The sequence below is a fragment of the Anomaloglossus baeobatrachus genome, chromosome 6 (assembly GCF_048569485.1).
Source record: "Anomaloglossus baeobatrachus isolate aAnoBae1 chromosome 6, aAnoBae1.hap1, whole genome shotgun sequence".
NCBI lineage: Eukaryota > Metazoa > Chordata > Amphibia > Anura > Aromobatidae > Anomaloglossus > Anomaloglossus baeobatrachus.
In genome coordinates this window covers 102,256,533-102,400,711 of record NC_134358.1, presented here as the reverse complement: position 1 = coordinate 102,400,711, position 144,179 = coordinate 102,256,533, and the positions used below count along the sequence as shown (strand labels likewise).

General features: G+C 45.2%; 1 protein-coding gene across 1 annotated transcript; it reads left to right on the top strand.

Moving 5' to 3' along the window:
- Positions 1 to 46,129: 46,129 nt before the first annotated feature.
- Positions 46,130 to 123,437, top strand: STMN2 (stathmin 2). Its single transcript, XM_075353151.1, has 5 exons — positions 46,130 to 46,320; positions 97,560 to 97,655; positions 102,922 to 103,094; positions 106,994 to 107,185; positions 122,180 to 123,437. Exons 1-5 carry the CDS (start codon positions 46,302 to 46,304, stop codon positions 122,237 to 122,239), a joined length of 540 nt encoding a protein of 179 aa, XP_075209266.1. The 5' UTR covers positions 46,130 to 46,301; the 3' UTR covers positions 122,240 to 123,437.
- Positions 123,438 to 144,179: the final 20,742 nt, after the last annotated feature.

Below are 144,179 nucleotides of genomic sequence, written 5' to 3'. Positions count from 1 at the left end.
CCTGCAGTGCGGCTTCCAGAGGCCGCAGCATGTGAATTTATGCTCCGGAGTCGGAAGTGTCCTCCCTAGGCAGAACACAGTGAGGAGACCGCAGCGGCCCGAACCCTGATCGCGGGCACAGGCAGCTGCGGTTTGCTAAGGAGGAGACTTACGGCCCCGCCGATCAGGACCCACTGCGTCCAGAACGCAGCGGGTCCTGATCTTGAGCACGTATCTTACCAGCTTGTTGCGGCCCGTGACGATCGCGGCTCTATGCTAAGGGTCGGCACCGGCAGGAACTTTACTGCATTGAAATCCATTTGCGGTGCCGCGCAGAGGAGCTGTATCTGGACCAATGGCTACTGTCTGCCAATCAGATGCAAGGAAGTAACATCACATCCTTGCATCTGATTGGCAGACAGCAGCAGCAACTGGAATAGAGCTGACAGCGCCTCTGCGCGGCACCTCAAATGGATTCCAATGCAGTAAAGTCCTGCTGGCGCAGACCCTCAGCATGGCACCGCGATTGTCACAGGGTCTGCGGGCCGCGATCGTCACGGGGGTCTGTGGGCCGCAACAAGCAGCCTCAGGAGCCACATGCGGCCCGCAGGCCGCGTGTTTGAGACCTCTGGTCTATGCGTTCTGGCGTGACAAAAACAGCAGTGGAGGCGACTCGTATGCTTCATAATAGTGAGATCACAGAAATCTATGCAAGCAATGTGCGACACACTTTACACAAGTCTGGAATGGTGGCCCGAAAAAAGGTGGACAATACTCAACTTCAATATCATAATAAGTAGAGTCGTCTTCAGCTTGCAAAAAAGTATGAAAAGAAGAAAAGTTGTGTACATACCCAAGTGAGTCAACCGCTGACATTGGTGTAGAAGAGACCTGGGATTAGATTTTGGTTGACACATGCTTGAATCTGATCGAGAGCATTGTCAGAAGGATTCAGGCAGTGTTGAAAGCCAAAGGTGGATTTACAAAATGCTCTAGATTTTTAGGCGCAAAACGATATGCAGTGACATGACAAGAATCTGCATAACTAATCATATGCTAAATAGTTGCTAGTGAAATTTATGTATGAGATAGCCAAGATGATTGTCTATAAAATGAATATAGCCTCATGCTTAACGTTGTAGTGGATGGTGACATATAGAGCCTGAAAGCCAAAAATTCAAATCATTGTTACCCTTTGGCTCATCAACATAACTAGAGATGAACGGATCTTTCCAAATTTGAATCTGTCGTGTTTGATGAATTTTCCCCAAAAATAGGATTTGAGTTGAAAAATATCAATACCAATCGCAATACTGAAAGTTAATTTCCCATAAAAAGAGGAGCGAGAGAGAAAGAGAGCATGCATGATGAATAAAGATGAGAGGATCTTTTAAAATTTAAATTCACCGATTTCAACAAATTTTACGCAAAAATAATGTTGTGACTAGAGATGTGCAAACTCAAACTTTAAAAAAATTCGATGGTTGTACCGACACAGTCACACAGCTTTACGTATGCAAACCACTCATACGAACAGTGCTGTGCTCGGGTACGCTCGGTGGTCAGCCCAGTGCGAGCCACTTGCAGTTTTTGAATGGCTCGCGCTGGTGGTAATATGTGCGTTATTGAACGTAGTGTGCACAAACTAAAAAAAAACCCTGTCCTCTCTTCCCCCGGAAGTGTTCTGTATATGACTGGCTGTATGTGGACTGGATGTATGTGAACTGCCAATCAGAGACTTTAAATGAAGTTTGGGTCAAGTCTGGGTCCCAAACCGAACTTTATCTAAAGTCCAGCTGAATTTGGCGAACTGAACTTCTACCTGTCCACTCATCTCTAGTTGTGACAAATTTGTGAAAATCTCAATATTGGAAAGCTTGTAATTGCTTTGAAAATACCCATGGGGAATAGGAGGGAGCAAGAACCTCGCTGACCCTAAAAGCTTAAACTTTACAGAAGAGAGAAACCCATTGATCACAAGAGCTTACATACTATAGGAGAGACTTATCCAGTGACTCTAGAGATGGACAATGACTTTGCTGTACAAACTTCTCCACTGGCAAACGCTAATGTGTGAAGGCCCAGGCCAAGACCTAGACATCATAGCTGCAGGGCATTATGATGAAGTGTCCTCAAAAGAAAGACATCAACCCATTCTCTGATGCTTCATTAGTGTAGGAAATGGTGTCAGACAAATTTATCTCAGTGTTTGAATTAGTGTGAAACTGTGAATTTCAGGAAATTCTACTCAAATTCGATCCTTGGCGGCTCAATCTGCTCATCTCTAATGATATATGATGGACCTAATCAACTTACCGTGACTTTGCTGACAGGATGATTCTGGAGATGGAATCATTCCCTTTGATGAAAACTGTTAGTCCTGCGCGCCACCGGGACTCATTGATGTCTGATTACAGAGAAGGTACAGAATCAGGACTTCTAACACTGCTAACTGGTTGTGAAAAGCTTAACTAATTATACAGTACACTAATATATTTCTAGAGCTACAATTACTAATGGGGATATCTCAACATCCAGAGTTGACCTCTACATCATTGTGTATAGCTGTGATAAATCTGTCTTCATAAACTCCCAGTGCAAGGATTTTGTAAGTAACCTTGAACTGTGCACCAGTGGACAGCATTACGATGGCATTGATTGACAGCTATCTAGTGACTTTATACACTGAGGTTAAGCTCTAAGAGAAAAAATATAAAGTAGCTCTCAATAATGTTTTGAATCTTTGGCCTTCTGTGTAATGACATTGTGTATGCAAAGTGTGTAACTACTTAACAGATTGCATTCTATGGCACGAAAACAGATGCTATACATCTTTGGTTAAACAAAATGCATCTCATTAATCTCCATGTTTTAATATATTTATGATATATTAATAATATATACATTTTCTTAGAAAACAAAATGCCTACATCTTGAAAGACTAATTTCTTGCTTATCCCATTTTTTTGATGGAACGCAAACAAAAACTAAAAGCTTTTATGTTTTTCAAAAATATTTTTAATGGTGTAAACTAATATAATCCCATCATCAGCTTAATCTATTGGGATTAGGAGCCATTATCAATAACAAATGTTACACTTAATACTTGTGTGGTACTTGTGTAGTTAAAAGGCGTTTTCAGGGACAAAATACATAATATATCCAAACCACATGACTTAAGGAACCTGTCAGGTGCAATTTGCTCCCAGAACCACGAGCAGTTCTGGGTGCATATCTCTAATCCCTGCCTAACACTCCCTGTATCTAGTAGTATACATAAAGAGATTTTTAGAAAAAGTATTTCTAAAGATCCTTTATTATATGCTAATGAGCGCAGGGACTAGTTGCAAAAGAGTTAGTTCCCTTGGCTATTCAGCCCCCTTAGCATGTAAGTGTGCTGCCCCCGTGCAAGCAGCCGGGCTTCTCGGGTCCGGGTTCTCAGTGGCTCGAGGATCTCTGGACCCGGGGGTCGTGTGGCCACTCAAATGAAGGGGGTTATTTACAAGGGATTTTATAGAGTTTGTGACGCCACCCGTGGTATGTGGTAACTAGGAGTACCACCGCTGCATGCAGTTGGGGAATACCCAGGGATGATGGAATGGGGCAGCCAGATGTTGTGACCCTCCATGGGTAGGAGGAATACCCCGGGGCTCGATGATGGTAGGGGAGTGCCGTTGGATGCAAGGGGGTCACTGTGGTACTCACTCAGTCCATTAAGCTGATACCGACAACTGGTCAAACAAGTCTCTGGACACCGCTGCCGCTGAGGGGAGCTTAGTTTGTGTCCCGTTCCCAATGGTGCTGTCTGGTGATCAGTGGTAAGTTTACTTCTTTGGTGGTCCCGGTAGTGTGAGATATGCCGGGTCCCGCTCCCCACTATGGCTAAGTGTGAGAGCTTGCTCTCAGGGCTCACGCTTTGAGTTTTCTGGACCGTTTTGAAATGGAAAGTCCTATACCCCTCATTGCGCTAATGCCCCGATTTTGGAGCGGGTGGGAACGGATCTTGAAGACTCCATTCTCCTCGGGTAAATTATCGGGTTGCCTGAAGCTACTCCCTGACCTAGGGTCCACGTACCCCGCCGTGCCTTGGTCCCAGCCCGGTGATGGTGCAAGATGGCCGGCTGTCCTCTTTGACAGATCCGTGCCCCTTGCCATGATCCCCTGCGACCAGGGGTCCAGCTCCTCTAGGCCCAGACCACCGTCTGCCACCTAAATTGCTTCCCAGGAGCCCCACTCCTGACCTCCTCTCACTTTCACTTCTCAGACCCAACTCTCCCCTCTTGACACTCCTGACCTCCCCTCTCCAACCCCTCAGGTGGGCGACTCTATTCCACTCAAGCTGTCCACTGGTGTGTTTGGTGGGTGTTTTGCAGGGTGTATCTATGATTTTATTAGCTGATGTAGGCAACACCATGTAGTTAGGGACCCTAAACCAAGAAGGAAGTGGATACTGCACGGGAGGGCAGATTGTGCAATACATTGTGATGACCCGATAGTCCAGGGGCATCACATAAGCACACCCCTGTGGACGTGCTAACATGCTAATGAATGCGCAGCATCAGAGGCATGGTCGCTCTCACCTCTGCTGCCACCACTGGTTTTTGGCTCAGTTCGCAAGATCAGAGCGTCCCCGGACTTCCGGTCATGCGCAGTACACCAGTTTGAACCCAGGATGCGTACACCCGACTTCATAGTATGCATGACCAGAAATCCAGTATTTCTGATCATGCGCACTTTGCCGAAAACCAGCGTCATGCGCAGTGGCAACCTCTGACGTTGCGCATTCATTAGCGAAATATTGACCTGCTGGAATATTCATGACATAAGATGTAAACCCAGCTTTCTGACACTGGGCTCTACATTGTAATCCAAAATCCTTTGGTAATCTTCAGATTCCATGATGCCTTGCACACAGTCAAGGCACCCAGAGTCAAGGGCAAAAAAAAACCGCAAAACCTCTTTGAACCTCCACCATAGTTGACTATAGGTACTGTGTTCTTTTCTTCCTAGGCCTCACTCCATTTTCAGTAAACAGTAGAATGATGCACTTTACCAAAAAGCTTTATCTTGGTGTCATGTATCCAAAACACGTTTCCCAGAAGGACTTTGGCTTACTCTAGTACATTTTGGCAAACTGCAGTTTAGCTTTTTTATGTTTCTGTTTAAGCAGTGGGGTCCTCCTGGGTCTCCTGCCATAGCGTTTCATTTCATTCAAATGTTCATGGATAGTTCACGCTGACAGTGATGCATACTGAACCTGCAAAACAGCTTCCTTTGTAACTTGATTGGGACTGCTTATCCACCATCAGGACTATCTTGCGTAGCAAGCTTTCATCAATTTTTTCTGCTATCCATATCCAGGGAGACTAGCTACAGTACAATGGGTTGTAAACTTCCTGATTATTTTGCGCACTGTGAAAAAAGGAACATTAAGATCTCTGGAGATGTACTTGTAAACTTAGGATTGTTGATATTTTTTAACATTTTTGGTTCTCAAGTCCTCAGACAGTTTACTTCTCCTGATTCTGTTCTTCATGATCAGTGTGGCACACTCAGACACACAATGCAAATATTGAGTCAACTTCTCTCCTTTTTATCTGGCTTCAGATGTGATTTTCATATTGCCCACACCTGTTACTTGCCACAGGTGAGTTTGAATGAGCATCACATGCTTGAAACAATGTTTTTTACCCAGAGTTTTGGAACAACAAGATTGTCCTGCCCATTTTGGGAGTTTTGTGTGAAAATACAGTATGTCCAATTTGTCATTTTTTCTCATTTTTTCTGTTGTTTTAGCATACACCAAGGTAATAAACATGCATATAACAAAACAAGTGCAATTGCAATAATTTTCAAAAAAAACAAAACATAGATATCCATAAATGTAGGGAAAAAGTATTGGACACACTTGCTGAAATGTATTTGAAATGTATTTAATGCTTCATACCAAAACATTTGTTTTTGATGACAGTTTCAAGACGCCTGGAGAAACTAGTCCCATGCATTGCTCAGGTTGGATTTTTGCCCATTCTTCCACACAGACATTCCTCAAATCCCGAAGGTCCCGTGGACTTCTTCTATGGACTCAGAGCTTTAGTTCCTTCCATAAAGTTTCTACTAGATGTAGGTCAGGTGATTGGCTGGGCCATTCTAGCAGCTTTATTTTCTTTTTCTGAAACTAAATGAAAGTTTCTTTAGCTGTGTGTTTGGGATCATTGTCTTGCTGAAATGTCCAACCTCAATTCATCTTCATCATACTGACAGATGGCAGCAGATTTTTATCAAGAATGTCTAATTACATTTGTCCATTCATCCTTCCTTCAATTAAATGAAGTTTACCAGTGTCGTTTGCTGAAAATAGCTCCACACCATGATGCTCCCACCTCCAAACTTCACTTTTCGTATAGTGGTTTTGGAGGTGATATGCAGTGTCTTATTGTATTATGCCAGCCAAAGAGTTTAATTTTGTACCTGCTAATTCCAGGTCTTTCTTTAGCGCTCTACAGGTGGTTCCTGGCTCTTGGACAACTGGTTTGATAATTGCTTTCACTCCTCTGTCTTGCGGGGACACCTGGCCATGGCCAGTTTATGGTAAAATGATATTCTTTCTAGTTCCGCATTATGGCCCCAACAGAGCTCACTGGAATCTTCAGTAGGTTAGAAATTCTTCTGTTACCAATGTCATCAGTTTGGTTTCCAACAAAATGCTTGCCGAACTCTGTTGCCAAACTCGAACAAGACTTCTAAATGGAAGTCCGTGTTACTGTTCAGGTTCTTGTACCCGAATTGAGCTTGTTGAAAGGCTGCAGTCAGCCAATCAGAAAGCTTTTTGGCTGTGGGCACTTCCGGACCCCTCCCAGCCATGCCAAGTATTAGCATGGCTGTGATTAGTAGGCGCACCATGTGACCTCGAATGCATAAAGACTGAATCAAATTGCACCTCCATTAGGAGAAATTCTGAGCCTGGTGCAGACTACTCTAATCCAGCCTGGTGCATAGTGCCCTAATAGCTTGGTGCATACTGTCATAATATCGCCTGGTCGAGACTGCCCTAATACAGCCTGGTACATATTGTCCTAATACAACCTGGTGCAGACTGCCCTAATACAACCTGGTGTAGAGTAGCCTAATAGAACCGGTTCCAGACTGTCCTAATACAGCCTGGTGCATACTTCCCCAATACAGCCTGCTGCATACTACCTTAATACAGCCTAGTGCGGACTGACCTAATACAGACTGGTACAGACTACCCTAATACAGCCTGCTGCAGACTACCCTAATACAGCCTGCTGCAGACTACCCTAATACAGCCTGCTGCAGACTACCCTAATACAGCCTGCTGCAGACTACCCTAATACAGCCTGCTGCAGACTACCCTAATACAGCCTGGTGCAGACTACCCTAATACAGGCTGGTGCAGACTGCCCTAATACAGCCTGCTGCAGACTACCCTAATACAGCCTGCTGCAGACTACCCTAATACAGCCTGGTGCAGACTGCCCTAATACAGCCTGCTGCAGACTACCCTAATACAGCCTGCTGCAGACTACCCTAATACAGCCTGCTGCAGACTACCCTAATACAGCCTGCTGCAGACTACCCTAATACAGCCTGGTGCAGACTGCCCCAATCAAGCCTGGTGCACACTATCGTAATACCGCCTGCTACATACTGCCCTTATAGAGCCTGGTGCATAGTGCCCTAACAGCTTGGTGCATACTGTCATAATACAGCCTGGTGCAAACTGCCCTAATACAGCCTGGTACATATTGTCCTAATACAACCTGGTGCAGACTGCCCTAATACAACCTGGTGTAGAGTAGCCTAATAGAGCCGGTTCCAGACTGTCCTAATACAGCCTGGTGCATACTTCCCCAATACAGCCTGCTGCATACTACCTTAATACAGCCTAGTGCAGACTGACCTAATACAGACTGGTACAGACTGCCCTAATACAGCCTGCTGCAGATTACCCTAATACAGCCTGCTGCAGACTACCCTAATACAGCCTGGTGCAAACTGCCCCAATCGAGCCTGGTGCACACTACTGTAATACAGCCAGCTACATACTGCCCTTATAGAGCCTGGTGCAGACTGCCCTAATACAGCCTGGTACAAACTGCCCTAATGTGGCTTGTTACAGACTGCACTAATTCAGCCTGGTGCAGATTGCCCTAATACAGCCTTTTGCAGACTTCCATAATACAGCTTTTGTTTATTTGCTAATTTTGTTTCAGCAACCAGACCCTTATCATTGCTGTGGCTAGCTGCCTCATGCCATGTTGTCCGACAAGCTCCCTCCTCTTATTGACACCTCACAATTAATGTACCATATCTATATAGAGCCTGTTGGGGTCGGGACATCTCTGTGGCCTAAAGCTAAAAATGCACATTGTGTCAAAACAGCTGCACCCAGTAATCTAAGTGATACATTGTTGGATTCAGGATCTCTTTGCCTACATCATTCTGTGCTCAGATGGTGTAGCAAAACCTGCTGACATAATCCCTTTAACCATTTGCAAATTCATGATTTGTGTTCCTTTTGATTGCATGAACAGCTATAGTATGTGAGCTGCTGATACATTCCCACAATGTTCCTTAATGTAATAGATTAAATGTTTCCTTTGACAAATATGTACAAGCTACATGCTGGTGCTACAAGCTGCCATTATCTTTAATGTAAGGAGCTGCTATTTCAAGCATCCATACTGTCAGGAATGATCTCACAAGCGGCCGTTGTGGAGGCACCTGCTATGTGTGATCCATCAGATGTCTGTGCGCTACGTGATGCACGATTCCTATAACTAGTGATTGAGTCACATGGCTGCAGATAAGAGGACAGCTCTCATTCTGGGAACTGAGAAAATGACATAAGAAAGTACGTTCCTCCTGGAAGGTCATTCCGGAGAGCTGATAGGAATTCCCTCAGGTCTCTCATCTATACATTAGGTATGGATACTGAATTACAAGTAGAACAGCAGGTTCTCCTCTGGTAGTCTTGGAAAGCCATAGAAAAGATGCTTATTAAGAAGAAGGTCCCTACATCAGAACACATCATCATGTCCCAGGGGCTGCAACCACATTTCAGAAACATCGTTATGGCCAAAACACATTGTTAACTCAAATATCCAGGGGGTGGATACTGACAGCTTTGGGCCCCGTGCAAGAAATTGTGCGTGGTACCCGCTGCAGATACATATGTATATACATATATATATTACATAGCGCCCTCTTTTGTTATGTACAACACCACCCCTACATATTGGATTATTTTGTCATTTTTGCAATTTATTGCACCTTCTCTTTATTTCATCGCATTCTGACTTGTTAGATATAAAATGACATGGCTGCTGGTGGGACATGTTAAAGCCTATTTTCTAATGGAGAAGTCAATGGACTTGTCTTCTGGTCAGATGTTGCTCCATCTGCAGTCATTTCACATCTAACAAGAGAGGATTATATAATAAATAGAGGATGCTGTGAATAACAAAAATAATGAGAATACGCTATATAAGAGAGGTCACTATATATTAAGGGACAGCACCATACATAACTAGTGAGGATGATAATAAGGGACAGAGTAACACAAACAGTCATATGAAAAAGTTTGGGCACCCCTATTAATGTTAACCTTTTTTCTTTATAAAAATTTGGGTTTTTGCAACAGCTATTTCAGTTTCATATATCTAATAACTGATGGACTCAGTAATATTTCTGAATTGAAATGAGGTTTATTGTACTAACAGAAAATGTGCAATCTGCATTTAAACAAAATTTGACAGGTGCATAAGTATGGGCAGCCTTATTAATTTTTTGTTTTGAACACTCCTAATTACTTTTTACTGACTTACTGAAGCACTAAATTGGTTTAGTAACCTCATTGAGCTTTGAACTTCATAGGCAGGTGTATCCAATCATGAGAAAAGGTATTTAAGGTGGCCACTTGCAAGTAGTTCTCCTATTTGAATCTCCTATGAAGAGTGGCATCATGGGCTCCTCAAAACAACTCTCAAATGATCTGAAAACAAAAATTATTCAACATAGTTGTTCAGGGGAAGGATACAAAAAGTTGTCTCAGAGATTTAAACTGTCAGTTTCCACTGTGATGAACATAGTAAGGAAATGGAAGAACATGGGTACAGTTCTTGTTAAGCCCAGAAGTGGCAGACCAAGAAAAATATCAGAAAGGCAGAGAAGAAGAATGGTGAGAACAGTCAAGGACAATCCACAGTCCACCTCCAAAGACCTGCAGCATCATCTTGCTGCAGATGGTGTCAATGTGCATCGGTCAACAATAGAGCGCACTTTGCACAAGGAGAAGCTATATGGAAGACTGATGCGAAAGAAGCCGTTTCTGCAAGCACGCCACAAACAGAGTCACCTGAGGTATGCAAAAGCACATTTGGACAAGCCAGTTAAATTTTGGAAGAAGGTCCGGTGGACTGATGAAACAAAGATTGAGTTGTTTGGTCATACAAAAAGGCGTTATGCATGGAGGCAAAAAAACACGGCATTCCAAGAAAAGCACTTGCTACCCACAATAAAATTTGGTGGAGGTTCCATCATGCTTTGGGGCTGTGTGGCCAATGCCGGCACCGGGAATCTTGTTAAAGTTGAGGGTCGCATGCAGTCAACTCAGTATAAGAAGATTCTTGACAATAATGTGCAAGAATCAGTGACGAAGTTGAAGTTACGCAGGGGATGGATATTTCAACAATACAAGGATCCAAAACACCGCTCCAAATCTACTCAGGCATTCATGCAGAGGAACAATTACAATGTTCTGGAATGGCCATCCCAGTCCCCAGACCTGAATATCATTGAAAATCTGTGGGATGATTTGAAGCGTGCTGTCCATGCTCGGCGACCATCAAACTTAACTGAACTGGAATTGTTTTGTAAACAGGAATGGTCAAAAATACCTTCATCCAGGATCCAGGAACTCATTAAAAGCTACAGGAAGCAACTAGAGGCTGTTATTTTTGCAAAAGGAGGATCTGCAAAATATTAATGTCACTTTTATGTTGAGGTGCCCATATTTATGCACCTGTCAAAACATTAATAGAGGTGCCAAAACTTTTTCATATGACTGTAATACAAAGAAATACCATGTGATTAAGGTCTTCGCTTTACTTAGTGAGTACACTAAATACTAATGGACTGCTACACATAATAAGGCTACATTCCTGCATCCGTCTGCAGTGTCAGTGTGCTGCCTGAATTTTTTTTCTCAGACAGCGCACAGACTTAGGCCTGAAACACACATCCGTGAAACACGTGCGTGTTTGGTCCGTTTCCGTGTATACTGGAGACACGGCCAAACGTGCACCAATGTTATTGTATGATAAAAGCTCCACGTGCGTTTTTGATGCATGTCCGTTTGTCCGTGTCCGTGATCCGTACCTGTGTGCGTTTTGCACGGCAGCATGTCCGTTTTCTGCACGCAACACGCAGCACGGAGCCAATGAAAGTCAATGGGTCTGTGCTCATGTCCGAGTGACACGGACGCATCTCTGTTTGCTCCCTGTACGTTTTGTGCTTTTTTCATGTGATGTCGGTCTTTTTTCTTTTTCTGTTTCGTTCTCTCCCTCAGTCCGTCGGTCGGTCTCTATGTCTGTCGGTCGGTCTCTCTGTCTTATCTGTCCCTCTAGCTGTCTGTCGGTCAGTTCCCCCCCCCTCTCTCATACTCACCGTTCCCCGATCTCCGGCGCGGCACTGCACGGCTGTTATAAAAACTTCGGCGGCTTTTTCTAATTTGAAAAAGCCGGCCGCCCATTAATCAATCTCGTATTCCCTGCTTTACCCGCCCACCGGCGCCTGTGATTGGTTGCAGTCACACACGCCCACCACGCTGAGTGACAGCTGTATCACAGCACCCAATCACAGCAGCCGGTGGGCGTGTCTATAGTGTGCAGTAAAATAAATAAATAATTAAAAAAACCGGCGTGCGGTCCCCCCCATTTTAATACCAGCCAGATAAAGCCATACGGCTGAAGGCTGGTATTCTCAGGATGGGGAGCCCCACGTTATGGGGAGCCCCCCACCCTAACAATATCAGTCAGCAGCCGCCCAGAATTGCCGCATACATTAGATGCGACAGTTCTGGGACTGTACCCGGCTCTTCCCGATTTGCCCTGGTGTGTTGGCAAATCGGGGTAATAAGGATTTATTGGCAGCCCATAGCTGCCAATAAGTCCTAGATTAATCATGTCAGGCGTCTCCCCGAGATTCCTTCCATGATTAATCTGTAAGTGACAGTTAAAAAACACACACACACCTGAAAAAATCATTTATTAGAAATAAAAAACACAAACAAATTCCCTCATTACCAATTTATTAACCCCGACAAACCCTCCATGTCCGGCGTAATCCACGGACCTCCAGCGTCGCTTCCAGCTCTGCTGCATGCAGGTGACAGGAGCTGCAGAATACACCGCCACTCCGGTCACCTCCACGCAGCTAATGAGGTGAGTAGCGCGATCAGCTGCTGTCAGTCAGGTAACTCGCGGCCACCGCTGGATCCAGCGGTGGCCGCGGGTAACCTCAGTGACAGCAGCTGATCGTGCTACTCACCTCATTAGCTGCGTGGAGGTGACAGGAGCGGCGGTGTCTGCTGCAGCTCCTGTCACCTGCATGCAGCAGAGCTGGAAGCGACGCTGGAGGTCCGTGGATTACGCCGGACATGGAGGGTTTGTCGGGGTTAATAAATTGGTAATGAGGAAATTTGTTTGTGTTTTTTATTTCTAATAAATGATTTTTTCAGGTGTGTGTGTGTTTTTTAACTGTCACAGATTAATCATGGAAGGAATCTCGGGGAGACGCCTGACATGATTAATCTAGGACTTATTGGCAGCTATGGGCTGCCAATAAATCCTTATTACCCCGATTTGCCAACGCACCAGGGCAAATCGGGAAGAGCCGGGTACAGTCCCAGAACTGTCGCATCTAATGTATGCGGCAATTCTGGGCGGCTGCTGACTGATATTGTTAGGGTGGGGGGCTCCCCATAACGTGGGGCTCCCCATCCTGAGAATACCAGCCTTCAGCCGTATGGCTTTATCTGGCTGGTATTAAAATGGGGGGGGACCGCACGCCGTTTTTTTTAATTATTTATTTATTTATTTTACTGCACAGTATAGACACGCCCACCGGCTGCTGTGATTAGGTGCAGTGATACAGCTGTCACTCAGCGTGGTGGGCGTGTGTGACTGCAACCAATCACAGGCGCCGGTGGGCGGGTAAAGCAGGGAATACGAGATTGATTAATGGGCGGCCGGCTTTTTCAAATTAGAAAAAGCCGCCGGAGCAGTGTGAATGCCGTGCAGCGCCGCGCCGGGGATCGGTGAGTATGAGAGAGGGGCAGACACTTCAGTCACTCGGGGAATTAGCGGTCACCGGTGAATCCTTCACAGGTGACTGCTAATCAGTACACGGCACAAAGACAGAGCCGCGGCATGACAATGAAGTCGGGTGAAGTTCACCCGAGTTCATTCTCATCCCGCTACTCTGTCTTCCGACATGTAGTAACGACATTTTGCATCACACACGTACATTTCACACGGACAACACACACACATGTCAGTTATTTCACTCACGCACACATGGACATTCCACACACACATACGGCTAGCGTACGGGATACACACGCAGGCCACACATACCATAAAAACGGACCTAAAAAACGGAAAATGGACCCGAAAAACGGCCCGTCTTACACGGACGTGGTTTTCACGGAAGTGTGTTTTAGGCCTTATGAAGAATGTCCTATTTGTCATAATCAGATCAGAACAGCACATGCTCGGAGTCTCACAGATCTCATTCTCAGATCTGTGATTTTCACAGATATGTGAATGGATCTATGAAACTCTGAGTCCATGTGACGTCTAATAAAAAAGTCTGTCAACACACGGAAATGTCACATGAAAGTGAGAATGTGGCCTAATTGATTTAACAAATAACAGCAATACTCCACATCATACTGTACAGGCTAAATATTTTCAGAAAGTTATTTACAGCTGATGTCTCATCTGCTTAGTTATTTTCTCTTTGTTTCTTCTCCGTCTGGTCAGACCTCCATGCCACCATCTTCCAGCCACGCTTCGTCTTGTCACGCTGATCATCGCAGCCCTGAAAATAACAATGTCACATATATTGTATACATACATTTGCCTCCTGAATAAAAAATCCTCCAGACTGCGCACCTGAATATAAATATGTATCAGACTACCGTATATATTATACAATTAGCCACCCACCATTCACAATATAAAGTGATAAATAAGCCGACACTGTGCCCCTCATTAACTATAATCTCTGCCGCCCAATAAATATAATCCAATCAGTCTCTGAGACTCACTCCTCAATTAATTTTAAGGCTTTGCACACACCTTGCCATTTTGTAGCAGAAAATATGCAGAGTTTCACAATCAAAACGCCTATTTTACGGAGCATTCTTCCTGCCAACACATCAGGATTTTCAGCGCAATTTTATGCTGCAAATCCTGAACATGTGCACACAGCCTAAAGGGTACTTTACACGCTGTGATATCGGTATTGATATGGCTAGCAAGCGTACCCGCCCCCCGTCGGTTGTACGTCACGGGCAAATCGCTGACGCACAACATCGCTCGGACCGTCACACTACTTACCTACCTAGCAACGTCGCTGTGACCGGCGAACCGCCTCCTTTCTAAGGGGGTGGTTCATTCGGCGTCACAGCGATGTCACTAAGCGGCCGCCCAATACAAGCAGATGGGCGGAGATGAGCGGGACGAACATCCCGCCCACCTCCTTCCCTCCTCATTGCCGGCGGCCGCAGGTAAGGTGAGGTTCCTCATTCCTGCAGTGTCACACTTAGCGATGTGTGCTGCCACAGGAACGACGAACAACCTGCGTCCTGCAACAGCAACAATATTTGGGAAATGGTCAGCATGTCAACGATCAACGATAAGGTGAGTATTTTTGATCGTTAGTGGTCGCTCATATGTGTCACACGTAACGACGTCACTAACGAGAACGGATGTGCGTCACGAATTCCGTGACCCCAACGACATCTCCTTAGCGATGTCGTTGCACGTAAAGCGGCCTTTAGTCCATGCTATGTGTTCTTCCCCCCACAATTATTATCATAAGTCCCTGATAGCTTCATAATGAATTGTGGGGTGGGAGGTACAAGACACAACCAGGACCATATAATGAATTGTGGGGCACGAAGGACACTATGAGGGCCATGTAATGATGAGGTGGGGAGGAGGCTATGAGGCCATATAATGAATTGTGAGGAGGAAGCTTTGAGGAACTTAGCATCCTTCGCCCACCATCCAATTCATTTTAAAGGCAACCCGACAAGACCCCCTCTACCCTCCAGCAGCATTAATATCTGTATATCAAATGTCCCTGCCTAATCAGTCCTGTATAATGCTTTTCACTAAATTGAATGTTTAAAAAAATAAATAAATAAATAAAAGAATTATAAAGTGATCTCTTTTCTTTGTTAATTAGGGCCTGTGACTAGTCAATGAGGCGTTGTTTCCACAAACTAGTCGGCCCTTTTTCCATGTGATCACACCCGTGTGGGCATAATAACATGATTTCCACGAGCTGGCGTCACCACAGCTCCTGATATTTGGCAGCACGCCAAGTAGTCCTGTAATGATAATCTACTGCTTATTAAAATGTGATTTTATAAAAACTACACTATGCAGCCCAGGAAGTGACACATTGCTAGAATCAGGGTCTCTGTCTCTGCATTTTGCTTCTTTCAGATTAGGTGGCAAAAACCTGGTGACAGATTCCCTTTAAACAGTAGTAACATACTGTAGTAATAATATAGTAGTAATACCAGACATAGTAATAATGTCCACCTTTATGTCTCCTCCACAGTAATAGTACCTTTTTCATACCCTGACATAGCGAAAATGTCTACTAATGTGCCCCATACAAAGTAATGATACCATATTTTTGGTCTTAACAGTACTAATGCTCTCTTTCTGCCCCATATAGTTAAGTTAACCTCCTTTGTGCTGTGGATACAGTAATCATGCCGACCTTTGTGCCAACTACAAAAAAATATTGTCCCCATTTGGGCCTCCAAGAAAGGCATGCTTGTCAAAAGGAGCGCAGTGAAAACGTATCCATGATTTATTATTAAATAAATTATTATTACCGACCTCTAACCCTTAAAACGTAGCTGTTTTTTAATTTTTTTTCATAAATCAATAGTGCACATGAAAATAAGAAACTTTGTAATATTTCTTATCAGACAAATCTGCTTCTTTCTCTCCCAGAATTGATCAGTCAACTTCAAAATTCTGAATTCTGAGGTAAAATCTGTATTCAGGGAAGACTTTCCCATTACTGAGATAGGAGATGGCAATTGGTGCTGATGAGATTCTATAACGACGGAAAAAAGGGAAGAGCTAGAGGCAGAGGGAGGAGCTAGAGACAGGGGGAAAAGCTTGAGGCAGAGGGAGGAGCTATAGGCAGAGGGAAAAGGAAGAGTTACAGGCAGAGGGAACAGCTAGAGGAAGAAGGAAGAGCCATAGGCAGAAGGAGGAGCTAGAGGCAGAAGAAGGAGCTGTAAGCAGAGGCAGGAGGTAATGACAGAGGGTGGTAGAAGGAAGAGCTCCACCCCTCCTATCTACATAGAATCTCATCAGTAACAGCTGCTATCTCCTATCTCAGTAATGGGAAAGCCTTCACCGAATACAGATTTTACTATGCAAAATCTCCTGAGTGTATCGATAACCCAAATGTGGTAGAAAACTACTCTTTGGGCGCACTTCAGGGCTCAGAAAGGAAGAATCAGTTATTGAATCTTAGAGCTCAATTTTGGCTTCAGCAGATTGAACACACCATGTCACAAATGAAGATCTCCTTTCAAGCCAAAACAACAGAGACCCCCCCACAAGAGGACCCATTCTCAAAACTCCACCTCTCAAGAAGTTCATTTAGGGGTGTAGTGAGTAATTTTAGGTGATTCATGGAATTGTAAGACATTGGGCTATACAAATAAAAAAATGCAATTTTTCCACTAAAATGATGCTTTCGCCCCAAAGTTTTAATTTTCAAAAAGGTTTATAGGAGAAAATAGACCACACAATTTATTATACAATCTCTTCAGAGTTCGTCAATACCCCATATGTGGTCAAAAACTACTTTTGAGGCACAGTGCAAAGTTCAGAAGGGAATTGCGCCATTTTGGAGTTCAGATTTTGTAGAAATGGCTTGGGAGTGCCATGTTATATTGGTAGAGCCCTCAATATTTCAGAAAAGCAGACCCCCTATAAGTGACCTCATGTTATAAACTACACCACTCAATGAATTAATCTACGGGTGCAGTGACCATATACACAGCACAACATTTTATGCCATTGGGGAGTGAAAAAATAGTTATTAAAAAAATTTCACTAAAATGTTTCAGCCTTTAAGTTTTTAATTTTTATAAGGGTTATTAAGAAAAAAATGGACCACACTGTTTGTTGTGTAATTTTTATGGATTGTGCCAATATACTCCATTAAATCTGGAACTACTTTGTAGCTATAGTGTAAATCTGAGAAGGAAATGAGCACCATATTGGATTTCAGGACCATCAGGAACTGATCTGCAAGGCGTGTGTTTCTTTGAGAGAAGAGTTAGAGGGGGACACCAAGACAGGTGACAACTGTGGTGCTGCCTGAAAATATAAAAGGCTTGGCTGGCAGTGAGAAGGTGGAGTTGGTGCCAAGATTATCAATGGAGCATACGTGTGCAGCAGGTCAGATTCGTGTCACCTGCGATGGAATTATTTGGAAGTGTGTTGAGCCCAGAGAAACTCGAAGACCGCATACCATTATCAGAGTAACCCAAAGACCAAACACCATTGTCAGAAGAACCCCAAAACCGAATACAATTGCCAGAGGAACCCGAAGTTCGAACACCATCACCAGAAGAACCCAAGACCGAATACCATTGCCGGAGGAACACGAAGACTGAACACCATCACCAAAGAAATATAAAACCGAATACCATCACCAGAGGAACCCGAAGACCAAACACCATCACCAGAGAAACTTGAAGAGCGAATACCATCACCAGAGAAAACGAAGATCAAATACAATCACCAGAAGAATCCAAAGACTGGACATCGATACCATAAATAGATCAGTGTACATGGTCAAACAGTGAAGATTGGACGTCGTCAAAAACTAAAGACTGAGAAACAAATAGTTTCTTCCGGACCAGTGTCCAAGTGAGCCGGACCGTTACTTCCCACCGTGACTTATGGTTCTGAGAGAGAAAATAGCTCATTACTAAGTTAACTTTTGGGGTAGTCTATTTCCCTCTAACTGCACTACATCAGTGACCCACTAATGTAAATAGCTTGTCAAGGTATAAAATTCCTGTTTAATATTATATTGTGACTATAAGCAAGGGCGACATTAACACTCCCTTGATGGAAGGACCAGGAATGGGTTATTGAGGGCTTTTGTTTATTATAGCATTCAGTGATTGTATGTACTTGATCAGTCAAATGTAACTGTGAAATGTGCCAATTGTCATTTAATTTGTTTGCTCAGAACCTTTGTATTACTTTCCGTTCTCCCGATCACCATTCGTTCCCTTTTTCCCACCCAATAAAAATCTGTTGCAGTTATCAATGGGTCATACAGTATTTTCTGCTTGTTGCATTCGGGGCAAAAGCTTACAGAGTTACTTTGGACTCCATTTGGCCTCTGTTCAGTGGTGTCCTTTTCAATGGTGCACAAAACTGTTGTTCACCGCATTGTTGTGCACACCTAAAAATACATGTAAAAACATGGACCCTGCTGGACCACAGGCTAGACTGGAATACAACGTGACTCCCTCTGTCTCATTACAGTGAATTTTCTGTAGGGAATTTAGTCAGAAATTTACACGTAAACCCCAATGTAAGCTCTCAGTGTAGAGCGCAGGATAACTGTGAGCTAAGCCAGAATAATCAAATCAATAACAGTTGAATAATTCATTTTATTACTATTCCTATGCTGTTTACCTTGCAGTATAAGTGATAGGGCAGCTTTATTTCTCAGGTCAGTACGATTACAGCGATACAACATTTATATAATTTTTTTATATACGTTTTTTAGGTTTGGCTACTAACACACTAAAAAAACACTTTTATACAAAATAATTTTTTTTCGCATCACCAAATATTGAATTCTATAGTTTTTTACTTTTTCTGCTCACAAAGTCGTGTGAGGGCTTTTTTTAGCAGGATGATATGGAGTTTTTAATGGTACACCCTGTGCAGCTGCAGAAGGGTCCAAGAGGTAAGGGGGGGGGCACTACCGCCGCCAAAGCAGGTGAAATAATGCACCTTAATGAGTTATTCGACTGAAAAGGACTAGTGATGAGCGAGTACTAAAAAGCTCGGGTGCTCGAAGCTCGGGCCGAGCCTCCCAAGATACTCATGTACTCGGCCCGAGCAACGAGCCCAATGTTATCCTATGGGAGACCCGAGTATTTTTGTGAAATGACCACCGGCAGCATGTAGAAACCCTAAAAATGGCACAAAAGTCTCAGAAGAGTGCTCAAATGACATGGCAACAGCATGGGGAAGACCCCTTGAAGCATTTATCACTCAAAAGTCACAGCTGTGAACAATTTTGTCCGCGTTTTACGCCATTTTTACGGACTCACCAGAAAACCTTCCAAAATGACACCAAAATGAATTTTCATGGCGGAAATGTTAAGGGCACATACCCAATAGTGAGATAGAGCTAATGTATGTTACTTTTTGATATCAATACATGAAAGATTTTACGTAAAACATTGTGTGGCACTCCGATGTCCCTGAGAAGAGACGTACATAAAGGCCTCTGAGTCTAATGTGCCCATTTAGAGGAACTGAGTCTTTGTAGTATTTTCCTTTGCCAGGGCAGTCCAAAATTGTGAGGTTCACCAATGCCCCTGCATACAGACGTGCATGATGGCCTGTAAACCTGAAGTGCCCATTGTAAGGAAGTGGGTCTATTGTAGTATAGCCCTTAGGCAGGGCAGCCAAAAATTGGGAGGCTCCACGTTGTCCCTGGATAGAGACGTGCATGAGGGCCTGTAAACCTGAAGTGCCCATTGTAAGGAAGTGGGTCTATTGTAGTATAGCCCTTAGGCAGGGCAGCCAAAAATTGGGAGGCTCCACGTTGTCCCTGGATAGAGACGTGCATGAGGGCCTGTAAACCTGAAGTGCCCATTGTAAGGAAGTGGGTCTATTGTAGTATAGCCCTTAGGCAGGGCAGCCAAAAATTGGGAGGCTCCACATTGTCCCTGGATAGAGACGTGCATGATGGCCTGTAAACCTGAAGTGCCCATTGTAAGGAAGTGGGTCTATTGTAGTATAGCCCTTAGGCAGGGCAGCCAAAAATTGGGAGGCTCCACATTGTCCCCTGGATAGAGACGTGCATGATGGCCTGTAAACCTGAAGTGCCCATTGTAAGGAAGTGGGTCTATTGTAGTATAGCCCTTAGGCAGGGCAGCCAAAAATTGGGAGGCTCCACATTGTCCCTGGATAGAGACGTGCATGATGGCCTGTAAACCTGAAGTGCCCATTGTAAGGAAGTGGGTCTATTGTAGTATAGCCCTTAGGCAGGGCAGCCAAAAATTGGGAGGCTCCATGTTGTCCCTGGATAGAGACCTGTTAGGTTCTTAGTGCCTCCGTGCTTGCATTTAAAAACCGCACGTGTGTGCCTGTTGGTGGCAGCTTTCCGCTGCACTTGTGTGCGTTTTGCAAAAACTTGGATATAACGCACAAGTCTAGTGAATACACATCAGCACAGCATTGCAAAATGCGCAAGGGCGTTGTCAACGAACAAGGAAGTGGACGTGATGGTGGTGCAGGCAGAGGCCGAGGTCGTGGGCAAGCTCTAATTTCGCCACAACAGAGGGCCACATCTAGTCGCTCGCACGTCCTGTCCCAAATTCTTGGGGACCGCAGCAGTACACCGCTCTTGAACCAAGACCAGTGTCAACAGGTTGTTAGTTGGATAGCGGATAATGCTTCCAGTCAGATTGGCACCACCACAAACACTCTGTCTTCCACACGGTCAAGTGTCAGTAGCCGTGATACTGCACCGCACATTTAAGAACCTGATCCTCCTTCCTACCATCAGGCCGAGTACACGTCCACGGACATTACTGATCCCACACTTGGACACTCGGAAGAGCTGTTCGTTCACGTTTCCATTCACACATTCTGGCCTCTCGCCAGCTCCTGTTGAAGTGGGCCATGACGAGATTGTATGTACAGATGCCCAAATATTTGAGCAGCCACGTTCTCACGAAGTTGGCAACGTGTCTCAACAAGGGGTGGACGATGATGAGGCACAATTGTCAGGAAGTCAGGAGGAGGAGCAGGGTGCGGAAGAGGAAGACGACGTGGTGGATGATCCAGTAACTGACCCAACCTGGCAGGAGGATATGCAGAGCGAGGACAGCAGTGCACAGGGGGAGGGAGGCGTAGCATCCCAACAGGCAGTAAGAAGCACAATTATATAACGCACAAGTCTAGTGAATACACGTCAGCACAGCATTGCAAAATGCGCAAGGGCGTTGGCAAGGAACAAGGAAGTGGACGTGATGGTGGTGCAGGCAGAGGCCGAGGTCGTGGGCAAGCTCTAATTTCGCCACAACAGAGGGCCACATCTAGTCGCTCGCACGTCCTGTCCCAAATTCTTGGGGACCGCAGCAGTACACCGCTCTTGAACCAAGACCAGTGTCAACAGGTTGTTAGTTGGATAGCGGATAATGCTTCCAGTCAGATTGGCACCACCACAAACACTCTGTCTTCCACACGGTCAAGTGTCAGTAGCCGTGATACTGCACCGCACATTTCAGAACCTGATCCTCCTTCCTACCACAAGGCTGAGTACACGTCCTCGGACATTAATGATCCCACACTTGGACACTCGGAAGAGCTGTTCACGTTTCAATTCGCACATTCTGGCCTCTCGCCAGCTCATGTTGAAGTGGGTCATGAGGAGATCGTATGTACAGATGCCCAAATATTTGAGCAGCCACGTTCTCACGAAGTTGGCAACGTGTCTCAACAAGGGGTGGACGATGATGAGACACAATTGTCAGGAAGTCAGGAGGAGGAGCAGGGTGCGGAAGAGGAAGACGACGTGGTGGATGATCCAGTAACTGACCCAACCTGGCAGGAGGATATGCAGAGCGAGGACAGCAGTGCACAGGGGGAGGGAGGTGTAGCATCCCAACAGGCAGTAAGAAGCAGGGTGGTGGCCCCAGGCAGACGTCAGGCAACTGTTCCCCGGAACAACACGACACAAGGTGCCTGTACAAATGTTAGGTCTTCCCGAGTCTGGCAGTTTATTAAGTTGGCTCCAGATGATTCTAAAAAGGCCATTTGCAACACCTGCCGTGCCAGCATCAGCAGGGGTACCAAAACTAGCAGCCTGACCACCACCAGCATGATCAGGCACATGTCAGCCAAGCACCCGACTTTGTGGGATGTACAACAGAGTCGAGGAGCAGTGCTTGCTGATGTCACTGCTTCGTCTTCGCTTGTTGTGCATGCGAGCCAATCCCCTGTCCATGCTGCCCGCGAACAAGCCTCCTCCGGCCCTGCACCTGCAGTTGCCCACGCAGAAATAACACCATCATCAAGCACGTCCTTGTCCCAGCGCAGCGTTCAGTTATCCATTCAGCAAACCTTTGAACGCAGGCGCAAATACACTGCCAACGACCCACATGCCACACTTCTAAATGCTAACATTTCGCGACTGCTTGCGCTGGAAATGTTGCCTTTTAGGCTGGTTGAGACAGAAGCATTCCGTGACCTGATGGTGGCAGCTGTCCCACGTTACTCGGTCCCCAGCCGCCACTATTTCTCCCGGTGTGCCGTCCCCGCATTGCATAACCACGTGTCACAAAACATCACACGTGCCCTGAACAACGCTGTTTCAGCCAAAGTCCACCTAACCACAGACACGTGGACAAGTGCTTGTGAGCAAGGCCGCTACATCTCGTTGACGTCACACTGGGTTAATATTGTGGAAGCTGGGACCCAGTCTGAGCGAGGGACGGAACACGTCCTTCACACACCAAGTTTTGCAGGCCCTACCTCAGTCAGGGTTTCACCCACACTCTACAGCTCCGGAATGTCATGCTCCTCAGCCTCCTCCTCCTCCTGCGCATCCTCATCCACTTTACCCTACACACCAGTCCCAAGCTGGAAGTGTTGCGGGCGGAGGAGGGGACGCTGCGCTCTCCCACTGCTCGGGTCCGGCTGCCGCTGCTCTACGGCTGCTGCTGCTCGGTGGCTCGAGCGATGGCCGGATCCCGGGGACTCGAGCGGCGCTCATTGCCCGTGAGTGAAAAGGGGTCGTTTGGGTTTTGGGGATATTGTCCGTGACGCCATCCACGGTTGTGGTGATTGTGTGGACACCACCGCTGCTCTGGACGGGGATCCCGGGAGCCTGTGACAGGGAGCAGCTTTGTTGTTATTTCTCCACGCCGTGGGTAGGGGGGTTGGTTGTCCCAGGGCCCGGTGATGGGGTAGAGATGGATGACAGGCGGGTTGCGGGGCCTGATGAGGTGCAAAGTCGCAGGGGCAGCGCTGTGCCGCACGGCACGGAGGTACTCACTCAGCCCAATGATGATGACACAGTTCACGGTAAAACAAGTGGCTGGATGGACGGGTCCCTCGGACGGCTGCGGTTGTTCCTCCCTGCAGGTTAGTGATGACTGTCTCTCCCTGCACCTAAGTTCAGTGTTGGTAGTGATGGTTTCCCACCGGTAACCCGCTCCCCGACCTGGATATGGGCCGGAGGAGCCCCTTTTGCCCACAGGCGCTGGCCCTGGGAGACGGTTGCCCTTGGCGGTGGCGGTGTCTCCCCTTCACGGTTGGACGGTTGCCTTCTATCGTGACTTGGCTGTTTGGAAACCCTGAGGTCCCCTTCACTAACGGATTTGGCAAATTCACGGCGACACCAAGCCTTGCCGGGATCCGAAAGGCCCCTGCCAATGGTGCTGGCTTCTCTTTGTATACCGGTCCGGTACGGCCGGGTCACCACCCGTCCACGGTCCTTACGGCAGACTCCAATCGGCCTCCACTGCAGACGGTCACCACATCCTGCCAACCTTGCTGTCCTGTCCGGGCCACACACCCGGACCAACTTCAGGCTCTTTGCTGTCACTTTTCTCCTCTCTACTACTTTCCTCCTTCAACTTCCTTAGCTTAACTCTCACTGCCTGTGTTTTCCCTCCTCCTTGGTGGGTGGAGACCAACCGCCTGGCTCCACCCCCTGGTGTGGACAACAGCCCCTGGGGAAGGCAACAAGGATTTTGGGTTTTGACTATGATATGCCTGCAGGGAGTGTGGGGTGTGTAAGTGTTGTGCTCTGTGGCCCCTGGCTTGTCCAGGGCGACACAGAAGCACTGCAGCACTGCCTCGGCGAAGCGGCAACAGGCTGTGCTGAAGCTAATCTGCATAGGTGACAAACCCCACAATGCAGAAGAGGTGTGGACAGCTCTGAAACAGCAGGCAGATCACTGGCTCACACCTCTGAACCTAAAGCCAGGAAAGGTCGTGTGTGACAATGGCCGGAACCTGGTGGCGGCTTTGAGGCGAGGCCAGCTGACACATGTTCCATGCGTGGCCCATGTGCTCAACCTCGTGGTTCAGCGGTTTCTAAAGTCATACTCAGAGCTGTCTGATCTGCTGGTAAAAGTTCGCCGCCTGTCTGCACATTTTCGAAAGTCACCTACTGCTTCAGCCGGCCTTGCCGGCTTTCAGCGCCATTTGCATCTTCCGGCTCACAGACTGGTGTGTGATGTCCCCACGCGTTGGAATTCAACTCTGCACATGTTGGTCAGGATATGTGAGCAGAAGAGGGCAGTTGTTGAGTACCTGCATCACCTAAGCCGTAGGGAAATGGGTCAAACTCCACACATAACACCTGAGGAGTGGAGATGGATGTCCGACCTATGTACCATCCGCCAAAACTTTGAGGACTCCACCAAGATGGTGAGCGGCGATGACGACATTATTAGCGTCACCATACCGCTTCTCTGCCTTCTAAAATGGTCTCTGCTCAAAAAACAACCATGATGCATTGCAGGCGGAGCGCGATGAGTTTGAGCAAGAAACAGTAGAGGGTGTGGGTGATAACACACAGCCCAGCCTCGTCTCATCACAACGTGCAGTGGAGGACTATGACGAGGAGGAGGATGAAGACATGGAGAAACTCTCTGGCCAAATTGAGGATATGACATGCAGTCATATCCTCGGTTCAGCGTGGCTGGCCAGAGGACAGGGTAGATGATGATGAGGAGGAGGAGGAGGAGGAGGACAGCATGTTCAGTCATCGTGTTGGTCAGGATACTGAAGTGATGGCTGTTAAGAGTCTGGCACACATGGCTGACTTTATGGTAAGCTGCCTGTCTCGTGACCCTCGCGTTAAGAACATCTTGGCCGACAATCATTACTGGTTGGTAACACTGTTAGACCCACGCTACAAGGAGAACTTTATGTCTCTTATTCCCAAGGCAGAGAGGTCAGGAAAAATGCAGCAGTTCCAGAAGGCCATAGTCACGGAAGTAGGCAAAGCATTCCCCTCACAAAACGATAGCGGCATAGGTCAGGAATCAGTGGACAACCAAGGCGTACAGCCGAGAGGGGCACAAGTCCAATCCGCCAGAGGTAGGGGAACAGTCTTTAAGATGTGGGACAGTTTTCTCAGCCCCTCACATACCACAGCCCCTGAGGTGCGGGGTAGTGCCACAAGAAATCCTAAGTTTGCCCAGATGCTCAAGGAGTACCTTGCAGATCAAACAACTGTACTCTGACATTCCTCTGTGCCTTACAATTAATGGGTATCCAAGCTGGACACGTGGCATGAATTGGCTCTCTACGCCTTGGAAGTCCTGGCCTGCCCTGCCACTAGCGTTTTGTCAGAGCGTGTTTTTAGTGCCGCAGGTGGAATCATTACAGATAAACGCACCTGCCTGTCAACTGTAAATGCTGACAGGCTGACTCTAATCAAGATGAACAAGGGTTGGATTGGGCCAGACTTCACCACACCACCAGCAAATGACAGCGGAATTTAAAGTTTGTAACGGGATTTTGCCATGTACCTCCACTCACCCATGGTAACACACTTCTGGACTTTGGCTAATCGCTGAACTGCTCCTCCTTCTCCTCATGCGCCACCATGATGACCGTTACAATAGTTAGGCCGTTGTTTCAGGTATACCCCCAGTGGTAAATTTTTTCGCCCATTCTTTCAGAATGGGCATTACAACGACAGGAGACCCGCTCCTTTGCAATGGGAACAATGTTTTGAGGCCCTCATGCACATCTCTATCCAGGGACAATATGGAGCCTGACACTGCCACCGACAGGCACACACGTGCGGTTTTTAAATGCAAGCACGGACGCACTAAGAACCTAACAGGTTTTTAGGAGCGACAATTACTGAGAAGTCTGACACTATCAGACACTGCTGACTGACGTGTATTATTCACTAGACTTGTGCGTTATATAATAGTTTGTGAAAAATGCACACAAGTGCACCTGTACGCTGCCACAGACAGGCACACACGTGCGGTTTTTAAATGCAAGCACGGACGCAATAAGAACCTAACAGGTTTTTAGGAGCGACAATTACTGAGAAGTCTGACACTATCAGCCACTGCTGACTGACGTGTATTATACACTACACTTGTGCGTTATATAATAGTTTGTGAAAAACGTGCACCTGTACGCTGCCACCGACAGGCACACACGTGCGGTTTTTAAATGCAAGCACGGACGCAATAAGAACCTAACAGGTTTTTAGGAGCGACAATTACTGAGAAGTCTGACACTATCAGCCACTGCTGACTGACGTGTATTATACACTACACTTGTGCGTTATATAATAGTTTGTGAAAAACGTGCACCTGTACGCTGCCACCGACAGGCACACACGTGCGGTTTTTAAATGCAAGCACGGACACAATAAGAACCTAACAGGTTTTTAGGAGCGACAATTACTGAGAAGTCTGACACTATCTAGACTGTTTTAGACTGTATACACCAGCCCCAGATATGATGAAGGCTGGTATACGGTCACCACTAGGAATGGCTATATACCCTGCCTGCCTGCCTGCCTGTATACTGCTACAATAGTCCTGACAAGGACTCTTTTGGTCACTAGCCTGTATTCCAACCTGGCTATACCCTGCCTGTATATAGCAACAATAGTCCTGAGAAGGACTCTGCTACTGTACTCCGACCTGGCTATACCCTGCCTGCCTGTATACAACTAGAATAGTCCTGAGAAGGACTTTTGGTCACACTGTTTGCAGCCCTGCTACGGAAATAGCTATAAAGGGCCGCAAACCTTTCCCTGAAGCAGCGACCCTCTCCCTGCACTGACTGTCTGGATAGCTGTGAGCAGAGCACAGCGCGCCCGCCGGTATAAAGGCTCGGTCACGCTGTGCAGGCCGGCCAATCACTGCAATTCCACAACTAACAGGGCTGTGGCATTGCAGTGGTCTGCCAGCCAATCCCTGCATGAGGGCTGGCTCTCAAAAGAGCGCCAACATGCAGGGATGAAGACCACGAGTACAGCACGAGTATCGCGAGATTACTCGGTCCCCGCCGAGTAGACCGAGTACAGTGATACTCGTGCGAGTACCGAGTAGTAACAAGCATGCTCGCTCATCACTAAAAAGGACCCATGTACTGTTCTTGGACAGGAGCCGTTTTCTGTTTAGTTGCCAAAGTGTCTTCCCCATGCTGTTCACATTCCATCCATCTCAGTAATTTTCCATCCCCCCCAGCCTTCCTATTAGGGTCTATCAGAATAATGGTCAGGTTTCCCATTGTCTTCGATTATACTCAGTACTCGAGCATCCGATTTGCTGGTTTCAAGTACCAAGCACCCATGCATTTTAGTGCTTGCTGATCACTAGTCCTCTCACTTCTAATTTTATGAGAGGAGAAACAGAGACCTGATGGGGGAAAGCTCCCAAATGTATTGCTATGAAAATCACACTGAGTTTCATTTCGTGGATAGAGACTAACTTCTTATTCACAGAAAAGACTAGGATTTTGGTAACCAGATCTTGAACTATACATGTAATAGTACTCCATGTAAGAGAACTACCCTAACCACACTAACTTTTACCTGGTGTACTATATAAACAATAGAAGAGATATAAAACGTAAAAGCTCAAACTTAGTGTACATTTTTAAAAATGGGCCAACAAATAAATGCTTGTACATTGGAATGGTTTATCATTTGTAGGAAAATGATAGCCAACTCCCGTGACTAACCTGCAGTACAGTATAGGTATAAACTATTACTGATGTACAGTGCAGTGAATGCAGAATATAATGCAATCAGGTTTATCATTCCCTGAACAAGCGATTCACTTGGCCTCATGACAACACCCCCGCTGGAACTCTTACGTGAATTAGCGTTTTTTACTGGCTTCCTTAGTGTGGCTTTCTTTGTGCTTGCACAGTGCATTAGAATCAATAATTCTGGGAATGAAGTCTTCAATAAAAATGCTCTTTGGCAAGTCATCTGCTCCACCTAATGATCTTGAGTCTTCAATATACACTAACCAGTATTTCTTTCAACATAAATGTGAGTTTTCCAAAGTCTACAGCCGTTGTTTCATGCAGTCTACAGAATATCAAAGTAATCCAGCGCAGATTGTATCAAAAAGTCAGAAAAGGTAGATCAACCATATAATAAGGCTCATGATGCAAAACCCATGATAGGATCCGTCGGGCGCCGCTCGTTTCTATCATGTGGCAAATCCGTGATTGTAATTAATTCTAATTTAATAAAATTTTGTAATAAAAAAATTCATTTTTTTTTATGCAGAAGTCATTTTGGTAAAGCAAAAAAATGGCCTTTGCTGTTTTTTAATGCTTTGTGCTTGATAACATATTTGTAGCATATATACAGTCTAAGATAGAGGATAATTAATAGCTTTATTGCCAAATCTCACTAATGCTGTTGTGGTTGCATAAAACTAATTCCTTGTTCTTAAAATTAGGGGAAACGTACCCAGCACGAATGACACAATGAATGTCTATGCTCTTGGATAAAATGTTGTATGTATCAGTACGGACAGAGGATAACATTTTAGTGCCACATATGTGTTTACAGTGAATCAACATCTGTACAAGAAGCAAATCCCCCCTGCCCCCCGCTTATCGCTATCTGTATCAGTCACTCCTAATAAACCGAGACCATCTGTTACATTATATTGGCTGATAAAATTTAGGGTCATTTATTAGTGAAGGAAAAATACCAACAAATCAAATAAGACAATGGGCCATGTGCTCGTCCTATTCACTAACCATATAATTGTGTATTAGTACCAAACTGTCCCTGGCTCCATGCATGGAGGCAATCTGTCCCCAGGCTTTTGCTATGTAATCTGAGAGAAGCATAATGTAGAGATCCTTATTCCAGCAATGTGTGACTTAAGGTGGTGTCACACACAGCGACAACGACAACGACGTCGCTGCTACGTCACCATTTTCTGTGACGTTGCAGCGACGTCCCGTCGCTGTCGCTGTGTGTGACATCCAGCAACGAGCTGGCCCCTGCTGTGAGGTCGCCGCTCGTTGCTGAATGTCCAGCTTCATTTTTTGGTCGTCGCTCTCCCGCTGTGACGCACAGATCGCTGTGTGTGACAGCGAGAGAGCGACGAAATGAAGCGAGCAGGGAGCAGGAGCCGGCATCTGGCAGCTGCGGTAAGCTGTAACCAAGGTAAACATCGGGTAACCAAGGTGGTTACCTGATATTTACCTTCGTTACCAGCCTCCGCCGCTCTCACGCTGCCAGCGCCGGCTCCTGCTCTCTGCACATGTAGCTGCAGTACACATCGTGTAATTAACCCGATGTGTACTGTAGCTAGGAGAGCAGGGAGCCAGTGCTCAGTTTGCGCGGCTCCCTGCTCTCTGCACATGTTGCAGCACAGCGACGCGTGTTGTTAAGATCGCTGCTTCGGCTGCTGTGTTTGACAGCTAAGCAGCGATCATAACAGCGACTTACAAGGTCGCTGCTACGTCACAGAAAATGGTGACATAACAGCGACATCGTTGTCGCTGTCGTTTAGTGTGAACCCAGCTTTAGTGTGCTGTAGTTTTGATAAAAAAAATCACTGTTTTATCAGTAATAGATAATCATTAGAGGGCTAAAAAAAAGCCATCTGCCATCTAGTCCTCCATATTCATGAGCTGTGTATAACCCCGCCCCACCACTGATTGGCAGCTTTCTGTGTGCACTGTGTATGGGCAGAACACTGTCAATCAGGGGTGTATGCGGAGTTATACAGGCTCAGCATTCAGAGAACTGCCAGATTTTCAGCAGAGAAAACAAGAAAATAGTGATATTATAAAAAATGACAGAAAGCATCCCAGTAAGTGATACATGGCTGGAATCAGGGTCTCTGTCTCTACATTATGCTGCTCTCAGTTGGGGCAGCAATAACCCAGTGACAGATTCCCTTTAATACACATTTGGCTGGTGCAGCATACATGGACAAAACTAAGGGGTACTTTGCACACTACGATATCGTAGCTGCGATGTCGGTGGGGTCAAATCGAAAGTGATGCACATCCGGCGTCGCTCTCGATATCGTAGTGTGTAAAGCGTTTTTGATACGATTAACGAGCGCAAAATCGTCATAATCGTATCATCGGTGTAGTGTCCGACATTTTCATAATTGCGCGGCAGAGACGGTACAATGTTGTTCCTCGTTCCTGCGGCAGCACACATCGCTGTGTGAGAAGCCGCAGGAGCGAGGAGAACATCAGGTTACCTGCGTCACCGCGGCTCACGCCGGCTATGAGGAAGGAAGGAGGTGGGCGGGATGTTTACGTCCCACTCATCTCCGCCCCTCCGCTTCTATTGGCCACCTGCCGTGTGACATCGCTGTGACGCCGCACGACCCGCCCCCTTAGGAAGGAGGTGGGTCGCCGGCCAGAGCGGTGGTTGCATGTGAAGCTGCTGTAGCGATAATGTTCACTACGGTAGTGATAACAAGATATCGCAGCTGCGACGGGGGCGGGGACTATCGCGATCGGCATCGCAAGCATCGGCTTGCGATGTCGTACTGTGCAAAGTACCCCTAAGTTTGTCAGTAATTGTAATCACTAATTAGGCATTTGGGCCACCGAGCAGGGAAATAAAACTATGATATGAGAATAAACTAGCACAAATTAGTTTTGAGTGATATTAGTTGTTTTTTAGTGAAAAACATAAAGAGTTTTCACAGTAGAGAGAGTGAGCAGCCATAGGGGCTATATAATTATATCCATGGCAGTGACACCAAGACAAAGCTGTATGAAAACAAGTGTAAGCACCGTCCCTCGCACATCCGGGAGCATAGACCCAGCGCTTCCCTCTCATACTGCTTCTCTGTAGCCGTTCTTGGTATTATAACATCAGCTGTGTATGAATTATAATGTACAAGCCCTGCAGGAGCGCACAGCACGCCGCCAGCTTTATAATTCATGAATTTCTCTTCTATTTTCCATACTCGCACTTGCAATCAGCAATGTCTCATTCCGTTTGATACAGAAGAAAAGAGCTTTTGTGTTGATCAGAGAAATTAATTTGCATTATGTTAAACAATGTAATGTTATGCAGGTAACACTACACTGTATATATAGTATTATACTTCACCTTGTAAGAGAGGAAGATAGTATTAGAGATGCACTTTAAGGCCTAAGACACACATTAATGAAAATCGGAGCAAGTGGAATGCGATAAAACATCGCATTCCACTCGCACCAATATTACTCTATGTGCCAGCACCCATGAGCGATTATTTTCTCAGCCCTAATCAGACCGAGAAAACAATCGCAGCATGCTGCATGTGTGACGCCCTGGTAAAACCAGGGTGTCAGAGAGACTGCATAAATCCAGCAAAGTGCAGGCCATTCTCCTCCTTGGTAACCTGATCCCACACCAGTGCAGCTGGAGCAGAGTGAGTTTGGACTGTGAAGAGAGCAGACCATGAGAGGATAGCTCCTGGCTGCCATAAGGAAGGGAAGTGTGAGGAAGGGGCCCGAGGTGACCGGGGCAGGGTAGCGGCCCGCCGGCATCAAGGGGTGACCCGGATCACTGCAGGGGGGAGTGGGCTCCCCGTTCCCGACTGAGGAAGGAGAAAGAAGCGTCTGGCTGCAAAACAAGAACAGGATCCTGCTGTACTGCATGTGGGACCCCAAACACCCTCCGCACCGAAGGCTGTGGACTCCGTCAGTTTCTAGTTTACCAGTGACTCTGTGTGGTTTACTTGTGAGTACAATAGTGCCATCAGGCACCGAACCGCAGCACTGCGCCCAGAAGCCCTCCTCCCCATTCACCACCGGGCCCCGGGATCACCAACCCCTACCCACAAAGGGGGAACCAACAGCCTAGCTGCTCCCTGTCATCGCTCCCGGGATCCCCGTCATCAGCAGCGGTGGTGCCCATTATCACCACGACCCGTGGGTGGCGTCACGAACTATCTCCCAAGACAAACCACCCCCTTTTCACTCGTGGGCGAGGAGCGCTGTTCGAGTCCCCGGGTCCGGCCCACCGAGCCACCGAGCAGCAGCAGTAGCAGCCCCGGACCCGAGCGTAGCCCGCGACACATGTGTAATGCGATCTTTGTTTCTCTCACACCCATTCAAGTGTATGGGGCGAGAGAAAAATCATACTGCACTCGCAATACACTGGTGTAATGCGAGTGCAGGGCGAGAATGGCAATAGCTGGCAACGGAGGAGAGAGGGAGATAAATCTCTCCCTCCCTTCCGCAGCGCCAGCCCACCCCTCCTCAGCGCTGGCCCTCCATTCCTCAGTGCCGGCCCGCCCCCCACAGCTGTGGTCCAATCGCAAGATCGGACCTTAGTCACAGTGACACTCGCATGACACTCGGCACCTGCTGTGCTGCCAGCGCGAGCCGAGTATCATGCGAGGATTGCAGTAGTCTCCGTGTGGCCCCGACCTTCTAATAAGGCTTGGCTAGAGCAGTGTTTCCCAAACACCAGTCCTCACGCCCCAACAGGCCATGTTTTTAGGATTTTCTTAGCATTGAACGGGTGATAGAATCATTATCAAGGTATCACCCGTCCAATACTAAGGATATCCTGAAAACAAGGGGGCCATGAGGACTGGATTGTTCTACAGTAGAGGGTGGTTTATCGCTAATGGTGTTTGTTAGGAGATGGTTTCCTATGTAGGGCAGTTACAGGTCCAAATACCTGGCGTCATAGTGGTTTATACCAAAGGGAAGCTGTCAGTAGTATAAACCCTCCTGTCGTCTATATGGGAATGTAGGTCATAGGAAGCTGAATAAATGATATCTTGATATCTATGATCCGATGTCTCATTGTAGAAAAATCCACGTTTTTCTTATATGTAAATTAGCTGTTCTAGGCTATGGGCCCAACACTGATGTGCATGAGATTCTGACTCCAGAGATTAATTTTATTAAAAGGGGGAGTTACCAATGGGAGACAACTAACTAAGACAGAACAGCAGAACTGAACTTTGTCTTCTTACAAACACATTTGCTGCAGCTCTTACAGTTCTGCTGTTTTCCAACACTATTGCAATATTGACCCCCTGTGAGATGGAGGCTGAAGCTGAGAGGAACCTGCAGATGTGTCAGTTATAATCACACACAGCTCTGTACTGAGAGCAGAAAGCAGAGAACGGCCAATACATATCACACTGGTAACGCTCCTTTTTCATGTAAAATGAACCTGGAGATAGATTCTCATTCAGATCAGTGTCCAGCACATAGTTTGGAACATCTCATGTATTTCTTTGGAATAAGACATCAGATACAATGGCATCATTTTACTCATGTCCATGTAGACAGCATAGGAAGCTTGAAACTATTGACAGATTCCCCACATTAGTCTATGATAATAATATATGATTTTGTATAGAGAATGGATAAAAGTCTTGTCTAGCATCAACATTTTTTTGACAAAGGGCTCAGAGTGGTTTTAAAAAATAAAAGTTATGTATACCATGCGATCCCGCTTTAACACTTATTGTGCCGCTGCCAGTCTCAGTCTCTACTTCCTGGTCTCATCTCAACACAGAAATAATTCAAGGAAATGCCCGTCAGCCAATCAGAAGGTACCTGTGCCAGCCAGTGATTGGCTGATCAGCATTTCCCATACATAGACAGGACCAGGAGGTGGAGATTGCCCAGTGGTCGATCAGTAAACTGAATGTCACTTCTGTTCAGCTTAAGCTGCTCTTTATTCTCTATCAAAAATGTTTTTCCACTGGACAACTTATTTAACAATAGTGGTCTAGAGCAATGAGGTGCGTGTATAATTTAATTTGTATTCTAAGAGGTGCACAATTCCTACAATAGCTGGAGCTGAATCAGGACAATCAGTATTTTATCAGCAGGAAATTATCACCAGCTGACTAGCTGTCTTATGCCTCCTGGTCTGACCACACCAAACCACTAATTAGCAGCCCTCTATCACTATACATTGTACCAAAAAGCTGCCACACAGGGGTGTCAGACTGCATTTTAGGAGTGTTGTTGTCAGTCTTTTTGTCTAGATTGTGGAGTCATGCCCTCTGACTACACACCCCTCCCCCATTAGCCACGGTTATTTTATTCTTCAATAGCAGGTTCCTACATGCCGATACACATGGAGGTTTGTAACCCAGAGAGAGGCTTTAGTTTAGTGTAGGTTCCAAATAACGAGATATGCCTTGATGTGGTTACTAGGCAGATATAGAAATGGCCATTTTTGTATGCTAAATATCTCAATTTTTCCTAGATTTCCTTAACCAGTAATGCATATCTATATTCTTGCTTTCACTGTTTGCATGCTTTAGCATTTCAGAGGGTAACTGTCTTTTTTGTTATTATATGTCATGCTCAGTTTTGCACCTGTTCACACTATTTTGGGAGTGCCGTCAGTCTTTTTGTTTAAATCAAGAGTGTCGGCAGGTGATATATGAAGCTCAACATCTGAGCTCCTCTAGATCTGCAGCAGAGATAACTGTGATTCTATCACAACTGCTGAACCCAGTAAACTATGTGACATATCACTGGAATCAGGGTCTCTGTCCCTACATCACGCTGCTGTCAGATTACATAGCAAAATCCTGATGACAGATAAATATCTCTTTGCCTGCAGCTGCCACTGGAGGACAATCACTGCATACAAATACACTAATAAATCAGTATTATTATTTATTTATTATGCTTATATAGCACCATTATATTCCACAGTGCTTTACATACCGTACATATATGCAGAATGTTCATTAATAAAGGCAAAAATACATATATATTTTTTTCTAATGAGGGCTACCAGGTACCAGGACCCACTTTTTCCTAGTTTGTCTATAGAATATAATAGAACAGAATAATAAAATTGAGGAATTTGTTTTAGATAAAAGTCAATAGCAGATGAGTCATTTATCATTCTGATACTCTGTAAATAACAGTCAGTTTAGGTTGTTTACCTGTCTCAGAATAACTCCCAGTATGGCACGAGATAATGTATGCATACTTTTACATTCACATATGCAAATGATATCTATATTCTGCGCACAGTACACAGCCGGCATATAATAGCTTCACCGACAACTTATGGAATCGACATCTTATTTGAGAAATGTTGTAAGATTCCTGTTCATGTTCACTAATGACATTTACATATTACACTAACTTATAATTTGTGTTCTGAACCATGACCATCGCAGCCTGGAACAGACATGTTACTTCTCCAATCGCTGATTATTGTTATGTTACATCAGAAAGGAATCCATGTTTTACATTTTCTGCGCAGATAATGACATGCAAGCCCAGCTCAGCTAAATGATCACTGTGGATTATTGCAAGGAGCGCTCTGGCTTACATGTATTGAATATGCCATATGTGTCCTATTAGAATAATGTCCTGTCATGTCCTGTGTCTGGATCGGGCCTGGTGCTTGTCTCTTCCTTGTATTACCCGAAGATTACATTGCTGCTCATTAGAATATTCTAATGAACATTTCCATAAGCACTGTTGTATATTAATGTTGCTTATAAATAATGTTTACCTTCATAGCTGAATTTTTGACAATTCTAAACTGATTACACATATCTTTAGTATTGAGACCGATAGATTTAGTAATAAGGGCTGTCTAGTGAAAAGAAGTTGTCACCTATCCATTGTGGAAGTGTGGCAATGTGGCACCCCTGAGGCTTCAGTCTACACTCTACGGCTTTAAATGTAGGAGGGCACCAACCCAACCCCAGGATCACCCCTGGCACTAAAAATATACTAATAAACCAAAGAGAACAGAAGTGCCAAAAAACGAGGGATCACCAGACATTTGAAGCAAATATTTTACATCTTTATTGAAAAGTCTGTATAACATGTAACAAACAACACCCAAGTTGTCAAAAGCAACCATGAACAAGACACGTTAAAAACCGTTAAAAAACTTCCAACACAAAATATCACACAGGTCTGAACAGACTAAATCAAGCAACTCAGTAGTGTTAATAACTTGCAGCAATTTGCAAAGTAGATTCTGGGGAATAAATATGCACTACATGCAACGATTCATAGATTCATAGAATACAAAAAGGAAAAAAAAAAAAAACTTTGTGGCAAAAAAATGCAATGCATTGAAAACCTCCTGTCTAATCAGCGTAGAACAAATTTAGTACATAGCACCCAACAGGGAGTTAAATAGACAGGGTTAATAGTTCCCTAGTAAAACACATAAATGTTGCATGCATCCATGTAAATGGCCCTAAAAGAGCAAACAATTACCCCAAAGAGAAGACATGAGTGCATAAATTCCTGCCAAATAATCCGGGGGTTTCAGCAGTAAACTAGGTTTGGGGTTCGGACACTTACCTCCCCACAGGGTCCGCACTGCCCGCCGTATGGGGAAGGAGACTGTACCCCAAAAGGGACAGTCGGGGTTCCCAAATGCTCCACGCTACGGGGACTCAATCTACAGAGAGTGCCGGGGACCGAGCAACCTGGTTCACTACATTGGCACTGGTCCTCCTGGGACCTGAACCAGCAATCCCTAGGTCCACAGTGAGTAGAGACCCACTGGGTCCACAGTGAGTAGAGACTGTTAAAGACAACCTGGTGTGGTCTCCATTATTGCTCCATTACTTCTTCCAGGCACAGCCCTACCTGCAGAGGGCCTACCATCTCAACTGCCACTACCACCATCCCTGGGAGTACCCAAATTGAGCAGCGGTGGTTCCCCATCCTTAACGGCAACCCGCAGGTGGCGTCACGAACATTAATTTAATTATGCCTTGTAAATAGCCCCCACCATTTCATTTCATGTGTACCTCATCCAACACCAAGAGGTCTCATAGCTCATAGCCTGTTCCTGCACTACCCACGTCATCCAGCACCTAGAGGACACTGGGGTTTACCCTACCTGCGGAGGGGGTTAACACACTTGCTGCTGATTCCATCAGCCCAGTCCCTCATAAGCAACAGTGGCGGCACCTATTCCCTTGCTGCATTACCGCAAGTGATGTCATGAACATTAATTTAATTTTCCCTTGTAAATAGCCCCTGCCATTTCATTAAGCATCCCCAGGGCACGGGACCAGGCAACCAGCACAAAGGGTGGGGATTCATCAAGGAGCCCGGGATGCATGCTGGCATGTTTGTCTCCCGCAGAGATGTGCTAGACAACCTGGCACAAGGACACCCGAATCGTGACCTACACCTGGGTGATGTGGTCACATACACCTGGCACCATGGGCAGAGGGGCTGGTATGCCCTTGATGTCCAGAAAATCTCTGACCTGTGCCAGCCAACTCCTCCTATTCCCCCACCATATCCAAGGTCCTCCACGCTGTGGTAGCTGAACCAGGCTACCCCAGCAGTTGTTACCGTTGATCATGTTATACTGTTGGAATGTTATGATATTTGCTGCTAATCATTTAAAAACGTTTTGAAAAATTTTGAATGATCCATGGAACATTTACCTGTTTATCACATTAATTTAAACACAGACCATGGCTGCAGGACTGGCAGCAGCCAGCACCAACTTGTGCTTGTATAAATAGTTGCACCTAGTGTGCCTACCAGAGTAGTCCTCTGCAACATCAGCACATTAATCCCACCACCACAGACAACACAAGGGACTCTGGTGGTGCAGCACCATAACTAGAGGTGGCACCAGGGATCTAGGTGTTTTGAGTGGTGGGTTGATGGGGGATTGCTTACAGTAACGTTTAAGTGCATTACATCCCCTGCGTGGGAAGAACGTTTATGTTTCACTAACTTTTCAACTTTTATTCCGGTTCAATAAAACTCTACTTGCTTACAGCCTGAGGACGTGCTGTTTTTAACAAAGGGGGAATGTAGCGCCACTGAGAACCTCAGGGTACTACGAACTGCATCCTCTTGGGGATGCAGGACCTACCCCCTGAGACCTGGAGTACCAGTGCCGATTCCACCAACACACATCTAAAATTCTAGTTCTCCTCTCCACACTGGGCATAGAGGGTTAACCATGTAAGGGGATGGTCACCATGGGGATGAGTCCCTGGGTATAGCCAGCCTGGTGGGAGGGGTCAGTAGTCAGGCAGTTAGAGGCAGTGAGAAGTCGGGAGCACACAGGAGAGGTGTGCGGACGTGCCTGAGCTGGGTCCGTGTAACGTTGACCCCGAGGACACAAGACAGAGGAGGCCAGGATGGGTACCGAGATACCGCTGGGACCGGAGCACACACGGGGCACAGGGTCCCAGGTCAAATGCAGGTTTTAGACTGTTTGGCAAATACCTGCATGGTGACACTTCATCGAACCAAATAATCTGGGGGCATTAGCAGTAAACTAGGATCAGGATTCGGATTCTTACCTCTCCGCAGGGTCCGCACTGCCTGCCGTACGGAGAAGGAGACTGTACCCCAAAAGGGACAGTCAGGATTCCCAAAATGCTCCATGCTACGGGGTCTCAATCTACAGAGAGTGCCTAGGACAGAGCAACCTGGGTCACTACATTGGCACTGGTCCTCCTGGGACCTGAACCAGCAATCCCTGGGTCCGCAGAGAGTAGAGACTGTTAAAGACAACCTGGTGTGGTCTCCATTATTGCTCCCATTACTTCTCCCAGGCACAGCCCTACCTGCGGAGGGTCTATCATGTCAGCTGCCACTACCACCATCCCTGGGAGTACCCACATTGAGCAGCGGCGGTTCCCCATCCTTAACCTCAACCCGCAGGTGGCGTCACGAACATTAATATCATTATCCCTTGTAAATAGCCCCTGCCATTTCATTAAGCGCCCCCAGGGCACGGGACCGGGCAGCGGCCACCCGAAGTGACATTCCCCATTTGTAACCACACGGGACCGAGTACCCCTTCTCCTGGCCGACTCATATATATATATATATCTATATATATATATATATATATATATATATACAGTGGAACCTCGCTCAACGAGTAACCCAGTTAGTGAGTATTTCGCCTAACGAGCAAGGCTTTCTGTAAATTTGTAACTCGGTTTACGAGAAAGCCTTGCTGTACGAGCAAAATACTCACCGCACACACTTCCAGTTCCGTACATCCACCGCGCTCTAACCCGCTCTTGCAGTCCACACAAACACACACAAACACACACAAACAAACACGCACGCACACACACATATTATGTTCACCTTACCTTCCGTTCCCTCGCCGGCTTCCTGGAACTTGCATGTATCGGGTAACCAAGGCGACCGATGCCGGACCTTCAGCTCCCAGCGCGCTGACGTCAAAGGCAAGAGCTGCTTGCCTCTGATTGGACAGTGCGCTGCCTTTGAGTAGTGGCTGACAGGGGAAGGTCCTCCCTCCACAGGATGTGTATCCGGTAACCATTGCGACGAGGGAGGAACTTCCCCTGTCAGGCGCTACTCAAAGGCAGCGCGCTGGCCAATCAGAGGCAAGCGGCTCCTGTCTTTGACGTCAGCGCGCTGAGTGCGGAAGGTCCGGCATCGGTCACTTTGGTTACCTGATACACAGAGTGTACGGGTGAACTGCAAGCTCAAGGGACTGGCGAGGGAACGGAAGGTAAGGTGAGCATAATCTGTGTTTGTGCGTGTGTGTTTGTGCGTGTGTGGAATGGCACAATAGGGGACCAGGATGGGACATTTAACAAGTTGTGGAACGAATTGTCTGCATTGCAATGATTTCCTATGGGAAATCTTGCTTTGCTGAATGAGTAACTTGGTTAACAAGCACACTCCCAGAACGGATTTTTCTCGTTAACCAAGGTTCCACTACATATATATATATATATATATATATATATATATATATATATATATATATATATATATGTATATACTGTATATATGTATATGGTACACATAGGAGAAAAAGCAGCACCATGTATAAATCAAAAGAGGCAAGACGTCTGACTTGAGAAAGATTCACACTAAAAACTGAAACGTTGCCGCATGGGCCGTTAAAGTCATATAATTTGAAATATTTTTGTGCTGTTTACATTTTTTGTTTTTATATATATATATATATATATATATTTATATATATATATATATATATATATATACAGTACAGACCAAAAGTTTGGACACACCTTCTCATCTCCAGAACAACTATTAAGAGGAGACTTTGTGCAGCAGGCCTTCATGGTAAAATAGCTGCTAGAAAACCACTGCTAAGGACAGGCAACAAGCAGAAAAGACTTGTTTGGGCTAAAAAACACAAGGAATGGACATTAGACCAGTGGAAATCTGTGCTTTGGTCTGATGAGTCCAAATTTGAGATCTTTGGATCCAACCACCGTGTCTTTGTAGAAAATTGAACGGATGCACTCTACATGCCTGGTTCCCACCGTTAAGCATGGAGGAGGAGGTGTGATGGTGTGGGGGTGCTTTTCTGGTGACACTGTTGGGGATTTATTCAAAGTTGAAGGCATTCAGAACCAGCATGGCTACCACAGCATCTTGCAGCGGCATGCTATTCCATCCGGTTTGCGTCTAGTTGGACCATCATTTATTTTTCAACAGGACAATGACCCCAAACACACCTCCAGGCTGTGTAGGGGCTATTTGACTAAGAAGGAGAGTGATGGGATGCTACGCCAGATGACCTGGCCTCCACAGTCACCAGACCTGAACCCAATTGAGATGGTTTGGGGTGAGCTGGACCGTAGAGTGAAGGCAAAAGGGCCAACAAGTGCTAAGCATCTCTGAGAACTCCTTCAAGACTGTTGGAAAACCATTTCCGGTGACTACTTCTTGAAGCTCATCAAGAGAATGCCAAGAGTGTGCAAAGTAGTAATCAAAGCAAAAGGTGGCTACTTTGGAGAACCTAGAATATAAGACATATTTTCAGTTGTTTCACACTTTTTTAAGTATTTCATTCCACATGTTTTAATTCATAGTTTTGATGCCTTCAATGTGAATCTACAATTTTTAGAGTCATGAAAATAAAAGGAACTCTTTGAATGAGAAGGTGTGTCCAAACTTTTGGTCTGTACTATATATATATATATATATATATATATATATATATACTAGCTGTAGTACCCGGGCGTTGCCCGGGATAGTTACTGTCTCCCTGTCTCTCTCCCAGTCTCTGCCTGGGTGCCGCTGTCTGTCTGTCTCGCTGTCTGTCTCTTTCCTTGTCTGTCTGTTTCTATCTCTCTGTATTTGCATCAGTCTATCTGTCTCAATGTCTGTATCTGTCTGTCTCTCTCTGTCTCTTTGCCCGTCTGTCTCTTTGCCCATCTGTCTCTTTGGCTGTCTGTCTCTTTGCACGGCTGTCTTTTTGCCCGGCTGTCTGTTTCTAGGTCCATCTCTTTCCCGGTCTGTCTTTTTCCCGGTCTGTCTCTTTCCTGGTCTGTCTCTTTCCAGATCTGTCTCTTTGCAGATCTGTCTCTTTCCAGGTCTGTCTCTTTCCAGGTCTGTCTCTTTCTAGGTCTGTCTCTTTCTAGGTCTGTCTCTTTGCCTGTCTGTCTATTTGCCCATCTGTCTCTTTCCTGGGCTGTCTCTTTCCCCGTCTGTCTCTTTCCAGGTCTGTCTCTTTCCAGGTCTGTCTCTTTGCCCATCTGTCTCTTTCCCCATCTGTCTCTTTCCCCATCTGTCTCTTTCCCTGTCTGTCTCTTTCCCCGTCTGTCTCTTTCCCGCTCTGTCTCTTTCCCCGTCTGTCTCTTTCCCCATCTGTCTCTTTCCCCGTCTGTCTCTTTCCCCATCTGTCTCTTTGCCCGTCTGTCTCTTTGCACGGCTGTCTCTTTGCCCGGCTGTCTGTTTCTAGGTCCATCTCTTTCCCGGTCTGTCTTTTTCCCGGTCTGTCTCTTTCCTGGTCTGTCTCTTTCCAGATCTGTCTCTTTGCAGATCTGTCTCTTTCCAGGTCTGTCTCTTTCCAGGTCTGTCTCTTTCTAGGTCTGTCTCTTTCTAGGTCTGTCTCTTTGCCTGTCTGTCTATTTGCCCATCTGTCTCTTTCCTGGGCTGTCTCTTTCCCCGTCTGTCTCTTTCCAGGTCTGTCTCTTTCCAGGTCTGTCTCTTTGCCCATCTGTCTCTTTCCCCATCTGTCTCTTTCCCCATCTGTCTCTTTCCCTGTCTGTCTCTTTCCCCGTCTGTCTCTTTCCCGCTCTGTCTCTTTCCCCGTCTGTCTCTTTCCCGGTCTGTCTCTTTCCAGGTCTGTCTCTTTGCCCGTCTGTCTCTTTGCTCGTCTGTCTCTTTGCCCGTCTGTCTCTTTGCCGGGCTGTCTCTTTTTAGGGCTGTCTCTTTCCAGGGCTGTCTCTTTCCAGGTCTGTCTCTTTCCAGATCTATATCTTTCCAGGTCTGTCTCTTTGGGCGTCAGTCTCTTTGGGCGTCTGTCTCTTTGGGTGTCTGTCTCTTTCGGCGTCTGTCTCTTTGCTGGGCTGTCTCTTTCCCCATCTGTCTCTTTCCCGCTCTGTCTCTCTCCCCATCTGTCTCTTTCCCGCTCTGTCTCTTTCCCCATTTATCTCTTTGCCCGTCTGTCTCTTTCCCCGGCTGTCTCTTTCCCAATCTGTCTCTCTCTGTCTCTCTGTCTTTTTCTGTCTCTCTCTATCCGTCTATCCTATCTTACACTAACAGTTTATTTTGTTCCTATAGCAACCACTGACAGTTGCTATTTATAGTCTACTATAACTCCCAGCTCCATTCAGTTTAATGGCTGCGGGATATTTGTAGAGTAACTGGAAAGCACGGGGTTAAGTTTTCCCGCCCAAACATAGTCTATGACGTTCCCTGAGTCACATGGAGTGTCTGTGCATAATTTCGTGATTGTAAATGCGACGGTGCGAATTCCTTTAGCGGACATACACACATACACACATACACTCAGCTTTAGGCCTGCAACACACATCCGTGCCGCCGGCACGTGTTTGTCATTTTTTACACGTACCGGCGGCACGGAGACACGTTCAGCAATGCTACCCTATTGTAGCAGGCACACACATGTAAAACCACACGGAACGTGTGTCCGTGTGCGTTTGTACGTGTGTGCGTTTTTCAAAGCGCTGACATGTCAGTGATTTCTACCGCAGCACGGGTGTCACACGGCCCGCACCCGTACCACACGAGTGTAGTGTGGATGCGGTCCCGTGTGACACGCGCCGGAGGAAACACACGTGTCAGTGAAAAAAAAAAACATTTACTCACCTTCTCCAGCCCTCCTGTCTCTGCCGCTGCTGCCGACCGCCGCTCATTATTCTCATTTAATATTCACTTCACTGCCTGGCAGCAGCGGGGAGACGGGAGGGCTGGAGACCGAGGATCAGCACCACGGACAGCAGGGCGGACAGCAGGAAGGACCAGGTGAGTATGTAAATTACCGGTTCTACGTGTGTTATCGCGGATAGCACACGTAGAACACACGTGTCCCGCACGTACCAGAGAAACATACTTACCTGCACGCAACACGCAGGGGAAATACGTGTCTCTCGGCACGTGCGGGATTTTCACGTGAATGTGGCAGAGGCCTTATATATTAGATATATTTATATAATGTTCTTGTTTTGAGTTACCAATATCCCCTTATGTTAATCCCATACATAGTGTATAGATTATTATAGTTTCTAATGGCTCTAATCATTAGCATTGAAGGTATAATTGCTCCATTTAAATGGCCCCTATCTGATTCCTTTAGTTATCTAAAGCTCTGCATTGAATACCCTTTATTTCTCTATTTCCTTCTTGGCTTTGTTTTAAGCAGAAACTATTCAGACAGGGAAACATGTAATTTGAAGCAACAACATCCCCTATAATCTACATAAATCAATATACAAAAGTAAATGCCCCAGTGTGTGTTGTTGGGGGTGTTGTAATAAGCTGTAAGGTCTGGTGACAAATTGCTTCCTACTCATAATCTTCTAGGAGTAGAGGAAGAAAAGAGATAATGCAATTAGCTGTAGAAAGCCATTATATAAAGCATACATCCTGAAATAACGGTCTGGATGCAATAAGCAGGGGTATTCTGCAGCTGAGAGAATATATTACAGCATTACAAAGTATTAATGTGGAAATGGGGATGCAAAATGCTTATTTTTTGAGTAATGCATTTATATATAAAGAAATATTCAGAATAACAGATTTTATTGAATTTAAACAAATCAAAATAGCAAATAAAATATTCAATTTCCTATTGAATATTCAGAATTACACCAGTTTTTTGGTGTTTGCAGCCAATCACAGCTCTCATTAATATTCCGATTAGGATTGTTGTTTACAAGTAACCATAGATGATATCGCCCATCATCCCAGTATACCCAGCTAATATTAATGTGCAAACCTACAATATGATTGCTGAGCCCTGAGTGTGTGCATGGGTGCTGAGCCCTGAGTGTGTGCATGGGTGCTGAGCCCTGAGTGTGTGCATGGGTGCTGAGCCCTGAGTGTGTGCATGGGTGCTGAGCCCTGAGTGTGTGCATGGGTGCTGAGCCCTGAGTGTGTGCATGGGTGCTGAGCCCTGAGTGTGTGCATGGGTGCTGAGCCCTGAGTGTGTGCATGGGTGCTGAGCCCTGAGTGTGTGCATGGGTGCGGTCCGCAGCCATCAGCGCTGACGGTCACACAATGCTACATGGCTCTATCTAAAGCCCGTGCCTATTATCTGTACAAGACGTGGCTTTTCAGTGTAATTACGGCCTTCCCTCTGGAGACATTCCACAAAGTGCAGGAAGGGTTAATCACGCCTTTCCACACCAGCTACTGGGCATTGCCAAATGCACTGTAAATTGGTCTCCTGCTGGTAATGTGTGGTGGCAGGCTGCAAAGAGAAAGGTGGGAAGAAAAGGCTCCAGGATCGGGTTCTCATTAGTGGTTTCTGCCTTTATGGGAAATAGCTGCATCTGAACAGAGAAATTACACATTAAAGTTATATATTGATATGTATGAAATCTCCAGCAGCTTTCCCCATACAATGAGAGGCTCAGATTGTGGCCTTGGTGGAGGGAGCGCAGCTCTGGGAGAGGAGAGTGCAGCCCTCCAGCACCAAGGACAGCTCAGCACTGATCCTAAGGTCACCTCCTACATGGAAAATGGAGAAGACATCAGCATTGTGAGAGGAGGACACAGATCAAGGATACATTGTGTCACTGTGAAATAGTGGCACATATATGTATATATGTATATATATATATATATATATATATATATATATATATATATTTACACATACATCTACACATATACACACCTATATACACATATATGTACATATATATATTTAGATATATATGCATACACATGTGTATAATATATATATATATGTATATATACAAACATACATATATATATATATATACACACAAATATATATATATATATATATATATATATATATGCACCCTTATATTTATATATATATATATATATATATATATATATATATGTATATATATATATATATATATATATATATATATATATACACACACATACATATTCAGACACATCAGCCCCAATACTGTGATGGGCCGCACATAATGTAGACTGATTTTCATTTCAGTTTTGATGTAATTCATTTATTTGGAATGTACTATTAAAATAAAAGGGGGTGTTTCTAAGATACTCAAGAGGAGCTGCATCATTGTATTTTATCTCTCCGTCCTATTGGCGGATCAATATTTAATGTTGAGAGATTGGAGCATCAAATGAGTCATATCAGGGGAGCAGTGGAGCCAATCTGCTGCAGCCTAGGACTGCTAATTATTCATGGGCTCCTGCCTCTTGCTCTTTCTTCTGCACAGCCCCACAGTGCTGACTCAGTGCCTTATTCAGTCTTTTCTCCCTCTCCACTGCTGTAGCTGGATCTCTGGCAATCACAACCTCTAAGTATCTCTGTACATCATCATGGCTAAAACAGCAATAGGTAAGGACATGAGCCTGCTATATTTTCACTGTGTCATGTATTGACCACTGCACATGTTTATTTTAATATAGTGAACATTGCAAAATATATGCAATTTATTGTACAATGCATAAATATGTGTGTATATGTGTGTATGTGTGTGTGTATATGTGTGTGTGTGTATATGTGTGTATGTTTGTGTATATCTGTGTATATGTGTATGTATGTGTATGTGTGTGTATATGTGTGTGTATGTGTATGTGTGTGTGTGTGTATGTGTGTATATGTGTGAGCATTTGTGTGTGTGTGTGTGTGTGTGTGTGCATATGTGTGTATGTGTGTGTGTGCATGTGTGTATATGTGTATGTGTGTGAGCATTTGTGTATGTCTGTGCGTGTATGCATTTGGGCGTGTATGTGTGTGCATGTGTGTGATATGTGTGCTTGTACTGTGTTTGTGCGTGTGTCTGTGTGTGTGTGTGTGTGTGTATATATATATGTACGTGATATGTGTGTGCGTAATATATATATGTGTGACAAGATTGTATTTTTGATGCCCTGATGTGACATAATTGTGAAATAATAGTAATTGATTATCCCTTTACCAGTAGAATAGTAGTGAATATTCTGCAGCATTACCAGCCTAATCTTTATGTCCTTATAGAAGATGGGTATATTATTTTCTAGACTTTGCCTCCAGACACGCCCAATTCATCAGCTCATATAGAAATGAGATGTAATGAAAGAGATTTCTTATTTTAACTGTTTGTTTCCTCTTCTGGCGTTCTTGTAATGTAATCTGTGCCCCTGTCTCTAGCATTATTTCTGGTGGTCAGTAGGGTGAGACAATGATATACACAGGCTATAAGGCACCTCTATAGTGCCAGCTCTATAGCACAATGCAGACAGACCCCACCCAGCTCTCTCTTCTCTTGTTCGCAGGCTGCTAGAGATGGCAGCACTTTGCAATATCTGAATGTGTTTCTGCTGCCCTCTTGCTATTGTAAAAGACATGGAACAGACAATTCATTTATCATTCAAGTAAAATCAACACGTCCCAATCACGCCCGACCTATTTCATCTCCATTTTCAGCCTTTATAGCTCTGTCCACATTAATAGTTCCTCATTGCACCAGGCTGATCCTTATTCTTCATTCATTTATGCTCATTTTATTTTATGTTGCAAATATTAAAGCAATTTTTATAATGATATATTATTCCAGACGTCCTAAATTTCATTTTCCTATTACGTTCCTAAAGGTCATCTCATCTAATTGCTTGTGTACAGTTAGGAATGGCCATTCATAGCTATTAACAAGTCATATTGACTCTCTAAGACCCCCACAGAGATATATATCCAAGGGAGGGGTGGGGTCATAATGACGGATTTATATGTAAATGTCTTCCACCTGGATCTATGGGAGATCGGCCAGCCCTGCAGTGCTAAGCATGCCACCCCTCCCTATTGCAGCAATATAGGAATCAGTATTGATAATTTTCGGCCACCGGTTTATGGATTCTATGGATGTCGCAGCTGTCATCAGATAATATATATGGGTCCAATCATAAATGTGTCTCTGGGCATCAAGAAGATGTCTCACATCATTAAAATTGTCCATCAGACTTAATGGTTCAGTTCCATAAATATGTCCTCTAATTGAATCCTGTCTGGAAATTCATTCTTTCAAATATTGTATTAGTGAAAAAACAAGGGACTTTTATTTTTTTAATTCTGTCATTCATTTAATGAGAAATATTTTATTAGCCGATAAGTTCCAAAGTGTCTAAAGACTATATATATAAAATGTGGTAGAAAATGTTATCTCGTTGGGCGTCCGCATATAACAGAACAATGCCGGGCCATTATCGTGGTAATGCTACGGAAAATAGCAGATCTAACAAAATGCAATTTCATTGATTTCCCTAAAACTAAGAAGAAACAATGGGCTCCGCTTTCTTCCTTCTGGGAATGATTCTGTGTGATCACTATCAGCAGGGCAAGGAGGGAACTGCTGCCCCCTGGTGTGTGGGAGAAAAAAGCAAGATGGAAAAAAGAAATTGCTATTTGCTTTACTTTTATTAAATGTTTTGAAAGATTTTACCTGATTTTATTTATTTTTTTAAATCTTTTAAATTCTATTTATTTTTTTTATTTCAAAATATAAAACTCAGACACTTTAGAAAAAAGGGAAAAAGAGTGATATCCACCAGAATGACGATACATTTTATCTAAGTTTATTGAACATATTAGAGTTTTTTTAGTCCTTTTTTTCCACCTTCAATTTATTATTCTTGTAGGGCCAACTGGCAGACACAGACAGAAGAGGGCCCTTGTCCAAAAACTATATCTGGGACCTTTACAGTCCAATAACTAATCATAATGCACAATTCTTCTGGCTTTTGAGGTGGAGGTGGCTCCATGACCTCTTGGTTGGGCCCCTGTGTAGCTGCATCGGTTGCACCATTGATATGTACCTGGTTGGACCACTATATGTGAGAGACGCTAGTAGGACTATACAGGCTTTATAAATATACCCTGATTAAGGCCTAGGCCGAAACGCGTCGGTCGTTTCTTAACCGCCCTAACATTTTTACTTCTATCTGTCTGGCCACTTGGCATTTTCAACAAAATATGTGAAATTTTATGACGACACGTCTATCTGGTCCAGTCCTTCCAGCAATCTCTTGTTTTATAAATATTATTAGTTTATTAACATTAGGGATGATCGAATACTTCGATTATTCAGCTTCACAAATATTTTTTGAATACCTCGCCACTATTTGACTATTCGATGCGCAATGTAAGTCTATGGGAAGCCCGAATAGTTCTGAATAGTTGTTATTCAGGTGTCCCATAGACTTACATTGCGCATTGAATATTCGCGAATAGTCGAATAGGGGCGAGGTATTCGAAAAATATTTGTGAAGCCGAATATTTGAGGTATTCGATCATCCATATTAACTATTAATTCTATAGCACTGGTATTTGAAGACTTGATACATTTAGGTAGCTAGTTTCATTGGTTGCAGTTACACTCACGCCCTGGAGTATGAAAGACCCCATTTTTTTTACTTGCTCATAGGAAAAGAGACCAATACTATAAGCGATGTTTGACAAACAGTGGGGATGTTATCGATTTTGCTTTGATCCCTCAGAGCATCAAGTTACACCTCTGTTTTTTCAGAAACCATATGTCAAAAGTTGTAAGGTGCGAGCAATAGTATTCTTGATGAGTAACAATGATAGTCTCCCTAGGCACAGCTCATATAATAAGCACAATGAAGAAGACTTTTTTTTTTCAATTGTTCCCTACTATCACATCTTACTGGATTTATCCCCGGAGAATGACTTGGCAATGTTGTGTAATACCGCTGAGATTGATAAAGGTGACATCACAAGGAGCCAACATCATCCCAAATGACTCAGAGCCGAAAATAAAAAGATACCTAATGTCTGCTGGCGGACCCCTGGGGAGGGGGAGTGCTGCCAGATCAGGTTACAGTAGCGATGCCACATAGCCGCTCTCCTAGGGATCCTGATTATTAGGTAGGATAATGAAGGTTGCATATGGACAGACCGGTGTGAAGTGTTTTTTCCATAATTAACAGCATATTCAGATGATTAATCATCATATAGCACAACGGTGGGCATTTGCTGCAGGAAATCTTTGCTTTGTCACTGATTTTCAAGGACAGACATAGCTGGTGAAATGAATCGAGGTTAGGGAGGTGCAAGTACTGTTAGTCTCAACACCTGCACTGCCTAGAAATATGGTGATGGCTACTGATTATAAAGGCCCCGATACACGCTACGATATATCGATCCATGCATGTTTGCAGGAGAGCTAGTTATTCTGCTTTGTTATCATTGCTTTCAGCAGGGTTGTACGAGGTCTCATGTGACCTAGTCCTTTAGTAATAATCTCCTGAAGATAAAAGATGTAAAAACATCCCTGAACATGTACTAAATGTATGTTATTGGTTTTTCCTATTTTTTGTACTGTGTACATATAGGGGCGTGGCTGCCCCTTTTTGTACTGTGCATTTAGCCTATTTAGTTTTCCACAGGCAAGTGTTTTTACAGTCAGGTTTTGTCCTGTTCTAACCCACATCTATTGAGGCCTGCAGGCATATATAGAGGTGAAATACTAGAGTAGGGACCATCCTGATTGGGTACATTTGATTGTCATCGACGGATAGCTTTTATGCTTCTTTGATTAAAATAGTGTCAAGTAAGTTTGCTATGTTATTTACATGTACAGTTGAAGCCAGAGGTTTACATAAACTGTCTATAAAGACACATCTGCATGTTTTTCTCACTATTTGACATGAAATCAGAATAAACCTTTCCCATTTTGGATCAATTATGGACAGCCCATATGATGATGTCATGTCTTTGGAAGTTTGTGATAGGTTTATTGGCAACATCTGAGTTCATTAGAGACAAACCTGTGGATTTATTTTAATGCACACCTGAAACACACTGCTTCTTTTTGTAGCATAATGGGAAAGTAAAAAAAAATCAGCCAAGATCTCAGGAAGAAAATGGTGGACTTGCACAAGTATTGTTTATTCTTGGGTACATTTTCCAGATACCTGAAGGTGCCTTGTTCATCTGTACAAACAATTATACACAAGTACAAACAAGATGGGAATGTCCAGCCATCATACCGCTCAGGAAGGAGACAGGTTCTGTGTACCAGAGATGAATGTGCTTTGGCCAGACGTGCATATCAATCCAAGAACAAAAGCAAAAGACCTTCTGAAGATGCTGGCGGAAGCTGGTAAGATGTTGTCACTATCTGTAGTGAAACGAGTACTGTATCAACATGGGCTGAAAGGCCATTCTGCCAGGAAAAAGCCATTACTGCAAAAGAAATGTAAAAAAGCCAGATTAATGTTTGCAAATGCACACAGGAACAAAGACCTTGATTTTTTTGAAACATATCCTGTGGTCTTACAAATCTAAAATTGAAGTGATTGACCATAATGACCATCGTTACATTTGGAGGGAAAAGGTAGAAGCTTTGAAGCCTAAGAACACCATCCCAACTGTGAAACATGGTGGTAGCAGCATCATATTGTGGGGTTGTTTTCCTGCAGGAGGGACTGGTGCACGTCACAAAATAGATGGCATTATGAGGAAAGACGATTATGTGACAATACTGAAGTAACATCTCAAAACATCAGCCAGGAACTTAAAGCTTGGGCGAAAATGGGTCTTCTAAATTGACAATGACATGAAGCATACTGCCAATCTGATTACAAAGTGGCTTAAGGATAACAAAGTCAATATCTTGGAGTGGCTATCACACAGCCCTGATCTCAAGCCTATTGAAAATATATGGGCAAAGCTGAAAAGGCCAACGCGACCAAGGAGACCTAGAAACATGGCTCAGTTACACCAGTTCTGTCATGGTGAATGGGCCCAAATTCCTACCAACTATTGTGAGAATATTGTGGATAGATATCCTAAATGTTTGACCCAACTAATACAGTTTAAGGGCAATGGTACCAAATACTAATGAAATGTATATAAACCTTTGACTTTCCAGATGGTAATCAAAATGCCTTAAAACATCCTCTCTTTCTCTCTCTTCTCTCTCTTTCTCTCTCTCTCTTCTCCCCCCTCTCTCGCTCTTTCTCTCATGATTCTTGCATTGGGCAAATATAAATAATTTTGGTTCCTAATTGACCTAAAATGGGAAAGGTTTATTCTGATTTCATGTCAGATAGTGAGAAAAACCTGCTGATGTGTCTTTATAAATAGTGTATGCAAACTTCTGCTTTCAACTGTACTATACTAATAATATTACAGAGTTTTTGTTTAATGTATTCTTAAAATTAATATTTTGTCATAATGGTAGCATTAATTCAAATAGACATAAATTACAGCCTGTTGGTAACAATGTATTTCTATTTTTCTTGGACCATTTACTTAAGAATATGGCTGAAAAAGTACATACGGTAATTCTGCCACTCCCATCTGACTGTTCATCCATCTGTTCAGGGGTGTAACCATGTAGCAGTTCTCATAGGACCTGGCAGACCATCTCTTCTATTAGAGGGGCAATGATCAATCACTGTAGTTTCAGCAAGAGAACAGGGGAAGCATCTGGACGATGAGAGAATACGTGTAGAGCAGAAAAACTGATAATATCATATAAACTGCTTTAAAAAACAGCAAGAGAAAGAAAAAAGTAAATAAATGTAAAAGCAAAGAATATGTAATGTAATACTTCATTCATGATATACTTTATGATGAGTGTGTTACAATTACCATGTTTTTTCACTATAAGGCTTTATATAGTTAATATTATATTATAGTTGCAGGATATTTTTTCTAAAATTAATGTTTGCCATGATAAGACAGCAGATTATATTGTAAAACTGAACTAAAGAAGATATTTACTGCCATATTAAGAGCAAAAATAGTGCCCAAGATATATAAATAAAAGAAAGGCAGACCCCCTATACAGAGGTGGCCATATCATAGAGAGAGATAGGGGGACCACATCTTTCAGAATTGTGCATTATGATGAATTGTTGCGCTGCAAAGGGCCCATATATTGTTCTTGCACAGGGGCCCGATCCTGCCTGTGTCCAGCAGTGTACCTTCATCGCTGTATCCCATATCAGCCTGAATTACTGTAGTGCGCAGTTTTCAAGATGTAAAACGTAGTAAGACTGCATCCATGATTATTTTAGTCAGAGGTGGTCATATCATTGGTACAGTCTGTGCAGCCATACAGGGGATCAAGAGGTAACAGGGCCAAGACCACGTACAAAACAGGAGGAATCGTGCAATATGATGAGATATTTAGACTTCAAAGGGCCGATATACCATTCTTGCATGGGGGCGCTTATCTGTCTGTCTCCGCCAGTGATTATAGTCATGGTCAGGAGACTATTTGATATCTTGTCTACTCAGGCTCTACAAGACTAAGTTGACATTGTTCCTGTGCACTTGGTCGATGTATATACTGGGAAAATATCTTAGCTAGAGATGAGCGAACTCGAACTGTAAATTTCACGGTTTGTAACAAACACAGACTTTTAAGAATAATCAGTGTTTGAGTTCAGAGTTTAGGTGCTGTATCTATGCAAACCACTTCATCGAACATTGGGAAGCTTGGGTACGCTTGGGGCTCAGCCCAGTGTGAGCCACTTGCAGTCTCTAAATGGCTCTCACTTTTTTCGGAAGCAGTGTGTACAAAAACAAAAATTCTCCGGAAATGATCTGTTTATGGCTGGCTGTATGTGGGCAGAGACCTGTACTGCCCAATCAGTGACTTCCACTGGGGTTCTGGTCAAGTTCGGGTCCATAACAGAACTTTATCTAAAGCCCAACAAAAACAGAAAATAGAAAACTGCTAGTAAAGAGAGTGTTTATAAATCAAAATTCTTACCGTTAGTTGGAATTGATCAGGTTCCGAGGTGGTCAGCCCACAGTCACCACAGGGAATCCAGTGTCGGTCTCTTAAGTCTCTGTTCCTTCCTGGAGCGATCCGAGTCATGGCACCATCTGTCAAGGAGAAATTCCACAGTTTTGGAAATCTCCTTCTTAACAGCGAATGTCTACTGAAATCTCAAATGAAGTGTTACTGAATGCTATCAAGGAGAAAATTAAACCACACAAATTGTAGTTGGTATAAGATCCTCGTTCAGTAATATGAGGAGGTGCACACCCCAGTGCTTTATTTTTTTATTACACAAGCCTTTTATAGAGCAGTAATAAGTTAATCCTTTAGTAAAATTCCTAAGTATGCCATTGGCTATATTAAAGCATATGCAGAAAACCTGTGACATTTATGCATTTTTTGGGACTTCCCCTCCAGCCCCTCCTGGGTCTCCAACTCCATATCTTGCAGAGTTTTTGGCATGTAGCACCTCAGGCCATAAATTTGGACTTGTGCAGATAGCCAATCTTTGTTATCAAAGTCTGCATTCCATTCCTTTGTATCAGTCATCAGCTGCTGACCTTGATATACATATACTTGCTGTCCTGATAGCAGTAATCAGAAAACAGGCTCTTCCTTCTTACTCATATAAAAAAGAAAGTTTGGTTATAAAAAAGCATATAGAAAAAAAAGTATATATATATTCTCACAGTAAAAAGCGTATAGAAAAATATTTTATATTCTCATAGTAATAGTCACTCTGCTGCTCCAAAGCAGCTACCCAACAATCTCGCTCCAGACCCAGGTGAACGTCCACCACATGGAAGAACATCAGAAATAGGGAAAAAAGGTCCCGCAAGCAGGCAGAGGTACAGTATATGGTAAAAAAAAACCTTTTATTGAAAAATAGTTAAAAGTTTAAACAGAGCAGTAGTCTGACAGTGTCAAAAAATGTTGTTAAAGGACTACGCATTTCGGCTGTAAAGCCTTCTTCTAGGCCATAAAAAGTAGAAGAAGGCTAGAAGAAGGCTTTACAGCCAAAACGCTAAAACTTTTACCTATTTTTCAATCAAAGTTTTTTTACCATACACCTCTGCCTGCTTGCTGGAACTTTTCTCCCTATTTCTGATTATCTAAAGTTCGGCTGAACCTGCCAAACCTGAACCTCAATTGGTCCGCTCATCTCTGATCTTAGCAGTGCACATACCGTAATTCCTTATTTCCATATGATCCTATTCTCCTGATTAACAAAAAGACTGTCCTTTTAGCCCCAGACTGACCATTATTCATCACCATGATGGTAACCACGAAAGCTATTTGCACTTATTCTGTGAATATTTGATTGATATTTACTTGATCATCTGCAATCAAAAACCACAAACCTTGTCAATCAAGTAACGTGAGAATCACAATGTCCATTATTGAGATGACTGCTTTGATCAGGTATTGTTCACAGTCATCCCTTATAATACAATCAGGCTGACCGCCCAGGAGTATCATTAGGAAACCTGGATTCCAGATGTCAGCATCCATTGAGTCCTCACGTGATCTGCTTGGCAGGCCTGATAAAGCCTGTGAATACTGGAGGCATTACACATCAACACTATTGGATTCTGCACAAATTCTGAAAAATCAAGTGCAATAGAAAAAAAAAAATCATACTGACAAATCCGTCCTGTGAAACAAGGTATTCTTTGAAAAATCCAGAAACAAAAGAATAACATCAAGTCATCTACAGGTCAAATTAGTGTCAAGGGGTGCGCAGTAACTATCTCAAGGGATTGAAGTAGACAAAGGCACAGATGAGAAATAAGCAAGACTGGAAGCTGGAGGTTCGCTTACTACATTCTTATTATTTTGGAACTGTGGATCTCATGAAGAACCAGAGAAGGGTTTTAACCCAAACCATAAATAGAACATAAAAGGAACTTGTCACCAGGTTTTTTTTCCCTATTTCCTGCAACCACCACCAGTAAGCCCTTATATACAGCTTTCTAGAATACTGTATATAAGTGCCCAGGACTCTCCGTATAGAATATAAAAGACCTTTTATTATACTCATCTGCTGTGTGGTCCAGTCCAATGGGCATCACTGGTCTTGGTCCAGCTCCTCCTCTTTTCCTTCCATCGCCATCCTCCTTTCCAGCTTCATGTGGATGACACGTCCTATGTCATCTATACAGTGTCCTCCATTGCTCTCCTGCACATGCGCACTCCTCTCTGCCCTGCTGCAGTAGAGAAAAGTATTGTTATGCGCAGGTGTGGGGAAATGTCAAAGAATGACTGCACACTTCAATACTTTGCTCTGTCCTCAGCAGGGCAGAGAGAAGTGCGCATGGGCAGGAGTGCAATGGAGGACACTGTGTGGATGACGTAGGGTGCATCATCCACACGAAGCAAGAAAGAGGATCGTGATCTTAAGAAGATAGGAGGCACCGGACTGAGATGAGGGACGCCCTTTGGACCAAACTAGATTGCAGGTAAGTATATTAAAAGATTTTTTCCATGTTATACAGATCGGCTTGGGCACTTACATACAGTATTCTGGAATGCTGTATATAAGGGCTTACTGGTGGTGGCCACAGCTTATAGGGGACAAATTTTTCCCTTTAAATGTTAGGGCATAATTTTTTTTTTTTTTTACTTATATTGATATTGTTATGTTCTCTATGACATCAATATTTTTACAAGTGACAACCAGAAATGCATTGATATTGGATCTTGCCTTTATGAATAAGAATATTGTAAATATTTATAAGGAAGGTTTTTTACTAATAATCAGTTAGGTGGAGTAGAGAGTGGCTATGAAGAGTGTCCCTTTTCTGGAGGAATGAACAGGTCTCAACATTATGTGAGTCGCCCAATTTCAATGAAACTGTAATACATTATTTCTCCTATGGGGGCACTGCAGGAAAAATGAAGATTTGATGCCGAGTTTCCTCATAAATTGAAGTTGATCGTTGGGTATCCCTGGAAAGTGGCACCATAATCAGCCTTTTGGTTAGGGAACCTAATAATAAAAAGGATCAATGCAACACACATATATTTTGGGGATTTTTTACTTTTTTTTTTAAATGGACTTTTATATGGTGCATAGTATATGGTGTATATAGTATATATTGAATATAGTGTATATAGTGTATAGCATATGGACACTGCAACAGAAGTTGATCATATAGAGCTGTTGATTTTGGCACTAAGTTGGGGTCACGAGAGAGGAACTCTTCTTTTTGATGTTCTCATGCTCTTAAAGGGAACTTGTCACCACCAGTCAGCCCTTATATATACAGCATTCTAGAATACTGTATATAAGAGTCCAGGCCGCTCTATATAACGTAAAAAAACACCAATATTACTCTATGGGGCCGCTCCCATGAGCGATTATTTTCTCAACCCTAATCAGACCGAGAAAACAGTCGCAGCATGCTGCAAGTGTAATGCGATCCTGTCCCACTCACACCCATACAAGTCTATGGGGTGAGAGAAACATCGCACTGCTCTCGCAGTACACCGGTGTAAGAAGAGTGCAGTACGATTCTTGCATCAGCTGGCAACGGAGGAGATAGGGAGATAAATTCCTCCCTCTTATCCGCAGCGCTAGCCCTCCACTCTGCAGCGCTGACCCTCCCCTCCGCTGCGCCGGCCCTCCCCTCCGCAGTGCTGGCCCTCCTTCTGCAGCGCCAGCCCCCCCTCTCCGCAACTGTGGTCTGATCGCACGATCGGACCACAGTTGCATAACACTCGCATGACACTCAGCTCCCGCTGTGCTGCGAGCGTGTGCCAAGTGTCATGCGAGCACTCGCACAAATCCCCGTGTGGCCTCGGCCTAATGCGCATGCACGGGGAAAGGTCAAAGACCGCCCGCTAGGTGAGTATATTAAAGGTCTTTTTTACGTTCTACAGAGCCTGGGCTCTTATATATAGCATTCTATAATGCTGTATACAAGGGTTGACTGGTGGTGGCCAAAGCTTATAGGGGTCAAATCTGGTGACAGGTTCCCTTTTAAGGGGTAAATAAGCAAAGTCAATGTGAGATTCTCCTTATTTATGGGTGTAGACGTAGGCATTAAATTGAGGACATTCGGTCGCTGTTAGGCCCGATTATCCTATGGTGCTGAATCAGCCATGAAATACAAACTAAAAACAGCAGAGAGCATTTCTTTTATCCATCTGTCGGGAACAGTCATCATTCTTACTATTCTGTACTCTGCAATCAGATGTCACTCTACAGGACGCTCTATTCTTATCCAGCATGAAGCTTTTATGCTGAAATGTCGTCCAGATTCTGCTAAGTCAAGAGCGAACGCTCACAGACAATTACTCGACGTAATTACAAGTAATGATTCCTGTAGTGTATAATGTAAGTTCCTTAATGTCCACTTATAAACCCTAGCCTGCATTTACTGCTTCAGCCCCAGGTAAAAGCATGTCTGGTCATTGCACTGAATAAATAATGGTGACAACCTTTAGTATTTATTAGGGCAGGTCAATTAAAAAGCATTAGATGTCCACTTAAAGCTTTTTATTTTACAGCTGAAGTGGTGCTTTAAATCTAATTTCCCTGAGCCCTGTCTTATACTCACCTTCCGCCATCTTCCCTTTCTTCAACCATCATTCCCGCTGGTCTCTGGCAGTTTGTCACCTGCGGGTAGTTCCAGTTTTCATGGTGCGCACCGTAAGTTACATTTCAATACAAGTCTATGGGGGCCTCATTCTGGCACTTATAGACTTGTAATGAGTTCTTGTGACGTAACTTCTCTGACGTAACTTTTTTAAAAGCTTTTATAGTATCTGCCATTACTACTTCTTGTGGCAGGGCTTTCCACAGTCTGGCTTCTCTAACTGTAAAGAACCCTTTCCTATTTAACTACCGGAATTGCCTTTTTTCCACTCACAGTGAGTGTCCGCTGGTCCTTAGTATTGTCTCAGGATGGAATAAGTCATGTGACAGTCCTTTTTTTGACCATACATGTATTAATACATATAAATGAAACTCCTCTGAGACGTCTTTTTTGTAAGCCAACCAAATCTAATTTTCCCAACCTCTCATCATATGGGTGGCCTCCATTCCTTGTAATAATCTAATTGCTGTCTTTGAACTGACTCTAACTTCTGAATATCATTTTAAAATGTGTAAAACAAGCTGAATCCCATATTCCACATGTGGCCTTACAAGTGAGTTATAGAGGGGTAACAATACGTTGGGATCACGGGATCTAATCTCTCTTTTTATACGCCGTAAAATCTTGTTTGCTTTAGCAGCTGCTGCTTGACATTGAGTGTTGCTGCTCAGCTTACTCGTAACCAGAATACCCAAGTCCTTCTGTTCTGTAGTACCAAGTTTACTTCCATTTAGTGTATATGTAGCGATAGGATTACTTTGTGCATTACTCTACATTTATCAAAATGAAATCTCATTGGTGTGTACCCATTCCGACATCTTATCCAGATCTTTTTGTAATATTCTACTATCAAGTTCAGTTTTTAATATCCTACATAGTTTGGTGTCATCAGCAAAGACTGACACTTTACTATCAATCCCATCCACAAGGTCATTAATAAAGAGATTGAAAAGAATCGGTCCTAGCACAGGTCCATGTGGTCCCCACTGCTGGCATGTGTCTAGTATTGTAACTCGGATTTACATTAATTCAGAACACATTTTGTTGGATCTGCAGAATGGTTTTGTATCCTATGTATACCTCGTGAAGAGTTTAATGTATTGACCAATAAACTCCGGATTGTACCCTCACTAAGCTGTGACTCAAGATTTGTGCAATTGGTATTGCACTCAAGTCCAATGAAATTAAACCAATCAGCAATGCCACTCTAATACTGAGGACAAGTATTCATTGTCCGGCTTGGATCGGGACCCCCAAAGTCCCGTAAACAACAGGATTCTGGTGCAGAACTCTAGTTCTGACTGGCAACATCGTCAGAACCTGATTGTATCAGGTCGTCATGTTGTTAACCCTTTGCTACCTTACTTATGCCATGATCAATAGCGATTGCGGCATATAGACGTTCATGAGAGGGAGTGCACTCCCTCTCTCACACCTCCGGCACCCCATGAGGTGGAGCCTTGGGGGAGTTTGAAGTTGGCATGGCAGCCAGAAGTCAATTGATGACCTCTGGGTCTGCCATGTATGAAGGTCTCGCCAGAAGTAGAGCCTAACAGCTAATCTGTCAGTGGTAAAAAATGTGGTAAAAGTGTAAGGGGCACTTTGCACGCTGCGACATCGCAGGCCGATGCTGCAATGCCGAGTGCGATAGTCCCCGCCCCCATCGCAGCTGCGATATCCTTGTGATAACTGCCGTAGTGAACATTATTGCTACGGCAGCTTCACATGGACTCACCTGTCCTGCGACTGTCGCTCTGGCCGGCGACCCGCCTCCTTATTAAGGGGGCGGGTTGTATGGCGTCACTGCGACGTCACACGGCAGGCGGCCAATAGGAGTGGAGGGGCGGAGATGAGCGGGATGTAAACATCCCGCCCACCTCCTTCCTTCCGCATATCCTACGAAAGCCGCAGTGACGCCGGTAGGAGATGTTCCTCGCTCCTGCGGCTTCACACACAGCGATGTGTGCTGCCGCAGGAACGAGGAACAACATCAGACCGTCGCGTCAGCGTAATCATGGATTACGCCGACGCTGCACCGATGATACGATTACGACACTTTTGCGCTCGTTAATCGTATCATCAAGCCTTTACACACTACGATGTCGCATGCGATGCCGGAAGTACGTCATTTTCATTTTGACCCCACCGACACCTGCGATGTCGTAGTGTGCAAAGCCCGCCTAAGTATTTTTTATTCATCACCAAACAGTATATAATTCTCTGACACATTTGTGGTAGAAATACGATGACTGCACAACTAGATGAGTTCATTGGGAAGTGTAGTTTGTAAAATGGGGTCACTTATGGAAGGTTTCTGCTGTTCTGTCACCTCAGAGGCTCTACCAATGTGACATGGCACCCGCCAACCATAACAGCAAAATCTGTGCTATAAATGGCGCTCATTCCCTTCTGAGCTTTGCACTGCCTGAAAGTAGTTTCTGACCACATATGGGGTATTGGCATACTCAGGAGAAATTACACAATTAACTGTATTTTCCATTTTTTCCTATTTGCCCTTTTAAAATTAAAAACTTGATGCTAAACAACATTTTAGTGAAAAATATGACTATTTTTTCTTTATCGCCAAATGGTATAGAATTCTGTGAAGCACTTGTAGTGTTAATTTGCTCACTATACCCCTATATGAATTCATGGAAGGGTGTAGTTTGTAAAATGGCATGACTTATGGGTGGGCTCTCCTGTCCTGGTACCTCAGGGGCTTTGTCAATGTTACATGGCACCCGCAAATCATTCCAGCAAAATCTTAATTCCTTTGTGGCACGTCTTTCCTTCTATGCTTTGCACTTTGCCTCAAAAGTAGTTTTCAACCACATATGGGGTATCGATATACTCGGGAGAAATTGATCAACAAATTGTGGCATTCGTTTTCACCTATTACCTTTTTGAAAATTAAAAACCTGGGGTCAAAGCAATATTTTATTGGCAAACATGATAATTTTACACTTACTCAGCCCAATGTTATACAATTCTGTGAATAACCTGAGGGTTAAAAATGTTCACTTCTCCACTAAATGAATTCTGCAAGAGATGTAGTTTCCAAAATGGGGTAATTGATTGGGGTTTCCATTGTTTAGGTGCTTCAGGGGCTCTGCAAACAGAACATGGTGTATACTATCTATTCTAGCCAATTTTGCACTGTGACGGGGGTTACAACATTGTGCGACATGGGCAAGAAATTGCCCGTGCCACACAAACGATGGGGGCGGGTGCGATCCCAAATGCGATCGCACGATTAATTGTAGCGTGTAAAGCAGCCTTAACAGGAGACCTGGGGGCAGCAAGTTGCTGAATGGATTGAAACAGCTCTCAACTGGAAAGGGAACAGCATGAAGAACACGCCTGGATGCATCTCTGACTCCCAGGTCGCTGCTGGGATCTAAACAAATAAGTAATTAGAAAAATCATGTGAGGTTCCCCCCTATTTTGATAACCAGCCATGGTAAAGCAAAAAGCTGCTGGTTGATATTATCAGAGTAGGAAAATTCATGTTTATTTGGCCCTTCTCAGCCTAAAAATACAACCTGCACCTGCCCCAGATAAGCGCATCACACTAGATGAGCCAATTTTGGCACTTTGAACGTGTCTTCCCAATTGCCCTGGTGGAGTGGCAGTCAGGGTAATATTTTTGGGGGTTGATGTCAGCTGTGCAATATCAGCTGGCATCAAGCCCTGGTGTTAGTAATGGAGCGGCATCTATCATACACCCCTATTACTAACCCACTATAGAAAAAAACACGCAGGAAAAAAATAGTTTGTTTGAATAGAGACTCCTCCACACTGTCCCTTGTTGCCCAATTTATTATCAAAAATGTTCCACAAAGAATGGCAAAGAAAAGAATGTTCGTTCGCTATGTTCCCACAAAGTTCTGTCATAGTTCACGTTCCCCGAGTGCAGCTTTGGTGACTGTCAATAGCAGTAAAGTACACCTATTCACAGGTGTTGGGTCGTGACGACAACGCTGATCAGCTTCGCTAGGTCTCGCTGAGTGCACTGTTGAGCTGGCGGCTCTGATAAGAGTTGTCATTACTACCTGGCGCCTGTGATTAGCTGTACTTTACTGCTATTCCCAGCTGGGAAAGTTGCATTTGGGAAATGTGGACTATGATGGAACTTTGCTGGAACATTTTTTATAATAAATTGGTGAACGAGGTATAGTGTGGAGGAGTCTTTATTCAAATAAACATTTTTTTCCTGTTTTTTTCTTTTTATTACTAGTAATGGGGTGACTGATAGAGAATCTCCATCTGACATTACACAGCTGACAACAACCCCAAAATAGCATTAGGGCAATCAGGAAGAGCTGGGCAATGCACCAGAATTTAGACATCTAATGTGATGCGCCAATTCTGGAGAGGATGCAGGCTGCTAATTTTAGGCTGCGAAGGGCTAAATAAACATGGGCTTCCGAGCCTAATAATACCAGCCTGCAGCTGTCTACTTTATCTTGGCTGGTTATCAAAAATAGAGGGGATCCCATGCTGTTTTGTTTAGTTTATTAGGTAAAAAAGGCTAAAAACACCCCTTAGTTTCACATGAAAGGTACTAAAGTGTGCAAGTGTACAATATTTTCTACAGTATTACCGTGTATGGCAGGCAATCCCTACACGTTTATTGTCTGTCTAATAGCCACACAACATGCGGAGCAGGGACTCAACTATGGTGCTCAAGCACCTGTGATACTCAATCAAGTAACAAATGTACCCACGCACCCCGATGCTCCATCAAGTATTGAGCAGAGGTGAGCACGGTCATTCATCACTAGCCAAGATTATTAAATTCTCCAATGTTTCTTACTGTGGGCTGTGGCTCATTGGTAGAGCTGCTGCCTGTTTTCTAGGAAGTTGCAAGTTTGAGTCCTGGGGAGACCAGTTGACCACCTACCCCTGAGGAGGACCTACTGAGCTGGCGAGGAAAGGTGAGAGGAAGTCGGGACAAAATGCATGACGGCTGGGACAGCGGGACTAAGCCATCAAATCAGGACAGTCCCGTCAAATCCAGGACAGTTGGGAGCTGAGTATTGTGCTGTCAATGGAACCTTTAGTTTGATAAATAGTTCCATTTTTAGAAAAATGTAATTCACTAAAAAAATATCTTAAATAAATTTGTATATACAGTATATATATATAACACTGACTAGTAACTACTGACTACTAATAATAATAATCAACAGCTGGTATACATGTATTGTGTGAGTATCGTGAGCATTGTTTAGAGAAAGTAGTGATGCGTTAATGGCAGGGCCATGTTAAAACTTCAACCCGTTTTTTAGTCTCAATTGGGCCTTTTCTTAATGCAGGTGCCAGGGTTCATATGTGCAGCAACCCATAAAAACAAGCCAGTAATTTGTGAGACTGGGGCCTTGCCAATTAAACTAATGAAAGCTAATGTTGCATGCGCTGCTCTGGGTTACCGCTTACGTGCACCTTTCTTTGTAAATCACCACCAGAGGATCAATATTTTCTTGCCCTCTGTGACAATTTTGCCTTCTGTGTCATCAAAAATCCTACGGACAGATTAATTAGCCATCCTGTTTATCTTTCCGAGAGACTTATGAAAAGAAGGGCAAAAAAATAATTAAAATTTCTGAATAGATGCAAAACAATTTCACAGAAACAAGTTTATGTAACACAAAGGAAATGCAGAATAAGGACAAAAATCCAACTAGTGAAGATTAAAGTAATGGCGCCTGCTTACCACTCTGGGGGGCTGTTCAGAAGGTGTAATAATACCTATTAGAAAAGCAAAAGAGTCCAGTGCTGGAAGGACCAAAGTCACAAGATGTGTCATACAAACTTTCTCATTTATTTTTTTCATTAAAATAGTTGCCAAATGGTCAGACTGCTAAAAACAGACATCCATAAAAGGGAGTGGTGGGACAACCGACCGGCGCGTTTCGGCCTATGCCTTAATCATGGTCACATAGCAGTCTCAAACATGTCTTTATAAATAGTCTATTGTAAGTTTTGGAGATGTGACCTCAGTTCCCAGGAGCCTCCAGAGTTCAATCACGAAATTCAAAACCGGTGTGTATCAGCCTCACCCAATGTCTTGGTTTGAAAAAACAGAACTGTTCCATATCCCTTGGTGGTTCTTTCTTGATTACTCTAAATATTATGGAGAGTTACCTTCACACAGATATTGTTATTTTAATCTGTTGAATTGCCAATCATTCAGTATAAATCTGACTGATCATGTATGTGCACCTCTCATATGTACTGTATGTCAATCCAAGAACTTGCGCATCCTCAATATCAGTGAAAACTGCGATCAACTTCCTCAATGATTAACCACTATGTTTGGTGAAGGCCTACATGAACAGTCTATCTTCCCTGCAGTCCTGTTTTAGGGAAAATGTAGTATTACATGCCATCCAAATAAACGGCAAACCACATAACACAAGAATGAGCCAAGTCTACTATTGCAGGAGCCATCCTCTCTGTGGAACATCTATGATAGCTAGAGAATCACGACAAGGGTACAGTTCCATTTGCGTTTTGCACGGACGAGTGCAATCCGATAAAACATCAGATTCCACTCGCACCAGTGCTAAACTATGGGGCAGTGTCCATCTGCGATTGATTTCTCATGCCGTGTCAGCTTGAGAAATGAATCACAGCATGCTGTGTTTGGCAGTGATTCTCGACTCACGCACCCCCATACAAGTCTATGGGAGAGTGCGAAACATTGCACTGCACTCGCATGTAATCCAACCGCAGTGCGATGTACACAAAGACAGGCCGAGGAGGTAATGGGGAGAAAGTGTTCACTCCCTCTACTCTGCATCTGTGATATGATCACAAGATCGGATCACAGTCGCATGACCCACAGCTGACGCTCGCAGCAGAGGGTCATTAGCATATCACTTCCAATGCTCTTGCATCAGAATCTATATGCAATTGGAACCATACCCTTACTCAGACTATTTGGCTCAAACTGGAAATTCCTAACCAAGAAACTACCTCTGTAATATTTATAAGCACTCACAGCTTCATAGGAAATATGGAAAGAGGTAGTCACCAGGGTGAACATACCACATCTGCAGCCGATTCCCATGTCCAGTTTCTTAGTAAATATTTTTATATGTAGTTAATTAATTATCTTTTTTTTTTTTAAATGCCATCTGTCCCAGCATCCAATCTCTCATCCTGTAGCATGGCAGGCAGCACCTTATGCTGTAAGCCACAGACTACTAAGAATTGAAAATTTCTTTCTGCCTAAAGACTTAACTGATATTTATCTTTACAGGGATATTGTACTAATACATAGAGATAGATCTCTATATTCCTGTAGTAAAGCAATATTTCCAATAAAATTACTAAAAAATTAGTAACATGTCTCCTTGTGTAAAGCACCAAGTCAGCGTAGGGAGGCTTATAATCCATGCAATGCTCCCCTAGGAATTTAAATATGAACATAGCCTCTTCAGAGACTAAAGGGTGCTTTACACGCAACGACATATCTAACGAAATGTCCTCGCGGTCACGGAATCCGTGACGCACATCCAGCGTCGTTAGCGACGTTGTTGCATGTAACAGCTCCGAGCGAGTGTTACTGATCAAACATACTCACCTTATCGTTGATCGTTGACATCTTCATTTTCAAAATCTCGTTGGTCATTGTGGACGTTGGTTGTTCGTGGTTCTTGAGGTAGCACACATCGCTACGTGTGACACCCCGGGAACGATGAACAACAGCTTACCTGCGTCCTCCGGCAACAAGGTAGGCGTGTCGTTAATGCGGCTGCTCTCCGCCCCTCCGCTTCTAATGGTCGGCCGCTGTGTAACGTCGCTGTGATGGCGCACAAACCTCCCCCTTAATGAAGAGGATGTTCGCCGCCCACAGCGACGTCGCTAGGAAGGTAAGTACGTGTGACGGATGTTAGCGATATTGTGTATCACGGGCAGCGATTTGCCCATGACGCACAAACGATGGGGGCGGGTGCTTTCACGAGCGTCATCGCTAACGATGTTGCTGCATGTAAATCAGCCGTATGACTAGAACACTAAGGTCACCTATTGGAAGTTGCAATGCTAATAGTCAAAATTGAACCTTTAAAGGGACTCTCCATTCACCCAAGCCAAATCAGATCTCTTGCTTTGCACTGATAAGGAATAAACACCCCAAAACAAATATCTGCAAATGGATTGTCTGGTTTGGCTTTTTATCCTATGTCATGTGACAAAGGACTTTAAAAGTGAATCATGACTTTAAGGATTATTATTTTCAGCAGGTGGTGCTATGGTTCCTGTTTTCTCTCTCTCTTTAAAGAGTCTATATACACATAAAAAATGAAAAATATTTACAATAATTAAATATGTAATATAATTTTTAAAGATAAAAGTCACAAATAAGTAAATAACATAAACATAATTGTTATTACTGTATTCATAGCAACTCGTACAATTGTTGATTGTTACTTTTTTCTTCACTGCTTCCATAAAAAAGCTAGTTAAAGGGAATTTGTCAGCAGGTTTTTGCTACCTCATCTGAGAGTGACATGATGTAGGCAAGGAGATTCTGAATCAAATGATGTATCACTAAAGGGGGCTTTACACGCTATGATATCGTTAATGTTTGGTCGTCGGGGTCAAGTTGTTAGTGACGCACATCCGGCGTCATTAACGATATCGCAGCGTGTAATACTTACCAGGGACCTTAGGCGACCTCAAAAATGGTGAAAATCGTTCACCATGGAGAGGTCGTCCCAAAGTCAAAAATCGGTAAGGGTTGTTTAGCGTTGTGGTTCATCGCTCATGCGGCAGCACACATCGCTGTGTGTGACACCGCATGAGCGAGGAACGTCTCCTTACCTGCCGCCGGCCCCAATGAGGAAGGAAGGAGGTGGGCGGGATGTTACGTCCTGCTCATCTCCGCCCCTCTGCTTTGATTGGCCGGCCGCTTAGTGACGTCACTGTGATGCCGAACGTCCCTCCCCCTTGAAGGAGGGATTGTTCGGCAGTCACAGCGACGCCGCCGACCAGGTAAGTATGTGTGACGCTGCGTAGCGATAATGTTCACTACGGCAGCGATCACAAACAATCGCATGCGCGACGGGGGCGGGTACTTACACGGTCGCTATCACTAGAAATTGCTAGCGATATCGCTACCGTGTAAAGCCCCCTTTAGATTACTGGGTGCAGCCATTCTAACATAATCTGAATTTTAAGGTTTAGTCATGTAGCTGAGCCCAGGGAGCTGTCCCGGTCCACACCAGGCTATCTATATAGACTGTACATTGACAGTGAGGTGTCAATCAAAGCAGCAGACGTGCCAGACTTCTCTGCACTTAAGTGTCCAGTCGTGTAATGATGTGTCCTACAGTTTAAACAAACATAACAAAAAACAAAAGATCGGACTGTGACAAAACAGGGATGCATGAACTTTCTATGTTAACCCTTGCATTATACTGGCTTCAAATTACATAGCAAAAACCTGCTGACAGATTCCTTTTAAGTGCTTACATATGTGTTTGGAAAATGGCACTTAAAATTGAAGATATGTGTGTGTAATGTGTGAATGTATGATATATTAGCATGTGCGTATTTTATTATACTGTGCATTATGCAAATGTACATGTAAATAAGTGAATGTTTATGCGGATGGGGGCTCAGGCACACTGTTATTGTCTGCCACGCGGTAGTCAATAACACTCTTAAAAGGAATCTGTCACCAGGTTTTTGCTGCCCCATCTGAGAGCAGCATAATGTAGAGACTGAGACCCTGATTCCATCTATGTGTCACTTACTGAGATGTTTGCTATCATTTTGATAAAATTAATGTTTTGTCTGCAGATCTGGCAGTTTTACAGGGATCATGAATATGCTGGACTACCTGCAGAACACAACGTAGTCCTCTAATGATAATCTACTATTGATTAAGCAGTGATTTTATTAAGCTACACTAAGCAGCCCAATAAGTGACATATTGCTGGAATCAGGGTCTCGGCCCCTACATTATGCTGCTCTCAGATTCGGTGGCAAATACCTGGTGATCGATTCCCTTTCAAGAGTTGAGACCATTCCTTTAAGCTATTTGACAAATTATGATATTTTTAAAATAGTTTTTTTTATTGATGGTAAAATAAGCCGCATAGGTGCAGATTCTAAACATTTGATTGACATAATGTTAACACAATAATTCAATTTATAAGGGGAAAAAGCAAATTATAATAACTGCAGGAAACCATTATTGATTTTCAAGTCAAACTGCTAAAAATCAATATTTTCTGACCTTTCAAAGGATATTGAAAATACATAAATCACAGTAAAAGATGTAAAAGATGCAAGTAACAAAAAGCAAAGTGATTAAAGACCTACAGTACTTTCCTGGCCAAGGACTTAGCGTATATGATAGAAAGACTGAATGTTCTCTAAATATTGAGATGTTCTTGGAATATATAATGGCTGAAAACTAATCACAAAAACAATAAACTATTAAGAAAATTAATCCAAAAAATCAGCTTCCTGGTAGGTGTATTCATTTTAAAGTCCATGCCCGCATTTATCGGGGGTTGGGCGCAATGACCCTGGAGGTCCCATCCATCTCTGCCATTCTAGAATTCTATGAAAAATGCTCATTTTTTTTCGCCATTCTTCTTCCGAGAGACGTGACTCTCTTATTTTTCCGTCAATCTGGTCATGGGAGGGTTCAGTGATGGTTTATTTTTTGTCTCAGGCTGACGTTTTTAACGGTACCATTTTTACGTTGATGCTACGTTTTGATCGCCAGTTATTGTATTTTGAGCAAAATATGTGAACAAAAAACGTAATTTTGGTGTTTGGAATTTTTTTGACGCTATGCCGTTTACCGATCAAATTAACTGATTTTTTATTTTGATAAATCGGTCATTCCTGAATGCGGCAATACCAAATGTGTTTATATTTTTTCTTTTTTTAACCCTTTCATTTTCAAAAGGAAGAAAGGGGGGTGATTTGAACTTTTAGGTTTTTTGATTTTTTTAATTTTTCAAGACTTTTCTTTAAACTTTTTTTTTATTTCACTAGTACTCCCAGTGGACTATATGGATCAGTAGTCTGATCGCTCATTCATTTCTCCCGATCAGAGCAGCATCGCTCAGACCGGGAGAAAGGATCATCTCCTGTAAGCTGCAGTACTCAGCTGCTTCTTACAGGACCTTAGTCATGTGAGCTACCGGAGTCATCAGATGACCCTGTGTTACCATGACAACCACTGGATCCACCTGATCACATCAGGTGACTTCCGGTTTCGGCCTGTGAGTACAGATCTACAGCGATCACCGTTAATATTGCGCTGACACATCTTGACAGCGCCAGTAAAGGGGGTATCAGGTACGAGTGGATAGCGATTCCACTCAACCTTCTAGGCACACGTCAACTGTATAAATCAGCCCGCAGCAGCAGGTGGAGATTAACATTATGATCGCAGGGACGTAAAATTACTTGTTAAGCAATTAATCATTGAAACTCACCAGGCTCATCAAAATTATTTTTTCTATTAATTAGTTTTTTTTAAATTAAGTTAAAGAGAACCTGTCAGAACAATTTAGCAATGTAAAGTAAAGACATGGCCATAAATATTCTGGGAAAGTGTTGATATTCCAGCTGCAGTGTCTCCTCCCATCCATCAGGGGGGTGTTTGCACGGCTGCTGTGTCTCCTCCCGGCCACCAAAGGGATGTCTTCTCAGTCTTTGAGAAGGATTCTGTGAAGAGCAAGAGACAGGAAGAGGGAAGGAGAGAGAGAGACAGATTGAGGGAGATCCTGAAGTGTGGTGGCGGCATTTCCCTGCGATAGTCTGAAATACCTGGACTGCTGAAGACAGCTGATTGCTGTGTAAATAGAGGCCAAGTAGCTTACTGCTTGCGTTCATAGGCTGTTGCCAGGAAGAGCACAAATTGTGATTGGAGAGGTTTGCCTGGTTACCTGGGCCTTCCCACCAGTCTGCTTTTCGGTTCCTAAGGTCATTCATTCCTGTGGTTATCCTTCCCTGAGGTGACCCGTCTCTGTGATTGCCACTGCCGTATGTGCATGCTGCAGAGCTGAAAGCTGCCAAGATTTCCCCTGTGTACCTTAGACTTCCTTGGATCTATCCATTAGTACTGTAAGTCCTGAGCTCAGATCCCGCACGTCGCGTATTTTTCTATTTTTATGTGCACACACATGGTAATGTTTTTGGCACCAAAATGGTTGAGGTACACTGCAGTCACTTATGCAGAACTGAACTGGAGCTACTGTTGTACTGCTGTTAACAAGTGTTTAACCCCAGATGAGCTGTTTATGTGCTCATATAATGAGGAGAGAGGGAGGGGTATAGAAGTATAGATAAGATTGTTACTCAGTCCAGAGACAGGTCCTAGTTACACTCAGTAATTTACACTCTTTATTAGTTTACAGGTTGTGTTCTAGCATTGTTAGGGTTGTCCTGTTTGGTAAATTGTGTTCCAGTAAATTGTGTTCCAGTAGTTCCCGCAATATTGGAAAGGGTCTCAAGCCTAGCACAATGATCCTGGCTTTCTGAGGTGGGTGTATGTACATATGTTTGTGGCAAATCCCACCTTGATCGCATGTTGCATTTCCCACTCCCCAAATGGTTTATAAAGAAAAAGAGTTTGCACTCGGCCCTAGTCTGGTCTCGTTCCTCGCTCATGGCTCACTGTATCCAGGAAGTAACCTTCTAGGTTCCACAATTTGACATATTGTGCTGCCACCGTCATCCGCTTGAGCATCACCTGTGCAGTTCCATTTCGCTAAAATGGCGCCAGTGGGGTGGGAATTTTGGGGAGGAGACAGTAGGTGGGGTGCTGGTCGGCCAGCGGCTCCGCACGGTGGTGAGGTGGTGGCAGCTTCACACGGTGATGAGGCGGCAGCAGCTCCGCATAGTGGTGATGCGGTAGCAACTCCGCACAGTGGTGAGGCTGCAGCAGCTCCGGCGGTGGTGAGGCGGTTGGGTCATTGAAGATTATAAGCATTCCTGAACAGATGATTTTTCAAGTTCCGTTTTAAGCTTGCAAGTGTAGCAGATAATATGACGTGGTGAGACAGCGAATTCCATTAGACAGGGGATGCTCGAGGGAAGTCTTGGAGGCGGTTGCATGAGGAGTGAATGAGAGAGGAGGAGAGAAGGAGACTGTTAGGCAGGGATTAGCAATATGCACCCAGAACTGCTTCTGATTCTGGGTGCATATTGCACCTGACAGGTTCCCTTTAAAAAAAAGTAAAAAGTTGATATTTCATTCTTTTTGACCACTATTTCCAATCTAAAGACACATTGCAAACTTTGCATTAGTGGAGATGAGAAGAGATTGATTTTGCTGTTTGAACTCCTATATTGTAAAGTGTTTATTATCATAATAGCGGGAAATAGTAAAATTGCATCTGGTGAGTATCTTTATTTAGCTACTCAGCCTTCCTAAATATTATGGAGCACTCTTAGCTCATGATAAAGCACTACGTCTGCTCATCCTCATATTACCTTACATGTTGTGTTGAGCCCCATCACATCGACCTTGTTGCTCTATAATTCGGTTCCAGGTTTCATTTCATTTCGCGATAGGTTGATTTTACCTTCATCTATTTTTCTGGTAGTAAGTTTATTATATTAGTGCGGCTGAGAGCACAGAGCTCACATGGAAATGATATCTGCCTCTCGTGCCCTCTAATCACATTCATGTTGTATCACCAAGAGCACTTTGTGAAAATAATGAGATTCTGCAAATCTATCTAAACTCCTTTCTTAAGATCTTATAAAACATGAAGCCTGGTAAGTGACATATCTGGGTTAACCTGAGGGATTGTGGTGCAGCTTTCACTGTTATGCCCTAAAATTGATTCCATGGGTAATTATGAGCTGAGAGCCTCGGTAAGAACCCTGCTTTTCCCGCTAATAGGGAAAGACAAATGTTCTATAATTCACAGCGCATCGTATAGGGAATCTGTCACCACATTTGAGCTGTCTTACCTATTAATATGGGCATACAGGTTATAGAATGCTGAAAAAGCCATACCTGTCTGTATCATAGCAGAAGTCTTGTTGTGAATAAATCATTTCTAATCACTTTATGCAACTGAGCTCTTCCAGACTATGGGGTGGATGCTGCCTGAAAGATAACTCCACCACCAAAGATTATCTATATATATATAATTGCCCTATTCTGTCTCTGTATGTCTGTTTAAGAAATGACGTCATACGCTGAAACCGCCTAAACCAGTCCCACACAGCTCCAACAGGCCAAACACCCCCCCACACACCCACCCATCACTCCACCTCACCCAATCAGCAGCGGTCCTGCATCACATCCCCCACACACCCACACCTAACTCTACCCACACCCAATCAGCAGCAACGACCGCTCAATTAAGACACGCCCATTCACTGAAACCCTGACAACACCATGACGCAGCCAGCGGACAGGTACAAGGGACACCGCCATGGAAGCTCTCTACACCCAACGCAACGGAGAAAAGTAAGCCCTGACCCACAGGAGGCCCCAAAGCACAGGTCCATGACCCAAATATGCCACAGAGACACAGAGGGACGGGAACCGGAGGAGACACAGCTGTGGCATCGCAGGGCTTCCCCACGCCACAGAGACACATAGAGGGACGGGGACAGGAGAAGACACAGCTGCGGCACACTAGGAACCCAGCACTCTGGTACGCAGCTCTCCCACTAACCAACGATAAATGTAGGGGAAGCACATAGCTACTTAAAGATTAACACTGCTGTGAATGTTAAGGAGCCGCTCATTACTATTCATGAGCCGCTTATTACTATTCATGAGCAGCTACTTAACATTCACTGCAGTGTTGATATTTAAGTAGCCATGTGCATCCCCTGCATTCATCAGTGGTTAGTGGGAGAGCTGCATCCCGGAGTGCTAATGAGCCAATCATTACTATTCATGGCCAGCGGAAAATGAAGCCACACACACACCATGACTCCCACACAGCCCAACACAAACACACACACACCGGCACACACAAACCACCACGCACACACACACCGCCGCGCACTCACACACACAAACACACACACAACCCCGCTCATATCAAACACGCCCCCCACACACACACAACCACCCCACATGGGCGCATACACACACAGCCGCACACAAACACCCCCGCACACACACCTCACCCAACAATCACACGCCCCCACACACACACCATGGCACACAGACAAATACACACACACCGCATAAAACACACGCCCCACAACACACACACATCGCCCCACATACGCACCACAACACACAGAACGCAATACACACGCACCGTGCAACACAAACACCGCCCTACACATACACCCACATACCAGAATGGGGGCCATACAAGTATGGAGACTATACCAGGATGGGACACAGACCAGGATGCTGCATACACAAGGATCCTGCCTATACCACGATGGGGGCACATAATACCAGGATGGCGGCAATCACAGGATGGGGCCACATACTCCGTAACATTGCCCTGATATTGTTAATGCAGTTAGTTCCCAACAATATTTAGTTACATACAGTTATATCTTCATGTTAAACATTCACAATTATTAAACAATAAAATGTATCTTTGACCAAAAATATAATGTGTCTTCCTTCCATTATTAACACTGATAACTTATGAGCAAGCCCGTATCAAATTTCAAAAGTACTTTGTTAATGAATAAAAATTAAACATATAAAAACCCAAATAGACCACCCCAATTGACGGATGGTATTGATATGGGGATCCAGCACTCACAAATCAGATATCACAATCTATAATGGTATACAATAAATTACATCCAGTTAATGTAAACTATACATGGCAAAAGGAAACTGCTGCTTCTAATAAAGTTATATGTAACAGAAGTTATTATCCATGTGTATAAAGGAAAATATAAGTAGTGATACAAAGGCAAAAACTATTACCAACAAACAGCTGATCCAATGCCAAAAGTGGTGCAGCAGCCCTTAACACTGACGCGCGTTTCGCAACAGGAATGCTTCCTCCTGGACCACACTGCCTGCCTGAGAGATGGAAGCTGAAGCTGAGAGGCGCCTGCAGATGTGTCAGTTATGGTACGGTTCCAATAGCGTATAGCTTCCAATGCGAGAGCATCAATAGCAATATGCTAATGATCTTCTGCTGCTAGTGTCAGCCGAGGGTTATGCAACTGTGATGCGATCTTGCGATCGCATCACAGGTGCAGAGAAGACACTTTCTCCCCATCTCCTTCGCTGCCTGTGTCTGCGTATATTGCACTGCACCCGGATTACATGCGAGTGCGAGCGCGATGTTTCACACACTCCCTTAGACTTGTATAGAGGTGCGTGAGCCGAGACTCGCTGCAATTCCGCATGCCTCTATGGCATGAAAAATCAATCGCAGATGGACATTGCCCCATAGTTTTGCACTGGTGCGAGTGCAATCCGATGTTTTATCAGATTGCACTCATCCGTGCAAATCGCAAGTGGAACCGAACCCTTATAATCACACACAGCTCTGCAGTGAGCACAGAGAGCAGCCATCACACATCACACTGATAACACCTTCTTCTACAGTATTTAAAATAATCTCTGGAGGTGGACTTATCTTTCAGGCAGCATTCGCCCCATAGCCTGGAAGAGCTTGTTTACATAAAGTGATAAAAGATGATTTATCCACAACAAAGCATCTGATATGAGTCTGACAGACATATGACTTTTTTTCAGTTATCTGCAACCTGTATACTCATATTAAAAGGTTTGATAGGTCAAATGTGGTAATAGATTTCCTTTAAGATCTGTGAGCAACACTAATTTGCAATCTATTCTGCAATTCTGCAATGTTATTTCTTGCAAACACAAAAATCGATCATCCAATTTTATTAATTTATTTTAATCAACTGATTCTGTTAATATGATCATATATATATATATATACATATATATATATATATATATATATATATATATATATATACAGTATATACAGTACAGACCAAAAGTTTAGACACACCTTCTCATCTCTAGAACAACTATTAAGAGGAAACTTTGTGCAGCAGGGCTTCATGGTAAAATAGCTGCTAGGAAACCACTGCTAAGGACAGGCAACAAGCAGAAGAGACTTGTTTGGGCTAAAGAACACAAGGAATGGACATTAGACCAGTGGAAATCTGTACTTTGGTCTGATGAGTCCAAATTTGAGATCTTTGGATCCAACCACCGTGTCTTTGTAGAAAAGGTGAATGGATGGAATGGATGGACTCTACATGGCTGGTTCCCACCGTGAAGCATGGAGGAGGAGTTGTGATGGTGTGGGGGTGCTTTGCTGGTGACACTGTTGGGGATTTATTCAAAATTGAAGGCATACAGAACCAGCATGGCTACCACAGCATCTTGCAGCGGCATGCTATTACATCCGGTTTGCGTTTAGTTGGACCATCATTTATTTTTCAACAGGACAATGACCCCAAACGCACCTCCAGGCTGTGTAAGGGCTATTTGACTAAGAAGGAGAGTGATGGGGTGCTACACCAGATGACCTGGCCTCCACAGTCACCAGACCTGAACCCAATCGAGATGGTTTGGGGTAAGCTGGACCGCAGAGTGAAGACAAAAGGGCCAACAAGTGCTAAGCATCTCTGGGAACTCCTTCAAGACTGTTGGAAAACCATTTCCGGTGACTACCTCTTGAAGCTCATCAAGAGAATGCCAAGAGTGTGCAAAGCAGTAATCAAAGCAAAAGGTGGCTACTTTGAAGAACCTAGAATATAAGACATATTTTCAGTTGTTTTACACTCTTAAGTATTTCATTCCACATGTTTTCATTCATAGTTTTGATGTCTTCAATGTAAATCTACAATTTTTAGAGTCATGAAAATAAAGGAAACTCTTTGAATGAGAAAGTGTGTCCAAACTTTTTGTCTGTGCTGTATGACCATCTGAACAAAATGAGTTGATTAATATATATATATATGTATATATATATATATATATATATATATATATATATATATATATATATATATATATGACACAACCCATCACCACTGACAAAAGTTTTCTTGGGGTATTGTAAGGGCTAGCCATCCAAATGCAAATAATTAAAATGTAACTGTTGTTTAAATGTTTATTTAATAAATGAAAGTACTGTACAATTGAAAATTAGCAACTTTGTAATATATCTCATCAGACAAATCTGCTTCTTTCTCTGCCATAATTGATCAGTCATTCTGAAATGTCTTAATTCATGGGTAAAATCTGTATTCAGTGAAGGCTTTCCCATTACTGAGATAGGAGATGGCAGCTGTTACTAATGAGATTCTATGATGTCAGGAGGTGACAGGAGCTAGAGGCAAGGGGAGGAGCTAGAGGCAGAGGGAGGAGCTAGAGGTAGAGGGAGGAGCTAGAGACAGGGGGAGGAGCTAGAGGAAGGAGCTGCAGGTAGAGCTCTTCTTTCTTCTATCTAGATAGAATGTGATTGTGCAAATACTCAAATTGTGTATAGTCATCCAATTGTATGAATCTGAGAACATTTCTGCAGATCACTGAAAACTACTGATATATCATTATATGAAGTGAGCAAGCTGCTCTAAACATAATAAAATAACAATATCTGTATCCAACATTTCTAGATTTCCTGTAGGCAGTAGTTTTAGTCAGGGAAAGATGAGGGGTTGTATCATTTTTTATAGCTTGAACAGGCTTAACCCCTTTACGACCGCCGATACGCCTTTTAACGGCGGTAAATAAGGGTACTTTTTCCGATCCGCCGCTTTTTAACGGCGGTCGGAAAAAAGGGTCTAGCGCCCCCCAGAGTCAGAAAATTTCCGGGGTCTCAGCTGCCGGGGGTAGCTGAGACCCTGGAGATCATGATTCGGGCCGGTTTTTCCGGTCCCCGCTCACCTGATGACCGGTATACACCGTATACCGATCATCAAGTTATAGTAAATGACCGCGCCGGTAAAAAATGATTTATCTCCCATCTGGCATGATCAAACATGCCAGATGGGAGATAAATCTTTTTCCCGGTTCCCTCCGGTCCCCCGGTGTCCCCAAAGTGCCCCCCCGACCCCCAACCCCCTCCCGAAAATCCAAGATGGCCGCGCGCACCGGCGATCACAGCAGCGCGCCGGCCGCATTTCCACTGTTCCTATGGTTTCTGTCGTATGTGCCATAACACATACGACAGAAACCTGCTCCCCAGGCCCTGCCGGGTCCCCCCCTACCCCCCCCCCCCCCCGGTGTCCCCCGGTGTCATACATACCTGTCGCAGCTCTGATCCCCCGCGGCCCCCTCCTCCGGCTCCTTCTCTGCAGACTCCGGTCACATGAGCAGAGCGCGGCTGTCAGCTTCCTGTGTTCAGGACGCTGGCTGCTGCTCGCACTCTGCAGCTGTGACCCAGGGAGGGTGGGTGCAGATTCTTTGCACCCACTCTCCTCAAATGGAGGGTCTGCCCTCCTAGAAAATGGGGGATACGTTCCCTGAACGTGTCCCCCATATTCTAGAAGGTCCAGAGGCGACGTGGGACATCCAAATGGATTATTGTGGATTTTTTTTTTTCTTTTCAATAAATTGGTCAATCAGGGAATGTTTGGGGGAGTGTTTTTTCAAATAAATTTTTTTTTGTTGTCAATTTTTTTTTTATTACTGTCAATTAGTTATGTCGGGTATCTGATAGACGCCGTGACATAACTAATTGCTGGGCTTGATGCCAGGTGACATTACACACCTGGTATCAACCCCATTCATTACCCCGTTAGCCAACGCACCAGGGCGCGGGATGAGCTGGGGCGAAGCGCCAGAATTGGCGCATCTAATGGATGCGCCACTTCTGGGGCGGCTGCGGCCTGCTATTTTTAGGCTGGGAAGAGTCCAATAACCGTGGCTCTTCCCATCCTGAGAATACCAGACCCCAGCTGTCAGCTTCACCTTGGCTGGTGATCTAATTTGGGGGGACCCCACGTTTGTTTTTTTTTTTTAATTATTTATTTATAAATAATTAAAAAAAAAAAAACAGCTTGGGGAGCCCTCCAAATTGATCACCAGACAAGATGAAGCTGTCAGCTGTGGTTTGCAGGCTACAGCTGTCTGCTTTACCCTAGCTGGCTATCAAAAATAGGGGGGACCCCACGTCATTTATTTTAATTCTTTTTTTTTTTTGGGGCTAAATACAAGGCTAGGCATCCTTTAGTGTCACATGAAAGGCACTAAAGGGCGCCAGCTTAGAATATGCAGGGGGGTGGGACGTTATATATGTTTGACATCTATCCATTCATCCATTGTAGCATTTTACGCTGTGTGCCCACAATCAGGGTTTGCAACGTTTTGGGCGTGTTTTCCCTGCGTCCATAACGCTGCGTTGTGCAGTAGAAGCACAGTGGCAGGATTTTTAGAAATCCCGTGCCCACTGTGTTTCTTTTCTCCGCAGCATAAATCGACCTGTGGCGCAGCTTCCCGAGCCTCAGGATGTCAATTTATGCTGCGGAGATGAGTGCTTTCTGCAGGTAGAATAGAACTAAAGTCCACAGCAGCCTGAACCCAAATCGTGGGCATGGGCAGCTGCGTTCTCCCGTGGACAACACTCACATTTCTGCAGGAGGCTGACACTGGGTACTAGACGCCGTGTCGCTGGATCATGGCCACATAGCCTAAAGGCTACTTTACACGCTGCGATATCGGTCCCGATATCGCTAGCGTGGGTACCCGCCCCCATCTGTTGTGCGACACGGGCAATCGCTGCCCGTGCCGCACAACATCGCGCAGATGCGTCACACATACTTACCTGCCCGGCGACGTCGCTGTGACCGGCAAACCGCCTCCTTTCTAAGGGGGCGGTCCGTGTGGCGTCACAGTGACGTCACTGAGCGGCCGCCCAATAGAAGCGGAGGGGCGGAGATGAGTGGCCGGAACATCCCGCCCACCTCCTTCCTTCCTCATAGCGGCCGGGAGGCAGGTAAGGGGAGCTTCCTCGTTCCTGCGGCGTCACACATAGCGATGTGTGCTGCCGCAGGAGCGACGAACTACATCGTTACTGCTGCAGTAACGATAATCGAGAATGGACCCCCATGTCACCGATGAGCGATTTTGCACGTTTTTGCAACGATGCAAAATCGCTCATCGGTGTCACACGCAGCAACATCGCTAATGCGGCCGGATGTGCGTCACCAATTCCGTGACCCTAACGACTCCGCATTAGCGATGTCGCAGCGTGTAAAGCCCCCTTAACAGTGAGAAATTTTTTGCTACAGCAACAGTTTTGTGAAGTACCTGTGGATTCAAAATGTTTACTATACTCCTGAATAAAATCCTTGAGGGGTCCAGTTTCCAAAATGAGGTCACTTGTGGGGGGTTTCTGATGTATAGGTGCCCAAGGGGCCCTGCTAATGTGACATGGTGCGCGCAATTTACTTCAACTTTTCCAAAATTCAAATGGTGCTCCTTCCATTCCAAGCCCTCCCATTTATCCAAACAAAGGTTTTTGGCCACATGTGGGGTATCCCTGCGCTCACAAGAAATTAGATAACAACCTGTGGGGTACACGTTTTGTTGTTGCCTCTTGAAAAAGTGAAAAATGTGTCGCTAAATCAACATTTTTGTGAAAAAAATGAAAATTTCAATATGGCAACCTAAGCTTATCAAATTCTGTGAAGTATTCGTGGATTCAAAATGCTCAATATACACCTAGATTAAAGCCTTGAGGGGTCTTATTTCCAGAATGGGGTCACTTGTGGGGGACCTCCACTGCTTAGGCACCTCAGGGGTTCTCCTAATGCAACATGGCGTCCGCTATTGATTCCAGCCAATTTTGCAGTCAAATTGCACTCCTTCTCTTCTGAGCCCTGTAGTGTGCCCAAACAGTTGATTTCCACCACATACAAGATATCAACAAAATCAGGAGAAATTGCGCAATAAATTTCATGGTGATTTTTTTCCTGTTACCCTTGTTAAAAAAAAGCTACCTGGTTGAAGTAACAATTTTGTGGTAAAATTTTATTTTTTTATTTTCATGGCTCAACGTTATAAACTTCTGTAAAGCACCTGGGGGTTCAGGGTACTCACCAAACATCAAGATAAATTCCTTGAGGGGCCTAGTTTCCAATATGGGGTCACTTGTGGTGTTTTTTTGCTGTTTACGTACCTTAGGGGTCCTCCAAATGCGACATGGTGCCCGCAATCTTTTTCAGCCAAATTTCCTTTCCAAAATTCAAATATTGCTCCTTCCTTTCCAAGCCCTCCCATTTCTCCAAACAAAGGTTTCAGACCACAAGTGAGGTATCACCGCGCTCATAAAAAAGTGGGTAACAAACATTGGGGTCACATTTTTGGAATTACCTCTTGAAAAAGTGAAAAAATTGATGCTAAAGCAACATTTTTGAGAAAAAAATGAAAATTTTCAATGTGACAACGTAACGTTATCAAAATCTGTGAAGTACCTGTGGATCCAAAATGCTCACTATACCCCTAGATAGAAGCCTTAAGGGGTCTAGTTTCCAAAATAGTGTCACTTGTAAGGGGTTTCTGCTGTTTAGGTACCTTAGCAGACCTGTAAATGCAACATGGTGCCCACAATCTATTTCAGCCAAATTTGCTTTCCAAAATTCAAATATTGCTCCTTCTGTTCCGAGCCCTCCCATTTGTCCAAACAAAGGTTTCTGACCACATGTGGGGTATTGGCGCGTTCATAAGAAAGTGGGTAACAAGTTTTGGGGTTCATTTTGTTGTGTTATTTCTTCTAAAAGTGAATAAATTTGGGGTAGAGCAACATTTTAGGTAAAATTTTATTTTTTGCTTTTTTTCATTCCACTTTGCTTTAGTTCCTGTGAAGCACCTGAAGGGTTAATAAACTTCTTGGATGTGGTTTTGAGTACTTTGAGGCGTGCTGTTTTGAGAATGGTGTCACTTTTAGGTATTTTCTGTCACTTAGGCCTCTCAAAGTCACTTCAAATGTGATGTGGTCCCTAAAAAAATGGTTTTGTGAATTTTGTTGAAAAAATGGGAAATTGCTGATGAACTTTGACCCCTTCTAACTTCCTAACCCCAAAACATTTTGTTTCAGAAATTGCGCTAATGTAAAGTAGACATGTGGGAAATGTTATTTATTAACTGTTTTGTGTGACATAACTCTCTGGGTTAAGGGCATAAAAATTAAAAGTTTGAAAATTGCAAAATTTTCAAAATTTTCATCAAATTTCCGATTTTTTCACAAATAAAAGCAAAAAATATCGTTCTAAATTTATAACTATCATGAAGTACAATATGTCACGAAAAAACAATGTCAGAATCACCGGGATCCGTTGAAGCGTTCCAGAGTTATGACCTCATAAAGTGACACTGGTCAGAATTGCAAAAAATGGCCTGGTCATTAAGTACAAAACTGGCTTCGTCCTTAAGGGGTTAAAGTAACAGCATCAACTGATTTATTGGCTCGATGTGTCTACATGGTATTTCAAAATATAGTGAAGTAAAACATGGTTAAAATTTAAAGTCCGTCTGTTTTGCTAAAAATCTGATGTAGAAAGAAAACCTTTCACTGGATTTTTTTTTACATTTAGGCTATGTGTCCACGCTAGAATGTCCCTGCAGATTTTTCTGCCTAAAAATCCGCGATTTTCGCGGCAAATCCGCACCCGCGGATTTACCGCGGATTTACCGCGGATTTGCCGCGGATTTTGATGCGGATTTCATTTTTTTTTTTTTCCCCCATTCAAAACCAAAAATCCGGACCAAATCTGCACCAAACAATTGACATGCTGCAGATTTTTCCGGATCAAAATCCGCGGCAAATCCGCAGCGGAAAAATCCGCAGCATGGACACAGCATTTCCAAAATGCCATTGAAATGGCTTGGAAGTGCTGCTGCTGCAGATTTTCGGGAAATCCGCGGCAAATCCGCGGCAAAATCCGCGCAAAATCCGCGCGAAATCCGCAGCGTGGGCACATAGCCTTAAATGGAGGACCTCCAACAATTGATGCCTCGCCATTGATTGTGGAACAGCTTTTTCTTTTCTATTGTGCTCGTCCGTTCTAAATTTATGCCCCCTGGTAACAAGGATGCAAATTGTCCTTTTAACCAACTGGGCGTATACCACACAACTTCTCTGTGGTCGTTTGCTTTTTTTCTTCTGATGTTGGCCAATCAAAATACAGCTGTGCCCACACACTAGTTATATGGTACACAAGCAGTTGGTTGAAGGGTAAATTTGCACCGCTATTATTGAGGGGCGGCTTAACTTTGGAAGGGAGGGGCACAGAAGAAAATAGAGAACTTTTTCCAGAATGAGTGTAGCAAAACCAACTCTAGTAGGTTACACCAGAGATGTCGTACAGACACGTGCTCTATGAAACCATTGGGTGTAATTACATTGCAGAGGCTGCCATCAAACTGTGCCCTAGATTTAGAAGCAGCTCAAAACTACATCTGACTAATATGAGAAGTCCAGTACTATCAATATGTGTGATTGGGGAGGGAGCTTAGCTAGCAATTTTACATTGGGACCTATGACCTGTTGGGTATACTTCTCTATAGAACTACTAAGTGAAATTGATTGTTCAGCTAATACTCAACCCCACCAATCCCTTGCTACTATTGAGTAGAGATGAGTGGACCAGTAGAAGTTCGAGTCTGCAGGGTTCAACCAGACTTTAGATAAAGTTCAGGACCCGGCTTTGACCTGAATTTAATTTCAGAAGCCCAACCCCATTGGAAATCAATGGCTCGGTAGTTCTCTCTGCCCACATACAGCCAGCCATAAACGGAGGATTTCCGGGGGAAGGAGGGTGTTTTGTTTTTTTCTTGTTTTTGGACACAAAACATCCAAAAACATTGCTTTTACCCTAAGTGAGAGCCATTCAGAGATTGCAAGCGGCTCTCACTGGCCGAGCACTGAATGCACCCGAGCACCCCGAGGCTCGATCAAGTGGTCAGCATACAGACAACACCCAAAATCCGAACCAAACACTTAGTTTTTTTTTTTTACAAAGTCCGTGTTTGGTTCGAACCCCAAACTTTACAGTTCGGGTTCGGTCATCTCTACTACTGACACCTTACTGGTCTCTACTTCATGGTCCTTTCTTTGCAGAAAAGAAGTACCAGGTAATGCCTCCTCAATCAATCATTGCCCTCATCAGTGACCGTCTTCAGTCTGTGATTGGCTAAGGAGGCATTAAAGTAGTGGATTGGGGGGGGGGCATTTGGGAAGGGGAGAAATGCTTCTTTCCTTTTTAGGTGCCATTTCGATTCTTTGAAATAAAATTGATCAGGCAGATAAAACCCTTTAATTTTGCTTACTATATAACATCTTATAATCATTTTATTTATTACTATAAATAAGAGGGACATTTATTAGGCAGTGTTTTCTTTGCTGGTCTGAATAAAACAGTCCTCTGGAATAAGATGCACCTAATTTATTAAGAGGAGCTCAGCAAGACATGAGGCTTATTTATTAAGTGGCTTCAGCCTCTTAATAACGTACCCAAATCTCTTGCTGTGCGATCTGCAAAAAAAAAAATATTTATGTAATTTGCTTTGAAGATTTTATTAAATGTAATACTTTATGTAAAATAATTTATACAACAGATGTTGGCCCATAAAGAACCATCCTAAAAACTTTGCTGTAAGCCATCCTTTCATTCTACCATAGGAAAAAATATATAGTTTCTCATCACTTTCAACTAAAGCACAGTAAAAACTTATGATGGAAAATTTTAGCAGATCATAATGTACCTTGTAAACGGAAGGAGGCAGCATATGGACGTCTCTAGGTGTTCGCCCATACTGTGATAAGTACCTGATCAGATTAGTACAAGCCTTCTGTCACTCACTGCCTCATTCTGGGGGGTTATCAGGCTCCATGATTGCCAACTTGACTTTTTTTTCTAGGCAGCTTATCAAAAAAATCACATATAGACAATATTTTTTATAGACACATTGGAAAATCATAATAAAATAATTATGACTATAAGTTATTAATGTCTACAGCCTATAGATCTGATTTGAACATTAGCTGCATTCATTGTACACTGTAAAATGATGATAATTACAGTCAATATAATTTTTATAAGATTCTTCAGCTTCTAAAAGAATTGTGGACTCAATTTTTTTATGGACAGAGCAAAAAAGTGCCCTATTTTTATGGGCTGTCCTGAAATTTGTGGGCAGTTGGCTAGGCTGCCAACTGCCCATGGAGTCTTTTAGCTACCTTGATTATGAAGACATGGATGGCATTTGTTTCAATCATAAAAAATATGCTTTGTTTTCATTTGTCTGTACTTTGTTTTCTACATTCTATTTTCTCTTGTTAGTGTCTGATTATTTTTCCTATTAAAGATGCTGAAGAATGGTCCCATAAAGATAAGCAGAAAGGCTGACCATAGAGAATAAGCTTGATGCTTGATCCCCTTGCAATAGCTGCTGTAATTATGTGTTCAATTCCCCAACAGCGCTTCTACAGGAAAAATGTAGTATTACACAGTTTCTATTGAAATTAACGAGCTGTCTATGTAATACATAGATGTCCTGGGTCCTTCAGAATGATATACTTTTTAGGCTGCGCTCATGCGAGCATATAACTGTCACGCTCGGAGTTGCTTGAGTCCAAATTCACAGTGTGAGAGTTGTACTCAGACCTATGGACATCGGACACACTACACAACACACAACTTACAAGGGGGACACCAGAAACACTTTAAGAATGGTGGACCCTAGTGCTAGGGAGGGGGAAGATGGGACATCTCCTGCACTCACCTGCAGTTGTACCCTGCACTCCCTAGCCAGCCCTATATGGGTTATTTCACCTTGTTGCTGAACAAGATACCTAATGCCATTGCTAGCGCTGTACTCACCCTCACTAGTGAGATGGCTTGCGAGAAATACTAGTCCAGCCATTGCACTAATACAACATGAAAGGGAGGAAGTCAGACAGGGGGAAAAAGGATACAAACACCAACTCCACGGCTGCAACCAGACTCCAAGGCTGCACTTGAATGGGCTCAGGTAAGAACCCCAGCAGCTCTTATCACCAAGGCAGTCAGAACAGCACTGAATGCTATTACCTGCAAAAGCTGATGGGTTGTGACTATTTGAATGTGATGGACTTGGTCACACAGCAGTTGCACCTTAAATGGACTGCAAGAAAGCTGCTGGAAACAAAACTGAAATTAACCCTTAATACACCAAAGGAAAGGAAAACATTTAATATTAAGAGTCTCAGAGCACTGTGAGACTCAGGACCCAAGCCTGTCACAAGTCTCTTAATGCTGACAGCTGAGTGCTGTCTGATATTTTAAGGGATAGATCTAGCTCCAATGTTATACTACAGGGTAGTGCAGAGTTGGGATATTTTTTTTTTCATGCCAATTTGTCATTAGAAAATAACCACAGCATGCTGTAATTGTCATCCTATGGGTACGGTTCCACTTGCGTTTTGCACGGACAAGTGCAATCCGATAAAACGTTAGACTGCACTCGCGACAGTGCAAAACTATGGGTGGTGTCCATCTGCGATTGATTTGTCATGCCACAGTGGCATGCTGAATCAATCGCATTATGCTGCATTAGACAGCGATTCTTGTCTCACGCACCTCCATACAAGTCTATGGGGAATTTTCCTCTGTCCTTGGGTCATTCATTTTTTTCTGTCTCCCCACAAGGAGGTCTGTACCTTTTGTATTTTTTTATTGGACTTAATAAAGTCTGGAGTTTTACTTCCTGAGTCTCCCTGCTAAGGCGCTGGATCTGCTCTCATTTCTGCACGTTTGTTCTCGCCCGGGACTGGGCATTTTTCCGTGTGCTGCCGGTGTTCAATGGAGTGAAGAGGGGTGAGCTGGATTTTTTTTCCTTTTTTTTTTACTTTTATACGTGACAGGTTCCCTGTAAACTCCCATCCATAGGCGATACTTTTTGTGCCTCCCACCTAATTGCTGAGGTTTATTAATTTACAAAATGCCTCCTTAATTCACCATAGACATAAACATCTAATATATAAAGCTGAGTATATGTATGTGTGTATGTCCACTAAAGGAATCCGCACTGTCGCATTTACAATCAGAACATCTTGCACAGACACCCCATGTGACTCAGGGAATGTCATAGACTATGTTTTGAGGGGAAAATTTAACCCCACGTTTTACAGTTATTCGCCAATAAACCTGTTTACATTAAAGTCAATGGAGCTGGGAGCTACAGGTCATTAACAGGAGCTGTGATTGGTTGCTATAGGCAAGAAAAGACATTCTTAGTATAAGAAGCTTATGTGTGAGGTAATATGATATTGGTAGAGACAGACACAGACAGAGACACACAGAGACAAAGGCACACAGAGACACACAGAGACACACAGAGACAGAGAGAAAGAGACACACAGATACACAAAGACAGAGACAGATACAAAGACACACAGAGACACACACAAAGACAGAGACACACAGAAACACACAGACAGAGAGACACAGAGAAAGAGAGGCAGACAGACAGAAACCGACAGAGAGGGAGAGTGAGAGAGACAGAGAGATACTTAGTTACTATCACGGGCAACGCCGGGTACTACAGCTAGTGTTGAATAAGGCTCCAGGTCAGGATAATGATGGTGTTTATCCTCACTGGACAATAAGAATTCACGCTTCTTTTTACCGTTCAACAGTAATACAAGTAAATGGACATGACATTTGGTAATATCATTTTCATTGACTATTTCATAGTTATTCATTTCAGTAAATGCCACGCCAATGTATTTTACTAAAGGGTAATATGTCTTGTTGGATGTGTTCACTGTTCAATGCAACTGTCCATTAATTACATTTACCATCCATTATCTTGCATGTTTCCTGATGAGTTTATAGAGTACGGCACTGGAATAAATGTACTAAAATAAAAAATATAAAACTAAGTAGAGCAGTCTCAGAGGACGGGGCTGGTAATGTGCGCTCATCAGGCTCCACAGCACCGGCGTATCATTAGCAATGTTTGGAGCTTGACAGATGATCTTCAGTATCAGTTACCTGTCATCAGTGATGGGAAGTATTAGCTGGAGGTTACATTGACAATCTGTCTGGAAAGAATGAATCCAGCACCACGACACAAGAGACTAATACAATCAACGCCTGCAAGGAAGGGAATGGATAGAAGCTTTGAGGGTCAGTAGGTTCCAAGTCTTATATCCACTCACAATCTAACAGAAGAAGAGACAAAAAGTAAAGTGTGATTCTTAGATTTTTCATATTATCAATACATAAGACATTTACCGTATTTAGTATTTTTTCTAGTATAGTTTAATCAATTTTCCAGTAGTGTCCCAATCATTGAATATTAAACATTCATCACTGAGTAGTATTGTTTGGTACAAAATTAAGTATCAATTTATGGTGCGGAAATTCGTGTACATTACAACTTCTTGGCCGTGATCCATCATTATCTTTGCACCTTTTTCTGTTCAGTAAAAATGATCCATCAGTGAATTTTCTTATTTGCAAATTATTCATAATTTAATTTGTACCTCTTTTAAGTTGACCAAACAATAGGGAAGGGAAGAGGAGAACAGCTCACCGATCCTTGTAACACCTGCACCAGGTGGAGGAGATCTGCGCGGAGTTGCCCAAATCCAGGCTTCAAGCAAAAGAACACAGATCAAAAAAAGTTATCCAGTGAAAACTTCTCCATAACTAAAAACTTAATTTTATTGAAAAATCTTAAAAGCCAAAATTGCCATACAAAAACTTTAATCTGCTGACGCGTTTCGGCAGACTAAGGCACTCTTTATGCACAGCAGATTGAATTGTTTGCATGGCAATTTTTTGTTTTAAGATTTTTCAATAAAAGGACATTTTTACTTATGGTGAAGTTTTTGTTGGACAACCTTTTTTGAAATCTGTGTTCCTTTTTATAAGCTGGTTTAGCATTTTTTTTGTTATTAGGCATTATGGGCATTGGGGTTTTTTTATCCTGAGGGTTTAGCCTAATTCTTCTTTTGCGACTTTTTGAAGTGATAATGAATATTTGTGAAATTGTACTCCAGTACCCTAGTGAGGTACAATATCGGTCTGATTTTATTTTTGCAGTTGAAGACCAATGTGCCAAGTTTTAAAGAGTCCTAGTTATATGTATACTCTAAAAAGGTGCAAAAGACAAAAAAAGAGTTAGGTTTTATTTTGTGCGAAAACTATCCCCTTGCTTGCGTTATTTACAAAATTTTGGTTCAAAAAAAGGCAATGAACATCACAACACAATAAAGAAAAGTCACTTAAAAATGCACATGATGACTCAGGGCCAATGTTTTTACAACTGTAGATATTAGATGTATGTACGGTATTTATAAATTTTTGAAAAATGCCACTATGGAAAGGGGCTTACGGGACCTTAAGACCATTACTAATCCTTAAGATAGTTCATCACCACCATAAGATTAGATTTGCTGATTGATGTGGTTGTGAAAGGTAGTGCAGCTCTCTTCTACGCCAGTGAATGGGAAAGTGCCAATGAGGACAGCAACATAATATAGAGAGCTGTGATCTTTCAATCAGTTTAATGGGGTTTATCCTATGAGTAAAGGCCGCTTTACACGCAACGACATTGCTAACGAGATATCGATGGGGTCACGAAATTCGAGACGCACATCCGGCCTCGTTAGTGACGTCGTTGCGTGTGACACTTACGAGTGACCGCTAACGATCCCAAATACTCACCAAATCATTGATTGTTGACACGTCGTTCATTTTCAAAATATTGTTGCTCGTTGTGGATTCAGGTTGTTCATCGTTCATGAGGCAGCACACATCGTCGCTACGTGTGACACCTCGGGAACGACGAACAACAGCATTCCTGTGTCCTCCGGCAACGAGGTGGGAGTGTTGTTCATGCGGCTGCTCTCCGCCCCTCCGCTTCTATTTGTGGCCTGCTGTGTTACGACGCTGTGACGCCGCACGAACCACCCCCTTAAAAAAGAGGTTGCTCGCCGGCCACAGTGACGTCATTAGGAAGATAAGTTCTTGTGACACTTACGTGCGATATTGTTCGCCACGAGCAGCGATTTGTTCGTAATGCACAACCGACAGGGGCGGGTGCTATCGCTAGCAATGTTGCAGCGTGTAAAGCGGCCTTTAAGACCTCAATCTGATATTAATATGATATGAAAGTTATCCTGAGGATAGAAAATCCCTATAAGGTGGCCTTACACAATAGCTAGAAGTTAGTTGATGGTAAATGAACTACTCAACAAACATTTACCTGGTGACCTTACATATTTTACTTACTAAAGGCGCCCATAAAAATGAGAAAAAAAGTTTGCCAAACTTGCTGATTTCAGCAGGAAGAGTCATGTATGAGGGACTCTTACCTCGCCTACATCTGGTGATTTGGGGAAAATCAAGATTGGGAAGTTGGAATTTAAAAACACGATCCTTATTGTTTTCGGGGAATAGAAGTCTCTGCCAAAGGTTCCTGATGGGGACTTTCTCCTCTCTAATGAAGAAGATGAACGTTCATGTGTATGAGGGAACTGGGAGTGGTAGCTGCTCGGTAGACACCTATCTCATGTGTGTATTTTAATCAACATTAGTCTATTGCATATGGGCACTTTTAATCTTTGAAATGAAGCTTCATACACATGGTTGTAGTATGTATTTGCCCATATTGTATCTCTGCATGCTACCAGATTTGACCAATTCTTCTCATGATGTTCCATCCATGCGGGGACCTACCATTGATGAATCCTGTTCAGCTGCACAGGGGGAAAGGAGGCAAGGGGGGCTTTACCACCTCCAATTCAACAAGCAGCATTTTTCACAGACATGTTGTTGGATTGCAAAGGGCACATACTCTTTTTGCTAAGGAGCCCTCTTCTGTCTGTGTCTGTCCCTAGTTATATCACATTCTGCAGACAGAATGGTATTTCTCTGCAGGCACTACACCGATGCCTCAATCCTGCGTCAGTCATTGCACTGATCACCTATTCTCTACAGAATACAATTTAAACTTATCGCTGTCACCTACAAAGCTGTCCGCAGTTCTGCACCACCATACATCGCCTCCCTCATCTTTCTTTATCGCTATACACATGCTCTCCATTCTGTAATTGATCTAAGACTAACATTTTTCACAAGCCGAACCTCCCACTTTGTTTTACAGACTTCACTCGTTCTGCTCCAGTTTTCTGGAATGCATTACCCCAGACAATCCAATTAATACCTAGCTGCGGTATTTTTAAGTGTGCTTTAAAGACACATCACTTTATACAGGCCTATCACCCCACTTCACTATCACCCACTTCACTCATCAATTCTTCACTGGTGCCCCTTTCTAAATTTTCTTCACAGTTGGGTCCCTAGTATTCATCAGTCTCCATATCTTTCATGCACCGAACAGCACTTGATAACTGCACTAAAGCGGGCTTTACACGCTGCGACATCGCTAGCAATGTCGCGAGCGATAGCTCCCGCCCACGTCAGTGGCGCTTCACAGGGTGATCGCTGCCATAGCAAACAATATCGCTACGGCACCGTCACACGCAATTACCTGTTCACCGACGTCGCTGTGGCTGCCAAACAATCTCTCCTTTAAGGGGGAGGTTTGTTCAGCGTCACAGCGGCAACACTAAGCAGCCGCCCAATAGAAGCGGAGGGGCGGAGATGAGCGTCCAGAACCTCCTGCCCACCTCCTTCCTTCCTCATTGCCGGCGGCCACAGGTACGATGTTGTTCCTCGTTCCTGCGGTGTCACACATAGCGATGTGTGCTGCCACAGGAACGACAAACAGCCTGCGTTCCAAACAAGGAATGATTTTTTAAAAATGAACGACATGTAAACGACAAACGATTTGACACCTTTTTGCGATCGTTACTGATCGCAAAAAGGTGTCACACACAACGACATCGCTAACGAGGCTGGATGTGCGTCACCAACACCGTGACCCCGACGATATCTCGTTAGCGATATCGTTGTGTGTAAATAGGCCTTTACACAGATACTGGTTGATGACCAGATCATGCTGCTTAAACCTCTATATTACTGTGATGGCTGGACCAGACATGCCAAGGACTTTCTACCAATTACTATTTCCTTATAGATTGTGAGCTTGTGAGCCAGACCCTCACTCCTCCTGTAACTGTTCAACTATGTGTTACTCTGTAATGTCCTTATTGTCTGTCCATGTTCCTGCTTAATTATTAAGTGCTGTAGAATATATTGGCGCTATATACGGTAAATAAAATTACTATTACTACTAATCATGATAGGGCTGAAAGTAATTGGACCCTCCAGCTGGTGGCATCCTGGTCCCGGAGATAGCGTTTGATGTCACTTTGTTATGGAGTACCAAGGGCCTTTGAGAGCCAAATGGCATATGCATTTCAGAACGGTTCTTTTCCTTCATCAGGGTATGCAAAATACATACTGTACTCTGTAGCAAAGTGACGACACGCGCCTATTCGAGTGCATGGTCAGCTAAACACCAGACAGGAAAGCATCACCGCCCCTTAGCATAACCCGGATTTTCATCACCTCTCGGGAACCTCCCTTTTCCATATTATTGACAATTACAGAGGTGAGATACCTTTGTTTTTCCTTTATACACTATTTGAACCATCTACTACCACTGAGCATGGAGATCATCACTCTATTTTTTGATTAGTCTAAATTTTGAAATTCACTAATTATTTATTCATTGATTTCCAATTATCTAGAATCAATATATATTCACAGCTCTGTACACAGGTTGTTATTAGTTACCTGTTACCAATGAGGCTCAGAATATTATTTTCTTATCTCAAAAATACTAAAACACATTTTTTTAAGATTTTTCAATGAAATATGTGGGAAAAAATCCACACAAACAAACACAAGAAAAAAAAAACAAACTTGATGCAGATGTTGCCCTTGGTCTGATTTGATCTTAGACACTCAATGCTGGGAGGTAAAAAAAAAGCTAACCACAAAAGTAATCACTATAATCACCAAGATTTGAAACCACCCATTACATAAGATACTCCATTGCCTCCATTATAGATTTCATCAAAACTACTAGACAATATTACAGTCCAACACCATGATGGAGCTCCAATGGACACTATTATGGTCATTGTGGTCCATGGGCACTTCTAGAATTCACCATGTCATAGATCTCCTGTTAATTTTGTTGTTCTACCCCTATGATGGTGCAGAAGGCCTTAGCATCATTTTGGGTAAACTAACAGTGCTCTTGGCTAATGGCCAATAATAATCATGGGTCACTTACCAATCACCATAGTTATGATGCCTATTTATCTTAAAGGTGTACACCCATCTCCAAAATCCTATCCAAAGATGTAGTAGGTGTAATAATAAGAATATTAGCAAATACCTCCAATTAGAAATGTAGTATAGTTCTTCTTATTCACTGTTGCTTACCTCATGTGCAGGGCATTGCAGGACCTTAGGTATCCATGGTTATGACCAACAGCAACTAACTGGCTGTGACTATATGAGTGGTCATAACTATGGACATCTAAGGTCCTGCAATGCCCTGCACATGAGGTAAGAGACATGGCTATATCAGGAGAACTATACGACATTTCTAATTTGGAGGTATTTGCTAATATTATTATTATTATTATTATTATTACGCCTACTACATATTGTGATAGGAACTTGGAGATGTGAATACCTCTTTAAGGTTGCACGTCTAACACTGTTCTTCCTGTATGCTGTTGTAGCGCCCCACGGAGCCTCAGGGGTTACTCGTCACCGGTCCAGTGGTTTTGTGGGGTTGCTGTGACTGGCCTGACCCGACTCTGTGGCCCCGTCGGCTACATGTTAAAGACAAACAGACTGGTGCAAGGTGTAAAGGCGGATGGAAGGGTGGTGAAGGGTCCCTGGGAAGTGTGCCACCGGTTGCAGCGGTGACTGGGGTCTCGCCCTCTTCCGCTGCAGACCCTTCCTGCGACTTTTCCTCTTCCAGGAGCGGTGTTGGATGGGAATGGGGGATGCTTTGCAGTGCCACCCCATGGTGCTCTCCTCCAGGGCTGATGTTGATGCAGCCCAAATAGTCCAGCTTCCCACAGGTGGAGTGAGCCCCAGGGAGGATAAGGGCGATGGAGACGACTGATGGCACCGAACCACGGGGTGGCGGCACCAGCAATGACAAGCACAACACCTGGGCTGCGTTTCAAAGTTTCTTTTACTCACAGTTCTTAAACATCCCCAGAGGCGCCGCTTTCCGCCACCATGGATGGACTCCAGCCAGTCACAGGTGAATCAAAGGCAATCACCAGTGTTTTGAAGCAACTTGGGGACCCCGCTGTCCGTGTTAAGTGTTTATGTGACACGGGTCCTCGCCATGGGGCCTGGCTGTAAACCCGACCCCGGATCCTATATGTCACTGTGCTCCGGGAAAGAGGGTGGTGGGCGATGGGACATGAAATCCCCAACCCTTGCAGATTTGTTAGAGTCCATGAAGGTTTCCCCAACCGAGGGCTCTGCACCCCGACTGCGCTGGCACTGTGGGAACGGTTATGCTCGACCTCAGCTACCATGTCTCCTCTGTCTTACCATCTCCACTGGTCGCCTCTCGCCCTATTCCAGTCTCATTCCTGCAGACTCAGTGCGGTGTTGTGGACCCTGGTCCTGGGTCAACGTCCACCAGTGTCCCATCCCCAGGACCAGCCTTGCTTTCCTTCCTCTCTTAAGGCTGTCTGCTCTCTCTGGCTCCCAGACTGAACTGAACTCAAAAAGGTTTGTGTCTCTTACTCACTCAGTGCCCCCACCCTTGGGATGACTCTTAGTGGCTGTTGCCCTGGTAACCTGGATTTCCCCAGATTGCCTGGCTTCCTGTGTAAGTGGTGACTCATAGCTAGATGTTTTGTAAGTGAGAAAACAACACCAGTGATTAACTGCTTCATCACCCTAGTCCAAGCATTGCACCATAAATGAAATGCAATGCCCTGTGGCTACTGAAGACTCAGGGGCGCCACACTGTTATTTTAATAAGTAAAATTGTGACTTAGCCCTACAGACTAAAATCTGACCATTTATGAGATGACTGGTCCATTTACCCACCTGACATTTAGGTTTTTTTAAGGTCATTTCACCTAAATTGTACATAGGATGAGGTGAAGCCTAATGGAAAGTGATTAATTAGTAATGAAACAATCTGTCAGTCTGTACGGTAAAACGTATAATTTAGCAATACAGATGGAGCACAGAGCTGTGCTGTTTTTGGACTGATAATTATGGAAAAAGAGGCAATCTGCCAAATAGTGCACTGATACATACTCCATCTGTCTACCGCTAGCAGCTCCACTCATCATAACAAGTCATCCAGGCGCTCATTTATATGCTGCCTTTTTCTGTCATCTTGCATTGCCAATATTAGGATTATATTTAGGGCTGGATATATTTCTGTTGTTTGTTGCTGATAAAGGAATCCCAACTGTTAATTATGCATCATTCTATGGAAGCGTCTGCATTTTATAACATCCCTTCCTGTAGAAAATCGCCCATACGGTAGCGGCAGACCATGCAGCCACTATGGGGTCCCTGAGTCCAATTGCCTGATACCGCTTGGCACCAGGCCCCTCCCCCCATCATCATGTGGATACACTAAACTATATTTTATGCGTCGCTGAGAGGAGCACGGCCAATGAACACTTCCTCCATCAGACTGATGAGACCGCTCACTGGCTGCTGTCTCTGTCCTCCTGCATGGCGCCCCCCAATGGTGTAAACTTAAGGGGCCCGGCAGTACAGGACACAAGGGACAGTAGTGAAAGCTCATATATAGACAGTCATGCCTGGTTGGTATTTAATGTTGTATTCCCTGTAGCTATTGCCACCTTGCTTTCTATAGGTCTCACCTGCGGTACCATATTCCATATACACTATACTGCATTGTTGCACTGCTTTGATTTCGATATGGTTATGTGACCAATGTCAGGTGTACTGTCATACTATATCACCATAGCTTTAATTACAGTCTTTTAGGCTCAATCATTAATATGTTTTCACTTATTTACGTCAGTCTGAATTGCGACCTTTGTATTTTTTTATTACATTCTGGAATTCCAAGTGCTGTGGTCCTATTGTGGCTTTGCCGCTCTGCACCTGTCCACTATTGTTTACCTTTACTTTTTTGTAATATATTGTTAATATATTGTTAATATAATTATTATATTTTATCTAGGGGTTTTACACAATTTTTTTGTATATGATTATCATTGACAGAAACTTGCTAATCAATGGTGAGGGTATGGTTACACAAAACAAGAGCACTAGGAGGCTTGAGACATCTAGACCTGTAGTGATAATCTCCTGCTGATTATTAGTAAGTGACACATTGTTGGAATCAGAGTCTCCGCCTGTACATCATGCTGCTCTCAGATTACATGGCAAAAACCTGCTAACATTGTCCTCTTAACAACTGCCAATATACCTTTTTTACTAATCTGAGAAATAAGAAAATAGCATCCTTTGACAAGGGGAAAATGCAACGGGTGTAGGCTGTGAACTATAACAGCACAGAGGTGTATTAGACTGCAACTGGCCCTGATGCAAAATTTGGACCTGTGCCCCAACCTGCATGTTGGTCAGATACATGGGCCCTTGTAGAAGTCTAGATATTTTAAAGACATATTTGTTCACCCCTATATAATGATGTACTCCATCCTGGTGCCTTCCTGTAATAATGTTCCCCATGCTGGCTCCATTCTGGCATAATTTCCCCCATCCTGGGCCGGTACTTGATATAACGTCCCTCATCTTGGACCCCTTCCTGGTATAATATCCCCCATTCTGGACCCCATTCAGTAATAATGTCCCCAATTATGGATCCCTTCCTGGTATAATGTGTCTTCCATCCTGAGCACCTTACTGGTGTAATTTCATCTATCCTGTGCTCTTTCCTGGTGTATTGTTCCCCAATCTGGGCCCCTCCCATTAATAATGACTTGTGTCGTTCTCCAATACATTATAAAAAATTGCCTTTCCAATGCTCCTACAAAATTTGGCGTCCGAGAGTCAGGAGCTGACTTCAGCTTGCCCACCATGGCGCATGACGTCACTACAGTCTGCTGCCTGTGATGGGCACGCCGATGTCAGCTGCCAGCCTCTGATTGGCCAGCAGCATGTATTGCAGTGCAGCAAGCAAGCGGGTCTCTGCATCACAACATTTTAGCTGAATATGAATCCTCAATCGCACATTCATCAGAAATGGACGCAGGTGTTGGCGGGCCTCCCCCCGCAAGGGCCTGGTCGCAGTTGAATCCCTTGCAACCACAATCATTACACCCCTGTTGACACCCTGCTGCATTGCTCGTGAAACTTAAGGCCCTGTCACACACACAGATAAATGTTTGGCAGATCTGTGGCTGCAGTGAAATCATGGACATATTGTTCCATTTGTACACAGCCACAAACCTGCCACTGATTGTCCACAATTTCACTGCAACCACAGATCTGCCGCAGATTTATCTCTGTGTGTGACAGGGCCTTTATTGTCAACGATCATGGCTATTAAATCCTCAAGCTGCTGCTGTCAACAGCAAAAGAGGCATCTTGATAGTTATTAGGAGGTGGAGGCTCCCTATTGAACCATATTGGCTCCCCAATAGTTGCCATGGCAACTTTGAGGCCATGTAGCGGCTTCAAGAATGTTAACATTTTACTGGAAAATAATATTATTTTTTATTACAAATTTCCTCACAACAGGTTTGAACATTTTGAGGCTATTTTTAAAATGTTATTATTTTGGGTGGCTGTCCACTATAAAGGCCAATAACTGTCACAAACGTAAAAGGTCTCTAAAAAATATAAGCTTTGCAAATTTCCTTTATAAAAGTAAAAATGAATGTTTAATTTTTAAACCCTCTAACATCCTAACAACATAAAAGGATATAAGAAAAATGATGCTGATGTAATGTAGACTTATGGGAAATGTTATTTACTAACTTTTTGTGTAGAATAACTATCTAGGTTAACATTAAAAAAAAAACTCAAATTTGAAAATTGTTCATTTGTCCAAAAAGTAGTCAAATATCTGATTTTTTCATAAAGAAACAAATATATGCTGGCTTAAATTTCACTCTAGCAAACTAAAATGTGTGATGATTAAAAATATTAGACTCAGTGGGATATTCTGAAACATTCCAAAGTTGTTACCGCATAAAGTGACACATTAGATTTTAAAAAAATTGGCTTGGTCATTAATGGGTTAAACAAAATAAATCTTTATGTGATATATATCATGAGACATCATGCCTAGTGTTGTGTGATTTAATTCTTATTATTATTTATTATTTTTTCTTTTTTTTTTTTTTTAGCTTACAAGGAAAAAATGAAGGAGCTGTCTATGCTTTCTTTAATCTGCTCATGCTTTCATTCTGAACCCCGAAATATTAATGCATACACATTTGATGGTAAGTGACCAATATTCCGTGGATATGCATGTGTATATATATATATATATATATATATATATACTGTATATATACTGTATATCTCTACGATTTTAAATTAATAACATATCCATAAATATATTGCTTTAGGTCTTTAGGTTATGATGCAGTCTGATAGAGAACATTTGGGCTTACGTGCTTTGTCTCCTTACAATATAAGATGAGTTTAATTTGTATTTTTGGTGCTGCGTATTTTAACTGGATCGAAAACACAGCGTTGTATAGTAAAAGCAAAGTGGATGGGATTAATAGAAATCTCATAAAAGATGTAAAAAAACACAAAGGACATGAGATTTCTATTAATCCCATCCACTTTGCTTGTACTGTACGCTGTGCACACTAACTTGTGGAGTGTTTTTTTCCAATCCGCAGCGTGTCCGTTTCTCTCGCAGGTACACTGAGATTTCTGGGCAGAATTTCCCCATAGATTTTCATTAGCCACAGAAATTCCACACGTGTTTTTTGGTGTGTTTACATCAAAAACGCATGTAATCCGCACCTAACAATGTCAATACCAGAATGTTTAAAAATCAAAAACGCTTTATATAAAGGATGACACAGCAAACAAAGACAAGAAATGCACATAAAAGCACAAATAAAAAAATGCAAGTAAACTAAGGGGCAGAGATGATGCAGAAATTCTACAGCTTCAAAAATTCCACGGATACTGAACGTAGCTTAATGTGTACTAAGTACAAAGGATCAGAAACACGTCAATTTGATGCGCACAATGTTTTTGAGTTCTATTTCATTATAGATCTCTCCATTTAAAACATATTATGTAGAACTCTTGATGCTGAGGAAGAAATGTTATAATTTGTAATGGGCAGAACTCGCAGGTACCCTTTAAAAAAAATTATTCCGACTTGGAATTGATCCCAGATATCTGCTCGGACACTGGTCCCCATATAAGTCTATGGGGACCCAAATCATGCACTTTAAAATGGTGGTAGAAAAGGGTAGGGGGATTAGAGCAGGCGCGTTAAACTTACCGAGTCTCCCGCGCGGCTGTAACACTGCTTCTGGGGCGCTCAAACTTCTTCCGGGGCCACTCATTATCAATCATGCATATGCACTGTTTTGCAAACCCACCATCAGTCCCAGCATCTCTGATTGGTTGCAATCAGACAGCTCCCTAACCCTGTGAGACAGTGTGTCTGACTACATTCAATCACAGATGCTGTGTGTGTCTATATTCGTGTAAAAATAAAAAAAATGGTGTAGGTTCCCCCGTATTATGATAACCAGCACAGATAAAGCTTACGGCTACAGGCTGCAGCCACCAGCTGTGTGCTTATCTTGGCTGTATATCAAAATAAGAGAGACAGCATGCGGCTTTTTTAAAGTTATTTAAATGAATAATTTAAAATACCGGAGTGCAGTCCCCCCGGTTTTGATACCGGACCATGATAAACCCGATAGCTGGTGGCTGGTGAGACCCATGGTTATTGGTGCACCCCAGCCTAAAAATATCAGCCTGCAGCCTCCCAGGATAATTATATCCATTAGATGCGTCAATCCCAGAACTTTACTCAGCTCTTCCAATTGCCCTGGTGCAATGGCAATCGAGGTAATAAGGGTTTAATGACAGCTCACAGCTGCCACTAAGCCCTAGATTAGTAATGGGAGGTATCTGAGACCCCCCATCCATTATTAATCTGTAAGTAAAAAGGTAAAAAGAAATAAACACAAACACCAAAAAAATCCTTTATTTGAAATAAAATACAAAATAAAAAAACCCTTTCACCCCTTCATTAACCCCCAAAACACCCTGCAGGTCTAACATAATTGACAGAAGGTCCCACAAAATTTCCAGCTCTGCTACATAAATACTGAGGGCATAGCGCGCTGAAACAGAACTTGTCTGCATGCTGCGGGCTTCAGGCAGCGACTAAGCTGCAGCTGAGAAGTGATGTCACTCAAATTATTTGTGGTCAAAGCTGTAGGCTCCCACAGTCTTCCACCTGTGACCGCAAATAACATGAGTAATGTCACCCCTCATCGCTGTGGATCAGTCTCTGCCTGGATCCCACAATGTGCGGACATGTTCTGTCATAGACCCTCCCCATTACTATTCTAGGGCTTAGTGGCAGCTGTGAGCTGTCATTAACCCCTTATTACCTCGATTACCACCACACAAGGACACTTAGGATGAGCTGGGTAAAGTTCCCGGATTGTCGCATCTAATAGATGCAACAATCCTGGGTGGCTGCAGGCTGCTATTTTTAGGCTGGGGGGCCAAATATCCATGGGTCCCTCTAGCCTGAGAACACCAGCCCCCAGCTGTCGGCTTTATCATGGCTGGGTATCAAAATTGGGGGGACTGTATGCCGTTTTTTAAAATTGTTTATTTAAATAACTTAAAAAAAGCCTCATGGGGTTCCTCTTATTTTGATACACAGCCAAGATAAGTGCATGGCTGGGTGCTGCAGTATGTAGCCATATGCTTTATCTGAGCTGGGTATCTTAATATGTGGTGAACATACCCCAATTTATTAATTTATTTCTTTTTATACCAATATAGACACAGTGCATATGTATGTGGTTAATGAGTGGCCCCAGAAGTAGTGTTACAGGTGCGCGAGAGACTCAGTAAGTATAACGAGCCTGCTTTCCCATTTTTTCATTATTTTTCCTTTATTTTTTTTTTTTTTAATTATCCGAGCAGCTGGATAAGGATTGTTACCCGTAGTTCCCTCAGAACTCCAGGCCTGGGGTCAGTGCTCAGTTACTTTTGAACCCACGCAGATTCAGTCTTTACAGTCTGGGTCCGCCCATCACTAGCTATAAAGGCCCCGTCACACTAAGCAACATCGCTAGCAACATCGCTGCTAACGAACAACTTTTGTGACGTTGCTAGCGATGTTGCTGTGTGTGACATCCAGCAACAACCTGGCCCCTGCTGTGAGGTCGTTGGTTGTTGCTGAATGTCTTGGGCCATTTTTTAGTTGTTGCTGTCCCGCTGTGAAGCACAGATCGCTGTGTGTGACAGCGACAGAGCAACAACTAAATGTGCAGGCAGCAGGAGCCGGCTTCTGCGGAGGCTGGTAACCACAGTAAACATCAGGTAACCAAGAAGCCCTGTCCTTGGTTACCCGATATTTACCTTTGTTACCAGCCTCCGCCGCTCTCACTGTCAGTGCCAGCTCCTGCTCTGTGCACATGTAGCTGCAGGACACATCGGGTTAATTAACCCGATGTGTGCTGTAGCTAGGAGAGCAGGGAGGCAGCGCTAAGCATTGTGCGCTGCTCCCTGCTCTGTGCACATGTAGCTGCAGGACACATCGGGTTAATTAACCCGATGTGTGCTGTAACTAGGAGAGCAAGGAGCCAGCGCTAAGTGGTGTGCGCTGCTCCCTGGTCTGTGCACATGTAGCTGCAGCACACATCGGGTAATTAACCCGATGTGTGCTGTAACTAGGAGAGCAGGGAGCCAGCGCTCAGTGTGCGCTGCTCCCTGTTCTCTGCACGTGTAGCTCCGTGCGCTGGTAACCAAGGTAAATATCGGGTTGGTTACCCGATATTTACCTTAGTTACCAAGCGCAGCATCTTCCACGCGGCGCTGGGGGCTGGTCACTGGTTGCTGGTGAGCTCACCAGCAACTCGTGTAGCGACGCTCCAGCGATCCCTGCCAGGTCAGGTTGCTAGTGGGATCGCTGGAGCGTCGCAGTGTGACATCTCACCAGCAACCTCCTAGCAACTTACCAGCGATCCCTATCGTTGTTGGGATCGCTGGTAAGTTGCTTAGTGTGACTGGACCTTAAGTCTTCAAAACTAGTCCTAGTGGATATGACACATTCATACCTTGGAGCTCTTCATATATTACCTGCCAAAGAAAACTGGTTTGTATCCCACATACAATATTGCTGTTCAAGGGAGTACGTTAGCTCAGACACTGTTCAAACCAAGTACAGGCACTCATGTACCATGCCAATCATTTACATGCACCTTCCCATGTGGTTGTTTTCCTTCAATCTCCACCCCCTCCTCTTCTTTGATTGACGGTTCTGGCTTCATACAGCAAGAGAAGAGTGGAGATAGGAGGAAAACAAGAAGATAGGATGATGTATTTAAACTATAGGCCCACCATGGGCACAGAACGCCTGTACTTGGTTTGAACAGTCATTTTGTGCTGAGAGTTCTTTAAAGAGTACCTGACAGAGGTGTAATGATCGCAGTCGCAGCGGTCAGGACCAGGCCCTGGGATAGATGGGGCCTGCCAGCACATAATATAGCTGAATGTGCATCCTCTGTGTATTGCTGCACAGAGACCTGTCAGGCCCCTGCACTGCAATAGATGCTAAACACTGTACATTGACAGAAAGCTACTAACCCATGGGTCCCCAATTCCAGTCCTCGAGGGCCGCCAACAGTGCATGTTTTCAGGATTTCCTTAGTATTGCACATGTGATAATTTAATCACCTGCACAGTTGATGATTCCAACACCCATGCAATGCTAAGGAAATCCTGAAAACATGCACTGTTGGCGGCCCTCGAGGACTGGAGTTGGGGAACCCTGTACTAACCAATGGTGAGAGTAGGGTTACATAGAGAAGTTGACTAGGAGGCCCAAAACAACTAGTCCTGTAGTGATGATCTCATGCCTATGAAACATAGATTTTAACGAAACAGCAACAGACAGCGTAGTAGGTGACGCTGTAGTGGTGTTTTAAATCTTACCTGCCCCTATTCTATACTCACCCTCCGGCGTCTTCATCTTCTATCACCACCAATTTATTTGGTCTCTGCCAGTTTGTGAGCTGATGTCACATCCAGTGTTTCATGGAGCCAGAGGTCACAACTCAATACAAGTCTATGAGAGCCTCGTTCTTGCTCTAATAGACTTGCATTAGGCACTTGTGATGTAACTTCTGACTTCCAGCCAGTGAAAAGTTGCACTTACAAGATGGCACCATGGGACTGGAATGGCTTCAGTAAAAGGTAAAGACACCGGAGGGTAAGTACTTTCCTAGTGGCAGGAACCTTAGATTAGAAGCAGCACTCCAGCGCTGCACAAAAGAAAACCGTGGAGTGGTGCTTTAAAGATTAATGAATTTGGAAGTTGTATGATATATTACATTTTTAATAGCATTGTCAGGATATTTGTAAACCCTGCTTAATAAAACAACATCTTATGACAAACTAGAACAGCTATTTTTGTAAAAAAAAGTAAGTATCTACGATTTGTGGTGTTTAACATGGTGCAAAATTCTTTTTGTTACATAGATATGCAAGTGAAACAGATTAATAATCGCACATCTGGTGAAGCCTTTGAGCTGATATTAAAGCCACCATCTCCTGTTTCTGAGGCTCCTCGAACCTTGGCCTCCCCAAAGAAAAAGGACCTTTCTCTAGAAGAAATCCAGGCAAAACTGGAAGCTGCAGAAGAGAGAAGAAAGGTATGTATGTAAATGTAAAAGGATTAACAATGATGAATGTAGAAATGGGGAAATAAATGTCTAGACAAAAAGACGGACGCCACTCCCAAAACTGCAATGTGAACAGGTGCATAACTGAACATGACATAAAATGACAATAAAAGAGATAGTTGCAGTCTGAAATGCTAAAGCATGAAAACTATGAATGTAAGAATATAAGTATGCATTACTGCTAAAGGAAATCTAAGAAAGAAATACGATATTTAACATACAAAAACGGCAATTTTTATATCTGCCCACTCGCCACGTCAAGGCATACTGTACTGGATTCCTACTCAGAACTAAAGCTTCTCTCTGTGTTTAAAATCCTCTTGTGTATGGGCAAGTAGGAACCTACTATAGAGAATTAAATTACCTGTGGGTAGTGGGGGAGGGGTGCACAGTCAGAAGGAATGACCGTGCACCCCTCCCCACTAGCCACAGCTGATTTTATTCTCTATAGCAAGTTCCTACTTGTCCATACACAGAAGGTTTTTAAACCCAGAGAGAGGCTTCAAGTTCAGAGTAAGAATCCAGTACATGATGTAGGCCTTGACGTGGCTACTAGGCAGGTATAAAAATGGGGAAATATATGTCAACAGCATAAAAGTCATTGTGCAGGGGTGCTATTACATTTTATAGGACCCTACAGCAAAGTCAGAATGGTTCTCACTTTGTAAAAATACAACTAAACTGTAGTAACTCAGCATCAAAAGAATTGTATGTACTTGTGCGCAAACCAAAGGATGAACTGTGCCGACACAAAGAGAATGAATGAAGTAGCAGTTGGGCATCCAACATGCCGCTGAATTTTGTAGCAGGGAAAAAAATATCCTATTCTGACAATCAATGTGGGTCCTAGCATATGTGATGCCCTGGACTATCCAGGTCGTCCCAGGTAGTCACACACAACACCACACCCCCTCCCGGGTTAGGTAACACCAGCCAAACCAAAACCCTTGTCACCACCCTCCAGGTTTGATGTCCACACACAGGGGGCGGAGCCAGGTGGTTGACTCCGCCCACCAAGGAGTTCACAGGCCTGGAGGTGGGAAACACAGAAGTCTAGTAGAGTCTAGCTATGGCTCTGGAGGAGTCAAGTTCAAGTAGGAGTGTAGAGCAGACAAGTGCACAGGCAGACCTGCGCTCAGGCCTGCCAAAGACGACTCCGGTGGCTGGGTCGGAGCCCAGTCACCATTGGCAAGGAGGCAGACGATGGTGGCCGCCTGCAGGAGACTGGGAAAACGACCGGTGGAACCGTAAGGGACCAGGACAGGGTAGTGGCCCGCCGGAACCGAACCGGGGAGCCAACTGGATACCGGAGCACCAGGCAGGGTACTCAGATCCAGTACAAAGCCCTGAATCAACAGGGCTGAGTCGAATCAACTGATTGCGGGCTGGACTTAAGGACCTACCCCACACAAGTCCCTTTAGAAGACAAAAGCCCAACCTTACAGGGTAAAGCCACCGCCAAGGCATAGAGACCCAAAGGGCCAGCATCTGCGGGCAAATGGGATCCTCCGGCTTATACAAGTCGGGGAGCGGACTACCGGTGTCACGAACTATCATCCCAAAACCAAACGCCCAAATCCCCCCGTGTAGCACCAACTCCCTTGCAGAGCGACGTGACCCCCAGGTCCGTGAGAGGCTCGAGCCACCACCCGCAGTACGAGCACGGATTCGAGTGCCCGTGGGGCGGTACACATATAGGTGATAAGTTGTTTTAGACCATTTAAGACCCCCATGACACATTAGATAAAATCTGTCAGAATCTGACAACTATTTAATATGCATGGTGGTCGGAGTGATGATGTTGCTCAAGAGAAGGATTAAGCAGTAATGAATTTCATCACTCAATTATTTTATTCACTCAGGAGATAAGCCTCCACCAGAAGTGTCCACCAAGAGCTGGCTCCACTCTCCCTCCCCTTTGAGGACACATGCATGCTTAGCTAAACTGTGCATGCCCGTGTATGAAGGGAATAGGGCTGATTGATGTTAGTATATAAAAGCAGCCATATTTTTCTATCGCTAGACAGCCCTGTTAAAATTTCTTTAATTCTGCTTTTGACTGGGTCAGCCAGAGAAAATATTTCTCTGCACGATGTTTAGATGTCAAAGATACAGTCATGGCCGAAATTGTTGGTATCCTTAAAATTGTTCCAGAATATAAAGTATTTGTCCCATAAAGTTATTGCAATTGCACTAGTTTTGTCATAAACCTGTTTATTTCCTTTGTATGTATTGGAACAACACTAAAAAACAGAAAGGAAAAAAAGACAAATTAAACATAATTTCACTCAAAACCTCAATAATGGGCTAGTCAGCATTGTTTGTACCTTTCCATAATTATGACCTGAAGTACAGCAATAATACCTAAAATATAACTTTTAATGGTTCCTCTAAAAATAGGGAAGGATCACCTTGCCTATGCATTAAAATCAATTCAGGGAATCAATCAACTGCTAGAATTCTCCAAATTCATTAGGAGAGACCAGCGAGCCCTGTGAAGTTGCAAACACACCTCAATAGCACTCGGTGTTGACAAAAAACAATTAAACAATCAACCAAGATGGACAGTTTTTTTAAAACACAACTGCTTATTCACACTCTGTTTATATCAATAGCAGCAGCGTTATCCACCAAAGTAATAACCACTAGTTACTGACAACAAGAGGTTCTTAAGGGACCTTAGTAAACAGCAAAATATTAGGTCATTTATTTTACATCTGGTTGAAACGGAGAAACAATATCCAGGGATACAATATTCAATTTGTCAACCTGATACTGTCTGTCAGGGAACAATCTCACCCAGATCCTGATATCTTGTTTCCCAGAAGGTCAGTGTGTCCTCATATCCGGCGTAGTCCTGAAGACCCTCACCCAGTATAGATTTACTCCTCTATGCTCCCCTGATGAATGGTATGCAGGAAACGCGTCGGGAGAAGGAGATTCTGGGAGTGGAAAGTGGGTCCATTCATAAGGGGTCCTAGACCTGTTTGATGAGGGTCTTCAGGACTACGTTAGTTACGTGCATTAGTGTGAGCGTGAGCTATCCGTCCACATTTGAAAGAAATGAAACATTATGGAAAGAGACCCAGGAGGACAGAGACATAAAAAATCTAGCCAAAATCCATCTGGGAAAGCATCTTGAGGACAGATGAGACCAAGATGTAGCTTTCTGATAAAGCACATCAATCTACTATTTACCAAAAGCAGAACGAGGCCTACAAAGAACAGTACCTACAGTCAAATATGGTGGAGGGACATAGATGTTTTAAATTTAAATCCTACTGAACACCTGTGGAGAAATCTTAATGTTGCTGTTGGGAGAAGGCACCTTTTTCAATATGAGACCTGGAGCAGTTTGCAAAAGAAGAGTCCAAAATTCCAGTTGAGAGATGTAAGAAGGAAGTGATAGAATGTAGTTATTTATTTAAAAGGGTGTGCAACCAAATATTAAGTTGAGGGTGCCAACAATTTTTCCATATCCGGCCCATTTTTTTAAGGTGTGTGTGAAATTAGGTCCATTTTGCATTTTTTTCTCTTTTTTTTTGTTGTTCCAATACACACAATGGAAATAAACATGTGAATAACAAAACATGCAAATACTTTGCTTTCTGGAACAACTTCAATGGTGTCAACACTTTGTCCTTGATTCTATATATGTTATAGACAATTAGAAACAAGGCATGAGGATGGTTTCTGAATTAGTAGAATTCTACTGTTGAGTAAAAAAACAGTAAAAATCTTTTAACAAGTGAGAATTATGGCATGTATTGTAAACAGATAACTCTGAAAAAATATCATTATTTTAGATACCCACATGTATAGTGGAAGGGTCCTGATTATTCTGTGCCAAATCCTATTTTGTTCTACAGACTCAGGAAGCCCAAATCCTGAAGCAATTGGCAGAGAAACGAGAGCATGAAAGGGAAGTTCTCCAAAAGGCTCTGGAGGAAAATAATAACTTCAGCCGAATGGCAGAGGAAAAACTGATATTTAAAATGGAACAGATTAAAGAAAACCGTGAAGCCTATTTAGCTTCCCTTTTGGAGCGCCTTCAAGAGAAGGTAAGGAATACACATGGTTGTAAAGTTTGTTGTAGAAAGGAATACGACGATAGCAGAAGTGTAACTTAAAGTTCCTAGACCCCATTGCAAATCAGCAATACTTAGCCATCTACTGTCGCGGGCGGAGGAGGGGACGCTGCGCTCTCCCACTGCTCGGGTCCGGCTGCCGCTGCTGCTGCGGCCTGCTGCTGCTCGGTGGCTCGAGCGATGGGCCGGATCCCGGAGACTCGAGCGGCGCTCCTCGCCCGTGAGTGAAAGGGGTTTGGTTTTTGGGATAGTTTATTGTCCGTGACGCCACCCACGGCTGTGGTGATTGTATGGACACCACCGCTGCTCTGTATGGGAATCCCGGGAGCGGTGACAGGGAGCAGCAAAGTTGTTAGTTCTCCCCTCCGTGGGTAAGGGGTGGTTGTCCCGGGGCCCAGTGATGAGTTGGGGGATGAGGGATGGCGGGGCCGGTGCAGGGCTTGGTGGGGTGCAGGGACACGGGGGCAGCGCTGTGCCTCATGGCACTGTGATACTCACTCAGCCTGAGACGGTGACACAGTTCTCGGTAAAACACACGGCTGGAAAGACGGTTCCCACGGACGGCTGCTGTTGCTTTTCCCCGGTAGTTGATGGTGACGGTCCCTTTTCCTGTACCTATGTCTATGTTGGTAGCGAAGGGTTCCCACCGGTAACCCGCTCCCCGGCTTGGATATGGGCCGGAGGAGCCCCTCTTTGCCTGCAGGCGCTGGCCCTGAGATACTGGTGCCTTGACGGTGGCGGTGTCTCTCTCTAACGGTTGGACTGTTGCCTTCAATCGGGACTTAGCTGTTGGGAGACCCAGGAGGTCCCCTTCACTGACGGATTTGGCAAATTCACGGCGACTCCTAGCCTTGCCGGGATCCGAAAGGCCCCTGCCAATGGTGCTGGCTCCTCTTCGTATACTGCTCCGGTACCGCCGGGCCACCACCCATCCACGGTCCTTTCGGCAACCTCCAAGCAGCCTCTCCTGCAGACAGTCACCGCCGTCTGCTGACCTTGCTGTCTCAGTCCGGGGCACACACCCGGACCAACTTCAGGCTTTCTCAACTGTCACTTTTTCTCCTTACTCTCTTGCTCCTCTACCACTTCACTGTTTACTCTTTCAAACTCTAACTCTATCTGTCTGGTTTTCCCGCCTCCAGGGCTGTGAACTCCTCGGTGGGCGGAGCCAACCGCCTGGCCCACCCCCTGGGGTGGACATCAGCCCCTGGAGGAAGGCAACAAGGATTTTTGTGTAGCTTTAGTGTACCTATCCGGGGTGTAGGGTGTGGTGGTGTTATGACCTGTGACCCCTGGCTTGCCCAGGGCGTCACATTCCCCCTTAGCAAAATGCAGACCGTCCGCGGGCTGCCCGTCCAACACCGATTTTATTTTTCTGAAAAAGGTAAACATTTGAACAATTAGAAAAACATCATCCCACAGCAGGAGGCACGGTACTTAAACGTTACGGAACATTAAAACGGTTGCTGCTGCCGCTCTCTCCCACCCAAGTAACCTGGCCCTGATGCTGCCTCTAAGAAACAGGCAGCACCCCTTGACCCCAGTCCTGAACCAGTTACCCGAGCGGGATCTGTCCTTCCCCTCCAGAGGGTAGCCACCGGTTCCTGTGGTGGCTGGGCCCCAGCCTGCTCTACTGCGGGCCCTCCCTCCAACCTGCCACTCCAGAGGCGGTAACGGTGCTGCAACAAACATATTTTTATTTACAAGCCACTAACGTTTGTGGTTGCCCTGCAAGTTCACGAGCTTGTCCATAGAGAGTTCCCTATGCATCTTTTTGAAGGGTCCCTACGGGGACAACAATGCCGGCAACGGCCGGTTCAATCACGGTGCTGACAATCAGGTTACTCCATCAGTTGATCACTTTCATTTTTCTCTTACAAAACTTTCAAACTTTGAACTCTTCAAACACACACTGATAGTCCCCACGGGGACCGCCGGCTTAACAATCCATCCTCAATCGCGGGGCTCTAGTGCCACCTTCACATGGTGCACCGCTGTGGACCCCGATGGTAGCTCGCTGCGGGTCATCTTCCTCCATATTCATGCGGGCATGCACATCCGCTCTACACCCCTCTCGGGCATCGATCTCCCTGCGCAGCTGCTGTTGCCGCCGCTCCCAGCCGGGAGCACTTTCTGTTTGCTCCGGTTCAGCGTGTGCGGGGGACGGGCCCAGCCAGAGTCCCTCCATGTCGGCTACGACCGGCACCTTCAGTAATGAGGGACCCCGCTGTGACATGGCCTGCTCTGCCTCCTGGCAGCTGCATCCCCGCCGTGCCTCCGGTGCATCTTTGCTGACGGCTTCAGCCTTCGGCTTCTTCCATGGAAGCGGATCAGGGCGGTCACGAGCTTCTGCTGCAGGTCGGTCCACCGGGGCGGATTGGCAGGGTACCGCTACCGGTGGTGGTGGTAGCGGGCCTAGTGGCGGGGCAGCAGCAGCCAACACGGGTAGCGGGGGAGGTAGCAGGGCGAGCGGGTATGGACCGGGTCCCTCAGCCGCGATGACCGACCCACTAGGGGCACAGGGGCGTGGGTCACTTACCCTCCCTTCCAAGACTCCCTCCACCTCGCGTCTCTGTATGGCCGCCACCACTTCCGCCATGTCGGCCTCCCACTCCTCCAGGAGGAGCTGCATGCGGACCTGCAGATGGCTGCTTAGCTGGATGGTCCGGACTTCCACCTACGCTGCGGGGCCAGGCGCGGGGACCACGGTGTTGTCGGTCGGACTCAGCATCTTTAGCAGCGGCCCCTTCCAGGAACCAGTCAATGGCCGCAGGGTCCTGGCGTCCCTGCTTCTATAGCCGCAGCTACATGCGTCCAGTCGCCATTTCGTCCCCCTTAGCCTCTTTCCGGCCCCTCCTCTATCGGGGCGGGGTTTTGGCCTTCGCACTTCTGCTACTCGAGAAGACGCTCGAGCGGGAACTCTTCGCGCCAAAGATGGTGGCTTCTGAAATTTTCCGGCCGGACACCTCCGGCGGTCACAAGGCGCACCTCTACCCAACGGCAGAGCGGTAAGATCCTGTTCGTGACGCCGAGTTGTCGCGGGCGGAGGAGGGGACGCTGCACTCTCCCACTGCTCGGGTCCGGCTGCCGCTGCTGCTGCGGCCTGCTGCTGCTCGGTGGCTCGAGCGATGGGCCGGATCCCGGGGACTCGAGCAGCACTCCTCGCCCGTGAGTGAAAGGGGTTTGGTTTTTGGGATAGTTTATTGTCCGTGACGCCACCCACGGCTGTGGTGATTGTATGGACACCACCGCTGCTCTGTATGGGAATCCCGGGAGCGGTGACCGGGAGCAGCAAAGTTGTTAGTTCTCCCCTCCGTGGGTAGGGGGTGGTTGTCCCGGGGCCCAGTGATGAGTTGGGGGATGAGGGATGGCGGGGCCGATGCAGGACTTGGTGGGGTGCAGGGACGCGGGGGCAGTGCTGTGCCTCACGGCACTGTGGTACTCACTCAGCCTGAGACGGTGACACAGTTCTCGGTAAAACACACGGCTGGAAAGACGGTTCCCACGGACGGCTGCTGTTGCTTTTCCCCGGTAGTTGACGGTGACGGTCCCTTTTCCTGCACCTAAGTCTACGTTGGTAGCGATGGGTTCCCACCGGTAACCCGCTCCCCGGCTTGGATATGGGCCGGAGGAGCCCCTCTTTGCCCGCAGGCGCTGGCCCTGAGAAACTGGTGCCTTGGCGGTGGCGGTGTCTCTCTCTAACGGTTGGACTGTTGCCTTCAATTGGGACTTAGCTGTTGGGAGACCCAGGAGGTCCCCTTCACTGACGGATTTGGCAAATTCACGGCGACTCCTAGCCTTGCCGGGATCCGAAAGGCCCCTGCCAATGGTGCTGGCTCCTCTTCGTATACCGTTCCGGTACCGCCGGGCCATCACACGTCCACGGTCCTTTCGGCAACCTCCAAGCAGCCTCTCCTGCAGACAGTCACCGCCATCTGCTGACCTTGCTGTCTCAGTCCGGGGCACACACCCGGACCAACTTCAGGCTTTCTCAACTGTCACTTTTTCTCCTTACTCTCTTGCTCCTCTACCACTTCACTGTTTACTCCTTCAAACTCTAAGTCTATCTGTCTGGTTTTCCCGCCTCCAGGGCTGTGAACTCCTCGGTGGGCGGAGCCAACCGCCTGGCCCACCCCCTGGTGTGGACATCAACCCCTGGAGGAAGGCAACAAGGATTTTTGTGTAGCTTTGGTGTACCTATCCGGGGTGTAGGGTGTGGTGGTGTTATGACCTGTGACCCCTGGCTTGCCCAGGGCGTCACACTACCATATGCTATTTAAATGTGAACTAAACTTTGTAGCCAGTGTTCACTAGTAAAAACAGTAAGTAGTGTAACATTCAAGAGACGAGGGAATAGCACTCAGCTAATCATGGGAGGGTAATGACCACCATACACATTGGATGAAAGTTAGCCGAATCTGCTGATTTCTAGTAGATCAACTGACTACCTGATGTGTAAGGAGGCTTCCAAATTTTCCCCTCACAAATCATGTTGAGAAAAAAGGATCTGGAATTTGGACCTTTGATGCATGAGGTAGTAGATGAGGTCGGGGTAGATGAGTAAAGCCCACTTTACACGTTGCAATTAGTTGTACAATCGCATTTGCGATGTGACACGCCCAGGTTGCATACGGGATCTTATGAGATTGCACGTTGGTCGTTCATTTGCTGTCACACGTGCGTTAGTAGTCTATGTTAAATTGGTCAATTTTATGTGCGATCCTTTAGATCATGTGTTCTGTGACGTATGCATTGGGCACCTTTTTTTTTTTTATTTATTGACTTGCCAAGCGTGTGTACTGTGTAGGGATGCGTTTTTACTATGTCATCTGCCGTTCAGCTCTGCTACATGGCCGCTAACAGCAGACACAGACAGCCATGTAGCAGAGCTGAATGGCAGATGACAGCAGACACAGACAGAGCCGCACTGTCAGAATGAACTCGGGTGAACTTCACCCGACTTCATTGTCATGCTGCGGCTCTGTCTGTGTCGCGCCCTGATTAGCGGTCACCAGTGAAGGACTCACCGGTGACCGCTAATCTCCTAAGTGACTGAAGTTAGCAGCCCTCTCTCATACTCACCAATCCCCGATCCCCAGTGCTGCACGGCGTTCACACTGCTCCGGCGGCTTTTACTGTTTTGAAAAAGCCGGCCGCCCATTAAACAATCTCGTATTCCCTGCTTTCCACGCGCACCGGCGCCTGTGATTGGTTACAGTGAGACACGCCCCCCACGCTGAGTGACAGGTGTCACACTGCACCCAATCACAGCAGCCGGTGGGCGTGTCTATACTGTGTAGTGAAATAAATAATTAAATAATTAAAAAAAACGGCGTGCGGTTCCCCCCAATTTTAATACCAGCCAGATAAAGCCATACGGCTGAAGGCTGGTATTCTCAGGATGGGGAGCTCCACGTTATGGGGAGCCCCCCAGCCTAACAATATCAGCCAACAGCTGCCCAGAATTGCCACATACATTATATGCGACAGTTCTGGGACAGTACCCGGCTCTTCCCGATTTACCCTGGTGCGTTGGTAAATCGGGGTAATAAGGAGTTATTGGCAGCCCATAGCTGCCAATAAGTCCTAGATTAATCATGTCAGGCGTCTATGAGACACCCTCCATGATTAATCTGTAAATTACAGTAAATAAACACACACACCCGAAAAATCCTTTATTAGAAATAAAAAACACAAACATATACCCTGGTTCACCACTTTAATCAGCCCCAAAAAGCCCTCCATGTCCGGCGTAATCCAGGATGCTCCAGCGTCGCTTCCAGCGCTGCTGCATGGAGGTGACCGGAGCTGCAGCAGACACAGCCGCTCCGGTCACCTCCACGCAGGTAATGAAGACAGCCGCGCGATCAGCTGCTGTCACTGAGGTTACCCGCTGTCACTGGATCCAGCGGTGGCCGCGGGTAACCTCAGTGACAGCTCAGCTGATCGCGCTACTCACCTCAGTTGCTGCGTGGAGGTGATAGGAGCGGCGGTGAGTAGCACGATCAGCTGAGCTGTCACTGAGGTTACCCGCGGCCACCGCTGGATCCAGTGACAGCGGGTAACCTCAGTGACAGCAGCTGATAGCGCGGCTGTGTTCATTAGCTGCGTGGAGGTGACCGGAGCGGCTGTGTCTGCTGCAGCTCCGGTCACCTCCATGCAGCAGCGCTGGAAGCGACGCTGGAGCATCCTGGATTACGCCGGACATGGAGGGCTTTTTGGGGCTGATTATAGTGGTGAACCAGGGTATATGTTTGTGTTTTTTATTTCTAATAAAGGATTTTTCGGGTGTGTGTGTTTATTTACTGTAATTTACAGATTAATCATGGAGGGTGTCTCATAGACGCCTGACATGATTAATCTAGGACTTATTGGCAGCTATGGGCTGCCAATAACTCCTTATTACCCCGATTTACCAACGCACCAGGGTAAATCGGGAAGAGCCGGGTACTGTCCCAGAACTGTCGCATATAATGTATGCGGCAATTCTGGGCGGCTGTTGGCTGATATTGTTAGGCTGGGGGGCTCCCCATAACGTGGAGCTCCCCATCCTGAGAATACCAGCCTTCAGCCGTATGGCTTTATCTGGCTGGTATTAAAATTGGGGGGAACCACACGCCGTTTTTTTTAATTATTTAATTATTTATTTCACTACACAGTATAGACACGCCCACCGGCTGCTGTGATTGGGTGCAGTGTGACACCTGTCACTCAGCGTGGGGGGCGTGTCTCACTGTAACCAATCATAGGCGCCGGTGGGCGGGGATAGCAGGGAATATGAGATTGTTTAATGGGCGGCCGGCTTTTTCAAAACAGTAAAAGCCGCCGGAGCAGTGTGAACGCCGTGCAGCGCCAGGGATCGGGGATCGGTGAGTATATGAGAGAGGGGGATAGACTGACATGGACTGAGAGTGAGGGACAGAGATAGTGACGGACTGACAGAGATTAGTGAATGACAGACATTGTGAGGCGCTTCAGAACGCAGCTTTTCAGCTGCGCTCTGAAGCAGACCTTTTATAAGCTGCGGTGCAGAGCGTACACCTGCGCACATAGCATCAGACACCAAAATCGTATAAGGGATGTCACACGTTACAATTCACTAGGTTCGTGCAACAAAACGCTCAATTCTAGAGAATGATACGATGTGTTTGCGATCAACGGTTTTTCGTTCAATCCTGATCGCACGTAGATGTCACACGCAGATACCTCACAAACGATGCCGGATGTGCGTCACTTACAACTTGACCCCAACGACGGATTGTGAGATATATTGAAGCGTGTGTAGCGGGCTTAACTCTCTCATCTAACCCAAGATTGCTGGTAGCAACTTTCTCGCTTCTCCCTGTTGAAAATATATGACTGCTTGGTCAGGCCAATCACTCATGTGTATGGGGGTGTCGGGAGGGAAAGATCTGTCTGCTGGGTGAACATTTGGCTCAGAGCTCTCATGTGTATGGTCCATAGATTCATAGATTTTCTGCTCAGGCTTAAAAGGAACGGATCAAGTCCAATATGCACCCAGAACCACGAGCAGTTCAGGGTGTATATTGATGATCCCTGCCTAACCATTCCTGTGTACAATAGCAAAGATAAAGGGAGCTTTAGAAAAAGTATTTCTAAAGATCTTTACCGAATGCTAATGAGAGAGGGCACTAGTCCCCTGAGCGTTAGTTTTCCTGCCAGTTGCCCCCATTAGCATGTTAGTACACCCCTGTGGGCGTGCTAACATGCTAATTAAAACGCAGCGTCACAGGATGATCTCACTCACCTCTCCAGCTGCCATCGCGTCCGACGGGGGATTTCGGCTCAGTGCGCATGACCCGGGGTTTGGAACCACATGTGCCCCTTCCATTGAACAATCAATGGGGTTTCAAGACCCTGAATTTTATGTATTAAAACTACTAGACAGTGGCTACAACATACCAAAAATACTGGTGCCTTTTTCAGTGACAGATGGGCCTCTAGACCCCCTGAAACACTAGGGCGAGAGTTAAATCAGTACTTTGTTCTTGCCACATCTGAAACTCCCTACCGACAAATTATACACAGAGAACATTCAACAAAAATCAGTATTTTTAGCAATTTCATAGACATTATTTGCCTGACCATCTACTGTGTATGGGTCCTGGCTCTCTCCCAATGACGTCGGTCTTGCTGAATTCTACTGACTAGTCCTTTTGTTCTCTTGGGTGAAAACCGCAACCAGAGATTGGCTGGCTTATTCTCCTCTCCTTGATGAGAGTTCACGTGTATAGAGGAGTCATAAAGGAGAGTTGTCGGCCCAAGAAATATTCAACCTCCAGCAATCTAAGGTCCTTTCACGCATCAAATTTTTGCCATCAGTCACAATCTGTCGAATTTTGAAAAAAACTGATCCGGCGACTGATGCTTTTTCTCATCGACTTGTATTAGCGACAGATGGCGATACGTTTAAAAAGGTTTGTCCATCGGATGGAGACGACGGCCACAGTAACGTTTTTGTGTACGTCGAAAAAACGGACAGCGACGGATCCATCGCCATCCGTCATTTGGTATAATGGAAGCATCTGGGCGTAGGATCCGTCTTAATTCGTCAATTGACAGAATCCGTTTTTTTAACTTGAGCATGCTCCAATTAATTATTTAGCCCCCAGCTAGTCGGATCCGTCGAAAAATGGACTCGTCGCATCGGTTTAGCCACAATCTGAAAAGGATCCGTCGATCCGTCAAGAAAACGGATTGTGACTGATGGCAAAAAACTGATGTGTGAAAGGGGCCTAAGGTGTAAGGGCACCTAAATAACAAGGAATCACTGTAAAATAAAGATTACAGACAATGTGATTTAAGCTGGCCATGCACATAAAATACCTATCAGCCAAACTTTCATTTCACAGACAGCTATCTCTCCCAACTCGCCCATGCACATAAACTTTGGCCCGTGGGATCAAATGTTTTTAATATGGAAAGCAAAGAAACTCCTGTCAGACAATTCTGGCTGTAGATTATTTTCTGAAAGCAAAAGGTTGAGGCACTGAAATTCCAAATGTCGATTTTTCTCTCCCAACCAAGACATAATTTATTGAAGGAGGCTTCAACATCAGATAATTTGTCTTTTGTCCCAGAAAATGAAGGGGTTGGCAACTTTAATCTAATGTGCATAGCGGCAGGAGCCTCGAAAAACCATTTGGGATTTTGCTAATTATAGTGTCACAGCTTTTAAGGTTGAAGGTAATCTTAAATCCATCGAATTTAATCTATAGTCTAAAATGTTCATCCAAAGGAAGGCAAAACCCTCATTGGGCAGACACTAATAACTCCATATGAAGGGAAAAATTCCTTCCTGACTCCCCATATGGCAATCGGACTTGTTCTCTGAGTCAAAGTCCCATCACAGAATCTAGTGCCCATAAGCTGTAATATTTCATTTTTCTAAAAAGGCATCCAAGCCCCTCTTGAATTTCAGTAGCGAAATGACTAGTGATGAGCAAGCACCAAACTGCTCGGGTGCTCGGAACTCGAATTGAGCAGGTCGGATGCTCGAACATGCTCGACTTGAATACCGAACATAATGGAAGTGTATGGAAAACCTCAAGAATTTTTCCAGAGGCCCCTAACAAGAGGGAGAGGAAGGCCGGAAAGAGAGTAGATAGAGAAGTGTGAGAGAAATATACGCCAGGCAGGGAATTGAGCATGTCGAGTACCCACGCGATACTTGAATGAGTACCAAGTGTCTAGAGCACCCTGATGCTCGATCGAGTATCAAGCAGTGCCAACCACTTTAGCTCATCACTGGTAACGACAGTTAGAACATCATGTGGCAGAGAGTTCTATAATCTCACTACTCTTACAGTAAATAATCTGCTTCTGTGATGATGATGATGATGATGATGATGATGATGATGAAAACTTCTTAACCCTTGGCATAGAGGATACCCCTTGTCATCATTGCAGGCCCAGGTGTAAAAAGATCATTACAAAAATTTCTGTCCCCTCATATATTTGTTTATTGTAATAAGATAATCCCTAAACCTTTGTTTTTCAAAACTGAATAATCACAAGTTTAATAACCTGTTTTGGTACAGTCAACCCATTCCATTTGTAACCTTGGTTGCTCTTTTTTGCACCCACTTTAGTTCAGCTATGTCCTTCTGATATACCGAAGACCAATACTGTACACAGTATTCTAAATGTGGTCACACTTGTATAGAGGCAAAACTATGTTCTTCTCATGAGTATCTGTACCTCTGTTAATGCATCCCATTATTTGCTTAGCCTTGGCAGCAGCTGCCCAACACAGTTATTAAAGTTGAGTTTGCCGACCACCCATACACTCTTTTTCACTCACTTTTTCAATGACAGTTTACTTAATGTTTTACAATTTAGTACATAATTATACATTTTGTTTCCACTGCCCAAGTGCATAACCATACATTTATCTACATTAAACTTTAATTACCATTTCTCAGCCCAAAACTTCAACTTAAATAAATCCTGCAGTAACATTAAATTATCATCCTATGTGTTGATTAACCTGCAGAGTTTAGTATTATCTGAAAATAATGAAATTCTACTATATATGCCCCCTACAAGATAATTAATAAATTGTAAATAAGAGGGCCCAATGCTGACCCCTGTGATAACTCACTGTTAACTGTGGCCCAGTCTGTGTGTGTTCCATTAATAACATCCTATGTTTCCTATCACTGAGCTGTTAACCCAGTTACACATATTTTACAATAATTCCATTACTCTCATTTTATTTACCAACCTTTTGTGTGACACCATGTCAAACACCTTTGAAAAGTCCATATAGAACAACATGCATTACATTCCGCTGTTACAGTCTGGAATCTTACTGCCTCATATAAACTGATTCTATGAGTTTTTTCAGGCCTGATCCCTAAGAAACCCATTTTGATACTGAGTGTCACGAGGGTGGGTGTGGGTCCTGGGACCGGGCTCACCCTAACGGGATGTGACTAAGCAATTACCTCATCTTTACTAGAGCCTCTGATGCTGAGGTTAGGCTTGTGCTGGAAGGTAGCCTGCCTGGCGTTCCCTATTTTCCCCTTACTGGAGGAGATACTCACCCGGCTTTAAGAGGATGTGTCTTGCTGCAGCAGTGCTACTCCTGTACTGACATCCCCTCCTCTGCCAACTTTGCAAACTTGCTGGAGTGTGCTAGATCCGAACTAGCCTCCCAGGCACTCTTCTTTCCACCCTGCCTTCTGTTACCAGCTAGCTGCCTCACTATGATGCAGCTCCATACTACGATCCTCCCCCACATCTACTACAGCCAGCAGCTGCATAATGAGCATCAAACTCCTTTTCATATTGTCAATGGATCTCAGTGTTGTTAGCTGCTCATTTAGATCCAGTACCTTGACTTCCAAATGCACAACCTGCACACATCTCGCACAGCAGTATGCACACTCATAAAGCTGGTCAAGAATTGCATGTATGCAAAAAGATATACACTGGATTTTATTGTCAATAATGGAGCACATTTTCCTAATGGGGATTACACAAAACAGAAATATTAATAAGTAAATAAACAAGTAAATGTAAACAGCGACTTAGGTTACTCTCTTCTAAACTGCCTAACTTCAAAATCACTCAATCACAAGTCACACACTTAAAGGGAACCTGTCACCAGATAGAGTATGTCCCCTATAAACTGGGGCCACCACTAGTAAGCTCTTATACAGTCATATGAAAAAGTTTGGGCACCCCTATTAATGTTAACCTTTTTTCTTTATAACAATTTGGGTTTTTGCAACAGCTATTTCAGTTTCATATATCTAATAACTGATGGACTGAGTAATATTTCTGGATTGAAATGAGGTTTATTGTACTAACAGAAAATGTGCAATCCGCATTTAAACAAAATTTGACCGGTGCAAAAGTATGACCACCCTTATCAATTTCTTGATTTGAACACTCCTAACTACTTTTTACTGACTTACTAAAGTACTAAATTGGTTTTGTAACCTCATTGAGCTTTGAACTTCATAGGCAGGTGTATCCAATCATGAGAAAAGGTATTTAAGGTGGCCACTTGCAAGTTGTTCTCCTATTTGAATCTCCTATGAAGAGTGGCATCATGGGCTCCTCAAAACAACTCTCAAATGATCTGAAAACAAAGATTATTCAACATAGCTGTTCAGGGGAAGGATACAAAAAATTGTCTCAGAGATTTAAACTGTCAGTTTCCACTGTGAGGAACATAGTAAGGAAATAGAAGAACACAGGTACAGTTCTTGTTAAGCTCAGAAGTGGCAGGCCAAGAAAAATATCAGAAAGGCAGAGAAGAAGAATGGTGAGAACAGTCCAGGACAATCCACAGACCACCTCCAAAGACCTGTAGCATCATCTTGCTGCAGATGGTGTCAATGTGCATCGGTCAACAATACAGTGCACGTTGCACAAGGAGAAGTTGTATGGGAGAGTGATGCAAAAGAAGCCATTTCTGCAAGCACACCACAAACAGAGTCGCCTGAGGTATGCAAAAGCACATTTGGACAAGCCAGTTACATTTTGGAAGAAGGTCCTGTGGACTGATGAAACAAAGATTGAGTTGTTTGGTCATGCAAAAAGGCGTTATGCATGGAGGCAAAAAACCACGGCCTTCCAAGAAAAGCACTTGCTACCCACAGTAAAATTTGGTGGAGGTTCCATCATGCTTTGGGGCTGTGTGGCCAATGCCGGCACTGGGAATCTTGTTAAAGTTGAGGATCGCATGGATTCAACTCAGTATCAGCAGATTCTTGACAATAATGTGCAAGAATCAGTGACGAAGTTGAAGTTATGCAGGGGATGGATATTTCAGCAAGGCAATGATCCAAAACACCGCTCCAAATCTATTCAGGCATTCATGCAGAGGAACAATTACAATGTTCTGGAATGGCCATCCCAGTCCCCAGACCTAAATATCATTGAAAATCTGTGGGATGATTTGAAGCGTGCTGTCCATGCTCAGCGACCATCAAACTTAACTGAACTGGAATTGTTTTGTAAACAGGAATGGTCAAATATACCTTCATCCAGGATCCAGGAACTCATTAAAAGCTACGTGAAGCGACCAGAGGCTGTGATTTTTGCAAAAGGAAGATCTACAAAATATTAATGTCACTTTTATGTTGAGGTGCCCATACTTTTGCACCGGTCAAATTTTGTTTAAATGCGGATTGCACATTTTCTGTTAGTACAATAAACCTCATTTCAATTCAGAAATATTACTCAGTCCATCAGTTATTAGATATATGAAACTGAAATAGCTGTTGCAAAATCCAAATTGTTATAAAGAAAATAGGTTAACATTAATAGGGGTGCCCAAACTTTTTCATATGACTGTATACAGCATTATAGAATGTGGTATGAAAGTGCCTAAGCCAATCTCTATAACATAAAAAAACAGCTTTTATTATACTCACCTGCATGGCGGTCCTGTTGCTGGATGTCACTGGACTCAGTCCGACACCTCCCATATTCTTGCGATGGCCATCCTTCTTACTTGCTCCATTTGGATGATGCGCCCTACGTCATCAACACAGAATCCTCCATTGTGCTCCTGTGCACTTGTTTCTGCCCTGCTGATGGCAGATTGCAGTACTGTATTGCATATGCTCGGGCACTCTTTGACTGTCACAATGTTACTTCAGGATAGTGAGGGACAGGGGACTCTTATGCTGTCCCTTACGCCAGCTGACCCTAGGCTATCCCTCACCTCCAGATTACGCCTAATGGTGGAGACGTTGGAGTCCTGTGCCCTTCTATACTCCTGAGGAATACTACTCTAATACCCCCTCCCCCAGTGAGGGATGGGGAAGGAGTGAGATGATAAACAGATAAGGACAGACAAGGGAAAACTAAAACTCTGACACACTGCACACTCACAGGAATAGACAAAGAGAGACTCATTTGAAAAAGAAGAGCAGTAGTGCAGCCACATAAAGGCAACAAAGGTAAACTCCACAACCGCACACAGCAATAGGTATCCCACCAGATAGTCTGGATCCGCACACCTTGCAAGAACAACTAAGTCCAACTAATATAAATTATAGCTGGCACTAATGGAAGTGTCCAGTCAGCATATGCAGGAGGAGAGTAGATGTGATTGGTTCCCCCCAACGTGATCGAAGTTAACTCACAAGCAGACCAGCAGAGATTAACTCTTGCTAACAGGCCTATGAACTACCAATCTGTTGGTCAACGCTGGAATCAGTCTGCACTGATTAGAGACCTCAGACAAGTTATCAGGCAGGGTGTCAGAATCAGTAGTCTGAACAAACCTGACGCCGCCATTACAGTCGGTGAAGTTTGTAAAAATCTCAATATAACATTGACATTTCCCCACGTCTGCACATTACAGTACTTTGCTCTGCGTGCACTATAGCAAAGAGACATTTGCGTGTAAAGTAGCGTAATGGAGGCCTCTGTATGAATGACATAGGACACATCATTCACATGAAGTAAGGAAGGAGGACGATGCTCGCAAAAAAATTAGAGGTGCTGGACCGAGACCAGCAACGCCCATCGGACCCGGCCACCCTGCAGGTGAGTATAATAAAAGCTGTTTTTATGTTATAGAGATCGGCTTGGGCACTTATATACAGTATTCTAGAATGCTGTATAGAAGGGTATACTGGTGGTGGCCGCAGTTTATAGGTGACAAATCCGGTGACAGGGTCCCTTCAAACTAAATCACACTTAGGAACAAATGACTCGCAAGCTCTTTCACACTCGCTATAGCCAATGATTTAAATATAATTGCTTTTTTCCTTAGCCGCAATCCAACCTGCAACTAACTGCACTGTCTGCAGGGCTTATATTAATTACATCACTCAAACCTGGGACATGACTATGTAAAAGTTTATATAGTGTTTTTTTCAGCTATTCCTCCTTGTGCTGAAGTGTAACAAATTGTCTTTCATAACTGAAAACATACTTCATGTAATAAAAAGTCTTTTGGGGGTTTTTTTTTCACAGGAGAGGCATGCTGCCGAGGTCCGTAGGAACAAGGAACTCCAGGAAGAACTGTCAGGCTGAAAACATACCAACATTAGTCACTTATTTGCCTATATTTACGGATCATGCGATAACAATATGGAATATGTATGACATCACAAAATCAAAAACAAAGGAAAAAAAATGACAAGAACTCATGATGAACAAAAAAAAATCAAAGAAAAAAAACTAAAAAATGTCGTCTCTTGCAGAATGATTTGCTTCATGTTAAAAAAAAATAAAAAAAAAATGTGGGTCTTATTTTGTAAATACTTACATTTTTGTTAAAAAATTACAAGTATTGCATTATGCAAGTTATTTCATAATCTTACATGTCCTGTAACAGGCTTTAGGTGTCGTCTCTTTCTTCTAGAAATGATTTTGCAGAATCTTTCCAAAATACCCATGTCAAATTTCATTCCTTGCCGCCTTTCTTTTCGTGCACAACATACAAGTAATCACTAGGCCGGTGGTGGTGAGGATCGCCATCATTGAGCCCTACTGGATATTTTGTAAGCTTTCCACTTTGTTAATTCAGTCTTTATAACCCAAGTACAATGTTATTACATGTCAGTGTCCAGAGAGATTCTTATTGTCGGAATTTGGAAATGCTCCCTCCTTGTGTGTCATGGTAAGACGTTTACAGTAATTTCCGGTGTAGGCTAAACTGCTATTCCATTAGTTTGGTAGTTTGTAACAGCTCGGGAATAGATGTCACTGTTTTTGGTGAATTAGACTACATATAAGAGGCACATAGGGTCTAATAACAAACACTTGTAGTGATAGAGTAACACAATTTAGCAACCGATTTGCACAAAGTCCTATCATAAGCAAATCTGGCCCTAGTTCTCCCAGCATTAGCTCCCTGTACTCTCTCTGCTATACTGCAATGGTCAATAAGGACTATGTTATACAATAATTCCGTATTAACCCTGTAAGATTACTATTCTTATCGAACTTGCAGAAATTTACTTTTGGTTCAGCAGTAGGAGCGGTTCCTTCACGATCAAAATCCCAAATGCTATCAGTAAATATACAAGGATCATTAGACAGGGTGCACGTGCCAAGTGTGGAGTTGCCTAACAGCCGCCAAGTGTCAAACATAATTGCGATTTTGAAATTGTTCCTGCCCCATGGAAGTTGCTGCCTGCATATTCTACTCTTCATTAGTGCTATTTCCTGTATGTTATTGTGAGCAAGCTGTGGTTAATAAAGAACTGGGGTTCTGAGAACTTACAAATGGCTGTGTTTATTTACTTAAGGAAAACCTCTGAAATATCTGTTTTAATATAGGCTTCTATGCAGTGGAGTAACTAGACTCTGATGAACTCCGATGCAAACTTTTAACCTGGTCCACCACCTCTATGCTCATCACATGTATGGGCCCTTGTGGTGTCACAGATCCTGTGAAAACATGTTCACCTTCTCATGTAACCATGTCCTCTATCTTGTCATAAGGTTCCAAATCCTTGCTTCTTCCTGTAATAATGTTCCCCATCCTGTGCCTCTTTCCTGTAATAAGGTTCCCCATAATGGCTTTTTCCTGTAATAATGTGTTCTATCCTGGCTACTTCCTGTAATAATGTTCCCCATCCTGTGCCTCTTTCCTGTAATAATGTTAACCATAATGGCTTCTTCCTGTAATAATGTCTTCTATCCTGGCTCCTTCCTGTAATAATGTTCCCCATCCTGTGCCTCTTTCCTGTAATAATTCTTCTCCATTATGGCCTCTTCCTGTAATAATGTCTTCCATCCTGTCTCCTTCCTGTAATAATGTTCCGCATTCTGTGCCTCTTTCCTGTAATAATGTTCGCCATAATGGCCTTTTCATGTAATAATGCTTTCCATCTTGGCTTCTTTTTGTAATAATGTTCCCCATCCTGTGGCACTTTCCTGTAATAATGTTCCCCATAATGGCCTCTTCCTGCAATAATGTCCTCCATCCTGGATCCTTCCTGTATTAATGTTCCCCATCCTGTGCCTCTTTCCTGTAATAATGTTTTCCATGATAGTCCCTTCCTGTAATAATGTCCTCCATCCTGGCAACTTCCTGTAATAATGTCCTCTATCCTGGGCATTTTCCTGGTATAATATCCCCTTTCCTGAGCCGCTTCCATTAATATATGTCCCCATCTTGTTATAGTATTCCTCATCTTGGGCCTCTTCCTGGTATAATGTGCCCTCTCCTGTGCCCCTTCCAGTAATATATGTCCCCCATCATAGTATAATTCCCCCATTCAGAGCCCCTTCCAGTAATATACCTTATGTCCCCTATACTTGTATAATGTGTATAATACACCCCATCCTGGGTCCCTTCCAATAATATGCCCCCCATCCTAGTATAATGCACCACATGTTGTGCCCCTTTCAATAATTTATGTCCAACATCCTGGTATAATGTCCCCCATCCTAGGCCCCTTCCAGTAATATACTGCATGTCCTCTATACTAGTATAATGCCCACCATTCTGGGCCTCTTCAGGTAATATATGTCCCTCATCTTGTTGTAATGTCATGCATTATGGGCCCCTCCCAGTAGTATGTGTCCCCCATAATGGTATAATGCCCCCATCCTGGGTGCCTTCCAATAATATGTATCCCCCTCCTAGTATAATGTTCCCCATCCTGGGTTTCGTCCAGCAATAATGCCCCTGTTCTGCTACTTTTCTCCAACAAACATAAAAAATACACAAATATTTTTACTTTCTCCCACTCTCAAGATCGGCGGCGTTCTCTTCTATTGTCATCACAGAAGCTGGCAGCTGACTTCATTGTGGAAGCGACGGTAACTGCATGACATCAATGCCATGTGCCATAATTGACTTAATTGACTTGCACGCTGATGTGAGCTGCCAGCCTCTGATTGGCCAGCGGTGTGTATTGGACCGCATGGACTATACAATACAGCTGATTCTGCGTCCTTGGACGCACATCCAGTTAAAATAGCTGCTTGCATCAGAAGGCTTCCATCCTGCACAGGCTCAGTCATGGTTGCACTCTCCCTGACTGCGATCATTACACCCCTGGTTCTATGACATTTCTGAGATCTTTTTGTTATGCAGTTCCTCTGTTAATTTTTTGCTGGTAAATAGAAGAGTATATACAGTTGAAACCAGAAGTTTCCATACACTATCTAAAAAGAAACATCTGCAGGTTTTTCTCACTATCTGACATGAAATCAGAATAAAGCTTTCCCGTTTTAGGTCAATTAGGAACCAAAATTATTTATATTTGCCCCAGGCCAGAATAATGAGAGAAAGAAAATGTTGTTAGGCACTTTTATAACTTTCTGCAAAGTCAAAGGTTTACATATACTTAAGGGGGTTTTACACGCTGCGACATCGCTAATGCGGAGTCGTTGGGGTCACAGAATTTGTGACGCACATCCGGCCGCATTAGCGATGTTGCTGCATGTGACACCGATGAGCGATTTTGCATCGTTGCAAAAACGTGCAAAATCGCTCATCGGTGACATGGGGGTCCATTCTCGATTATCGTTACTGCAGCAGTAACGATGTAGTTCGTCGCTCCTGCGGCAGCACACATCGCTATGTGTGACACCGCAGGAACGAGGAAGCTCTCCTTACCTGCCTCCCGGCCGCTATGAGGAAGGAAGGAGGTGGGCGGGATGTTACGTCCCGCTCATCTCTGCCCCTGCGCTGCTATTGGGCGGCCGCTCAGTGACGTTGCTGTGACGCCGCACGGACCGCCCCGTTAGAAAGGAGGCGGTTCGCCGGTCACAGCGACGTTGCCGGGAAGGTAAGTATGTGTGACGGGTCTGGGCGATGTTGTGCGGCACGGGCAGTGATTTGCCCGTGTCGCGCAACAGATGGGGACGGGTACCCACACTAGCGATATCGGGACCGATATCGCAGTGTGTAAAGTAGCCTTAAGAGTACTATGCCTTTAAACAATATGGGACAGCCCATATGATGATTTAATGCCTTTGGAAACTTCTGATAGGTTTATTGGCAAGATCTAAGTTAATTAGAGACGCACCTGTGGATGTATTTTAATGCACACCTGAAATACACTGATTCTTTGTGTAGCATCATGGGAAAGTCAAAAGAAATCAACCAAGAACTCAGGAAGAGAATTGTGGGCTTGCATAAATCTGGTTTATCCTTGGGTGCAATTTCCAGATACCTGAAGGTGCCTCGTCCATCTGTAAAAACAATTATACGCAAGTACAAACAAGATAAGAATGTTCAGCCATCATATCACTCAGGAAAGAGACGGGTTTTGTGTCCCAGAGATGAATGTGCTTTAGTCATAGCAAACCAAGAACAAATGCAAAAGACCTTGTGAAGATGCTGGTAGCAGCTGGTAAGATTGTGTCATTATCCACAGTGAAACGAGTACTGTATCAACATGGGCTGAAAGGCCACTCTGCCAGGAAGAAGCCATTACTCCAAAGAAAACATAAAAAAGCCAGATTCATGTTTGCAAATCCACACAGGATCAAAGACCTTAATTTTTGTAGACATGTCCTGTGGTCTGACGAAACGAAAATTGAATTTTTTGGCCTTAATGACCATCATTACATTTGGGGGAAAAAGGGAGAAGCTTTGAAGCCTAAGAACACCATCCCAACTATGAAACATGGGGGTAGCAGTATCATGTTGTGGGGTTGTTTTTTGTTTTGTTTTTCACAAAATAGATGGTATCATGAGGAAAGAAGTTTATGTGGCAATACTGAAGCAACATCTCAAGACATTAGCCAGGAACTTAAAGCTTGGGTTGAAATGGGTCTTTTAAATGGACAATGACCCGAAGCTACTGCCAAACTGGTTACAAGGTGGCTTAAGAATAACTTAGTCAATGTTTTGGAGTGGCCATCACAAAGCCCTGATCTCAATCCTATTGAAAATTTATGGGCAAAACTCAAAAGGCCAGTGGGAGCAAGGCGACCTCCAGACATGGCTCAGTTATAACAGTTCTGTCCAGAGGAATGGGCCCAAAATCCTATCAACTATTGTGGGAAGCTTGTGGAAGGAAGTACAAAACATTTCACCCAAGTCATACAATTTAAGGGCAATGGTACCAAATACTAATGAAATGTATGTAAACTTTTGACTTTCCAGAAAGTATTAAAAATGCCTTAAAACATTATCTCTCTCTCTCATTATTCTGGCATTTGGAAAATCTAAATAATTTTGGTTCCTAATTGACCGAAAATGGGAAAGGTTTATTCTGATTTCATGTCAGATAGTGAGAAAAACCTGCAGATGTGTCATTATAGATAGTAGATGGAAACTTCTGGTTTCAGCTGTATTTGAGTATATTGAGAATCTGATGTTAAGATATCTTTTGTTAATGGGAAATTGTTAACACAAAATGTCCTATTGTTTAAATGTTTTTTTGTTACATTTGCATTTGTTTTTTTATTATTTTTTAGCACTATCTGTAAAACAAAATATCTAGTTTTCACACAGGTTATTATGCCTAATATTAAACCTGGACACCCAATTATTCACAATAACATTATTAGAAATAGACTTATGCAGGCTTCACACGGTACGATCTATCGTGCGATTGCACACAAGTGATCGTACCCGCCCCCGTCGTTTGTGCGTCACGCCCACCTCTTTCCTTCCGCATTGCCGGCTGGAGCCGCGGGACACAGGTAAACTGTGTTCATCATTCCCGGGGTGTCACACGGAGCGATGTGTGCTGCCCCGGGTACGATGAACAACCGGCGCCATTAAAAATAATCAATTTTTTAAAAATAAGCGACGAGTACACAACTCACAATTTGTGAGAGATTCTGCGTCGCTCGGAGGTGTCACATGAATAACCTGTATTCAGACTTCATTTGCAGAGTACAGTTCGCAAAATCTCTATTTATCATCATTGTAGTCCAATCTTGGACCAACATGTACAGACTTCTGAATGCGTCCATAAAATGAATGATCTCCAAGTGATTGGGTGTAATGGATTAAAAGCTACTCTTTAATAGTATTTCTTCATCCTGAAGGTTGTGAAAGGGGGATCTCAAGCTTATAAAATGTTTACTTTTGTAGGAGATGGGCAGGTTGCCCCACTCCTACTTACTGTATATTGTATTTATGTAAATGTAAATATACCTTTAAGTGTATTGCGGAGTATTTCTCTACTCTTTTCTGACTGGCATTTTAGTATATAGAATGTAATGTGTTTTATGTATGGTGTTTTATTATGTATAAAGTATAAGAATGTTTTAAGATTTAGTACAAGGTAGGGACAAGAGCGCAGGAGAGGGCTAATTAGTAGATAGTGTGTTATTATAGGAAATGCTAAGTGCAGGTTCAGCAGGCTAGATATTGATAATGTTAATGCTATGCGTTCTGACAAGTTACCACTAGGGGGGCGTGTGTCAGACAGAGTGTACAGTCAGACAATGCGTACTGATAAGCTACCACCAGGGGGCACAAAGGCTGTGTCACGCTTCCCGGTCCCCGTGCCCCGCTCACCGGTTCCCGTGGCCCGCTCCCCGCTTCCCGGCGGCGTCCCCGACTCACCACTCCGGTCCCGGCCTCCTCTTCCTCGCCTGCGCCCTCCATGCGTCCAGCTCCCCGCTCCCGGCGCTCCTCAGCGACGTGGGACACCCTGCCGGGCACCCCTGCTTCCTCTGCACCGCTCCCTGGACTGGCTTCTGGCACACGGGCCTCGCGCATGCGCATTAGGGTGCGCGCGCGGTCATTGACCCTTTCTTAAAGGGCCAGCACCTTCAAACAGGAAATTGCATAGACAGGTACAGGGTATATTAAGATTCTCTTTCCTGGTGGGCGGGGCCTGTTCTACGTGTTTAGTAAGCTAGGAGTTCAGGTCCCCGTATTGCTTTGCCCTGTATTAACCCTGTCTGTCTCGCAGAGCCTGTCCTGCCACGTCAGCCGCTCCGAACCACGTCCATTCCAGTACCCTGACGGTGACTTCAGCGGATGTTCCACCACCTCTGCAGCTCCACCAGTCTCCAGTCCCTGGCTCCGTTGGGTGACCCGTTCCATTGCTCAGCAGGTTCCGGATCCCGCCTGACCCTTCAACCCGGCCTTGGACCCTGAGCCTCGTCACCCGGACTACCGTCCAGAACTCCGTGTGTTCAGCAACATCCACCTTTCCAGCTCCCCTACGGACTGTCTGGCTACCAAATAGTGCTTCGGCTGCCGTGCATGAAGACCCTCTGGCGGGGTGACCGGCCTGGCTGCCTCCTCAGGGGAAACCGGTGTACGGTCCAGTGTTTCCACCACCCGGACGTAACAGGCTGAAAGGACCAACACTAACCCAAGGCAGAAGCAAAGCACATGGTGAAACACACACAAAGAAACGAGAAGTCAGAAAGCTGGGTCTACACCAGGAGGTCAAATCAGGAGAGAGGGAAAGACCAAAAATGTAAATCAGGAGCAAGCACAGAGGTCAGAAGCCAGGAGAGCATGTGTATATATAAAACCAGGAAGCTGAGATTAAGTCAGGTCACGTTACTGAAGTGAGAAGCCGGGAGGTCAGTCAGAACAATGGAGGGGCAGGGACCTGGACAGAGAATGGAAGCAGGGTCCAGAGGACAATGGAGACAAACAGAACATCGGGAATGGAGGTCAGGAAAAGGTCATCTGGTAGGAGGGCAGATCAAAGAACTCACACAACCAGAAGCACACGCTGTAAAGATATCACTGTCGACGCTCCGGGAGAGATCACACCGAGATAAAGTAGTGAGCGAGGCACATGAAAGCAAACCCCGCCCACCAGACTTAACCCTTCAGGGGCCAGCAGAGGTCATGACAGCTACAGTCAGGCACAGACAGGAGACAGGCACAGTGGGTGGAGTAAAGCATGATTTGGTAAGGCAGACAGGCCAGAAGAGTGGAGAGTTCAGTTGAGTGAAGTAGATAGTAGAGTTCTGCACAGGAGGTCCTGGGATGACGAGCTCTGTATTGGGGTTTGCCCAGGCCTCAGGAGGAATCCTCCATTGTGTCCAATAGACACGGCTGCAAGAGTCAGGGACCACAGAAGTCAGGCTCAGCTGCTGGAAGGATAGCACCCATGGTGAGGGCTGGACAAAAGGTTACTCCATTGAGCAGCAGAACGTTAATGCAGGAGGAAAGTGGCATGTCTGTCCTATAAAAGTTATTGTGAAATTGTTTCTTATGAAGTTTGAGAAAGATTATTGGGCAGATGTCTCCTATGAAGAACGAATGCTAAATAAAAGAAGTGAAGGTTTGAGTTAAAGAAATTAATTCCGTGATGTGTTGCCCAATTTTGATGTCTATGACAGTGATCAGCGACAGGGTGGCGGATGAGCCATCGAAGATTCAAGTAAGTGTTGCACCCCCTAACCGAGGCGGAACACATGCACAACACCTGATTGATTAAGCAGAGGGGAGCATTGCTGGCCATTACCTGGCTCCCCCTTCACTTTCTTTGGCCGCCCTGCAAACACTAGAACGGTAGGGGTTCTGGCTGCCAAACTGCCACCCCACCGATCTGATATTGATGATCTAGCCAAAGGCTAAAGGGCGCTTTACACGCAGCGACATCGCTAGCGATGTCGCTGGCGAAAGCACCCGCCCCCATCGTTTGTGCGTCATGGGCAAATCGCTGCCCGTGGCGAACAATGTTGATAGGAAGCGTCACACATACTTACCTTCCTAGAGACGTCGCTATGAGTGGCGTACAACCTCTTTTTTAATGGGGAGGTTCGTGCACCGTCACAGCGACGTCACACAGCGGCCCGCCAATAGAAGCGGAGGGGCGGAGAGCAGCCGCATGAACGACACGCCCACCTCGTTGCCGGCAGGACGCAGGTACATTGTTGTTTGTCATTCCCGGGGTCTCACATGTAGCGTATGTATGTGTGCTGTCTCAGTAACGACGGACAACCTGCGTCCAGCACCAGCAATGATATTTGGGAAATGAATGACGTGTCAACGATCAACAATTAGGTGAGTATTTTTGATCGTTAACGGACGCTCGTAGGTGTCACACGCAACATCATCGCTAACGAGGCCAGATGTGCGTCACGAATTTTGTGACCCCAACGATATCTCGTTAGCGATGTCGTTGCCCGTGAAGCGGCCTTAAGACAATGACTTCAACTGTTACTAGCATGAGAAAAGCTATGCCTACAGTTATGATTCTTGCCCCTGCAGATTTTCCATTGAAATATCTTGTTTTGGACACTTGGCATCACATAGAGATTTTATGCTTCCCTTTTGTCTTAATATAAAGCAGGCGGTAAAGTTTGTTACTTTGTGTTACACTGGCAATTAAATAACAGTTGGCGATTTATTATTTGGACCATCAGGCAGCTTCTTTCCAAAGGAGAAAAGCAAACTTTCTTGCAGCCCCCCACTGACCCACAATGGGACTGTGCAATCTCTAACACCGAAAAATAACCAGTAGTACAATACCTTCACGTTTCGCCTCATTTCTGATTTAGATAATGCACGGAGAACTGCTTTTAATTAGACATCGCTTCCAAATTTTAGACTTTGTTAGTAAAACATCTGAAATTTTGCAATTTTCTGGGAACATTATTTTCTGAGCTAAATTAAACAAATGCAGTTAATTACAGAACTATTATCCTCCTTGTATTGTGGTCATCGATGCAGAATTGCTTTGTGATGATAATTGCAGCTTTTATTTTAAGAATGTATTTATCTTACCATTTACAGTGTGCTATTTTACTTCTATTTCAATCCTATTCCAATTAGTTGTTGAATTGAAAGGAAGAAAACCACAGTATTGACACATAGTCCTCATTCTAACCACATTAATGCAGTTTCTTCGGGGTTACGTCTACAATACTCCACCGGACCAAGGGTTTTATGACCCAAACTAAGAGTATTAGGCATGTTTGATGCTACTAGTTGTAGTGGGAACAGGGCCGTATTTGCCACTAGGCACCCGTGGTCCGGTGACTAGGGCGGCACGTTGCGGGGGGGCGGCACTTTCTGGCAGCAAAAAAAAAAAAAAAAAATATAATTTTTTTTTTACATCCCCGCCCCTCCCTCTGTTGCACTTCGCTGTGTTCTCGTGGGGGGGGGGGTGAGAGGGACTTAAGGCGCACTTCTGTCTCTTTAAATACACAGAGGGCGCCAGGCATAGTGAGCTGATTAACCCCGGAAGTTCCAGCGCCTGCACTTCCGGGTCAGAGGCGCGCGGGCGCGCCAATCAGCTCACTGCCCCGTCCTGCAGCGTCCAATGCTGCAGACGACACACGCCGCGGAGGAGGACGCGACTGGAGCTGGAGCCAGCCAGAAGAGGATAATCAGCAGAGCAGGGCAGCAGGCAGCAGAGCAGGGCAGCAGGCACCGGAGCAAGTATGCGTAAGGCAGAGCCTAGAATGTATGGGCACCTTACAGGTTAGTTGATGATCGTTGCGATGCCTCTTTTTGGCTGGGGGGAGGCTGGGAAAAGAGAGAGGCTGGGGGGAGGCTGGGAAAAGAGAGAGGCTGGGGGGAGGCTGGGAAGAGAGAGAGGCTGAGGCTGGGGGGGAGGCTGGGAAGAGAGAGAGGCTGAGGCTGGGGGGAGAGAGAGGCTGAGGCTGGGGGGGGAGGCTGGGGGGGAGAGAGAGGGGGAGGCTGGGAGGAGAGAGAGGCTGAGGCTGGGGGGGAGAGAGAGGCTGAGGCTGGGGGGGAGAGAGAGGCTGAGGCTGGGGGGAGGCTGGGGGAAGAGAGAGGCTGAGGCTGGGGGGAAGGCTAAGGGGAGAGAGAGGCTGAGGCTGGGAGGGAGGCTGGGGGGAGAGAGAGGCTGAGGCTGGGGGGGAGGCTGGGGGGAGAGAGAGGCTGAGGCTGGGGGGGAGGCTGGGGGGAGAGAGAGGCTTAGGCTGGGGGGAGGCTGGGGGGAGAGAGAGGCTGAGGCTGGGGGGGAGGCTGGGGGGAGAGAGAGGCTGAGGCTAGGGGGAGAGAGAGGCTGAGGCTGGGGGGAGAGAGAGGCTGAGGCTGGGGGGAGAGAGAGGCTGAGGCTGGGGGGGAGGCTGGGGGGAGAGAGAGGCTGAGGCTGGGGGGGAGGCTGGGGGGAGAGAGAGGCTGAGGCTGGGGGGGGAGGCTGGGGGGAGAGAGAGGCTGGGGGGAGGCTGGGGGGTGAGAAAGGCTGGGGGGGAGGCTGGGAAGAGAGAGAGGCTGAGGCTGGGGGGAGAGAGAGGCTGAGGCTGGGGGGGAGGCTGGGGGGAGAGAGAGGCTGAGGCTGGGGGGAGGCTGGGGGGAGAGAGAGGCTGAGGCTGGGGGGGAGGCTGGGGGGAGAGAGAGGCTGAGGCTGGGGGGGAGGCTGGGGGGAGAGAGAGGCTGAGGCTGGGGGGAGAGGGAGAGAGAGGCTGAGGCTGGGGGGAGGCTGGAGGGAGAGAGAGGCTGAGGCTGGGGGGAGGCTGGGGGGAGAGAGAGGCTGAGGCTGGGGGGGAGGCTGGGGGGAGAGAGGCTGAGGCTGGGGGGAGGCTGGGGGGAGAGAGAGGCTGAGGCTGGGGGGAGGCTGGGGGAGAGAGAGGCTGAGGCTGGGGGGGGGGGAGAGAGGCTGAGGCTGGGGGGGAGGCTGGGGGAGAGAGAGGCTGAGGCTGGGGGAGAGAGAGGCTGAGGCTGGGGGGAGAGAAGGCTGAGGCTGGGGGGGAGGCTGGGGGGAGAGAGAGGCTGAGGCTGGGGGGGAGGCTGGGGGGAGAGAGAGGCTGGGGGGGGAGGCTGGGGGGAGAGAGAGGCTGGGGGGGAGGCTGGGGGGAGAGAGAGGCTGGGGGGGAGGCTGGGAGAGAGAGAGGCTGAGGCTGGGGGGGAGAGAGGCTGAGGCTGGGGGGAGGCTGGGGGGAGAGAGAGGGGGAGGCTGGGAGGAGAGAGAGGCTGAGGCTGGGGGAGAGAGGGGCTGAGGCTGGGGGGGAGGCTGGGGGGAGAGAGAGGCTGAGGCTGGGGGGGAGGCTGGGGGGAGAGAGAGGCTGAGGCTGGGGGGGAGGCTGGGGGGGAGAGAGAGGCTGAGGCTGGGGGGGAGGCTGGGGGGAGAGAGAGGCTGAGGCTGGGGGGGAGGCTGGGGGGAGAGAGAGGCTGAGGCTGGGGGGAGGCTGGGGGGAGAGAGAGGCTGAGAGGAGGCTGAGGGGAGAGAGAGGCTGAGGCTGGGGGGGAGGCTGGGGGGAGAGAGAGGCTGAGGCTGGGGGGGAGGCTGGGGGGAGAGAGAGGCTGAGGCTGGGGGGGAGGCTTGGGGGGAGAGAGAGGCTGAGGCTGGGGGGGAGGCTGGGGGGAGAGAGAGGCTGAGAGGGAGGCTGAGGGGAGAGAGAGGCTGAGGCTGGGGGGGAGGCTGGGGGGAGAGAGAGGCTGAGGCTGGGGGGGAGGCTGGGGGGAGAGAGAGGCTGAGGCTGGGGGGGAGGCTGGGGGGAGAGAGAGGCTGAGGCTGGGGGGGAGAGAGGCTGAGGCTGAGGCTGGGGGGAGAGAGAGGCTGAGGCTGGGGGGGAGGCTGGGGGGAGAGAGAGGCTGAGGCTGGGGGGGAGGCTGGGGGGAGAGAGAGGCTGAGGCTGGGGGGAGAGAGAGGCTGAGGCTGAGGCTGGGGGGAGAGAGAGGCTGAGGCTGGGGGGGAGGCTGGGGGGAGAGGGAGGCTGAGGGTGGGGGGGAGGCTGGGGGGAGAGAGAGGCTGAGGCTGGGGGGAGAGAGAGGCTGAGGCTGGGGGGGAGGCTGGGGGAGAGAGAGGCTGAGGCTGGGGGGAGGCTGGGGGGAGAGAGAGGCTGAGGGGGAGGCTGGGGGGAGAGAGAGGCTGGGGGGGAGGCTTGGGGGAGAGAGAGGCTGGGGGGAGAGAGAGGCTGGGGGGGAGGCTGGGGGGAGAGAGAGGCTGAGGGGGAGGCTGGGGGGAGAGAGAGGCTGGGGGGGAGGCTTGGGGGAGAGAGAGGCTGGGGGGAGAGAGAGGCTGGGGGGGAGGCTGGGGGGAGAGAGAGGCTGGGGGGGGAGGCTGGGGGGAGAGAGAGGCTGAGGCTGTGGGGGAGGCTGGGGGGAGAGAGAGGCTGAGGCTGGGGGGAGAGAGAGGCTGAGGCTGGGGGGAGAGAGAGGCTGAGGCTGGGGGGGAGGCTGGGGGGGAGAGAGGCTGAGGCTGGGGGGAGGCTGGGGGGAGAGAGAGGCTGAGGCTGGGGGGGAGGCTGGGAAGAGAGAGAGGCTGAGGCTGGGGGGGAGGCTGGGAAGAGAGAGAGGCTGAGGCTGGAGGGAGGCTGGGGGGGAGAGAGGCTGAGGCTGGGGGGAGAGAGAGGCTGGGGGGAGAGAGGCTGATGCTGGGGGAGAGAGAGGCTGATGCTGGAGGGAGAGAGGCTGATGCTGGGGGAGAGAGAGGCTGATGCTGGGGGAGGCTGGGGGAGAGAGAGGCTGATGCTGGGGGAGGCTGGGGGAGAGAGAGGCTGATGCTGGGGGAGAGAGAGGCTGATGCTGGGGGAGGCTGGGGTGAGAGAGGCTGATGCTGGGGGAGAGGCTGCTGCTGAAGGCGGGGGAGAGAGGCTGCTGCTGGGGGAATGGGAGAGAGGGGCCAATGCTAGAGACAGAGGACAAGGGTTGAGGGATAGTGCAATGACAAAATCGATGGGGGGAGTGTAAGGACTCAGAATAAGAGGGGGGCAGGATTGGGAGCTCATTATGGAGAAGGGGCAGCATGTGTGGGCTCAGTATGGAGTGGAGCAATGTAGGGGAGTCAATATCAAGAGTGGGGTAGTGTGTGTGTGTGTGGGGGGGGTCTCAGCATAAGCGCTAGTGTGGTGGTCTTAGTATGATGAATGGGGCAGCATGGAGGTGTCATTATGGAAAAGAGTAAGGCAGCATTAGGAGCTCATGGAGAGGGGCAGCATGCATGGGACACTGTGAGGAGGGGGCAGCATGCATGAGACATTTTGAGGAGGGGGCAGCATGCTTGGGACCCTGTGAGGAGGGAGCAGCATGCATGGGACCCTGTGAGGAGGGAGCAGCATGCATGGGACACTGTGAGGAGGGGGCAGCATGCATGGGACCCTGTGAGGAGGGAGCAGCATGCATGGGACCCTGTGAGGAGGGAGCAGCATGCATGGGACCCTGTGAAGAGGGAGCAGCATGCATTGGACATTGTGAGGAGGGATCAGCATGCATGGGACACTGTGAGGATGGAGCAGCATGCATGGGACACTGTGAGGATGGAGCAGCATGCATGGGACACTGTGAGGATGGAGCAGCATGCATGCGACATTGTGAGGAGGGGGCAGCATGCATGGGACACTGTGAGGAGGGGGCAGCATGCATGGGACCCTGTGAGGAGGGGGCAGCATGCATGGACACTGTGAGGAGGGGGGGCAGCATGCATGGGACACTGTGAGGAGGGGGCAGCAAGCATGAGACACTGTGAGGAGGGGGCAGCATGCATGGACACTGTGAGGAGGGGGCAGCATACATGTGACACTGTGAGGAGGGGGCAGCAAGCATGAGACACTGTGAGGAGGGGGCAGCATGCATGGGACATTGTGAGGAGGGGCAGCATGATGTGAGGTCAATGTGCAGATCATATTTCATAATCGAGGAAGGTGTGGTGGGTATAATTTATAAGGGAGGGTAGTGTGTAGTTTATTAGGGGCAGTGTGACAGTCACAGTATATAAGTGGGGACGGTGTGGTGGGAATATTTTATACTCATGCTATGTTTTGCTGTGCCCGTGGTGATCCCCATTGGGGGGGGTTAGTGCCCTTTATTTCTCATTGATACTTTTTAAAGTGTTTTACAGAGTAGATCTGCTTAAACAGATGTCGAGTGCGAAAACTCAGTTTTACGTTGTCACTAAGGGGCGCGACCACTTAAAGTGCCTAGGGCAGCACAAAGCAAAATACAGCCTTGAGTTGGGAAGTATCCAAAATTATCATTGTGCATAACTACATATGTAAATACAGTGGGGAAAAAAGTATTTATTCAGCCACCAATTGTGCAAGTTCTCCCACTTAAAAAGATGAGAGAGGCCTGTAATTGACATCATAGGTGACCACAACTATGAGAGACAAAAGGAGAAAACAAATCCAGAAAAATCACCTTATCTGATTTGGCAAGATTTGTTTTGCAAATTATGCTGGAAAATAAGTATTAGTCAACTAAAAACATACAATTACGTAATAATAAATAATAATAATAATAATACAAGATTTCTGGCTCTCACCTGTAACTTCTTTAAGAGGCTCCTCTGTCCTCCACTCATTACCTGTAATAATGGCACCTGTTTGAACTTGTTAATCAGTATATAAGACACCTGTCCACAACCTCAAACAGTCAGACTCCAAACTCCACTATGGTGAAGACCAAAGAGCTGTTAAAGGACACCAGAACAAAATTGTAGCCCTGCACGAGTGTGGGAAAACTGAATCTGCAATAGGCAAGCAGCTTGGTGTGATGAAATTAACTGTGGTAGCAATAATAATAAATTGGAAGACATACAAGACCACTCATAATCTCCCTCGATCTGGGCTCCACGCAAGATCTCACCCCATGGGGTCAAAATGATCACAAGAATGGTGAGCAAAAATCCCACAATCACATGGGGGACCTAGTGAATGACCTGCATAGAGCTGGTACCACCATAACAAAGGCTACTATCAGTAACACACTACGTCGCTAGGGACTCAGATCCTCTAGTGTCAGACGTGTTCCCCTGCTTAAGCCAGTACATATCCCGGGCCGTCTGAAGTTTGCTACAGAGCATTTGGATTATCCAAAAGAGTATTAGGAGAATGTCATATGGTCTGATGAAACCAAAGTAGAACTGATTGTTAGAAACTCAAGCTGTCCATGTTTGGAGGAGACAGAATGCTGAGTTGCATCAAAGAACACCATACCTACTGTGACGCATGGGGGTGGGAACATCATGCTTTGGGGTTGCTTCTCTGCAAGGGGACCAGGACGACTGATCCGTTGTACTTGAAGAATAACTGGAGCCATGTATCGTGAGATTTGAGTGCAAACCTCCTTCCATCGGCAAGGGCATTGAAGATGAAATGTGGCTGGGTCTTTCAGCATGATAATGATACAAAGCACACCACTAGGGCAACAAAGGAGTGGCTTCGTAAGAAGCATATGAAGATCTGGAGTGGCCTAGCCAGTCTCCAGATCTCAAACCCATAGAAAACCTTTGGAGGGAGTTGAAAGTCCGTGTTGCCCAGCGACAGCCCCAAAACATCACTGCTCTAGAGGAGATCTGCATGGAAAAATGGGCCAACATACCACCAACAGTTGGTGCCAACCTTGTGAAGACTTACAGAAAACGTTTGAACTCTGTCATTGCCAACAAAGGATATATAACAAAATATTGAGATGAACTTTTGTTATTGACCAAATACTTATTTTCCACCATAATTTGCAAAAAAAAATCTGGTCAAATTTTCTGGATTTGTTTTCTCATTTTGTCTTTCATAGTTATGGTCTTCCTATTATGTCAATTACAGGCCTCTCTCATTTTTGTAAGGGGGAGAACTTGCACAATTGGTAGCTGACAAAATACTTTTTTTCCCCACTCTATATTTTCAATCAGCAAAGGAATAGATAGCGTAAGACCCGCAACACACATCCGTTTAATTTGTACGTGTGCGGTACGTATTTGCACGTACCGGAGACACGTTCACACGGAGACCCATGTTATTCAATGGTAGATGGCACACACACGTAAAATCACACGGAACGTGTGACCGTGTGTCAAATCGCTGCCCGTGGGGCACAACATCACTCGGACCCATCACACATACCTGCCTAGCGATGTCGCTGTGAACGGCAAACCGCCTCCTTTCTAAGGAGGTGGTTCATTCGGCGTCACAGCGACATCACTAAGCGGCCCAATAGAAGCGGAGGGGGCGGAGATGAGAGGGACGTAACATCCCGCCTACCTCCTTCCTTCCTCATTGCCGGTGGCCGCAGGTAAGCTGTAGTTCGTCGCTCCCGAGGTGTCACACATAGCGATGTGTGTTGCCTCGGGAATGACGAACAACCTGTGTCCTCAGCAAGCAACGATTTTTTGAAAAGGAACGACGTGTCAACGATGGACGATTTGGTGAGTATTTTCCATCATTAACGGCCGTTCGTTGGTGTCACACGCAACAAAGTCGCTAACAATGCCGGATGTGCGTCACGGAATCTGTGACCCCGGCGATATATCGTTAGATATGTCGTTGCATGTAACAGAGCCTTTAGTGTCTCTCATGTTGGGTTTATTCCACAGTTTTTTATGCTTTTTTTCAACCTAAAAAATAAATTATTTAAAAAACGATGTGGAGTCCCTCCTTTTATTGATAAAGCAGACATGATCTAATATTATCAATAGAGATGAGCGATGTTCGAGGTTCGCCAATATTATGTTCGAGTGATTTTGGGGGGTGTTCGAGAGGCTCGACGAACTCAAGCCTTTTGCTAAAAGCTTGAAAGTAGCGTTCGATAACGGTTCGATCAACAAAAAGCCTAGCTAGTTAGTAGCTGGCTTTTCACTGTAATAGTGTGAGTCAATGTGAATCACGCTATTATCAAGATTCAGCGTATAGTGTGCGGGGGGGACGGGGTTTAGATCAGTGCTGCTGCTGAGTGCTGAGAGAATGCCGATCGCCATTTTTATTTTTTTTCCCCTAACCGCTCGTACAGTGAGGCAGGCCAGGCTGTCAGCAAATCAGAGACACACACTACAAAGTGAATTTTTGCCAGACAAGCAAGGGCATGTGTCATAGGCTGTGCATGTCACATGTCCTTGCCTTATAAGACACGGCCATTTTCCACGTCGCCACCATTATCTGTCTGCTGCGTGTGGGTGACAGTCACCGCTCCCACTGCTGCTGCTGATGCTGTGTGTGCTTTAGAGATACAGTGCAATCTACACAGCGCTTTAGGGAACAGGGACTACTGGTTATTTCAGCCCTTTTCAGGGCTGATTTACAGGCGTTCATAACCATAGCTGCTAGGCAGGTCCGTGCAAACGCTGTGTAGGGCTTTAGAATACAGCGTCTGACTACTTCAGCTCAGGCAATTCCTTGCTGCAAGTAAAAAAATACATGGGGCCGCGAGAAGGGAAAGTGACTGTCACAGATTGGACTCTTGTGCTGGGCTGGGTTGTGCTGGGACTCATAGGACAAATAAGATCAAGACCGATCCAGAGGGAGCTACGAATGTGTTTGAATATGATTTTTAAAACTGGAAAGACCTGAAAGTTATGTACGCACTCATATGTAGAGTTGTTATGTAGGAACCATTAAGTAAGTTGTTGAAACTGAACTGGTGGTCTCCTTGTGGTAATGAGTCATTATCTGGTTCTGGCCAGCCGAAGCCAACCACAACATGCAGCCGGCACAGGCGTACAGCCCCCATGATACAAGTCCACACACCCAGCCAGGACCATGTTTTTCATGTAGCGTACCAGGGCGTCTGGAGTCAATCCCTCAACTACAGCCTCACATCACTCTACACATACTGTCCATTTAGGAAGAGTTTATAGGAGCTTCCTTATCAGAGGCACGATTACAATGACAGGTAAAACCTCTCTATAAATAGCCGTTAACATAGGATCCACTAATCACAATACATTACTTCACATCTGGACCTGCTCCCCCTCCATTCAAATTAACCTTGCACACGATCTTTAAACACTTCAATACAAAAGAAAAGGTCAAGATCTGATTATTATAGCTTTGTACACTTGTTATTTACTAAAGTAACAGGATGTTAGGGTCTTGAAAAATTAAAAGATTTCTATTTTTTATTTTTAATACATATTGTCATATTTAAAAAGTGAAAACAAAACATTGCCAAAAATTAAAAAAACATATATTTCATTAAAATATCAATATGTTTTGTGATGAAAGCTTCACTTTAAGGCACGAGAGCAAAATCATCCAGCACTAATAGTAATACAGTTATCAGGGTATATAGTGAATTTTAACAGCTGGGAAACAACTGTGCTTTGTATGGTAAAAGCTTCTTAATTAAGAGTTTCTAGGACAGGAATCACCGAACTGTCAATTCATTGCTGCAGGCGGATATCAGACATTGTGTGTTGTCACCCTGCTCCCCAGTGCCCTGTGCTCTTTCACTAGATAGATCTGAGAACCAGTATTGACTCCTTGTGTCAGGCATCTGCGTGAAATGCAATAATGCTGAAGATGGTGATCTAATAATCATATATTGAGCGGATGACTAAAGCTTCCACTCTCCATCTCATTAAGGCTTCCTACAAGGGTCAAGGTTCCTGAAAGTCTGTTGTTTTTTTGAAAATATATGATTTATGAAAGGAAAATTTTGCGTAAAGGCAGTGAAGAGGATTACAATGTTCCATCTTTAAAAGGATCTTGTCACCAGGTTTTCCAATAGTCAAACAAACGTAAAATCTCCCAACCTCTTCTGCTTATGTGGCGCCCTGGACAAGCCAGGACATCACAGGTACTGCAACAACACACCCCCCACCCCGGTTAGGCACATCAGCCGCACACACAAATCCTTGTTGCCTACCTCCAGGGGCTGATGTCCACACCAGGTGGGGTGGGGCAAGCGGTTGGCTCCTCACACCGAGGAATTCACAGTCCTGGAGGCGGGAAAAGGAAAGCAGATCAGCTTGGAGTGTAGAGAGTGAGAGTCAGGGAAGTGGTAGTGGGGGAACTGACTGGCCATGTCCGGGTACGTGGCCCGGGCACCTGACAGCAAGGTTGGCAGACGGTGGTGACCGTCTGCAGGAGAGGCCGATTGAAGCACAACCGTAAGGACCGGGGACGGGCGGTGGCCCGCCGGTACCGGATCGGGGAGCGAAGAGAAGCCAGCACCATCCGGCAGGGCCTACGGACCCCGATCAGGCTAGGAGTCGCCGTTAAACCGGTCAAATCCGTCAGCGACGGGAACCTCCGGGGTTTCCCAGCAGTAAAGACCCGACTGAAGGCAACCGTCCAAACCGTGAGGGAGAGAAAGCTACCGCCAGAGCTAGAGCTCCCAGGGCCAGAGCCTGTGGGCAAGCAGGGGCTCCCTTAGCCAACCAACCGCTGGGGAGCGGGTTACCGGTGGGAAGCCATCGGGGCCAAGAACATAATACCGGTGCAGGGAGAGACAGTTACCGCCAACCTACCGGGAGTGACCGTCGCAGCTGTCTGTGGGACTCGTCCATCCAGCCGTTTGTTTTACCAGAGACTCCGTGTGCATTACTGGTTGAGTAAGTACCACCATGCCGTCTGGCACTGCGCTGCCCCGCGACCCTGCACCTGGCTAAACCCCGCAACCCACCTTACAGACAACAACTCCGGGCCCCGGGACTGCCAAAAACCCCCCTACCCACGGAGGGGAGAGAAACATCTCAGCTGCTCCCTGCCATCGCTCCCGGGATCCCCGTACAGAGCAGCGGTGGTGCCCCAACCTCACCACACACCGTGGGTGGCGTCACAAACCGACATCCCAAACACCAACCAACCACCCCTTTCACTCACGGGCGAGTCCCCGGATCCAGCCCAACGCTCGAGCCACCGAGCAGCAGCAGCAGCAGCGCCGGACCCGAGCGTGGTGAGCGCAGCGCCCTGCCGCCCGCGACACTTATTCCAAAAGTACCTTATATAATCTCGCCTATGGCGTTGTCCGGTCTGATGGACATCACTGTTCTTGCATGTCATGCATCTCTACACAATCGCCGACCTCCTGCTTTGCTTAATGTGGATGATGTGACACACCCGCACCAGAGCCTGGGGGTTACTCGTTACCGGGCCAGCTCTGTTCGGCTCGGAGGATGTCACGGTGACAGGGCCCAGTTCCGTGACCCCAGCAGTGTCGTTATTTAAATGGTGGTGGGGGATTATTTAAAGGGGAGATGTCATGACGCCACCTGCAGTGTGCGGTGTGCGGCAAGACACCTAGGCCTGCGACTGGAACACGGGGGCATCCGCTACGTCTTGAGGAAAGAAGGTTTAATCATAATCACAGATGAGGATTCTTTACTGTATGAGCAGTGAGACTATGGAACTCTCTGCCGCATGATGTTGTAATGAGTGATTCACTACTAACATTTAAGCAGAGCCTGGACGCCTTTCTTGAAAAATTTAATATTACCAGTTATGTATATTAGATTTTATGACAGGGTGTTGATCCAGGGAACTAGTCTGATTGCCGGATGTGGAGTCAGGAAGGAAATTTTTTCCCCATTGGAACTTGTTTGCCACATTGGGGTTTTTTTGCCTTCCTCTGGATCAACATGTTAGGCTACGGGTTGAACTAGATGGACTTAGAGTCTCCCTTCAACCTTAAAAACTATGATACTATGATACTATGATAGGTGCTGCCGCTGCTGGTGAGTTCCCTTGGGTCAATGGTGACGCAGCGGAGTTGGTATTACTCTCCACAGGTAGAGCTGGGCCCCAGGGCTCCTGGGAGTAGTAGTTTGTAATGGCGCAGATGTAAAGGTGGGGTGCAGGGCCGGAGGCGCAGACAAATAACTGGGCAACGCAGGAATGCAAACTCAAGATTTTATTCACTGTTGAAAGTTCCTGGTTAACATGACTGGTCAAATGTCGCCCCCGGAGTGCTGAGTTCTGCTGTGATGGGCTCCATCCGATCCCCGGATAGTTCAAAGGCACAACCCGATGCACCCTTTTATGTTCCTTCCCTGATTGTCTTCCTGCGCTGACCTCTCCTGCCTGTCCCGTGCCTACGCACATAGTGCCCTGAGCCAGTGTCCGTGGACCCTGTAGGGCGGCTTGAAGCTCTGTCCCTTGGCCCTATGTGGTCACCTTCCAGCGGATTTGTGTGCAGATGTGGCTCCGGTACTTGCAGTAACCTTAGCCTCCGGTTTGCTACCTGAGCCTTGTAGTTCTCCATTAGTTGAGGGGCCAGTCCCCTAATGCGGCCAAGTCCTTCCACTCTGGTATGTCATTTGTGGAACGAAACCACGGATGTGTGTCGCAATTTCCGTGGGCTCTAGGACCCCTTCTCTCCAATGCCTGATCCCAGCTGCTCCAGACCACAGGACTTCACTCCTCCGCATCCACCTGACTGACTACGTTCTACAGTGTACTCCCACTAACTAAACCCCACCACTAAGCAGACCGCCATAACCCTGGTCTAATG

Coding starts and splice junctions, on each gene's coding strand:
- STMN2 (XM_075353151.1), top strand. Junction 97,656..102,921: donor TAATGCATACACATTTGATG/GTAAGTGACCAA, acceptor TTTGTTACATAG/ATATGCAAGTGAAACAGATT. Junction 107,186..122,179: donor TGGAGCGCCTTCAAGAGAAG/GTAAGGAATACA, acceptor TTTTTTTCACAG/GAGAGGCATGCTGCCGAGGT.